Source organism: Petromyzon marinus, chromosome 17, assembly GCF_048934315.1.
Source record: "Petromyzon marinus isolate PM22_M1 ecotype Great Lakes invasive population chromosome 17, UKy_Petmar_22M1.pri1.0, whole genome shotgun sequence".
NCBI lineage: Eukaryota > Metazoa > Chordata > Hyperoartia > Petromyzontiformes > Petromyzontidae > Petromyzon > Petromyzon marinus.
Window position 1 is genome coordinate 7,149,489 of NC_133683.1, and position 142,867 is coordinate 7,292,355.

Genomic DNA, 142,867 nt, shown 5'->3' on the forward strand with positions numbered 1-142,867 from the left:
TTAGTTCTTGCAAGCTAAGCTGGAGTCAGTCTCTCTCATTAAGGTCACATGGCCACACAGTGTCTCTTGGTTCTTGCAAGCTAAGCTGGAGTCAGTCTCTCTCATTAAGGTCACATGGTCACACTGTGTCTCTTAGTTCTTGCAAGCTAAGCTGGAGTCAGTCTCTCTCATTAAGGCCACATGGCCACACTGTGTCTCTTAGTTTTTGCAAGCTAAGCTGGAATCAGTCTCTCTCATTAAGGCCACATGGCCACACTGTGTCTCTTAGTTCTTGCAAGCTAAGCTGGAGTCAGTCTCTCTCATTAAGGCCACATGGCCACACTGTGTCTCTTAGTTCTTGCAAGCTAAGCTGGAGTGAGTCTCTCATTAAGGCCACATGGTCACACAGTGTATCTCAGTTCTTGCAAGTTAAGTTGGAGTCAGTCTCTCTCATTAAGGCCACATGGCCACACTGAGTCTCTTAGTTCTTGCAAGCTAAGCTGGAGTGAGTCTTTCTCATTAAGGCCACATGGCCACACAGTGTCTCTTAGTTCTTGCAAGCTAAGCTGGAGTGAGTCTCTCTCATTAAGGCCACATGGCCACACTGTGTCTCTTAGTTCTTGCAAGCTAAGCTTGAGTCAGTCTCTCTCATTAAGGCCACATGGCCACACAGTGTCTCTTAGTTCTTGCAAGCTAAGCTTGAGTCAGTCTCTCTCATTAAGGTCACATGGTCACACTGTGTCTCTTAGTTCTTGCAAGCTAAGCTGGAGTCAGTCTCTCTCATTAAGGCCACATGGCCACACAGTGTCTCTTAGTTCTTGCAAGCTAAGCTGGAGTCAGTCTCTCTCATTAAGGTCACATGGTCACACAGTGTCTCTTAGTTCTTGCAAGCTAAGCTGGAGTCAGTCTCTCTCATTAAGGCCACATGGCCACACAGTGTCTCTTAGTTCTTGCAAGCTAAGCTGGAGTCAGTCTCTCTCATTAAGGCCACATGGCCACACTGTGTTCTCTTAGTTCTTGCAAGCTAAGCTGGAATCAGTCTCTCTCATTAAGGCCACATGGCCACACTGTGTCTCTTAGTTCTTGCAAGCTAAGCTGGAGTCAGTCTCTCTCATTAAGGCCACATGGCCACACTGTGTCTCTTAGTTCTTGCAAGCTAAGCTGGAGTCAGTCTCTCTCATTAAGGCCACATGGCCACACTGTCTCTTAGTTCTTGCAAGCTAAGCTGGAGTGAGTCTCTCATTAAGGCCACATGGCCACACTGTGTCTCTTAGTTCTTGCAAGCTAAGCTGGAGTCAGTCTCTCTCATTAAGGCCACATGGCCACACTGAGTCTCTTAGTTCTTGCAAGCTAAGCTGGAGTGAGTCTTTCTCATTAAGGCCACATGGCCACACAGTGTCTCTTAGTTCTTGCAAGCTAAGCTGGAGTGAGTCTCTCTCATTAAGGCCACATGGCCACACTGTGTCTCTTAGTTCTTGCAAGCTAAGCTTGAGTCAGTCTCTCATTAAGGCCACATGGCCACACTGTGTCTCTTAGTTCTTGCAAGCTAAGCTGGAGTGAGTCTCTCTCATTAAGGCCACATGGCCACACAGTGTATCTTAGTTCTTGCAAGTTAAGTTGGAGTCAGTCTCTCTCATTAAGGCCACATGGCCACACTGAGTCTCTTAGTTCTTGCAAGCTAAGCTGGAGTGAGTCTTTCTCATTAAGGCCACATGGCCACACAGTGTCTCTTAGTTCTTGCAAGCTAAGCTGGAGTGAGTCTCTCTCATTAAGGCCACATGGCCACACTGTGTCTCTTAGTTCTTGCAAGCTAAGCTTGAGTCAGTCTCTCTCATTAAGGCCACATGGCCACACAGTGTCTCTTAGTTCTTGCAAGCTAAGCTTGAGTCAGTCTCTCTCATTAAGGTCACATGGTCACACTGTGTCTCTTAGTTCTTGCAAGCTAAGCTGGAGTCAGTCTCTCTCATTAAGGCCACATGGCCACACAGTGTCTCTTAGTTCTTGCAAGCTAAGCTGGAGTCAGTCTCTCTCATTAAGGTCACATGGTCACACAGTGTCTCTTAGTTCTTGCAAGCTAAGCTGGAGTCAGTCTCTCTCATTAAGGCCACATGGCCACACAGTGTCTCTTAGTTCTTGCAAGCTAAGCTGGAGTCAGTCTCTCTCATTAAGGCGACATGGCCACACTGTGTTCTCTTAGTTCTTGCAAGCTAAGCTGGAATCAGTCTCTCTCATTAAGGCCACATGGCCACACTGTGTCTCTTAGTTCTTGCAAGCTAAGCTGGAGTCAGTCTCTCTCATTAAGGCCACATGGCCACACTGTGTCTCTTAGTTCTTGCAAGCTAAGCTGGAGTCAGTCTCTCTCATTAAGGCCACATGGCCACACTGTCTCTTAGTTCTTGCAAGCTAAGCTGGAGTGAGTCTCTCATTAAGGCCACATGGCCACACTGTGTCTCTTAGTTCTTGCAAGCTAAGCTGGAGTGAGTCTGTCTCATTAAGGCCACATGGTCACACAGTGTATCTTAGTTCTTGCAAGTTAAGTTGGAGTCAGTCTCTCTCATTAAGGCCACATGGCCACACTGAGTCTCTTAGTTCTTGCAAGCTAAGCTGGAGTGAGTCTTTCTCATTAAGGCCACATGGCCACACAGTGTCTCTTAGTTCTTGCAAGCTAAGCTGGAGTGAGTCTCTCTCATTAAGGCCACATGGCCACACTGTGTCTTTTAGTTCTTGCAAGCTAAGCCTGAGTCAGTCTCTCTCATTAAGGCCACATGGCCACACAGTGTCTCTTAGTTCTTGCAAGCTAAGCTGGAGTCAGTCTCTCTCATTAAGGCCACATGGCCACACTGTGTCTCTTAGTTTTTGCAAGCTAAGCTGGAATCAGTCTCTCTCATTAAGGCCACATGGCCACACTGTGTCTCTTAGTTCTTGCAAGCTAAGCTGGAGTCAGTCTCTCTCATTAAGGCCACATGGCCACACTGTGTCTCTTAGTTCTTGCAAGCTAAGCTGGAGTGAGTCTCTCATTAAGGCCACATGGTCACACAGTGTATCTTAGTTCTTGCAAGTTAAGTTGGAGTCAGTCTCTCTCATTAAGGCCACATGGCCACACTGAGTCTCTTAGTTCTTGCAAGCTAAGCTGGAGTGAGTCTTTCTCATTAAGGCCACATGGCCACACAGTGTCTCTTAGTTCTTGCAAGCTAAGCTGGAGTGAGTCTCTCTCATTAAGGCCACATGGCCACACTGTGTCTCTTAGTTCTTGCAAGCTAAGCTTGAGTCAGTCTCTCTCATTAAGGCCACATGGCCACACAGTGTCTCTTAGTTCTTGCAAGCTAAGCTTGAGTCAGTCTCTCTCATTAAGGTCACATGGTCACACTGTGTCTCTTAGTTCTTGCAAGCTAAGCTGGAGTCAGTCTCTCTCATTAAGGCCACATGGCCACACAGTGTCTCTTAGTTCTTGCAAGCTAAGCTGGAGTCAGTCTCTCTCATTAAGGTCACATGGTCACACAGTGTCTCTTAGTTCTTGCAAGCTAAGCTGGAGTCAGTCTCTCTCATTAAGGCCACATGGCCACACAGTGTCTCTTAGTTCTTGCAAGCTAAGCTGGAGTCAGTCTCTCTCATTAAGGCGACATGGCCACACTGTGTTCTCTTAGTTCTTGCAAGCTAAGCTGGAATCAGTCTCTCTCATTAAGGCCACATGGCCACACTGTGTCTCTTAGTTCTTGCAAGCTAAGCTGGAGTCAGTCTCTCTCATTAAGGCCACATGGCCACACTGTGTCTCTTAGTTCTTGCAAGCTAAGCTGGAGTCAGTCTCTCTCATTAAGGCCACATGGCCACACTGTCTCTTAGTTCTTGCAAGCTAAGCTGGAGTGAGTCTCTCATTAAGGCCACATGGCCACACTGTGTCTCTTAGTTCTTGCAAGCTAAGCTGGAGTCAGTCTCTCTCATTAAGGCCACATGGCCACACTGAGTCTCTTAGTTCTTGCAAGCTAAGCTGGAGTGAGTCTTTCTCATTAAGGCCACATGGCCACACAGTGTCTCTTAGTTCTTGCAAGCTAAGCTGGAGTGAGTCTCTCTCATTAAGGCCACATGGCCACACTGTGTCTCTTAGTTCTTGCAAGCTAAGCTTGAGTCAGTCTCTCATTAAGGCCACATGGCCACACTGTGTCTCTTAGTTCTTGCAAGCTAAGCTGGAGTGAGTCTCTCTCATTAAGGCCACATGGCCACACAGTGTATCTTAGTTCTTGCAAGTTAAGTTGGAGTCAGTCTCTCTCATTAAGGCCACATGGCCACACTGAGTCTCTTAGTTCTTGCAAGCTAAGCTGGAGTGAGTCTTTCTCATTAAGGCCACATGGCCACACAGTGTCTCTTAGTTCTTGCAAGCTAAGCTGGAGTGAGTCTCTCTCATTAAGGCCACATGGCCACACTGTGTCTCTTAGTTCTTGCAAGCTAAGCTTGAGTCAGTCTCTCTCATTAAGGCCACATGGCCACACAGTGTCTCTTAGTTCTTGCAAGCTAAGCTTGAGTCAGTCTCTCTCATTAAGGTCACATGGTCACACTGTGTCTCTTAGTTCTTGCAAGCTAAGCTGGAGTCAGTCTCTCTCATTAAGGCCACATGGCCACACAGTGTCTCTTAGTTCTTGCAAGCTAAGCTGGAGTCAGTCTCTCTCATTAAGGTCACATGGTCACACAGTGTCTCTTAGTTCTTGCAAGCTAAGCTGGAGTCAGTCTCTCTCATTAAGGCCACATGGCCACACAGTGTCTCTTAGTTCTTGCAAGCTAAGCTGGAGTCAGTCTCTCTCATTAAGGCGACATGGCCACACTGTGTTCTCTTAGTTCTTGCAAGCTAAGCTGGAATCAGTCTCTCTCATTAAGGCCACATGGCCACACTGTGTCTCTTAGTTCTTGCAAGCTAAGCTGGAGTCAGTCTCTCTCATTAAGGCCACATGGCCACACTGTGTCTCTTAGTTCTTGCAAGCTAAGCTGGAGTCAGTCTCTCTCATTAAGGCCACATGGCCACACTGTCTCTTAGTTCTTGCAAGCTAAGCTGGAGTGAGTCTCTCATTAAGGCCACATGGCCACACTGTGTCTCTTAGTTCTTGCAAGCTAAGCTGGAGTCAGTCTCTCTCATTAAGGCCACATGGCCACACTGAGTCTCTTAGTTCTTGCAAGCTAAGCTGGAGTGAGTCTTTCTCATTAAGGCCACATGGCCACACAGTGTCTCTTAGTTCTTGCAAGCTAAGCTGGAGTGAGTCTCTCTCATTAAGGCCACATGGCCACACTGTGTCTCTTAGTTCTTGCAAGCTAAGCTTGAGTCAGTCTCTCATTAAGGCCACATGGCCACACTGTGTCTCTTAGTTCTTGCAAGCTAAGCTGGAGTGAGTCTCTCTCATTAAGGCCACATGGCCACACAGTGTATCTTAGTTCTTGCAAGTTAAGTTGGAGTCAGTCTCTCTCATTAAGGCCACATGGCCACACTGAGTCTCTTAGTTCTTGCAAGCTAAGCTGGAGTGAGTCTTTCTCATTAAGGCCACATGGCCACACAGTGTCTCTTAGTTCTTGCAAGCTAAGCTGGAGTGAGTCTCTCTCATTAAGGCCACATGGCCACACTGTGTCTCTTAGTTCTTGCAAGCTAAGCTTGAGTCAGTCTCTCTCATTAAGGCCACATGGCCACACAGTGTCTCTTAGTTCTTGCAAGCTAAGCTTGAGTCAGTCTCTCTCATTAAGGTCACATGGTCACACTGTGTCTCTTAGTTCTTGCAAGCTAAGCTGGAGTCAGTCTCTCTCATTACGGCCACATGGCCACACAGTGTCTCTTAGTTCTTGCAAGCTAAGCTGGAGTCAGTCTCTCTCATTAAGGTCACATGGTCACACAGTGTCTCTTAGTTCTTGCAAGCTAAGCTGGAGTCAGTCTCTCTCATTAAGGCCACATGGCCACACAGTGTCTCTTAGTTCTTGCAAGCTAAGCTGGAGTCAGTCTCTCTCATTAAGGCGACATGGCCACACTGTGTTCTCTTAGTTCTTGCAAGCTAAGCTGGAATCAGTCTCTCTCATTAAGGCCACATGGCCACACTGTGTCTCTTAGTTCTTGCAAGCTAAGCTGGAGTCAGTCTCTCTCATTAAGGCCACATGGCCACACTGTGTCTCTTAGTTCTTGCAAGCTAAGCTGGAGTCAGTCTCTCTCATTAAGGCCACATGGCCACACTGTCTCTTAGTTCTTGCAAGCTAAGCTGGAGTGAGTCTCTCATTAAGGCCACATGGCCACACTGTGTCTCTTAGTTCTTGCAAGCTAAGCTGGAGTGAGTCTGTCTCATTAAGGCCACATGGTCACACAGTGTATCTTAGTTCTTGCAAGTTAAGTTGGAGTCAGTCTCTCTCATTAAGGCCACATGGCCACACTGAGTCTCTTAGTTCTTGCAAGCTAAGCTGGAGTGAGTCTTTCTCATTAAGGCCACATGGCCACACAGTGTCTCTTAGTTCTTGCAAGCTAAGCTGGAGTGAGTCTCTCTCATTAAGGCCACATGGCCACACTGTGTCTTTTAGTTCTTGCAAGCTAAGCCTGAGTCAGTCTCTCTCATTAAGGCCACATGGCCACACAGTGTCTCTTAGTTCTTGCAAGCTAAGCTGGAGTCAGTCTCTCTCATTAAGGCCACATGGCCACACTGTGTCTCTTAGTTTTTGCAAGCTAAGCTGGAATCAGTCTCTCTCATTAAGGCCACATGGCCACACTGTGTCTCTTAGTTCTTGCAAGCTAAGCTGGAGTCAGTCTCTCTCATTAAGGCCACATGGCCACACTGTGTCTCTTAGTTCTTGCAAGCTAAGCTGGAGTGAGTCTCTCATTAAGGCCACATGGTCACACAGTGTATCTTAGTTCTTGCAAGTTAAGTTGGAGTCAGTCTCTCTCATTAAGGCCACATGGCCACACTGAGTCTCTTAGTTCTTGCAAGCTAAGCTGGAGTGAGTCTTTCTCATTAAGGCCACATGGCCACACAGTGTCTCTTAGTTCTTGCAAGCTAAGCTGGAGTGAGTCTCTCTCATTAAGGCCACATGGCGACACTGTGTCTCTTAGTTCTTGCAAGCTAAGCTTGAGTCAGTCTCTCTCATTAAGGCCACATGGCCACACAGTGTCTCTTAGTTCTTGCAAGCTAAGCTTGAGTCAGTCTCTCTCATTAAGGTCACATGGTCACACTGTGTCTCTTAGTTCTTGCAAGCTAAGCTGGAGTCAGTCTCTCTCATTAAGGCCACATGGCCACACAGTGTCTCTTAGTTCTTGCAAGCTAAGCTGGAGTCAGTCTCTCTCATTAAGGTCACATGGTCACACAGTGTCTCTTAGTTCTTGCAAGCTAAGCTGGAGTCAGTCTCTCTCATTAAGGCCACATGGCCACACAGTGTCTCTTAGTTCTTGCAAGCTAAGCTGGAGTCAGTCTCTCTCATTAAGGCGACATGGCCACACTGTGTTCTCTTAGTTCTTGCAAGCTAAGCTGGAATCAGTCTCTCTCATTAAGGCCACATGGCCACACTGTGTCTCTTAGTTCTTGCAAGCTAAGCTGGAGTCAGTCTCTCTCATTAAGGCCACATGGCCACACTGTGTCTCTTAGTTCTTGCAAGCTAAGCTGGAGTCAGTCTCTCTCATTAAGGCCACATGGCCACACTGTCTCTTAGTTCTTGCAAGCTAAGCTGGAGTGAGTCTCTCATTAAGGCCACATGGCCACACTGTGTCTCTTAGTTCTTGCAAGCTAAGCTGGAGTCAGTCTCTCTCATTAAGGCCACATGGCCACACTGAGTCTCTTAGTTCTTGCAAGCTAAGCTGGAGTGAGTCTTTCTCATTAAGGCCACATGGCCACACAGTGTCTCTTAGTTCTTGCAAGCTAAGCTGGAGTGAGTCTCTCTCATTAAGGCCACATGGCCACACTGTGTCTCTTAGTTCTTGCAAGCTAAGCTTGAGTCAGTCTCTCATTAAGGCCACATGGCCACACTGTGTCTCTTAGTTCTTGCAAGCTAAGCTGGAGTGAGTCTCTCTCATTAAGGCCACATGGCCACACAGTGTATCTTAGTTCTTGCAAGTTAAGTTGGAGTCAGTCTCTCTCATTAAGGCCACATGGCCACACTGAGTCTCTTAGTTCTTGCAAGCTAAGCTGGAGTGAGTCTTTCTCATTAAGGCCACATGGCCACACAGTGTCTCTTAGTTCTTGCAAGCTAAGCTGGAGTGAGTCTCTCTCATTAAGGCCACATGGCCACACTGTGTCTCTTAGTTCTTGCAAGCTAAGCTTGAGTCAGTCTCTCTCATTAAGGCCACATGGCCACACAGTGTCTCTTAGTTCTTGCAAGCTAAGCTTGAGTCAGTCTCTCTCATTAAGGTCACATGGTCACACTGTGTCTCTTAGTTCTTGCAAGCTAAGCTGGAGTCAGTCTCTCTCATTAAGGCCACATGGCCACACAGTGTCTCTTAGTTCTTGCAAGCTAAGCTGGAGTCAGTCTCTCTCATTAAGGTCACATGGTCACGCAGTGTCTCTTAGTTCTTGCAAGCTAAGCTGGAGTCAGTCTCTCTCATTAAGGCCACATGGCCACACAGTGTCTCTTAGTTCTTGCAAGCTAAGCTGGAGTCAGTCTCTCTCATTAAGGCGACATGGCCACACTGTGTTCTCTTAGTTCTTGCAAGCTAAGCTGGAATCAGTCTCTCTCATTAAGGCCACATGGCCACACTGTGTCTCTTAGTTCTTGCAAGCTAAGCTGGAGTCAGTCTCTCTCATTAAGGCCACATGGCCACACTGTGTCTCTTAGTTCTTGCAAGCTAAGCTGGAGTCAGTCTCTCTCATTAAGGCCACATGGCCACACTGTCTCTTAGTTCTTGCAAGCTAAGCTGGAGTGAGTCTCTCATTAAGGCCACATGGCCACACTGTGTCTCTTAGTTCTTGCAAGCTAAGCTGGAGTGAGTCTGTCTCATTAAGGCCACATGGTCACACAGTGTATCTTAGTTCTTGCAAGTTAAGTTGGAGTCAGTCTCTCTCATTAAGGCCACATGGCCACACTGAGTCTCTTAGTTCTTGCAAGCTAAGCTGGAGTGAGTCTTTCTCATTAAGGCCACATGGCCACACAGTGTCTCTTAGTTCTTGCAAGCTAAGCTGGAGTGAGTCTCTCTCATTAAGGCCACATGGCCACACTGTGTCTTTTAGTTCTTGCAAGCTAAGCCTGAGTCAGTCTCTCTCATTAAGGCCACATGGCCACACAGTGTCTCTTAGTTCTTGCAAGCTAAGCTTGAGTCAGTCTCTCTCATTAAGGCCACATGGCCACACTGTGTCTCTTAGTTCTTGCAAGCTAAGCTGGAGTCAGTCTCTCTCATTAAGGCCACATGGCCACACAGTGTCTCTTAGTTCTTGCAAGCTAAGCTGGAGTCAGTCTCTCTCATTAAGGTCACATGGTCACACTGTGTCTCTTAGTTCTTGCAAGCTAAGCTGGAGTCAGTCTCTCTCATTAAGGCCACATGGCCACACAGTATCTCTTAGTTCTTGCAAGCTAAGCTGGAGTGAGTCTCTCTCATTAAGGCCACATGGCCACACTGTGTCTCTTAGTTCTTGCAAGCTAAGCTTGAGTCAGTCTCTCTCATTAAGGCCACATGGCCACACTGTGTCTCTTAGTTCTTGCAAGCTAAGCTGGAGTCAGTCTCTCTCATTAAGGTCACATGGTCACACTGTGTCTCTTAGTTCTTGCAAGCTAAGCTTGAGTCAGTCTCTCTCATTAAGGTCACATGGTCACACTGTGTCTCTTAGTTCTTGCAAGCTAAGCTGGAGTCAGTCTCTCTCATTAAGGCCACATGGCCACACAGTGTCTCTTAGTTCTTGCAAGCTAAGCTGGAGTCAGTCTCTCTCATTAAGGTCACATGGTCACACAGTGTCTCTTAGTTCTTGCAAGCTAAGCTGGAGTCAGTCTCTCTCATTAAGGCCACATGGCCACACAGTGTCTCTTAGTTCTTGCAAGCTAAGCTAGAGTCAGTCTCTCTCATTAAGGCGACATGGCCACACTGTGTTCTCTTAGTTCTTGCAAGCTAAGCTGGAATCAGTCTCTCTCATTAAGGCCACATGGCCACACTGTGTCTCTTAGTTCTTGCAAGCTAAGCTGGAGTCAGTCTCTCTCATTAAGGCCACATGGCCACACAGTGTCTCTTAGTTCTTGCAAGCTAAGCTGGAGTCAGTCTCTCTCATTAAGGTCACATGGTCACACTGTGTCTCTTAGTTCTTGCAAGCTAAGCTGGAGTCAGTCTCTCTCATTAAGGCCACATGGCCACACAGTGTCTCTTAGTTCTTGCAAGCTAAGCTGGAGTGAGTCTCTCTCATTAAGGCCACATGGCCACACTGTGTCTCTTAGTTCTTGCAAGCTAAGCTTGAGTCAGTCTCTCTCATTAAGGCCACATGGCCACACTGTGTCTCTTAGTTCTTGCAAGCTAAGCTGGAGTCAGTCTCTCTCATTAAGGTCACATGGTCACACTGTGTCTCTTAGTTCTTGCAAGCTAAGCTTGAGTCAGTCTCTCTCATTAAGGTCACATGGTCACACTGTGTCTCTTAGTTCTTGCAAGCTAAGCTGGAGTCAGTCTCTCTCATTAAGGCCACATGGCCACACAGTGTCTCTTAGTTCTTGCAAGCTAAGCTGGAGTCAGTCTCTCTCATTAAGGTCACATGGTCACACAGTGTCTCTTAGTTCTTGCAAGCTAAGCTGGAGTCAGTCTCTCTCATTAAGGCCACATGGCCACACAGTGTCTCTTAGTTCTTGCAAGCTAAGCTGGAGTCAGTCTCTCTCATTAAGGCGACATGGCCACACTGTGTTCTCTTAGTTCTTGCAAGCTAAGCTGGAATCAGTCTCTCTCATTAAGGCCACATGGCCACACTGTGTCTCTTAGTTCTTGCAAGCTAAGCTGGAGTCAGTCTCTCTCATTAAGGCCACATGGCCACACTGTCTCTTAGTTCTTGCAAGCTAAGCTGGAGTCAGTCTCTCTCATTAAGGTCACATGGCCACACAGTGTCTCTTAGTTCTTGGAAGCTAAGCTGGAGTCAGTCTCTCTCATTAAGGTCACATGGTCACACTGTGTCTCTTAGTTCTTGCAAGCTAAGCTGGAGTCAGTCTCTCTCATTAAGGCCACATGGCCACACTGTGTCTCTTAGTTTTTGCAAGCTAAGCTGGAATCAGTCTCTCTCATTAAGGCCACATGGCCACACTGTGTCTCTTAGTTCTTGCAAGCTAAGCTGGAGTCAGTCTCTCTCATTAAGGCCACATGGCCACACTGTCTCTTAGTTCTTGCAAGCTAAGCTGGAGTGAGTCTCTCATTAAGGCCACATGGCCACACTGTGTCTCTTAGTTCTTGCAAGCTAAGCTGGAGTGAGTCTCTCATTAAGGCCACATGGTCACACAGTGTATCTTAGTTCTTGCAAGTTAAGTTGGAGTCAGTCTCTCTCATTAAGGCCACATGGCCACACAGTGTCTCTTAGTTCTTGCAAGCTAAGCTGGAGTGAGTCTCTCTCATTAAGGCCACATGGCCACACTGTGTCTCTTAGTTCTTGCAAGCTAAGCTTGAGTCAGTCTCTCTCATTAAGGCCACATGGCCACACAGTGTCTCTTAGTTCTTGCAAGCTAAGCTTGAGTCAGTCTCTCTCATTAAGGTCACATGGTCACACTGTGTCTCTTAGTTCTTGCAAGCTAAGCTGGAGTCAGTCTCTCTCATTAAGGCCACATGGCCACACAGTGTCTCTTAGTTCTTGCAAGCTAAGCTGGAGTCAGTCTCTCTCATTAAGGTCACATGGTCACACAGTGTCTCTTAGTTCTTGCAAGCTAAGCTGGAGTCAGTCTCTCTCATTAAGGCCACATGGCCACACAGTGTCTCTTAGTTCTTGCAAGCTAAGCTGAAGTCAGTCTCTCTCATTAAGGCGACATGGCCACACTGTGTTCTCTTAGTTCTTGCAAGCTAAGCTGGAATCAGTCTCTCTCATTAAGGCCACATGGCCACACTGTGTCTCTTAGTTCTTGCAAGCTAAGCTGGAGTCAGTCTCTCTCATTAAGGCCACATGGCCACACTGTGTCTCTTAGTTCTTGCAAGCTAAGCTGGAGTCAGTCTCTCTCATTAAGGCCACATGGCCACACTGTCTCTTAGTTCTTGCAAGCTAAGCTGGAGTGAGTCTCTCATTAAGGCCACATGGCCACACTGTGTCTCTTAGTTCTTGCAAGCTAAGCTGGAGTGAGTCTTTCTCATTAAGGCCACATGGCCACACAGTGTCTCTTAGTTCTTGCAAGCTAAGCTGGAGTGAGTCTCTCTCATTAAGGCCACATGGCCACACTGTGTCTCTTAGTTCTTGCAAGCTAAGCTTGAGTCAGTCTCTCTCATTAAGGCCACATGGCCACACAGTGTCTCTTAGTTCTTGCAAGCTAAGCTTGAGTCAGTCTCTCTCATTAAGGTCACATGGTCACACTGTGTCTCTTAGTTCTTGCAAGCTAAGCTGGAGTCATTCTCTCTCATTAAGGCCACATGGCCACACAGTGTCTCTTAGTTCTTGCAAGCTAAGCTGGAGTCAGTCTCTCTCATTAAGGTCACATGGTCACACAGTGTCTCTTAGTTCTTGCAAGCTAAGCTGGAGTCAGTCTCTCTCATTAAGGCCACATGGCCACACAGTGTTTCTTAGTTCTTGCAAGCTAAGCTGGAGTCAGTCTCTCTCATTAAGGCGACATGGCCACACTGTGTTCTCTTAGTTCTTGCAAGCTAAGCTGGAATCAGTCTCTCTCATTAAGGCCACATGGCCACACTGTGTCTCTTAGTTCTTGCAAGCTAAGCTGGAGTCAGTCTCTCTAATTAAGGCCACATGGCCACACTGTGTCTCTTAGTTCTTGCAAGCTAAGCTGGAGTCAGTCTCTCTCATTAAGGCCACATGGCCACACTGTCTCTTAGTTCTTGCAAGCTAAGCTGGAGTGAGTCTCTCATTAAGGCCACATGGCCACACTGTGTCTCTTAGTTCTTGCAAGCTAAGCTGGAGTGAGTCTCTCTCATTAAGGACACATGGTCACACAGTGTATCTTAGTTCTTGCAAGTTAAGTTGGAGTCAGTCTCTCTCATTAAGGCCACATGGCCACACTGAGTCTCTTAGTTCTTGCAAGCTAAGCTGGAGTGAGTCTTTCTCATTAAGGCCACATGGCCACACAGTGTCTCTTAGTTCTTGCAAGCTAAGCTGGAGTGAGTCTCTCTCATTAAGGCCACATGGCCACACTGTGTCTTTTAGTTCTTGCAAGCTAAGCTTGAGTCAGTCTCTCTCATTAAGGCCACATGGCCACACAGTGTCTCTTAGTTCTTGCAAGCTAAGCTTGAGTCAGTCTCTCTCATTAAGGCCACATGGCCACACTGTGTCTCTTAGTTCTTGCAAGCTAAGCTGGAGTCAGTCTCTCTCATTAAGGCCACATGGCCACACAGTGTCTCTTAGTTCTTGCAAGCTAAGCTGGAGTCAGTCTCTCTCATTAAGGTCACATGGTCACACCGTGTCTCTTAGTTCTTGCAAGCTAAGCTGGAGTCAGTCTCTCTCATTAAGGCCACATGGCCACACAGTGTCTCTTAGTTCTTGCAAGCTAAGCTGGAGTCAGTCTCTCTCATTAAGGTCACATGGTCACACCGTGTCTCTTAGTTCTTGCAAGCTAAGCTGGAGTCAGTCTCTCTCATTAAGGCCACATGGCCACACTGTGTCTCTTAGTTCTTGCAAGCTAAGCTGGAGTCAGTCTCTCTCATTAAGGCCACATGGCCACACTGTCTCTTAGTTCTTGCAAGCTAAGCTGGAGTGAGTCTCTCATTAAGGCCACATGGCCACACTGTGTCTCTTAGTTCTTGCAAGCTAAGCTGGAGTCAGTCTCTCTCATTAAGGTCACATGGTCACACCGTGTCTCTTAGTTCTTGCAAGCTAAGCTGGAGTCAGTCTCTCTCATTAAGGCCACATGGCCACACAGTGTCTCTTAGTTCTTGCAAGCTAAGCTGGAGTCAGTCTCTCTCATTAAGGTCACATGGTCACACCGTGTCTCTTAGTTCTTGCAAGCTAAGCTGGAGTCAGTCTCTCTCATTAAGGCCACATGGCCACACTGTGTCTCTTAGTTCTTGCAAGCTAAGCTGGAGTCAGTCTCTCTCATTAAGGCCACATGGCCACACTGTCTCTTAGTTCTTGCAAGCTAAGCTGGAGTGAGTCTCTCATTAAGGCCACATGGCCACACTGTGTCTCTTAGTTCTTGCAAGCTAAGCTGGAGTCAGTCTCTCTCATTAAGGCCACATGGCCACACTGTGTCTCTTAGTTTTTGCAAGCTAAGCTGGAATCAGTCTCTCTCATTAAGGCCACATGGCCACACTGTGTCTCTTAGTTCTTGCAAGCTAAGCTGGAGTCAGTCTCTCTCATTAAGGCCACATGGCCACACTGTCTCTTAGTTCTTGCAAGCTAAGCTGGAGTGAGTCTCTCATTAAGGCCACATGGCCACACTGTGTCTCTTAGTTCTTGCAAGCTAAGCTGGAGTGAGTCTCTCATTAAGGCCACATGGTCACACAGTGTATCTTAGTTCTTGCAAGTTAAGTTGGAGTCAGTCTCTCTCATTAAGGCCACATGGCCACACAGTGTCTCTTAGTTCTTGCAAGCTAAGCTGGAGTGAGTCTCTCTCATTAAGGCCACATGGCCACACTGTGTCTCTTAGTTCTTGCAAGCTAAGCTTGAGTCAGTCTCTCTCATTAAGGCCACATGGCCACACAGTGTCTCTTAGTTCTTGCAAGCTAAGCTTGAGTCAGTCTCTCTCATTAAGGTCACATGGTCACACTGTGTCTCTTAGTTCTTGCAAGCTAAGCTGGAGTCAGTCTCTCTCATTAAGGCCACATGGCCACACAGTGTCTCTTAGTTCTTGCAAGCTAAGCTGGAGTCAGTCTCTCTCATTAAGGTCACATGGTCACACAGTGTCTCTTAGTTCTTGCAAGCTAAGCTGGAGTCAGTCTCTCTCATTAAGGCCACATGGCCACACAGTGTCTCTTAGTTCTTGCAAGCTAAGCTGAAGTCAGTCTCTCTCATTAAGGCGACATGGCCACACTGTGTTCTCTTAGTTCTTGCAAGCTAAGCTGGAATCAGTCTCTCTCATTAAGGCCACATGGCCACACTGTGTCTCTTAGTTCTTGCAAGCTAAGCTGGAGTCAGTCTCTCTCATTAAGGCCACATGGCCACACTGTGTCTCTTAGTTCTTGCAAGCTAAGCTGGAGTCAGTCTCTCTCATTAAGGCCACATGGCCACACTGTCTCTTAGTTCTTGCAAGCTAAGCTGGAGTGAGTCTCTCATTAAGGCCACATGGCCACACTGTGTCTCTTAGTTCTTGCAAGCTAAGCTGGAGTGAGTCTTTCTCATTAAGGCCACATGGCCACACAGTGTCTCTTAGTTCTTGCAAGCTAAGCTGGAGTGAGTCTCTCTCATTAAGGCCACATGGCCACACTGTGTCTCTTAGTTCTTGCAAGCTAAGCTTGAGTCAGTCTCTCTCATTAAGGCCACATGGCCACACAGTGTCTCTTAGTTCTTGCAAGCTAAGCTTGAGTCAGTCTCTCTCATTAAGGTCACATGGTCACACTGTGTCTCTTAGTTCTTGCAAGCTAAGCTGGAGTCATTCTCTCTCATTAAGGCCACATGGCCACACAGTGTCTCTTAGTTCTTGCAAGCTAAGCTGGAGTCAGTCTCTCTCATTAAGGTCACATGGTCACACAGTGTCTCTTAGTTCTTGCAAGCTAAGCTGGAGTCAGTCTCTCTCATTAAGGCCACATGGCCACACAGTGTTTCTTAGTTCTTGCAAGCTAAGCTGGAGTCAGTCTCTCTCATTAAGGCGACATGGCCACACTGTGTTCTCTTAGTTCTTGCAAGCTAAGCTGGAATCAGTCTCTCTCATTAAGGCCACATGGCCACACTGTGTCTCTTAGTTCTTGCAAGCTAAGCTGGAGTCAGTCTCTCTCATTAAGGCCACATGGCCACACTGTGTCTCTTAGTTCTTGCAAGCTAAGCTGGAGTCAGTCTCTCTCATTAAGGCCACATGGCCACACTGTCTCTTAGTTCTTGCAAGCTAAGCTGGAGTGAGTCTCTCATTAAGGCCACATGGCCACACTGTGTCTCTTAGTTCTTGCAAGCTAAGCTGGAGTGAGTCTCTCTCATTAAGGACACATGGTCACACAGTGTATCTTAGTTCTTGCAAGTTAAGTTGGAGTCAGTCTCTCTCATTAAGGCCACATGGCCACACTGAGTCTCTTAGTTCTTGCAAGCTAAGCTGGAGTGAGTCTTTCTCATTAAGGCCACATGGCCACACAGTGTCTCTTAGTTCTTGCAAGCTAAGCTGGAGTGAGTCTCTCTCATTAAGGCCACATGGCCACACTGTGTCTTTTAGTTCTTGCAAGCTAAGCTTGAGTCAGTCTCTCTCATTAAGGCCACATGGCCACACAGTGTCTCTTAGTTCTTGCAAGCTAAGCTTGAGTCAGTCTCTCTCATTAAGGCCACATGGCCACACTGTGTCTCTTAGTTCTTGCAAGCTAAGCTGGAGTCAGTCTCTCTCATTAAGGCCACATGGCCACACAGTGTCTCTTAGTTCTTGCAAGCTAAGCTGGAGTCAGTCTCTCTCATTAAGGTCACATGGTCACACCGTGTCTCTTAGTTCTTGCAAGCTAAGCTGGAGTCAGTCTCTCTCATTAAGGCCACATGGCCACACAGTGTCTCTTAGTTCTTGCAAGCTAAGCTGGAGTCAGTCTCTCTCATTAAGGTCACATGGTCACACCGTGTCTCTTAGTTCTTGCAAGCTAAGCTGGAGTCAGTCTCTCTCATTAAGGCCACATGGCCACACTGTGTCTCTTAGTTCTTGCAAGCTAAGCTGGAGTCAGTCTCTCTCATTAAGGCCACATGGCCACACTGTCTCTTAGTTCTTGCAAGCTAAGCTGGAGTGAGTCTCTCATTAAGGCCACATGGCCACACTGTGTCTCTTAGTTCTTGCAAGCTAAGCTGGAGTGAGTCTTTCTCATTAAGGCCACATGGCCACACAGTGTCTCTTAGTTCTTGCAAGCTAAGCTGGAGTGAGTCTCTCTCATTAAGGCCACATGGCCACACTGTGTCTCTTAGTTCTTGCAAGCTAAGCTTGAGTCAGTCTCTCTCATTAAGGCCACATGGCCACACAGTGTCTCTTAGTTCTTGCAAGCTAAGCTTGAGTCAGTCTCTCTCATTAAGGTCACATGGTCACACTGTGTCTCTTAGTTCTTGCAAGCTAAGCTGGAGTCATTCTCTCTCATTAAGGCCACATGGCCACACAGTGTCTCTTAGTTCTTGCAAGCTAAGCTGGAGTCAGTCTCTCTCATTAAGGTCACATGGTCACACAGTGTCTCTTAGTTCTTGCAAGCTAAGCTGGAGTCAGTCTCTCTCATTAAGGCCACATGGCCACACAGTGTTTCTTAGTTCTTGCAAGCTAAGCTGGAGTCAGTCTCTCTCATTAAGGCGACATGGCCACACTGTGTTCTCTTAGTTCTTGCAAGCTAAGCTGGAATCAGTCTCTCTCATTAAGGCCACATGGCCACACTGTGTCTCTTAGTTCTTGCAAGCTAAGCTGGAGTCAGTCTCTCTCATTAAGGCCACATGGCCACACTGTGTCTCTTAGTTCTTGCAAGCTAAGCTGGAGTCAGTCTCTCTCATTAAGGCCACATGGCCACACTGTCTCTTAGTTCTTGCAAGCTAAGCTGGAGTGAGTCTCTCATTAAGGCCACATGGCCACACTGTGTCTCTTAGTTCTTGCAAGCTAAGCTGGAGTGAGTCTCTCTCATTAAGGACACATGGTCACACAGTGTATCTTAGTTCTTGCAAGTTAAGTTGGAGTCAGTCTCTCTCATTAAGGCCACATGGCCACACTGAGTCTCTTAGTTCTTGCAAGCTAAGCTGGAGTGAGTCTTTCTCATTAAGGCCACATGGCCACACAGTGTCTCTTAGTTCTTGCAAGCTAAGCTGGAGTGAGTCTCTCTCATTAAGGCCACATGGCCACACTGTGTCTTTTAGTTCTTGCAAGCTAAGCTTGAGTCAGTCTCTCTCATTAAGGCCACATGGCCACACAGTGTCTCTTAGTTCTTGCAAGCTAAGCTTGAGTCAGTCTCTCTCATTAAGGCCACATGGCCACACTGTGTCTCTTAGTTCTTGCAAGCTAAGCTGGAGTCAGTCTCTCTCATTAAGGCCACATGGCCACACAGTGTCTCTTAGTTCTTGCAAGCTAAGCTGGAGTCAGTCTCTCTCATTAAGGTCACATGGTCACACCGTGTCTCTTAGTTCTTGCAAGCTAAGCTGGAGTCAGTCTCTCTCATTAAGGCCACATGGCCACACAGTGTCTCTTAGTTCTTGCAAGCTAAGCTGGAGTGAGTCTCTCTCATTAAGGCCACATGGCCACACTGTGTCTCTTAGTTCTTGCAAGCTAAGCTTGAGTCAGTCTCTCTCATTAAGGCCACATGGCCACACAGTGTCTCTTAGTTCTTGCAAGCTAAGCTGGAGTCAGTCTCTCTCATTAAGGTCACATAGTCACACTGTGTTTCTTAGTTCTTGCAAGCTAAGCTGGAGTCAGTCTCTCTCATTAAGGCCACATGGCCACACTGTGTCTCTTAGTTTTTGCAAGCTAAGCTGGAATCAGTCTCTCTCATTAAGGCCACATGGCCACACTGTGTCTCTTAGTTCTTGCAAGCTAAGCTGGAGTCAGTCTCTCTCATTAAGGCCACATGGCCACACTGTCTCTTAGTTCTTGCAAGCTAAGCTGGAGTGAGTCTCCCATTAAGGCCACATGGCCACACTGTGTCTCTTAGTTCTTGCAAGCTAAGCTGGAGTGAGTCTCTCTCATTAAGGCCACATGGTCACACAGTGTATCTTAGTTCTTGCAAGTTAAGTTGGAGTCAGTCTCTCTCATTAAGGCCACATGGCCACACTGAGTCTCTTAGTTCTTGCAAGCTAAGCTGGAGTGAGTCTTTCTCATTAAGGCCACATGGCCACACAGTGTCTCTTAGTTCTTGCAAGCTAAGCTGGAGTGAGTCTCTCTCATTAAGGCCACATGGCCACACTGTGTCTTTTAGTTCTTGCAAGCTAAGCTTGGGTCAGTCTCTCTCATTAAGGCCACATGGCCACACAGTGTCTCTTAGTTCTTGCAAGCTAAGCTTGAGTCAGTCTCTCTCATTAAGGTCACATGGTCACACTGTGCCTCTTAGTTCTTGCAAGCTAAGCTGGAGTCAGTCTCTCTCATTAAGGCCACATGGCCACACAGTGTCTCTTAGTTCTTGCAAGCTAAGCTGGAGTCAGTCTCTCTCATTAAGGTCACATGGTCACACTGTGTCTCTTAGTTCTTGCAAGCTAAGCTGGAGTCAGTCTCTCTCATTAAGGCCACATGGCCACACAGTGTCTCTCAGTTCTTGCAAGCTAAGCTGGAGTGAGTCTCTCTCATTAAGGCCACATGGCCACACTGTGTCTCTTAGTTCTTGCAAGCTAAGCTTGAGTCAGTCTCTCTCATTAAGGCCACATGGCCACACAGTGTCTCTTAGTTCTTGCAAGCTTAGCTGGAGTCAGTCTCTCTCATTAAGGTCACATGGTCACACTGTGTCTCTTAGTTTTTGCAAGCTAAGCTGGAATCAGTCTCTCTCATTAAGGCCACATGGCCACACTGTGTCTCTTAGTTCTTGCAAGCTAAGCTGGAGTCAGTCTATCTCATTAAGGCCACATGGCCACACTGTGTCTCTTAGTTCTTGCAAGCTAAGCTGGAGTCAGTCTCTCTCATTAAGGCTACATGGCCACACTGTCTCTTAGTTCTTGCAAGCTAAGCTGGAGTGAGTCTCTCATTAAGGCCACATGGCCACACTGTGTCTCTTAGTTCTTGCAAGCTAAGCTGGAGTGAGTCTCTCTCATTAAGGCCACATGGCCACACAGTGTATCTTAGTTCTTGCAAGTTAAGTTGGAGTCAGTCTCTCTGATTAAGGCCACATGGCCATACTGAGTCTCTTAGTTCTTGCAAGCTAAGCTGGAGTGAGTCTTTCTCATTAAGGCCACATGGCCACACAGTGTCTCTTAGTTCTTGCAAGCTAAGCTGGAGTGAGTCTCTCTCATTAAGGCCACATGGCCACACTGTGTCTCTTAGTTCTTGCAAGCTAAGCTTGAGTCAGTCTCTCTCATTAAGGCCACATGGCCACACAGTGTCTCTTAGTTCTTGCAAGCTAAGCTGGAGTCAGTCTCTCTCATTAAGGTCACATGGTCACACTGTGTCTCTTAGTTCTTGCAAGCTAAGCTGGAGTCAGTCTCTCTCATTAAGGCCACATGGCCACACAGTGTATCTTAGTTCTTGCAAGTTAAGTTGGAGTCAGTCTCTCTGATTAAGGCCACATGGCCATACTGAGTCTCTTAGTTCTTGCAAGCTAAGCTGGAGTGAGTCTTTCTCATTAAGGCCACATGGCCACACAGTGTCTCTTAGTTCTTGCAAGCTAAGCTGGAGTGAGTCTCTCTCATTAAGGCCACATGGCCACACTGTGTCTCTTAGTTCTTGCAAGCTAAGCTTGAGTCAGTCTCTCTCATTAAGGCCACATGGCCACACAGTGTCTCTTAGTTCTTGCAAGCTAAGCTTGAGTCAGTCTCTCTCATTAAGGCCACATGGCCACACTGTGTCTCTTAGTTCTTGCAAGCTAAGCTGGAGTCAGTCTCTCTCATTAAGGCCACATGGCCACACAGTGTCTCTTAGTTCTTGCAAGCTAAGCTGGAGTCAGTCTCTCTCATTAAGGTCACATGGTCACACCGTGTCTCTTAGTTCTTGCAAGCTAAGCTGGAGTCAGTCTCTCTCATTAAGGCCACATGGCCACACAGTGTCTCTTAGTTCTTGCAAGCTAAGCTGGAGTGAGTCTCTCTCATTAAGGCCACATGGCCACACTGTGTCTCTTAGTTCTTGCAAGCTAAGCTTGAGTCAGTCTCTCTCATTAAGGCCACATGGCCACACAGTGTCTCTTAGTTCTTGCAAGCTAAGCTGGAGTCAGTCTCTCTCATTAAGGTCACATAGTCACACTGTGTTTCTTAGTTCTTGCAAGCTAAGCTGGAGTCAGTCTCTCTCATTAAGGCCACATGGCCACACTGTGTCTCTTAGTTTTTGCAAGCTAAGCTGGAATCAGTCTCTCTCATTAAGGCCACATGGCCACACTGTGTCTCTTAGTTCTTGCAAGCTAAGCTGGAGTCAGTCTCTCTCATTAAGGCCACATGGCCACACTGTCTCTTAGTTCTTGCAAGCTAAGCTGGAGTGAGTCTCCCATTAAGGCCACATGGCCACACTGTGTCTCTTAGTTCTTGCAAGCTAAGCTGGAGTGAGTCTCTCTCATTAAGGCCACATGGTCACACAGTGTATCTTAGTTCTTGCAAGTTAAGTTGGAGTCAGTCTCTCTCATTAAGGCCACATGGCCACACTGAGTCTCTTAGTTCTTGCAAGCTAAGCTGGAGTGAGTCTTTCTCATTAAGGCCACATGGCCACACAGTGTCTCTTAGTTCTTGCAAGCTAAGCTGGAGTGAGTCTCTCTCATTAAGGCCACATGGCCACACTGTGTCTTTTAGTTCTTGCAAGCTAAGCTTGGGTCAGTCTCTCTCATTAAGGCCACATGGCCACACAGTGTCTCTTAGTTCTTGCAAGCTAAGCTTGAGTCAGTCTCTCTCATTAAGGTCACATGGTCACACTGTGCCTCTTAGTTCTTGCAAGCTAAGCTGGAGTCAGTCTCTCTCATTAAGGCCACATGGCCACACAGTGTCTCTTAGTTCTTGCAAGCTAAGCTGGAGTCAGTCTCTCTCATTAAGGTCACATGGTCACACTGTGTCTCTTAGTTCTTGCAAGCTAAGCTGGAGTCAGTCTCTCTCATTAAGGCCACATGGCCACACAGTGTCTCTCAGTTCTTGCAAGCTAAGCTGGAGTGAGTCTCTCTCATTAAGGCCACATGGCCACACTGTGTCTCTTAGTTCTTGCAAGCTAAGCTTGAGTCAGTCTCTCTCATTAAGGCCACATGGCCACACAGTGTCTCTTAGTTCTTGCAAGCTTAGCTGGAGTCAGTCTCTCTCATTAAGGTCACATGGTCACACTGTGTCTCTTAGTTTTTGCAAGCTAAGCTGGAATCAGTCTCTCTCATTAAGGCCACATGGCCACACTGTGTCTCTTAGTTCTTGCAAGCTAAGCTGGAGTCAGTCTATCTCATTAAGGCCACATGGCCACACTGTGTCTCTTAGTTCTTGCAAGCTAAGCTGGAGTCAGTCTCTCTCATTAAGGCTACATGGCCACACTGTCTCTTAGTTCTTGCAAGCTAAGCTGGAGTGAGTCTCTCATTAAGGCCACATGGCCACACTGTGTCTCTTAGTTCTTGCAAGCTAAGCTGGAGTGAGTCTCTCTCATTAAGGCCACATGGCCACACAGTGTATCTTAGTTCTTGCAAGTTAAGTTGGAGTCAGTCTCTCTGATTAAGGCCACATGGCCATACTGAGTCTCTTAGTTCTTGCAAGCTAAGCTGGAGTGAGTCTTTCTCATTAAGGCCACATGGCCACACAGTGTCTCTTAGTTCTTGCAAGCTAAGCTGGAGTGAGTCTCTCTCATTAAGGCCACATGGCCACACTGTGTCTCTTAGTTCTTGCAAGCTAAGCTTGAGTCAGTCTCTCTCATTAAGGCCACATGGCCACACAGTGTCTCTTAGTTCTTGCAAGCTAAGCTGGAGTCAGTCTCTCTCATTAAGGTCACATGGTCACACTGTGTCTCTTAGTTCTTGCAAGCTAAGCTGGAGTCAGTCTCTCTCATTAAGGCCACATGGCCACACTGTGTCTCTTAGTTCTTGCAAGCTAAGCTGGAGTCAGTCTCTCTCATTAAGGCCACATGGCCACACTGTGTCTCTTAGTTCTTGCAAGTTAAGCTGGAGTGAGTCTCTCATTAAGGCCACATGGCCACACTGTGTCTCTTAGTTCTTGCAAGCTACGCTGGAGTGAGTCTTTCTCATTAAGGCCACATGGCCACACAGTGTCTCTTAGTTCTTGCAAGCTAAGCTGGAGTGAGTCTCTCTCATTAAGGCCACATGGCCACACTGTGTCTCTTAGGTCTTGCAAGCTAAGCTTGAGTCAGTCTCTCTCATTAAGGCCACATGGCCACACAGTGTCTCTTAGTTCTTGCAAGCTAAGCTTGAGTCAGTCTCTCTCATTAAGGTCACATGGTCACACTGTGTCTCTTAGTTCTTGCAAGCTAAGCTGGAGTCAGTCTCTCTCATTAAGGCCACATGGCCACACAGTGTCTCTTAGTTCTTGCAAGCTAAGCTGGAGTCAGTCTCTCTCATTAAGGTCACATGGTCACACTGTGTCTCTTAGTTCTTGCAAGCTAAGCTGGAGTCAGTCTCTCTCATTAAGGCCACATGGCCACACAGTGTCTCTTAGTTATTGCAAGCTAAGCTGGAGTGAGTCTCTCTCATTAAGGCCACATGGCCACACTGTGTCTCTTAGTTCTTGCAAGCTAAGCTTGAGTCAGTCTCTCTCATTAAGGCCACATGGCCACACAGTGTCTCTTAGTTCTTGCAAGCTAAGCTGGAGTCAGTCTCTCTCATTAAGGTCACATGGTCACACTGTGTCTCTTAGTTTTTGCAAGCTAAGCTGGAATCAGTCTCTCTCATTAAGGCCACATGGCCACACTGTGTCTCTTAGTTCTTGCAAGCTAAGCTGGAGTCAGTCTATCTCATTAAGGCCACATGGCCACACTGTGTCTCTTAGTTCTTGCAAGCTAAGCTGGAGTCAGTCTCTCTCATTAAGGCTACATGGCCACACTGTCTCTTAGTTCTTGCAAGCTAAGCTGGAGTGAGTCTCTCATTAAGGTCACATGGCCACACTGTGTCTCTTAGTGCTTGCAAGCTAAGCTGGAGTGAGTCTCTCTCATTAAGGCCACATGGCCACACAGTGTATCTTAGTTCTTGCAAGTTAAGTTGGAGTCAGTCTCTCTGATTAAGGCCACATGGCCATGCTGAGTCTCTTAGTTCTTGCAAGCTAAGCTGGAGTGAGTCTTTCTCATTAAGGCCACATGGCCACACAGTGTCTCTTAGTTCTTGCAAGCTAAGCTGGAGTGAGTCTCTCTCATTAAGGCCACATGGCCACACTGTGTCTCTTAATTCTTGCAAGCTAAGCTTGAGTCAGTCTCTCTCATTAAGGCCACATGGCCACACAGTGTCTTTTAGTTCTTGCAAGCTAAGCTGGAGTCAGTCTCTCTCATTAAGGTCACATGGTCACACTGTGTCTCTTAGTTCTTGCAAGCTAAGCTGGAGTCAGTCTCTCTCATTAAGGCCACATGGCCACACTGTGTCTCTTAGTTCTTGCAAGCTAAGCTGGAGTCAGTCTCTCTCATTAAGGCCACATGGCCACACTGTGTCTCTTAGTTCTTGCAAGCTAAGCTGGAGTGAGTCTCTCATTAAGGCCACATGGCCACACTGTGTCTCTTAGTTCTTGCAAGCTAAGCTGGAGTGAGTCTCTCTCATTAAGGCCACATGGCCACACAGTGTATCTTAGTTCTTGCAAGTTAAGTTGGAGTCAGTCTCTCTCATTAAGGCCACATGGCCACACTGAGTCTCTTAGTTCTTGCAAGCTACTCTGGAGTGAGTCTTTCTCATTAAGGCCACATGGCCACACAGTGTCTCTTAGTTCTTGCAAGCTAAGCTGGAGTGAGTCTCTCTCATTAAGGCCACATGGCCACACTGTGTCTCTTAGTTCTTGCAAGCTAAGCTTGAGTCAGTCTCTCTCATTAAGGCCACATGGCCACACAGTGTCTCTTAGTTCTTGCAAGCTAAGCTTGAGTCAGTCTCTCTCATTAAGGTCACATGGTCACACTGTGTCTCTTAGTTCTTGCAAGCTAAGCTGGAGTCAGTCTCTCTCATTAAGGCCACATGGCCACACAGTGTCTCTTAGTTCTTGCAAGCTAAGCTGGAGTCAGTCTCTCTCATTAAGGTCACATGGTCACACTGTGTCTCTTAGTTCTTGCAAGCTAAGCTGGAGTCAGTCTCTCTCATTAAGGCCACATGGCCACACAGTGTCTCTTAGTTCTTGCAAGCTAAGCTGGAGTCAGTCTCTCTCATTAAGGTCACATGGTCACACTGTGTCTCTTAGTTCTTGCAAGCTAAGCTGGAGTCAGTCTCTCTCATTAAGGCCACATGGTCACACTGTGTCTCTTAGTTATTGCAAGCTAAGCTGGAGTGAGTCTCTCTCATTAAGGCCACATGGCCACACTGTGTCTCTTAGTTCTTGCAAGCTAAGCTTGAGTCAGTCTCTCTCATTAAGGCCACATGGCCACACAGTGTCTCTTAGTTCTTGCAAGCTAAGCTGGAGTCAGTCTCTCTCATTAAGGTCACATGGTCACACTGTGTCTCTTAGTTTTTGCAAGCTAAGCTGGAATCAGTCTCTCTCATTAAGGCCACATGGCCACACTGTGTCTCTTAGTTCTTGCAAGCTAAGCTGGAGTCAGTCTATCTCATTAAGGCCACATGGCCACACTGTGTCTCTTAGTTCTTGCAAGCTAAGCTGGAGTCAGTCTCTCTCATTAAGGCTACATGGCCACACTGTCTCTTAGTTCTTGCAAGCTAAGCTGGAGTGAGTCTCTCATTAAGGTCACATGGCCACACTGTGTCTCTTAGTGCTTGCAAGCTAAGCTGGAGTGAGTCTCTCTCATTAAGGCCACATGGCCACACAGTGTATCTTAGTTCTTGCAAGTTAAGTTGGAGTCAGTCTCTCTGATTAAGGCCACATGGCCATGCTGAGTCTCTTAGTTCTTGCAAGCTAAGCTGGAGTGAGTCTTTCTCATTAAGGCCACATGGCCACACAGTGTCTCTTAGTTCTTGCAAGCTAAGCTGGAGTGAGTCTCTCTCATTAAGGCCACATGGCCACACTGTGTCTCTTAATTCTTGCAAGCTAAGCTTGAGTCAGTCTCTCTCATTAAGGCCACATGGCCACACAGTGTCTTTTAGTTCTTGCAAGCTAAGCTGGAGTCAGTCTCTCTCATTAAGGTCACATGGTCACACTGTGTCTCTTAGTTCTTGCAAGCTAAGCTGGAGTCAGTCTCTCTCATTAAGGCCACATGGCCACACTGTGTCTCTTAGTTCTTGCAAGCTAAGCTGGAGTCAGTCTCTCTCATTAAGGCCACATGGCCACACTGTGTCTCTTAGTTCTTGCAAGCTAAGCTGGAGTGAGTCTCTCATTAAGGCCACATGGCCACACTGTGTCTCTTAGTTCTTGCAAGCTAAGCTGGAGTGAGTCTCTCTCATTAAGGCCACATGGCCACACAGTGTATCTTAGTTCTTGCAAGTTAAGTTGGAGTCAGTCTCTCTCATTAAGGCCACATGGCCACACTGAGTCTCTTAGTTCTTGCAAGCTACTCTGGAGTGAGTCTTTCTCATTAAGGCCACATGGCCACACAGTGTCTCTTAGTTCTTGCAAGCTAAGCTGGAGTGAGTCTCTCTCATTAAGGCCACATGGCCACACTGTGTCTCTTAGTTCTTGCAAGCTAAGCTTGAGTCAGTCTCTCTCATTAAGGCCACATGGCCACACAGTGTCTCTTAGTTCTTGCAAGCTAAGCTTGAGTCAGTCTCTCTCATTAAGGTCACATGGTCACACTGTGTCTCTTAGTTCTTGCAAGCTAAGCTGGAGTCAGTCTCTCTCATTAAGGCCACATGGCCACACAGTGTCTCTTAGTTCTTGCAAGCTAAGCTGGAGTCAGTCTCTCTCATTAAGGTCACATGGTCACACTGTGTCTCTTAGTTCTTGCAAGCTAAGCTGGAGTCAGTCTCTCTCATTAAGGCCACATGGCCACACTGTGTCTCTTAGTTTTTGCAAGCTATGCTGGAATCAGTCTCTCTCATTACGGCCACATGGCCGCACTGTGTCTCTTAGTTCTTGCAAGCTAAGCTGGAGTCAGTCTCTCTCATGAAGGCCACATGGTCACACTGTGTCTCTTAGTTCTTGCAAGCTAAGCTGGAGTCAGTCTCTCTCATTAAGGTCACATGGTCACACTGTGTCTCTTAGTTCTTGCAAGCTAAGCTGGAGTCAGTCTCTCTCATTAAGGCCACATGGCCACACAGTGTCTCTTAGTTCTTGCAAGCTAAGCTGGAGTCAGTCTCTCTCATTAAGGTCACATGGTCACACAGTGTCTCTTAGTTCTTGCAAGCTAAGCTGGAGTCAGTCTCTCTCATTAAGGCCACATGGCCACACAGTGTCTCTTAGTTCTTGCAAGCTAAGCTGGAGTCAGTCTCTCTCATTAAGGCGACATGGCCACACTGTGTTCTCTTAGTTCTTGCAAGCTAAGCTGGAATCAGTCTCTCTCATTAAGGCCACATGGCCACACTGTGTCTCTTAGTTCTTGCAAGCTAAGCTGGAGTCAGTCTCTCTCATTAAGGCCACATGGCCACACTGTGTCTCTTAGTTCTTGCAAGCTAAGCTGGAGTCAGTCTCTCTCATTAAGGCCACATGGCCACACTGTCTCTTAGTTCTTGCAAGCTAAGCTGGAGTCAGTCTCTCTCATTAAGGTCACATGGCCACACAGTGTCTCTTAGTTCTTGCAAGCTAAGCTGGAGTCAGTCGCTCTCATTAAGGTCACATGGTCACACTGTGTCTCTTAGTTCTTGCAAGCTAAGCTGGAGTCAGTCTCTCTCATTAAGGCCACATGGCCACACTGTGTCTCTTAGTTTTTGCAAGCTAAGCTGGAATCAGTCTCTCTCATTAAGGCCACATGGCCACACTGTGTCTCTTAGTTCTTGCAAGCTAAGCTGGAGTCAGTCTCTCTCATTAAGGCCACATGGCCACACTGTGTCTCTTAGTTCTTGCAAGCTAAGCTGGAGTCAGTCTCTCTCATTAAGGCCACATGGCCACACTGTGTCTCTTAGTTCTTGCAAGCTAAGCTGGAGTCAGTCTCTCTCATTAAGGCCACATGGCCACACTGTCTCTTAGTTCTTGCAAGCTAAGCTGGAGTCAGTCTCTCTCATTAAGGTCACATGGCCACACAGTGTCTCTTAGTTCTTGCAAGCTAAGCTGGAGTCAGTCGCTCTCATTAAGGTCACATGGTCACACTGTGTCTCTTAGTTCTTGCAAGCTAAGCTGGAGTCAGTCTCTCTCATTAAGGCCACATGGCCACACTGTGTCTCTTAGTTTTTGCAAGCTAAGCTGGAATCAGTCTCTCTCATTAAGGCCACATGGCCACACTGTGTCTCTTAGTTCTTGCAAGCTAAGCTGGAGTCAGTCTCTCTCATTAAGGCCACATGGCCACACAGTGTCTCTTAGTTCTTGCAAGTTAAGTTGGAGTCAGTCTCTCTGATTAAGGCCACATGGCCATACTGAGTCTCTTAGTTCTTGCAAGCTAAGCTGGAGTGAGTCTCTCTCATTAAGGCCACATGGCCACACTGTGTCTCTTAGTTCTTGCAAGCTAAGCTTGAGTCAGTCTCTCTCATTAAGGCCACATGGCCACACAGTGTCTCTTAGTTCTTGCAAGCTAAGCTGGAGTCAGTCTCTCTCATTAAGGTCACATGGTCACACTGTGTCTCTTAGTTTTTGCAAGCTAAGCTGGAATCAGTCTCTCTCATTAAGGCCACATGGCCACACTGTGTCTCTTAGTTCTTGCAAGCTAAGCTGGAGTCAGTCTATCTCATTAAGGCCACATGGCCACACTGTGTCTCTTAGTTCTTGCAAGCTAAGCTTGAGTCAGTCTCTCTCATTAAGGCCACATGGCCACACAGTGTCTCTTAGTTCTTGCAAGCTACGCTGGAGTGAGTCTCTCATTAAGGCCACATGGCCACACTGTGTCTCTTAGTTCTTGCAAGCTAAGCTGGAGTGAGTCTCTCTCATTAAGGCCACATGGCAACACTGTGTCTCTTAGTTCTTGCAAGCTACGCTGGAGTGAGTCTCTCATTAAGGCCACATGGCCACACTGTGTCTCTTAGTTCTTGCAAGCTAAGCTGGAGTGAGTCTCTCTCATTAAGGCCACATGGCCACACAGTGTCTCTTAGTTCTTGCAAGCTAAGCTGGAGTCAGTCTCTCTCATTAAGGCGACATGGCCACACTGTGTTCTCTTAGTTCTTGCAAGCTAAGCTGGAATCAGTCTCTCTCATTAAGGCCACATGGCCACACTGTGTCTCTTAGTTCTTGCAAGCTAAGCTGGAGTCAGTCTCTCTCATTAAGGCCACATGGCCACACTGTGTCTCTTAGTTCTTGCAAGCTAAGCTGGAGTCAGTCTCTCTCATTAAGGCCACATGGCCACACTGTCTCTTAGTTCTTGCAAGCTAAGCTGGAGTCAGTCTCTCTCATTAAGGTCACATGGCCACACAGTGTCTCTTAGTTCTTGCAAGCTAAGCTGGAGTCAGTCGCTCTCATTAAGGTCACATGGTCACACTGTGTCTCTTAGTTCTTGCAAGCTAAGCTGGAGTCAGTCTCTCTCATTAAGGCCACATGGCCACACTGTGTCTCTTAGTTTTTGCAAGCTAAGCTGGAATCAGTCTCTCTCATTAAGGCCACATGGCCACACTGTGTCTCTTAGTTCTTGCAAGCTAAGCTGGAGTCAGTCTCTCTCATTAAGGCCACATGGCCACACAGTGTCTCTTAGTTCTTGCAAGCTAAGCTGGAGTGAGTCTCTCATTAAGGCCACATGGCCACACTGTGTCTCTTAGTTCTTGCAAGCTAAGCTGGAGTGAGTCTCTCATTAAGGCCACATGGTCACACAGTGTATCTTAGTTCTTGCAAGTTAAGTTGGAGTCAGTCTCTCTCATTAAGGCCACATGGCCACACTGAGTCTCTTAGTTCTTGCAAGCTAAGCTGGAGTGAGTCTTTCTCATTAAGGCCACATGGCCACACAGTGTCTCTTAGTTCTTGCAAGCTAAGCTGGAGTGAGTCTCTCTCATTAAGGCCACATGGCCACACTGTGTCTCTTAGTTCTTGCAAGCTAAGCTTGAGTCAGTCTCTCTCATTAAGGCCACATGGCCACACAGTGTCTCTTAGTTCTTGCAAGCTAAGCTGGAGTCAGTCTCTCTCATTACGGTCACATGGTCACACTGTGTCTCTTAGTTTTTGCAAGCTAAGCTGGAATCAGTCTCTCTCATTAAGGCCACATGGCCACACTGTGTCTCTTAGTTCTTTCAAGCTAAGCTGGAGTCAGTCTATCTCATTAAGGCCACATGGCCACACTGTGTCTCTTAGTTCTTGCAAGCTAAGCTGGAGTCAGTCTCTCTCATTAAGGCTACATGGCCACACTGTCTCTTAGTTCTTGCAAGCTAAGCTGGAGTGAGTCTCTCATTAAGGCCACATGGCCACACTGTGTCTCTTAGTTCTTGCAAGCTAAGCTGGAGTGAGTCTCTCTCATTAAGGCCACATGGCCACACAGTGTATCTTAGTTCTTGCAAGTTAAGTTGGAGTCAGTCTCTCTGATTAAGGCCACATGGCCATACTGAGTCTCTTAGTTCTTGCAAGCTAAGCTGGAGTGAGTCTCTCTCATTAAGGCCACATGGCCACACTGTGTCTCTTAGTTCTTGCAAGCTAAGCTTGAGTCAGTCTCTCTCATTAAGGCCACATGGCCACACAGTGTCTCTTAGTTCTTGCAAGCTAAGCTGGAGTCAGTCTCTCTCATTAAGGTCACATGGTCACACTGTGTCTCTTAGTTTTTGCAAGCTAAGCTGGAATCAGTCTCTCTCATTAAGGCCACATGGCCACACTGTGTCTCTTAGTTCTTGCAAGCTAAGCTGGAGTCAGTCTATCTCATTAAGGCCACATGGCCACACTGTGTCTCTTAGTTCTTGCAAGCTAAGCTTGAGTCAGTCTCTCTCATTAAGGCCACATGGCCACACAGTGTCTCTTAGTTCTTGCAAGCTAAGCTGGAGTCAGTCTCTCTCATTAAGGTCACATGGTCACACTGTGTCTCTTAGTTCTTGCAAGCTAAGCTGGAGTCAGTCTCTCTCATTAAGGCCACATGGCCACACAGTGTCTCTTAGTTCTTGCAAGCTAAGCTGGAGTGAGTCTCTCTCATTAAGGCCACATGGCCACACTGTGTCTCTTAGTTCTTGCAAGCTAAGCTTGAGTCAGTCTCTCTCATTAAGGCCACATGGCCACACAGTGTCTCTTAGTTCTTGCAGGCTAAGCTGGAGTCAGTCTCTCTCATTAAGGTCACATGGTCACACTGTGTCTCTTAGTTTTTGCAAGCTAAGCTGGAATCAGTCTCTCTCATTAAGGCCACATGGCCACACTGTGTCTCTTAGTTCTTGCAAGCTAAGCTGGAGTCAGTCTATCTCATTAAGGCCACATGGCCACACTGTGTCTCTTAGTTCTTGCAAGCTAAGCTGGAGTCAGTCTCTCTCATTAAGGCTACATGGCCACACTGTCTCTTAGTTCTTGCAAGCTAAGCTGGAGTGAGTCTCTCATTAAGGCCACATGGCCACACTGTGTCTCTTAGTTCTTGCAAGCTAAGCTGGAGTGAGTCTCTCTCATTAAGGCCACATGGCCACACAGTGTATCTTAGTTCTTGCAAGTTAAGTTGGAGTCAGTCTCTCTGATTAAGGCCACATGGCCATACTGAGTCTCTTAGTTCTTGCAAGCTAAGCTGGAGTGAGTCTTTCTCATTAAGGCCACATGGCTACACAGTGTCTCTTAGTTCTTGCAAGCTAAGCTGGAGTGAGTCTCTCTCATTAAGGCCACATGGCCACACTGTGTCTCTTAGTTCTTGCAAGCTAAGCTTGAGTCAGTCTCTCTCATTAAGGCCACATGGCCACACAGTGTCTCTTAGTTCTTGCAAGCTAAGCTGGAGTCAGTCTCTCTCATTAAGGTCACATGGTCACACTGTGTCTCTTAGTTCTTGCAAGCTAAGCTGGAGTCAGTCTCTCTCATTAAGGCCACATGGCCACACTGTGTCTCTTAGTTCTTGCAAGCTAAGCTGGAGTCAGTCTCTCTCATTAAGGCCACATGGCCACACTGTGTCTCTTAGTTCTTGCAAGCTAAGCTGGAGTGAGTCTCTCATTAAGGCCACATGGCCACACTGTGTCTCTTAGTTCTTGCAAGCTAAGCTGGAGTGAGTCTCTCTCATTAAGGCCACATGGCCACACAGTGTATCTTAGTTCTTGCAAGTTAAGTTGGAGTCAGTCTCTCTCATTAAGGCCACATGGCCACACTGAGTCTCTTAGTTCTTGCAAGCTACGCTGGAGTGAGTCTTTCTCATTAAGGCCACATGGCCACACAGTGTCTCTTAGTTCTTGCAAGCTAAGCTGGAGTGAGTCTCTCTCATTAAGGCCACATGGCCACACTGTGTCTCTTAGTTCTTGCAAGCTAAGCTTGAGTCAGTCTCTCTCATTAAGGCCACATGGCCACACAGTGTCTCTTAGTTCTTGCAAGCTAAGCTTGAGTCAGTCTCTCTCATTAAGGTCACATGGTCACACTGTGTCTCTTAGTTCTTGCAAGCTAAGCTGGAGTCAGTCTCTCTCATTAAGGCCACATGGCCACACAGTGTCTCTTAGTTCTTGCAAGCTAAGCTGGAGTCAGTCTCTCTCATTAAGGTCACATGGTCACACTGTGTCTCTTAGTTCTTGCAAGCTAAGCTGGAGTCAGTCTCTCTCATTAAGGCCACATGGCCACACTGTGTCTCTTAGTTTTTGCAAGCTATGCTGGAATCAGTCTCTCTCATTACGGCCACATGGCCGCACTGTGTCTCTTAGTTCTTGCAAGCTAAGCTGGAGTCAGTCTCTCTCATGAAGGCCACATGGCCACACTGTGTCTCTTAGTTCTTGCAAGCTAAGCTGGAGTCAGTCTCTCTCATTAAGGTCACATTGTCACACTGTGTCTCTTAGTTCTTGCAAGCTAAGCTGGAGTCAGTCTCTCTCATTAAGGCCACATGGCCACACAGTGTCTCTTAGTTCTTGCAAGCTAAGCTGGAGTCAGTCTCTCTCATTAAGGTCACATGGTCACACAGTGTCTCTTAGTTCTTGCAAGCTAAGCTGGAGTCAGTCTCTCTCATTAAGGCCACATGGCCACACAGTGTCTCTTAGTTCTTGCAAGCTAAGCTGGAGTCAGTCTCTCTCATTAAGGCGACATGGCCACACTGTGTTCTCTTAGTTCTTGCAAGCTAAGCTGGAATCAGTCTCTCTCATTAAGGCCACATGGCCACACTGTGTCTCTTAGTTATTGCAAGCTAAGCTGGAGTCAGTCTCTCTCATTAAGGCCACATGGCCACACTGTGTCTCTTAGTTCTTGCAAGTTAAGCTGGAGTCAGTCTCTCTCATTAAGGCCACATGGCCACACTGTCTCTTAGTTCTTGCAAGCTAAGCTGGAGTCAGTCTCTCTCATTAAGGTCACATGGCCACACAGTGTCTCTTAGTTCTTGCAAGCTAAGCTGGAGTCAGTCTCTCTCATTAAGGTCACATGGTCACACTGTGTCTCTTAGTTCTTGCAAGCTAAGCTGGAGTCAGTCTCTCTCATTAAGGCCACATGGCCACACTGTGTCTCTTAGTTTTTGCAAGCTAAGCTGGAATCAGTCTCTCTCATTAAGGCCACATGGCCACACTGTGTCTCTTAGTTCTTGCAAGCTAAGCTGGAGTCAGTCTCTCTCATTAAGGCCACATGGCCACACTGTCTCTTAGTTCTTGCAAGCTAAGCTGGAGTGAGTCTCTCATTAAGGCCACATGGCCACACTGTGTCTCTTAGTTCTTGCAAGCTAAGCTGGAGTGAGTCTCTCATTAAGGCCACATGGTCACACAGTGTATCTTAGTTCTTGCAAGTTAAGTTGGAGTCAGTCTCTCTCATTAAGGCCACATGGCCACACTGAGTCTCTTAGTTCTTGCAAGCTAAGCTGGAGTGAGTCTTTCTCATTAAGGCCACATGGCCACACAGTGTCTCTTAGTTCTTGCAAGCTAAGCTGGAGTGAGTCTCTCTCATTAAGGCCACATGGCCACACTGTGTCTCTTAGTTCTTGCAAGCTAAGCTTGAGTCAGTCTCTCTCATTAAGGCCACATGGCCACACAGTGTCTCTTAGTTCTTGCAAGCTAAGCTTGAGTCAGTCTCTCTCATTAAGGTCACATGGTCACACTGTGTCTCTTAGTTCTTGCAAGCTAAGCTGGAGTCAGTCTCTCTCATTAAGGCCACATGGCCACACAGTGTCTCTTAGTTCTTGCAAGCTAAGCTGGAGTCAGTCTCTCTCATTAAGGTCACATGGTCACACAGTGTCTCTTAGTTCTTGCAAGCTAAGCTGGAGTCAGTCTCTCTCATTAAGGCCACATGGCCACACAGTGTCTCTTAGTTCTTGCAAGCTAAGCTGAAGTCAGTCTCTCTCATTAAGGCGACATGGCCACACTGTGTTCTCTTAGTTCTTGCAAGCTAAGCTGGAATCAGTCTCTCTCATTAAGGCCACACGGCCACACTGAGTCTCTTAGTTCTTGCAAGCTAAGCTGGAGTGAGTCTTTCTCATTAAGGCCACATGGCCACACAGTGTCTCTTAGTTCTTGCAAGCTAAGCTGGAGTGAGTCTCTCTCATTAAGGCCACATGGCCACACTGTGTCTCTTAGTTCTTGCAAGCTAAGCTTGAGTCAGTCTCTCTCATTAAGGCCACATGGCCACACAGTGTCTCTTAGTTCTTGCAAGCTAAGCTGGAGTCAGTCTCTCTCATTAAGGTCACATGGTCACACTGTGTCTCTTAGTTTTTGCAAGCTAAGCTGGAATCAGTCTCTCTCATTAAGGCCACATGGCCACACTGTGTCTCTTAGTTCTTGCAAGCTAAGCTGGAGTCAGTCTATCTCATTAAGGCCACATGGCCACACTGTGTCTCTTAGTTCTTGCAAGCTAAGCTGGAGTCAGTCTCTCTCATTAAGGCTACATGGCCACACTGTCTCTTAGTTCTTGCAAGCTAAGCTGGAGTGAGTCTCTCATTAAGGCCACATGGCCACACTGTGTCTCTTAGTTCTTGCAAGCTAAGCTGGAGTGAGTCTCTCTCATTAAGGCCACATGGCCACACAGTGTATCTTAGTTCTTGCAAGTTAAGTTGGAGTCAGTCTCTCTGATTAAGGCCACATGGCCATACTGAGTCTCTTAGTTCTTGCAAGCTAAGCTGGAGTGAGTCTCTCTCATTAAGGCCACATGGCCACACTGTGTCTCTTAGTTCTTGCAAGCTAAGCTTGAGTCAGTCTCTCTCATTAAGGCCACATGGCCACACAGTGTCTCTTAGTTCTTGCAAGCTAAGCTGGAGTCAGTCTCTCTCATTAAGGTCACATGGTCACACTGTGTCTCTTAGTTTTTGCAAGCTAAGCTGGAATCAGTCTCTCTCATTAAGGCCACATGGCCACACTGTGTCTCTTAGTTCTTGCAAGCTAAGCTGGAGTCAGTCTATCTCATTAAGGCCACATGGCCACACTGTGTCTCTTAGTTCTTGCAAGCTAAGCTTGAGTCAGTCTCTCTCATTAAGGCCACATGGCCACACAGTGTCTCTTAGTTCTTGCAAGCTACGCTGGAGTGAGTCTCTCATTAAGGCCACATGGCCACACTGTGTCTCTTAGTTCTTGCAAGCTAAGCTGGAGTGAGTCTCTCTCATTAAGGCCACATGGCAACACTGTGTCTCTTAGTTCTTGCAAGCTACGCTGGAGTGAGTCTCTCATTAAGGCCACATGGCCACACTGTGTCTCTTAGTTCTTGCAAGCTAAGCTGGAGTGAGTCTCTCTCATTAAGGCCACATGGCCACACAGTGTCTCTTAGTTCTTGCAAGCTAAGCTGGAGTCAGTCTCTCTCATTAAGGCGACATGGCCACACTGTGTTCTCTTAGTTCTTGCAAGCTAAGCTGGAATCAGTCTCTCTCATTAAGGCCACATGACCACACTGTGTCTCTTAGTTCTTGCAAGCTAAGCTGGAGTCAGTCTCTCTCATTAAGGCCACATGGCCACACTGTGTCTCTTAGTTCTTGCAAGCTAAGCTGGAGTCAGTCTCTCTCATTAAGGCCACATGGCCACACTGTCTCTTAGTTCTTGCAAGCTAAGCTGGAGTGAGTCTCTCATTAAGGCCACATGGCCACACTGTGTCTCTTAGTTCTTGCAAGCTAAGCTGGAGTGAGTCTCTCATTAAGGCCACATGGTCACACAGTGTATCTTAGTTCTTGCAAGTTAAGTTGGAGTCAGTCTCTCTCATTAAGGCCACATGGCCACACTGAGTCTCTTAGTTCTTGCAAGCTAAGCTGGAGTGAGTCTTTCTCATTAAGGCCACATGGCCACACAGTGTCTCTTAGTTCTTGCAAGCTAAGCTGGAATCAGTCTCTCTCATTAAGGCCACATGACCACACTGTGTCTCTTAGTTCTTGCAAGCTAAGCTGGAGTCAGTCTCTCTCATTAAGGCCACATGGCCACACTGTGTCTCTTAGTTCTTGCAAGCTAAGCTGGAGTCAGTCTCTCTCATTAAGGCCACATGGCCACACTGTCTCTTAGTTCTTGCAAGCTAAGCTGGAGTGAGTCTCTCATTAAGACCACATGGCCACACTGTGTCTCTTAGTTCTTGCAAGCTAAGCTGGAGTGAGTCTCTCATTAAGGCCACATGGTCACACAGTGTATCTTAGTTCTTGCAAGTTAAGTTGGAGTCAGTCTCTCTCATTAAGGCCACATGGCCACACTGAGTCTCTTAGTTCTTGCAAGCTAAGCTGGAGTGAGTCTTTCTCATTAAGGCCACATGGCCACACAGTGTCTCTTAGTTCTTGCAAGCTAAGCTGGAGTGAGTCTCTCTCATTAAGGCCACATGGCCACACTGTGTCTCTTAGTTCTTGCAAGCTAAGCTTGAGTCAGTCTCTCTCATTAAGGCCACATGGCCACACAGTGTCTCTTAGTTCTTGCAAGCTAAGCTTGAGTCAGTCTCTCTCATTAAGGTCACATGGTCACACTGTGTCTCTTAGTTCTTGCAAGCTAAGCTGGAGTCAGTCTCTCTCATTAAGGCCACATGGCCACACAGTGTCTCTTAGTTCTTGCAAGCTAAGCTGGAGTCAGTCTCTCTCATTAAGGTCACATGGTCACACAGTGTCTCTTAGTTCTTGCAAGCTAAGCTGGAGTCAGTCTCTCTCATTAAGGCCACATGGCCACACAGTGTCTCTTAGTTCTTGCAAGCTAAGCTGAAGTCAGTCTCTCTCATTAAGGCGACATGGCCACACTGTGTTCTCTTAGTTCTTGCAAGCTAAGCTGGAATCAGTCTCTCTCATTAAGGCCACACGGCCACACTGAGTCTCTTAGTTCTTGCAAGCTAAGCTGGAGTGAGTCTTTCTCATTAAGGCCACATGGCCACACAGTGTCTCTTAGTTCTTGCAAGCTAAGCTGGAGTGAGTCTCTCTCATTAAGGCCACATGGCCACACTGTGTCTCTTAGTTCTTGCAAGCTAAGCTTGAGTCAGTCTCTCTCATTAAGGCCACATGGCCACACAGTGTCTCTTAGTTCTTGCAAGCTAAGCTGGAGTCAGTCTCTCTCATTAAGGTCACATGGTCACACTGTGTCTCTTAGTTTTTGCAAGCTAAGCTGGAATCAGTCTCTCTCATTAAGGCCACATGGCCACACTGTGTCTCTTAGTTCTTGCAAGCTAAGCTGGAGTCAGTCTATCTCATTAAGGCCACATGGCCACACTGTGTCTCTTAGTTCTTGCAAGCTAAGCTGGAGTCAGTCTCTCTCATTAAGGCTACATGGCCACACTGTCTCTTAGTTCTTGCAAGCTAAGCTGGAGTGAGTCTCTCATTAAGGCCACATGGCCACACTGTGTCTCTTAGTTCTTGCAAGCTAAGCTGGAGTGAGTCTCTCTCATTAAGGCCACATGGCCACACAGTGTATCTTAGTTCTTGCAAGTTAAGTTGGAGTCAGTCTCTCTGATTAAGGCCACATGGCCATACTGAGTCTCTTAGTTCTTGCAAGCTAAGCTGGAGTGAGTCTCTCTCATTAAGGCCACATGGCCACACTGTGTCTCTTAGTTCTTGCAAGCTAAGCTTGAGTCAGTCTCTCTCATTAAGGCCACATGGCCACACAGTGTCTCTTAGTTCTTGCAAGCTAAGCTGGAGTCAGTCTCTCTCATTAAGGTCACATGGTCACACTGTGTCTCTTAGTTTTTGCAAGCTAAGCTGGAATCAGTCTCTCTCATTAAGGCCACATGGCCACACTGTGTCTCTTAGTTCTTGCAAGCTAAGCTGGAGTCAGTCTATCTCATTAAGGCCACATGGCCACACTGTGTCTCTTAGTTCTTGCAAGCTAAGCTTGAGTCAGTCTCTCTCATTAAGGCCACATGGCCACACAGTGTCTCTTAGTTCTTGCAAGCTACGCTGGAGTGAGTCTCTCATTAAGGCCACATGGCCACACTGTGTCTCTTAGTTCTTGCAAGCTAAGCTGGAGTGAGTCTCTCTCATTAAGGCCACATGGCAACACTGTGTCTCTTAGTTCTTGCAAGCTACGCTGGAGTGAGTCTCTCATTAAGGCCACATGGCCACACTGTGTCTCTTAGTTCTTGCAAGCTAAGCTGGAGTGAGTCTCTCTCATTAAGGCCACATGGCCACACAGTGTCTCTTAGTTCTTGCAAGCTAAGCTGGAGTCAGTCTCTCTCATTAAGGCGACATGGCCACACTGTGTTCTCTTAGTTCTTGCAAGCTAAGCTGGAATCAGTCTCTCTCATTAAGGCCACATGACCACACTGTGTCTCTTAGTTCTTGCAAGCTAAGCTGGAGTCAGTCTCTCTCATTAAGGCCACATGGCCACACTGTGTCTCTTAGTTCTTGCAAGCTAAGCTGGAGTCAGTCTCTCTCATTAAGGCCACATGGCCACACTGTCTCTTAGTTCTTGCAAGCTAAGCTGGAGTCAGTCTCTCTCATTAAGGTCACATGGCCACACAGTGTCTCTTAGTTCTTGCAAGCTAAGCTGGAGTCAGTCGCTCTCATTAAGGTCACATGGTCACACTGTGTCTCTTAGTTCTTGCAAGCTAAGCTGGAGTCAGTCTCTCTCATTAAGGCCACATGGCCACACTGTGTCTCTTAGTTTTTGCAAGCTAAGCTGGAATCAGTCTCTCTCATTAAGGCCACATGGCCACACTGTGTCTCTTAGTTCTTGCAAGCTAAGCTGGAGTCAGTCTCTCTCATTAAGGCCACATGGCCACACAGTGTCTCTTAGTTCTTGCAAGCTAAGCTGGAGTGAGTCTCTCATTAAGGCCACATGGCCACACTGTGTCTCTTAGTTCTTGCAAGCTAAGCTGGAGTGAGTCTCTCATTAAGGCCACATGGTCACACAGTGTATCTTAGTTCTTGCAAGTTAAGTTGGAGTCAGTCTCTCTCATTAAGGCCACATGGCCACACTGAGTCTCTTAGTTCTTGCAAGCTAAGCTGGAGTGAGTCTTTCTCATTAAGGCCACATGGCCACACAGTGTCTCTTAGTTCTTGCAAGCTAAGCTGGAGTGAGTCTCTCTCATTAAGGCCACATGGCCACACTGTGTCTCTTAGTTCTTGCAAGCTAAGCTTGAGTCAGTCTCTCTCATTAAGGCCACATGGCCACACAGTGTCTCTTAGTTCTTGCAAGCTATGCTGGAGTCAGTCTCTCTCATTAAGGTCACATGGTCACACTGTGTCTCTTAGTTTTTGCAAGCTAAGCTGGAATCAGTCTCTCTCATTAAGGCCACATGGCCACACTGTGTCTCTTAGTTCTTGCAAGCTAAGCTGGAGTCAGTCTATCTCATTAAGGCCACATGGCCACACTGTGTCTCTTAGTTCTTGCAAGCTAAGCTGGAGTCAGTCTCTCTCATTAAGGCTACATGGCCACACTGTCTCTTAGTTCTTGCAAGCTAAGCTGGAGTGAGTCTCTCATTAAGGCCACATGGCCACACTGTGTCTCTTAGTTCTTGCAAGCTAAGCTGGAGTGAGTCTCTCTCATTAAGGCCACATGGCCACACAGTGTATCTTAGTTCTTGCAAGTTAAGTTGGAGTCAGTCTCTCTGATTAAGGCCACATGGCCATACTGAGTCTCTTAGTTCTTGCAAGCTAAGCTGGAGTGAGTCTCTCTCATTAAGGCCACATGGCCACACTGTGTCTCTTAGTTCTTGCAAGCTAAGCTTGAGTCAGTCTCTCTCATTAAGGCCACATGGCCACACAGTGTCTCTTAGTTCTTGCAAGCTAAGCTGGAGTCAGTCTCTCTCATTAAGGTCACATGGTCACACTGTGTCTCTTAGTTTTTGCAAGCTAAGCTGGAATCAGTCTCTCTCATTAAGGCCACATGGCCACACTGTGTCTCTTAGTTCTTGCAAGCTAAGCTGGAGTCAGTCTATCTCATTAAGGCCACATGGCCACACTGTGTCTCTTAGTTCTTGCAAGCTAAGCTTGAGTCAGTCTCTCTCATTAAGGCCACATGGCCACACAGTGTCTCTTAGTTCTTGCAAGCTAAGCTGGAGTCAGTCTCTCTCATTAAGGTCACATGGTCACACTGTGTCTCTTAGTTCTTGCAAGCTAAGCTGGAGTCAGTCTCTCTCATTAAGGCCACATGGCCACACAGTGTCTCTTAGTTCTTGCAAGCTACGCTGGAGTGAGTCTCTCATTAAGGCCACATGGCCACACTGTGTCTCTTAGTTCTTGCAAGCTAAGCTGGAGTGAGTCTCTCTCATTAAGGCCACATGGCAACACTGTGTCTCTTAGTTCTTGCAAGCTACGCTGGAGTGAGTCTCTCATTAAGGCCACATGGCCACACTGTGTCTCTTAGTTCTTGCAAGCTAAGCTGGAGTGAGTCTCTCTCATTAAGGCCACATGGCCACACAGTGTCTCTTAGTTCTTGCAAGCTAAGCTGGAGTCAGTCTCTCTCATTAAGGCGACATGGCCACACTGTGTTCTCTTAGTTCTTGCAAGCTAAGCTGGAATCAGTCTCTCTCATTAAGGCCACATGACCACACTGTGTCTCTTAGTTCTTGCAAGCTAAGCTGGAGTCAGTCTCTCTCATTAAGGCCACATGGCCACACTGTGTCTCTTAGTTCTTGCAAGCTAAGCTGGAGTCAGTCTCTCTCATTAAGGCCACATGGCCACACTGTCTCTTAGTTCTTGCAAGCTAAGCTGGAGTGAGTCTCTCATTAAGGCCACATGGCCACACTGTGTCTCTTAGTTCTTGCAAGCTAAGCTGGAGTGAGTCTCTCATTAAGGCCACATGGTCACACAGTGTATCTTAGTTCTTGCAAGTTAAGTTGGAGTCAGTCTCTCTCATTAAGGCCACATGGCCACACTGAGTCTCTTAGTTCTTGCAAGCTAAGCTGGAGTGAGTCTTTCTCATTAAGGCCACATGGCCACACAGTGTCTCTTAGTTCTTGCAAGCTAAGCTGGAATCAGTCTCTCTCATTAAGGCCACATGACCACACTGTGTCTCTTAGTTCTTGCAAGCTAAGCTGGAGTCAGTCTCTCTCATTAAGGCCACATGGCCACACTGTGTCTCTTAGTTCTTGCAAGCTAAGCTGGAGTCAGTCTCTCTCATTAAGGCCACATGGCCACACTGTCTCTTAGTTCTTGCAAGCTAAGCTGGAGTGAGTCTCTCATTAAGACCACATGGCCACACTGTGTCTCTTAGTTCTTGCAAGCTAAGCTGGAGTGAGTCTCTCATTAAGGCCACATGGTCACACAGTGTATCTTAGTTCTTGCAAGTTAAGTTGGAGTCAGTCTCTCTCATTAAGGCCACATGGCCACACTGAGTCTCTTAGTTCTTGCAAGCTAAGCTGGAGTGAGTCTTTCTCATTAAGGCCACATGGCCACACAGTGTCTCTTAGTTCTTGCAAGCTAAGCTGGAGTGAGTCTCTCTCATTAAGGCCACATGGCCACACTGTGTCTCTTAGTTCTTGCAAGCTAAGCTTGAGTCAGTCTCTCTCATTAAGGCCACATGGCCACACAGTGTCTCTTAGTTCTTGCAAGCTAAGCTTGAGTCAGTCTCTCTCATTAAGGTCACATGGTCACACTGTGTCTCTTAGTTCTTGCAAGCTAAGCTGGAGTCAGTCTCTCTCATTAAGGCCACATGGCCACACAGTGTCTCTTAGTTCTTGCAAGCTAAGCTGGAGTCAGTCTCTCTCATTAAGGTCACATGGTCACACAGTGTCTCTTAGTTCTTGCAAGCTAAGCTGGAGTCAGTCTCTCTCATTAAGGCCACATGGCCACACAGTGTCTCTTAGTTCTTGCAAGCTAAGCTGAAGTCAGTCTCTCTCATTAAGGCGACATGGCCACACTGTGTTCTCTTAGTTCTTGCAAGCTAAGCTGGAATCAGTCTCTCTCATTAAGGCCACACGGCCACACTGAGTCTCTTAGTTCTTGCAAGCTAAGCTGGAGTGAGTCTTTCTCATTAAGGCCACATGGCCACACAGTGTCTCTTAGTTCTTGCAAGCTAAGCTGGAGTGAGTCTCTCTCATTAAGGCCACATGGCCACACTGTGTCTCTTAGTTCTTGCAAGCTAAGCTTGAGTCAGTCTCTCTCATTAAGGCCACATGGCCACACAGTGTCTCTTAGTTCTTGCAAGCTAAGCTGGAGTCAGTCTCTCTCATTAAGGTCACATGGTCACACTGTGTCTCTTAGTTTTTGCAAGCTAAGCTGGAATCAGTCTCTCTCATTAAGGCCACATGGCCACACTGTGTCTCTTAGTTCTTGCAAGCTAAGCTGGAGTCAGTCTATCTCATTAAGGCCACATGGCCACACTGTGTCTCTTAGTTCTTGCAAGCTAAGCTGGAGTCAGTCTCTCTCATTAAGGCTACATGGCCACACTGTCTCTTAGTTCTTGCAAGCTAAGCTGGAGTGAGTCTCTCATTAAGGCCACATGGCCACACTGTGTCTCTTAGTTCTTGCAAGCTAAGCTGGAGTGAGTCTCTCTCATTAAGGCCACATGGCCACACAGTGTATCTTAGTTCTTGCAAGTTAAGTTGGAGTCAGTCTCTCTGATTAAGGCCACATGGCCATACTGAGTCTCTTAGTTCTTGCAAGCTAAGCTGGAGTGAGTCTCTCTCATTAAGGCCACATGGCCACACTGTGTCTCTTAGTTCTTGCAAGCTAAGCTTGAGTCAGTCTCTCTCATTAAGGCCACATGGCCACACAGTGTCTCTTAGTTCTTGCAAGCTAAGCTGGAGTCAGTCTCTCTCATTAAGGTCACATGGTCACACTGTGTCTCTTAGTTTTTGCAAGCTAAGCTGGAATCAGTCTCTCTCATTAAGGCCACATGGCCACACTGTGTCTCTTAGTTCTTGCAAGCTAAGCTGGAGTCAGTCTATCTCATTAAGGCCACATGGCCACACTGTGTCTCTTAGTTCTTGCAAGCTAAGCTTGAGTCAGTCTCTCTCATTAAGGCCACATGGCCACACAGTGTCTCTTAGTTCTTGCAAGCTACGCTGGAGTGAGTCTCTCATTAAGGCCACATGGCCACACTGTGTCTCTTAGTTCTTGCAAGCTAAGCTGGAGTGAGTCTCTCTCATTAAGGCCACATGGCAACACTGTGTCTCTTAGTTCTTGCAAGCTACGCTGGAGTGAGTCTCTCATTAAGGCCACATGGCCACACTGTGTCTCTTAGTTCTTGCAAGCTAAGCTGGAGTGAGTCTCTCTCATTAAGGCCACATGGCCACACAGTGTCTCTTAGTTCTTGCAAGCTAAGCTGGAGTCAGTCTCTCTCATTAAGGCGACATGGCCACACTGTGTTCTCTTAGTTCTTGCAAGCTAAGCTGGAATCAGTCTCTCTCATTAAGGCCACATGACCACACTGTGTCTCTTAGTTCTTGCAAGCTAAGCTGGAGTCAGTCTCTCTCATTAAGGCCACATGGCCACACTGTGTCTCTTAGTTCTTGCAAGCTAAGCTGGAGTCAGTCTCTCTCATTAAGGCCACATGGCCACACTGTCTCTTAGTTCTTGCAAGCTAAGCTGGAGTCAGTCTCTCTCATTAAGGTCACATGGCCACACAGTGTCTCTTAGTTCTTGCAAGCTAAGCTGGAGTCAGTCGCTCTCATTAAGGTCACATGGTCACACTGTGTCTCTTAGTTCTTGCAAGCTAAGCTGGAGTCAGTCTCTCTCATTAAGGCCACATGGCCACACTGTGTCTCTTAGTTTTTGCAAGCTAAGCTGGAATCAGTCTCTCTCATTAAGGCCACATGGCCACACTGTGTCTCTTAGTTCTTGCAAGCTAAGCTGGAGTCAGTCTCTCTCATTAAGGCCACATGGCCACACAGTGTCTCTTAGTTCTTGCAAGCTAAGCTGGAGTGAGTCTCTCATTAAGGCCACATGGCCACACTGTGTCTCTTAGTTCTTGCAAGCTAAGCTGGAGTGAGTCTCTCATTAAGGCCACATGGTCACACAGTGTATCTTAGTTCTTGCAAGTTAAGTTGGAGTCAGTCTCTCTCATTAAGGCCACATGGCCACACTGAGTCTCTTAGTTCTTGCAAGCTAAGCTGGAGTGAGTCTTTCTCATTAAGGCCACATGGCCACACAGTGTCTCTTAGTTCTTGCAAGCTAAGCTGGAGTGAGTCTCTCTCATTAAGGCCACATGGCCACACTGTGTCTCTTAGTTCTTGCAAGCTAAGCTTGAGTCAGTCTCTCTCATTAAGGCCACATGGCCACACAGTGTCTCTTAGTTCTTGCAAGCTATGCTGGAGTCAGTCTCTCTCATTAAGGTCACATGGTCACACTGTGTCTCTTAGTTTTTGCAAGCTAAGCTGGAATCAGTCTCTCTCATTAAGGCCACATGGCCACACTGTGTCTCTTAGTTCTTGCAAGCTAAGCTGGAGTCAGTCTATCTCATTAAGGCCACATGGCCACACTGTGTCTCTTAGTTCTTGCAAGCTAAGCTGGAGTCAGTCTCTCTCATTAAGGCTACATGGCCACACTGTCTCTTAGTTCTTGCAAGCTAAGCTGGAGTGAGTCTCTCATTAAGGCCACATGGCCACACTGTGTCTCTTAGTTCTTGCAAGCTAAGCTGGAGTGAGTCTCTCTCATTAAGGCCACATGGCCACACAGTGTATCTTAGTTCTTGCAAGTTAAGTTGGAGTCAGTCTCTCTGATTAAGGCCACATGGCCATACTGAGTCTCTTAGTTCTTGCAAGCTAAGCTGGAGTGAGTCTCTCTCATTAAGGCCACATGGCCACACTGTGTCTCTTAGTTCTTGCAAGCTAAGCTTGAGTCAGTCTCTCTCATTAAGGCCACATGGCCACACAGTGTCTCTTAGTTCTTGCAAGCTAAGCTGGAGTCAGTCTCTCTCATTAAGGTCACATGGTCACACTGTGTCTCTTAGTTTTTGCAAGCTAAGCTGGAATCAGTCTCTCTCATTAAGGCCACATGGCCACACTGTGTCTCTTAGTTCTTGCAAGCTAAGCTGGAGTCAGTCTATCTCATTAAGGCCACATGGCCACACTGTGTCTCTTAGTTCTTGCAAGCTAAGCTTGAGTCAGTCTCTCTCATTAAGGCCACATGGCCACACAGTGTCTCTTAGTTCTTGCAAGCTAAGCTGGAGTCAGTCTCTCTCATTAAGGTCACATGGTCACACTGTGTCTCTTAGTTCTTGCAAGCTAAGCTGGAGTCAGTCTCTCTCATTAAGGCCACATGGCCACACAGTGTCTCTTAGTTCTTGCAAGCTAAGCTGGAGTGAGTCTCTCTCATTAAGGCCACATGGCCACACTGTGTCTCTTAGTTCTTGCAAGCTAAGCTTGAGTCAGTCTCTCTCATTAAGGCCACATGGCCACACAGTGTCTCTTAGTTCTTGCAGGCTAAGCTGGAGTCAGTCTCTCTCATTAAGGTCACATGGTCACACTGTGTCTCTTAGTTTTTGCAAGCTAAGCTGGAATCAGTCTCTCTCATTAAGGCCACATGGCCACACTGTGTCTCTTAGTTCTTGCAAGCTAAGCTGGAGTCAGTCTATCTCATTAAGGCCACATGGCCACACTGTGTCTCTTAGTTCTTGCAAGCTAAGCTGGAGTCAGTCTCTCTCATTAAGGCTACATGGCCACACTGTCTCTTAGTTCTTGCAAGCTAAGCTGGAGTGAGTCTCTCATTAAGGCCACATGGCCACACTGTGTCTCTTAGTTCTTGCAAGCTAAGCTGGAGTGAGTCTCTCTCATTAAGGCCACATGGCCACACAGTGTATCTTAGTTCTTGCAAGTTAAGTTGGAGTCAGTCTCTCTGATTAAGGCCACATGGCCATACTGAGTCTCTTAGTTCTTGCAAGCTAAGCTGGAGTGAGTCTTTCTCATTAAGGCCACATGGCTACACAGTGTCTCTTAGTTCTTGCAAGCTAAGCTGGAGTGAGTCTCTCTCATTAAGGCCACATGGCCACACTGTGTCTCTTAGTTCTTGCAAGCTAAGCTTGAGTCAGTCTCTCTCATTAAGGCCACATGGCCACACAGTGTCTCTTAGTTCTTGCAAGCTAAGCTGGAGTCAGTCTCTCTCATTAAGGTCACATGGTCACACTGTGTCTCTTAGTTCTTGCAAGCTAAGCTGGAGTCAGTCTCTCTCATTAAGGCCACATGGCCACACTGTGTCTCTTAGTTCTTGCAAGCTAAGCTGGAGTCAGTCTCTCTCATTAAGGCCACATGGCCTCACTGTGTCTCTTAGTTCTTGCAAGCTAAGCTGGAGTGAGTCTCTCATTAAGGCCACATGGCCACACTGTGTCTCTTAGTTCTTGCAAGCTAAGCTGGAGTGAGTCTCTCTCATTAAGGCCACATGGCCACACAGTGTATCTTAGTTCTTGCAAGTTAAGTTGGAGTCAGTCTCTCTCATTAAGGCCACATGGCCACACTGAGTCTCTTAGTTCTTGCAAGCTACGCTGGAGTGAGTCTTTCTCATTAAGGCCACATGGCCACACAGTGTCTCTTAGTTCTTGCAAGCTAAGCTGGAGTGAGTCTCTCTCATTAAGGCCACATGGCCACACTGTGTCTCTTAGTTCTTGCAAGCTAAGCTTGAGTCAGTCTCTCTCATTAAGGCCACATGGCCACACAGTGTCTCTTAGTTCTTGCAAGCTAAGCTTGAGTCAGTCTCTCTCATTAAGGTCACATGGTCACACTGTGTCTCTTAGTTCTTGCAAGCTAAGCTGGAGTCAGTCTCTCTCATTAAGGCCACATGGCCACACAGTGTCTCTTAGTTCTTGCAAGCTAAGCTGGAGTCAGTCTCTCTCATTAAGGTCACATGGTCACACTGTGTCTCTTAGTTCTTGCAAGCTAAGCTGGAGTCAGTCTCTCTCATTAAGGCCACATGGCCACACTGTGTCTCTTAGTTTTTGCAAGCTATGCTGGAATCAGTCTCTCTCATTACGGCCACATGGCCGCACTGTGTCTCTTAGTTCTTGCAAGCTAAGCTGGAGTCAGTCTCTCTCATGAAGGCCACATGGCCACACTGTGTCTCTTAGTTCTTGCAAGCTAAGCTGGAGTCAGTCTCTCTCATTAAGGTCACATTGTCACACTGTGTCTCTTAGTTCTTGCAAGCTAAGCTGGAGTCAGTCTCTCTCATTAAGGCCACATGGCCACACAGTGTCTCTTAGTTCTTGCAAGCTAAGCTGGAGTCAGTCTCTCTCATTAAGGTCACATGGTCACACAGTGTCTCTTAGTTCTTGCAAGCTAAGCTGGAGTCAGTCTCTCTCATTAAGGCCACATGGCCACACAGTGTCTCTTAGTTCTTGCAAGCTAAGCTGGAGTCAGTCCCTCTCATTAAGGCGACATGGCCACACTGTGTTCTCTTAGTTCTTGCAAGCTAAGCTGGAATCAGTCTCTCTCATTAAGGCCACATGGCCACACTGTGTCTCTTAGTTATTGCAAGCTAAGCTGGAGTCAGTCTCTCTCATTAAGGCCACATGGCCACACTGTGTCTCTTAGTTCTTGCAAGCTAAGCTGGAGTCAGTCTCTCTCATTAAGGCCACATGGCCACACTGTCTCTTAGTTCTTGCAAGCTAAGCTGGAGTCAGTCTCTCTCATTAAGGTCACATGGCCACACAGTGTCTCTTAGTTCTTGCAAGCTAAGCTGGAGTCAGTCTCTCTCATTAAGGTCACATGGTCACACTGTGTCTCTTAGTTCTTGCAAGCTAAGCTGGAGTCAGTCTCTCTCATTAAGGCCACATGGCCACACTGTGTCTCTTAGTTTTTGCAAGCTAAGCTGGAATCAGTCTCTCTCATTAAGGCCACATGGCCACACTGTCTCTTAGTTCTTGCAAGCTAAGCTGGAGTGAGTCTCTCATTAAGGCCACATGGCCACACTGTGTCTCTTAGTTCTTGCAAGCTAAGCTGGAGTGAGTCTCTCATTAAGGCCACATGGTCACACAGTGTATCTTAGTTCTTGCAAGTTAAGTTGGAGTCAGTCTCTCTCATTAAGGCCACATGGCCACACTGAGTCTCTTAGTTCTTGCAAGCTAAGCTGGAGTGAGTCTTTCTCATTAAGGCCACATGGCCACACAGTGTCTCTTAGTTCTTGCAAGCTAAGCTGGAGTGAGTCTCTCTCATTAAGGCCACATGGCCACACTGTGTCTCTTAGTTCTTGCAAGCTAAGCTTGAGTCAGTCTCTCTCATTAAGGCCACATGGCCACACAGTGTCTCTTAGTTCTTGCAAGCTAAGCTTGAGTCAGTCTCTCTCATTAAGGTCACATGGCCACACAGTGTCTCTTAGTTCTTGCAAGCTAAGCTGGAGTCAGTCTCTCTCATTAAGGTCACATGGTCACACTGTGTCTCTTAGTTCTTGCAAGCTAAGCTGGAGTCAGTCTCTCTCATTAAGGCCACATGGCCACACTGTGTCTCTTAGTTTTTGCAAGCTAAGCTGGAATCAGTCTCTCTCATTAAGGCCACATGGCCACACTGTCTCTTAGTTCTTGCAAGCTAAGCTGGAGTGAGTCTCTCATTAAGGCCACATGGCCACACTGTGTCTCTTAGTTCTTGCAAGCTAAGCTGGAGTGAGTCTCTCATTAAGGCCACATGGTCACACAGTGTATCTTAGTTCTTGCAAGTTAAGTTGGAGTCAGTCTCTCTCATTAAGGCCACATGGCCACACTGAGTCTCTTAGTTCTTGCAAGCTAAGCTGGAGTGAGTCTTTCTCATTAAGGCCACATGGCCACACAGTGTCTCTTAGTTCTTGCAAGCTAAGCTGGAGTGAGTCTCTCTCATTAAGGCCACATGGCCACACTGTGTCTCTTAGTTCTTGCAAGCTAAGCTTGAGTCAGTCTCTCTCATTAAGGCCACATGGCCACACAGTGTCTCTTAGTTCTTGCAAGCTAAGCTTGAGTCAGTCTCTCTCATTAAGGTCACATGGTCACACTGTGTCTCTTAGTTCTTGCAAGCTAAGCTGGAGTCAGTCTCTCTCATTAAGGCCACATGGCCACACAGTGTCTCTTAGTTCTTGCAAGCTAAGCTGGAGTCAGTCTCTCTCATTAAGGTCACATGGTCACACAGTGTCTCTTAGTTCTTGCAAGCTAAGCTGGAGTCAGTCTCTCTCATTAAGGCCACATGGCCACACAGTGTCTCTTAGTTCTTGCAAGCTAAGCTGAAGTCAGTCTCTCTCATTAAGGCGACATGGCCACACTGTGTTCTCTTAGTTCTTGCAAGCTAAGCTGGAATCAGTCTCTCTCATTAAGGCCACACGGCCACACTGTGTCTCTTAGTTCTTGCAAGCTAAGCTGGAGTCAGTCTCTCTCATTAAGGCCACATGGCCACACTGTGTCTCTTAGTTCTTGCAAGCTAAGCTGGAGTCAGTCTCTCTCATTAAGGCCACATGGCCACACTGTCTCTTAGTTCTTGCAAGCTAAGCTGGAGTGAGTCTCTCATTAAGGCCACATGGCCACACTGTGTCTCTTAGTTTTTGCAAGCTATGCTGGAATCAGTCTCTCTCATTACGGCCACATGGCCGCACTGTGTCTCTTAGTTCTTGCAAGCTAAGCTGGAGTCAGTCTCTCTCATGAAGGCCACATGGCCACACTGTGTCTCTTAGTTCTTGCAAGCTAAGCTGGAGTCAGTCTCTCTCATTAAGGTCACATTGTCACACTGTGTCTCTTAGTTCTTGCAAGCTAAGCTGGAGTCAGTCTCTCTCATTAAGGCCACATGGCCACACAGTGTCTCTTAGTTCTTGCAAGCTAAGCTGGAGTCAGTCTCTCTCATTAAGGTCACATGGTCACACAGTGTCTCTTAGTTCTTGCAAGCTAAGCTGGAGTCAGTCTCTCTCATTAAGGCCACATGGCCACACAGTGTCTCTTAGTTCTTGCAAGCTAAGCTGGAGTCAGTCTCTCTCATTAAGGCGACATGGCCACACTGTGTTCTCTTAGTTCTTGCAAGCTAAGCTGGAATCCGTCTCTCTCATTAAGGCCACATGGCCACACTGTGTCTCTTAGTTATTGCAAGCTAAGCTGGAGTCAGTCTCTCTCATTAAGGCCACATGGCCACACTGTGTCTCTTAGTTCTTGCAAGCTAAGCTGGAGTCAGTCTCTCTCATTAAGGCCACATGGCCACACTGTCTCTTAGTTCTTGCAAGCTAAGCTGGAGTCAGTCTCTCTCATTAAGGTCACATGGCCACACAGTGTCTCTTAGTTCTTGCAAGCTAAGCTGGAGTCAGTCTCTCTCATTAAGGTCACATGGTCACACTGTGTCTCTTAGTTCTTGCAAGCTAAGCTGGAGTCAGTCTCTCTCATTAAGGCCACATGGCCACACTGTGTCTCTTAGTTTTTGCAAGCTAAGCTGGAATCAGTCTCTCTCATTAAGGCCACATGGCCACACTGTGTCTCTTAGTTCTTGCAAGCTAAGCTGGAGTCAGTCTCTCTCATTAAGGCCACATGGCCACACTGTCTCTTAGTTCTTGCAAGCTAAGCTGGAGTGAGTCTCTCATTAAGGCCACATGGCCACACTGTGTCTCTTAGTTCTTGCAAGCTAAGCTGGAGTGAGTCTCTCATTAAGGCCACATGGTCACACAGTGTATCTTAGTTCTTGCAAGTTAAGTTGGAGTCAGTCTCTCTCATTAAGGCCACATGGCCACACTGAGTCTCTTAGTTCTTGCAAGCTAAGCTGGAGTGAGTCTTTCTCATTAAGGCCACATGGCCACACAGTGTCTCTTAGTTCTTGCAAGCTAAGCTGGAGTGAGTCTCTCTCATTAAGGCCACATGGCCACACTGTGTCTCTTAGTTCTTGCAAGCTAAGCTTGAGTCAGTCTCTCTCATTAAGGCCACATGGCCACACAGTGTCTCTTAGTTCTTGCAAGCTAAGCTTGAGTCAGTCTCTCTCATTAAGGTCACATGGTCACACTGTGTCTCTTAGTTCTTGCAAGCTAAGCTGGAGTCAGTCTCTCTCATTAAGGCCACATGGCCACACAGTGTCTCTTAGTTCTTGCAAGCTAAGCTGGAGTCAGTCTCTCTCATTAAGGTCACATGGTCACACAGTGTCTCTTAGTTCTTGCAAGCTAAGCTGGAGTCAGTCTCTCTCATTAAGGCCACATGGCCACACAGTGTCTCTTAGTTCTTGCAAGCTAAGCTGAAGTCAGTCTCTCTCATTAAGGCGACATGGCCACACTGTGTTCTCTTAGTTCTTGCAAGCTAAGCTGGAATCAGTCTCTCTCATTAAGGCCACACGGCCACACTGTGTCTCTTAGTTCTTGCAAGCTAAGCTGGAGTCAGTCTCTCTCATTAAGGCCACATGGCCACACTGTGTCTCTTAGTTCTTGCAAGCTAAGCTGGAGTCAGTCTCTCTCATTAAGGCCACATGGCCACACTGTCTCTTAGTTCTTGCAAGCTAAGCTGGAGTGAGTCTCTCATTAAGGCCACATGGCCACACTGTGTCTCTTAGTTCTTGCAAGCTAAGCTGGAGTCAGTCTCTCTCATTAAGGCCACATGGCCACACTGAGTCTCTTAGTTCTTGCAAGCTAAGCTGAAGTGAGTCTTTCTCATTAAGGCCACATGGCCACACAGTGTCTCTTAGTTCTTGCAAGCTAAGCTGGAGTGAGTCTCTCTCATTAAGGCCACATGGCCACACTGTGTCTCTTAGTTCTTGCAAGCTAAACTTGAGTCAGTCTCTCTCATTAAGGCCACATGGCCACACAGTGTCTCTTAGTTCTTGCAAGCTAAGCTTGAGTCAGTCTCTCTCATTAAGGTCACATGGTCACACTGTGTCTCTTAGTTCTTGCAAGCTAAGCTGGAGTCAGTCTCTCTCATTAAGGCCACATGGCCACACAGTGTCTCTTAGTTCTTGCAAGCTAAGCTGGAGTCAGTCTCTCTCATTAAGGTCACATGGTCACACAGTGTCTCTTAGTTCTTGCAAGCTAAGCTGGAGTCAGTCTCTCTCATTAAGGCCACATGGCCACACAGTGTTTCTTAGTTCTTGCAAGCTAAGCTGGAGTCAGTCTCTCTCATTAAGGCGACATGGCCACACTGTGTTCTCTTAGTTCTTGCAAGCTAAGCTGGAATCAGTCTCTCTCATTAAGGCCACATGGCCACACTGTGTCTCTTAGTTCTTGCAAGCTAAGCTGGAGTCAGTCTCTCTCATTAAGGCCACATGGCCACACTGTGTCTCTTAGTTCTTGCAAGCTAAGCTGGAGTCAGTCTCTCTCATTAAGGCCACATGGCCACACTGTCTCTTAGTTCTTGCAAGCTAAGCTGGAGTGAGTCTCTCATTAAGGCCACATGGCCACACTGTGTCTCTTAGTTCTTGCAAGCTTAGCTGGAGTGAGTCTCTCTCATTAAGGACACATGGTCACACAGTGTATCTTAGTTCTTGCAAGTTAAGTTGGAGTCAGTCTCTCTCATTAAGGCCACATGGCCACACTGAGTCTCTTAGTTCTTGCAAGCTAAGCTGGAGTGAGTCTTTCTCATTAAGGCCACATGGCCACACAGTGTCTCTTAGTTCTTGCAAGCTAAGCTTGAGTCAGTCTCTCTCATTAAGGCCACATGGCCACACTGTGTCTCTTAGTTCTTGCAAGCTAAGCTGGAGTCAGTCTCTCTCATTAAGGCCACATGGCCACACAGTGTCTCTTAGTTCTTGCAAGCTAAGCTGGAGTCAGTCTCTCTCATTAAGGCCACATGGCCACACAGTGTCTCTTAGTTCTTGCAAGCTAAGCTGGAGTGAGTCTCTCTCATTAAGGCCACATGGCCACACTGTGTCTCTTAGTTCTTTCAAGCTAAGCTTGAGTCAGTCTCTCTCATTAAGGCCACATGGCCACACAGTGTCTCTTAGTTCTTGCAAGCTAAGCTGGAGTCAGTCTCTCTCATTAAGGTCACATAGTCACACTGTGTTTCTTAGTTCTTGCAAGCTAAGCTGGAGTCAGTCTCTCTCATTAAGGCCACATGACCACACTGTGTCTCTTAGTTTTTGCAAGCTAAGCTGGAATCAGTCTCTCTCATTAAGGCCACATGGCCACACTGTGTCTCTTAGTTCTTGCAAGCTAAGCTGGAGTCAGTCTCTCTCATTAAGGCCACATGGCCACACTGTCTCTTAGTTCTTGCAAGCTAAGCTGGAGTGAGTCTCTCATTAAGGCCACATGGCCACACTGTGTCTCTTAGTTCTTGCAAGCTAAGCTGGAGTGAGTCTCTCTCATTAAGGCCACATGGTCACACAGTGTATCTTAGTTCTTGCAAGTTAAGTTGGAGTCAGTCTCTCTCATTAAGGCCACATGGCCACACTGAGTCTCTTAGTTCTTGCAAGCTAAGCTGGAGTGAGTCTTTCTCATTAAGGCCACATGGCCACACAGTGTCTCTTAGTTCTTGCAAGCTAAGCTGGAGTGAGTCTCTCTCATTAAGGCCACATGGCCACACTGTGTCTTTTAGTTCTTGCAAGCTAAGCTTGAGTCAGTCTCTCTCATTAAGGCCACATGGCCACACAGTGTCTCTTAGTTCTTGCAAGCTAAGCTTGAGTCAGTCTCTCTCATTAAGGTCACATGGTCACACTGTGTCTCTTAGTTCTTGCAAGCTAAGCTGGAGTCAGTCTCTCTCATTAAGGCCACATGGCCACACAGTGTCTCTTAGTTCTTGCAAGCTAAGCTGGAGTCAGTCTCTCTCATTAAGGTCACATGGTCACACTGTGTCTCTTAGTTCTTGCAAGCTAAGCTGGAGTCAGTCTCTCTCATTAAGGCCACATGGCCACACAGTGTCTCTTAGTTCTTGCAAGCTAAGCTGGAGTGAGTCTCTCTCATTAAGGCCACATGGCCACACTGTGTCTCTTAGTTCTTGCAAGCTAAGCTTGAGTCAGTCTCTCTCATTAAGGCCACATGGCCACACAGTGTCTCTTAGTTCTTGCAAGCTAAGCTGGAGTCAGTCTCTCTCATTAAGGTCACATGGTCACACTGTGTCTCTTAGTTTTTGCAAGCTAAGCTGGAATCAGTCTCTCTCATTAAGGCCACATGGCCACACTGTGTCTCTTAGTTCTTGCAAGCTAAGCTGGAGTCAGTCTATCTCATTAAGGCCACATGGCCACACTGTGTCTCTTAGTTCTTGCAAGCTAAGCTGGAGTCAGTCTCTCTCATTAAGGCTACATGGCCACACTGTCTCTTAGTTCTTGCAAGCTAAGCTGGAGTGAGTCTCTCATTAAGGTCACATAGTCACACTGTGTTTCTTAGTTCTTGCAAGCTAAGCTGGAGTCAGTCTCTCTCATTAAGGCCACATGACCACACTGTGTCTCTTAGTTTTTGCAAGCTAAGCTGGAATCAGTCTCTCTCATTAAGGCCACATGGCCACACTGTGTCTCTTAGTTCTTGCAAGCTAAGCTGGAGTCAGTCTCTCTCATTAAGGCCACATGGCCACACTGTCTCTTAGTTCTTGCAAGCTAAGCTGGAGTGAGTCTCTCATTAAGGCCACATGGCCACACTGTGTCTCTTAGTTCTTGCAAGCTAAGCTGGAGTGAGTCTCTCTCATTAAGGCCACATGGTCACACAGTGTATCTTAGTTCTTGCAAGTTAAGTTGGAGTCAGTCTCTCTCATTAAGGCCACATGGCCACACTGAGTCTCTTAGTTCTTGCAAGCTAAGCTGGAGTGAGTCTTTCTCATTAAGGCCACATGGCCACACAGTGTCTCTTAGTTCTTGCAAGCTAAGCTGGAGTGAGTCTCTCTCATTAAGGCCACATGGCCACACTGTGTCTTTTAGTTCTTGCAAGCTAAGCTTGAGTCAGTCTCTCTCATTAAGGCCACATGGCCACACAGTGTCTCTTAGTTCTTGCAAGCTAAGCTTGAGTCAGTCTCTCTCATTAAGGTCACATGGTCACACTGTGTCTCTTAGTTCTTGCAAGCTAAGCTGGAGTCAGTCTCTCTCATTAAGGCCACATGGCCACACAGTGTCTCTTAGTTCTTGCAAGCTAAGCTGGAGTCAGTCTCTCTCATTAAGGTCACATGGTCACACTGTGTCTCTTAGTTCTTGCAAGCTAAGCTGGAGTCAGTCTCTCTCATTAAGGCCACATGGCCACACAGTGTCTCTTAGTTCTTGCAAGCTAAGCTGGAGTGAGTCTCTCTCATTAAGGCCACATGGCCACACTGTGTCTCTTAGTTCTTGCAAGCTAAGCTTGAGTCAGTCTCTCTCATTAAGGCCACATGGCCACACAGTGTCTCTTAGTTCTTGCAAGCTAAGCTGGAGTCAGTCTCTCTCATTAAGGTCACATGGTCACACTGTGTCTCTTAGTTTTTGCAAGCTAAGCTGGAATCAGTCTCTCTCATTAAGGCCACATGGCCACACTGTGTCTCTTAGTTCTTGCAAGCTAAGCTGGAGTCATTCTATCTCATTAAGGCCACATGGCCACACTGTGTCTCTTAGTTCTTGCAAGCTAAGCTGGAGTCAGTCTCTCTCATTAAGGCTACATGGCCACACTGTCTCTTAGTTCTTGCAAGCTAAGCTGGAGTGAGTCTCTCATTAAGGCCACATGGCCACACTGTGTCTCTTAGTTCTTGCAAGCTAAGCTGGAGTGAGTCTCTCTCATTAAGGCCACATGGCCACACTGTGTCTCTTAGTTCTTGCAAGCTAAGCTTGAGTCAGTCTCTCTCATTAAGGCCACATGGCCACACAGTGTCTCTTAGTTCTTGCAAGCTAAGCTGGAGTCAGTCTCTCTCATTAAGGTCACATGGTCACACTGTGTCTCTTAGTTCTTGCAAGCTAAGCTGGAGTCAGTCTCTCTCATTAAGGCCACATGGCCACACTGTGTCTCTTAGTTCTTGCAAGCTAAGCTGGAGTCAGTCTCTCTCATTAAGGCCACATGGCCACACTGTGTCTCTTAGTTCTTGCAAGCTAAGCTGGAGTGAGTCTCTCATTAAGGCCACATGGCCACACTGTGTCTCTTAGTTCTTGCAAGCTAAGCTGGAGTGAGTCTCTCTCATTAAGGCCACATGGCCACACAGTGTATCTTAGTTCTTGCAAGTTAAGTTGGAGTCAGTCTCTCTCATTAAGGCCACATGGCCACACTGAGTCTCTTAGTTCTTGCAAGCTAAGCTGGAGTGAGTCTTTCTCATTAAGGCCACATGGCCACACAGTGTCTCTTAGTTCTTGCAAGCTAAGCTGGAGTGAGTCTCTCTCATTAAGGCCACATGGCCACACTGTGTCTCTTAGTTCTTGCAAGCTAAGCTTGAGTCAGTCTCTCTCATTAAGGCCACATGGCCACACAGTGTCTCTTAGTTCTTGCAAGCTAAGCTTGAGTCAGTCTCTCTCATTAAGGTCACATGGTCACACTGTGTCTCTTAGTTCTTGCAAGCTAAGCTGGAGTCAGTCTCTCTCATTAAGGCCACATGGCCACACAGTGTCTCTTAGTTCTTGCAAGCTAAGCTGGAGTCAGTCTCTCTCATTAAGGTCACATGGTCACACTGTGTCTCTTAGTTCTTGCAAGCTAAGCTGGAGTCAGTCTCTCTCATTAAGGCCACATGGCCACACTGTGTCTCTTAGTTTTGCAAGCTATGCTGGAATCAGTCTCTCTCATTACGGCCACATGGCCGCACTGTGTCTCTTAGTTCTTGCAAGCTAAGCTGGAGTCAGTCTCTCTCATGAAGGCCACATGGCCACACTGTGTCTCTTAGTTCTTGCAAGCTAAGCTGGAGTCAGTCTCTCTCATTAAGGCCACATGGCCACACTGTGTCTCTTAGTTCTTGCAAGCTAAGCTGGAATCAGTCTCTCTCATTAAGGCCACATGGCCACACTGTGTCTCTTAGTTCTTGCAAGCTAAGCTGGAGTCAGTCTCTCTCATTAAGGCCACATGGCCACACTGTCTCTTAGTTCTTGCAAGCTAAGCTGGAGTGAGTCTCTCATTAAGGCCACATGGCCACACTGTGTCTCTTAGTTCTTGCAAGCTAAGCTGGAGTGAGTCTCTCTCATTAAGGCCACATGGCCACACAGTGTATCTTAGTTCTTGCAAGTTAAGTTGGAGTCAATCTCTCTCATTAAGGCCACATGGCCACACTGAGTCTCTTAGTTCTTGCAAGCTAAGCTGGAGTGAGACTTTCTCATTAAGGCCACATGGCCACACAGTGTCTCTTAGTTCTTGCAGCTATGCTGGAGTGAGTCTCTCTCATTAAGGCCACATGGCCACACTGTCTCTTAGTTCTTTCAAGCTAAGCTTGAGTCAGTCTCTCTCATTAAGGCCACATGGCCACACAGTGTCTCTTAGTTCTTGCAAGCTAAGCTGGAGTCAGTCTCTCTCATTAAGGTCACATGGTCACACTGTGTCTCTTAGTTCTTGCAAGCTAAGCTGGAGTCAGTCTCTCTCATTAAGGCCACATGGCCCCATTGTGTCTCTTAGTTCTTGCAAGCTAAGCTGGAATCAGTCTCTCTCATTAAGGCCACATGGCCACACTGTGTCTCTTAGTTCTTGCAAGCTAAGCTGGAGTCAGTCTCTCTCATTAAGGCCACATGGCCACACTGTGTCTCTTAGTTCTTGCAAGCTAAGCTGGAGTCAGTCTCTCTCATTAAGGCCACATGGCCACACTGTGTCTCTTAGTTCTTGCAAGCTAAGCTGGAGTGAATCTCTTTCATTAAGGCCACATGGCCACACAGTGTCTCTTAGTTCTTGCAAGCTAAGCTGGAGTTAGTCTCTCTCATTAAGGCCACATGGCCACACAGTGTCTCTTAGTTCTTGCAAGCTAAGCTGGAGTGAGTCTCTCATTAAGGCCACTTGGCCACACTGTGTCTCTTAGTTCTTGCAAGCTAAGCTGGAGTGAGTCTCTCTCATTAAGGCCACATGGCCACACAGTGTCTCTTAGTTCTTGCAAGTTAAGTTGGAGTCAGTCTCTCTCATTAAGGCCACATGGCCACATTGAGTCTCTTAGTTCTTGCAAGCTAAGCTGGAGTGAGTCTTTCTCATTAAGGCCACATGGCCACACAGTGTCTCTTAGTTCTTGCAAGCTAAGCTGGAGTAAGTCTCTCATTAAGGCCACATGGCCACACTGTGTCTCTTAGTTCTTGCAAGCTAAGCTGGAGTGAGTCTCATTAAGGCCACATGGCCACACAGTGTATCTTAGTTCTTGCAAGCTAAGCTGGAGTCAGTCTCTCTCATTAAGGTCACATGGTCACACTGTGTCTCTTAGTTCTTGCAAGCTAAGCTGGAGTCAGTCTTTCTCATTAAGGCCACATGGCCACACTGTGTCTCTTAGTTCTTGCAAGCTAAGCTGGAATCAGTCTCTCTCATTAAGGTCACATGGCCACACTGTGTCTCTTAGTTATTTCAAGCTAAGCTTGAGTCAGTCTCTCTCATTAAGGCCACATGGCCACACAGTGTCTCTTAGTTCTTGCAAGCTAAGCTGGAGTCAGTCTCTCTCATTAAGGCCACATGGCCACACTGTGTCTCTTAGTTCTTGCAAGCTAAGCTGGAGTCAGTCTCTCTCATTAAGGCCACATGGCCACACTGTGTCTCTTAGTTCTTGCAAGCTAAGCTGGAGTGAGTCTCTCTCATTAAGGCCACATGGCCACACAGTGTCTCTTAGTTCTTGCAAGCTAAGCTGGAGTCAGTCTCTCTCATTAAGGCCACATGGCAACACTGTGTCTCTTAGTTCTTGCAAGCTACGCTGGAGTGAGTCTCTCATTAAGGCCACATGGCCACACTGTGTCTCTTAGTTCTTGCAAGCTAAGCTGGAGTGAGTCTCTCATTAAGGCCACATGGCCACACAGTGTCTCTTAGTTCTTGCAAGCTAAGCTGGAGTGAGTCTCTCTCATTAAGGCCACATGGCCACACTGTGTCTCTTAGTTCTTGCAAGCTAAGCTGGAGTGAGTCTCTCATTAAGGCCACATGGCCACACTGTGTCTCTTAGTTCTTGCAAGCTAAGCTTGAGTCAGTCTCTCTCATTAAGGCCACATGGCCACACAGTGTCTCTTAGTTCTTGCAAGCTAAGCTTGAGTCAGTCTCTCTCATTAAGGTCACACGGTCACACTGTGTCTCTTAGTTCTTGCAAGCTAAGCTGGAGTCAGTCTCTCTCATTAAGGTCACATGGTCACACTGTGTCTCTTAGTTCTTGCAAGCTAAGCTGGAGTCAGTCTATCTCATTAAGGCCACATGGCCACACAGTGTCTCTTAGTTCTTGCAAGCTAAGCTGGAGTCAGTCTCTCTCATTAAGGTCACATGGTCACACTGTGTCTCTTAGTTCTTGCAAGCTAAGCTGGAGTCAGTCTCTCTCATTAAGGCCACATGGCCACACTGTGTCTCTTAGTTCTTGCAAGCTATGCTGGAATCAGTCTCTCTCATTAAGGCCACATGGCCACACTGTGTCTCTTAGTTCTTGCAAGCTAAGCTGGAGTCAATCTCTCTCATTAAGGCCACATGGCCACACTGTGTCTCTTAGTTCTTGCAAGCTAAGCTGGAGTCAGTCTCTCTCATTAAGGCCACATGGCCACACAGTGTCTCTTATTTCTTGCAAGCTAAGCTGGAGTCAGTCTCTCTCATTAAGGTCACATGGTCACACTGTGTCTCTTAGTTCTTGCAAGCTAAGCTGGAGTCAGTCTCTCTCATTAAGGCCACATGGCCACACTGTGTCTCTTAGTTCTTGCAAGCTATGCTGGAATCAGTCTCTCTCATTAAGGCCACATGGCCACACTGTGTCTCTTAGTTCTTGCAAGCTATGCTGGAATCAGTCTCTCTCATTAAGGCCACATGGCCACACTGTGTCTCTTAGTTCTTGCAAGCTAAGCTGGAGTCAATCTCTCTCATTAAGGCCACATGGCCACACTGTGTATCTTAGTTCTTGCAAGCTAAGCTGGAGTCAGTCTCTCTCATTAAGGCCACATGGCCACACAGTGTATCTTAGTTCTTGCAAGTTAAGTTGGAGTCAGTCTCTCTCATTAAGGCCACATGGCCATACTGAATCTCTTAGTTCTTGCAAGCTAAGCTGGAGTGAGTCTTTCTCATTAAGGCCACATGGCCACACAGTGTCTCTTAGTTCTTGCAAGCTAAGCTGGAGTGAGTCTCTCTCATTAAGGCCACATGGCCACACTGTGTCTCTTAGTTCTTGCAACCTAAGCTGGAATCAGTCTCTCTCATTAAGGCCACATGGCCACACTGTGTCTCTTAGTTCTTGCAAGCTAAGCTGGAGTGAGTCTCTCATTAAGGCCACATGGCCACACTGTGTCTCTTAGTTCTTGCAAGCTAAGCTGGAGTGAGTCTCTCTCATTAAGGCCACATGGCCACACAGTGTATCTTAGTTCTTGCAAGTTCAGTTGGAGTCAGTCTCTCTCTTTCAGGCCACATGGCCACACTGAGTCTCTTAGTTCTTGCAAGCTAAGCTGGAGTGAGTCTTTCTCATTAAGGCCACATGGCCACACAGTGTCTCTTAGTTCTTGCAAGCTAAGCTGGAGTGAGTCTCTCTCATTAAGGCCACATGGCCACACTGTGTCTCTTAGTTCTTTCAAGCTAAGCTTGAGTCAGTCTCTCTCATTAAGGCCACATGGCCACACAGTGTCTCTTAGTTCTTGCAAGCTAAGCTGGAGTCAGTCTCTCTCATTAAGGTCACATGGTCACACTGTGTCTCTTAGTTCTTGCAAGCTAAGCTGGAGTCAGTCTCTCTCATTAAGGCCACATGGCCACACTGTGTCTCTTAGTTCTTGCAAGCTAAGCTGGAATCAGTCTCTCTCATTAAGGCCACATGGCCACACTGTGTCTCTTAGTTCTTGCAAGCTAAGCTGGAGTCAGTCTCTCTCATTAAGGCCACATGGCCACACTGTCTCTTAGTTCTTGCAAGGTAAGCTGGAGTGAGTCTCTCATTAAGGCCACATGGCTACACTGTGTCTCTTAGTTCTTGCAAGCTAAGCTGGAGTGAGTCTCTCTCATTAAGGCCACATGGCCACACAGTGTCTCTTAGTTCTTGCAAGCTAAGCTGGAGTGAGTCTCTCTCATTAAGGCCACATGGCCACACAGTGTCTCTTAGTTCTTGCAAGTTAAGTTGGAGTCAGTCTCTCTCATTAAGGCCACATGGCCACACTGAGTCTCTTAGTTCTTGCAAGCTAAGCTGGAGTGAGTCTCATTAAGGCCACATGGCCACACTGTGTCTCTTAGTTCTTTCAAGCTAAGCTTGAGTCAGTCTCTCTCATTAAGCCCACATGGCCACACAGTGTATCTTAGTTCTTGCAAGCTAAGCTGGAGTCAGTCTGTCTCATTAGGGCCACATGGCCACACTGTGTCTCTTAGTTCTTGCAAGCTAAGCTGGAATCAGTCTCTCTCATTAAGGTCACATGGCCACACTGTGTCTCTTAGTTCTTTCAAGCTAAGCTTGAGTCAGTCTCTCTCATTAAGGCCACATGGCCACACAGTGTCTCTTAGTTCTTGCAAGCTAAGCTGGAGTCAGTCTCTCTCATTAAGGCCACATGGCCACACTGTGTCTCTTAGTTCTTGCAAGCTAAGCTGGAGTCAGTCTCTCTCATTAAGGCCACATGGCCACACTGTGTCTCTTAGTTCTTGCAAGCTAAGCTGGAGTGAGTCTCTCTCATTAAGGCCACATGGCCACACAGTGTCTCTTAGTTCTTGCAAGCTAAGCTGGAGTCAGTCTCTCTCATTAAGGCCACATGGCAACACTGTGTCTCTTAGTTCTTGCAAGCTACGCTGGAGTGAGTCTCTCATTAAGGCCACATGGCCACACTGTGTCTCTTAGTTCTTGCAAGCTAAGCTGGAGTGAGTCTCTCATTAAGGCCACATGGCCACACAGTGTCTCTTAGTTCTTGCAAGCTAAGCTGGAGTGAGTCTCTCTCATTAAGGCCACATGGCCACACTGTGTCTCTTAGTTCTTGCAAGCTAAGCTGGAGTGAGTCTCTCATTAAGGCCACATGGCCACACTGTGTCTCTTAGTTCTTGCAAGCTAAGCTTGAGTCAGTCTCTCTCATTAAGGCCACATGGCCACACAGTGTCTCTTAGTTCTTGCAAGCTAAGCTTGAGTCAGTCTCTCTCATTAAGGTCACATGGTCACACTGTGTCTCTTAGTTCTTGCAACCTAAGCTGGAATCAGTCTCTCTCATTAAGGCCACATGGCCACACTGTGTCTCTTAGTTCTTGCAAGCTAAGCTGGAGTGAGTCTCTCATTAAGGCCACATGGCCACACTGTGTCTCTTAGTTCTTGCAAGCTAAGCTGGAGTGAGTCTCTCTCATTAAGGCCACATGGCCACACAGTGTATCTTAGTTCTTGCAAGTTCAGTTGGAGTCAGTCTCTCTCTTTCAGGCCACATGGCCACACTGAGTCTCTTAGTTCTTGCAAGCTAAGCTGGAGTGAGTCTTTCTCATTAAGGCCACATGGCCACACAGTGTCTCTTAGTTCTTGCAAGCTAAGCTGGAGTGAGTCTCTCTCATTAAGGCCACATGGCCACACTGTGTCTCTTAGTTCTTTCAAGCTAAGCTTGAGTCAGTCTCTCTCATTAAGGCCACATGGCCACACAGTGTCTCTTAGTTCTTGCAAGCTAAGCTGGAGTCAGTCTCTCTCATTAAGGTCACATGGTCACACTGTGTCTCTTAGTTCTTGCAAGCTAAGCTGGAGTCAGTCTCTCTCATTAAGGCCACATGGCCACACTGTGTCTCTTAGTTCTTGCAAGCTAAGCTGGAATCAGTCTCTCTCATTAAGGCCACATGGCCACACTGTGTCTCTTAGTTCTTGCAAGCTAAGCTGGAGTCAGTCTCTCTCATTAAGGCCACATGGCCACACTGTCTCTTAGTTCTTGCAAGGTAAGCTGGAGTGAGTCTCTCATTAAGGCCACATGGCCACACTGTGTCTCTTAGTTCTTGCAAGCTAAGCTGGAGTGAGTCTCTCTCATTAAGGCCACATGGCCACACAGTGTCTCTTAGTTCTTGCAAGCTAAGCTGGAGTGAGTCTCTCTCATTAAGGCCACATGGCCACACAGTGTCTCTTAGTTCTTGCAAGTTAAGTTGGAGTCAGTCTCTCTCATTAAGGCCACATGGCCACACTGAGTCTCTTAGTTCTTGCAAGCTAAGCTGGAGTGAGTCTCATTAAGGCCACATGGCCACACTGTGTCTCTTAGTTCTTTCAAGCTAAGCTTGAGTCAGTCTCTCTCATTAAGCCCACATGGCCACACAGTGTATCTTAGTTCTTGCAAGCTAAGCTGGAGTCAGTCTTTCTCATTAGGGCCACATGGCCACACTGTGTCTCTTAGTTCTTGCAAGCTAAGCTGGAATCAGTCTCTCTCATTAAGGTCACATGGCCACACTGTGTCTCTTAGTTCTTTCAAGCTAAGCTTGAGTCAGTCTCTCTCATTAAGGCCACATGGCCACACAGTGTCTCTTAGTTCTTGCAAGCTAAGCTGGAGTCAGTCTCTCTCATTAAGGCCACATGGCCACACTGTGTCTCTTAGTTCTTGCAAGCTAAGCTGGAGTCAGTCTCTCTCATTAAGGCCACATGGCCACACTGTGTCTCTTAGTTCTTGCAAGCTAAGCTGGAGTGAGTCTCTCTCATTAAGGCCACATGGCCACACAGTGTCTCTTAGTTCTTGCAAGCTAAGCTGGAGTCAGTCTCTCTCATTAAGGCCACATGGCAACACTGTGTCTCTTAGTTCTTGCAAGCTACGCTGGAGTGAGTCTCTCATTAAGGCCACATGGCCACACTGTGTCTCTTAGTTCTTGCAAGCTAAGCTGGAGTGAGTCTCTCATTAAGGCCACATGGCCACACAGTGTCTCTTAGTTCTTGCAAGCTAAGCTGGAGTGAGTCTCTCTCATTAAGGCCACATGGCCACACTGTGTCTCTTAGTTCTTGCAAGCTAAGCTGGAGTGAGTCTCTCATTAAGGCCACATGGCCACACTGTGTCTCTTAGTTCTTGCAAGCTAAGCTTGAGTCAGTCTCTCTCATTAAGGCCACATGGCCACACAGTGTCTCTTAGTTCTTGCAAGCTAAGCTTGAGTCAGTCTCTCTCATTAAGGTCACATGGTCACACTGTGTCTCTTAGTTCTTGCAAGCTAAGCTGGAGTCAGTCTCTCTCATTAAGGTCACATGGTCACACTGTGTCTCTTAGTTCTTGCAAGCTAAGCTGGAGTCAGTCTCTCTCATTAAGGCCACATGGCCACACAGTGTCTCTTAGTTCTTGAGCTAAGCTGGAGTCAGTCTCTCTCATTAAGGTCACATGGTCACACTGTGTCTCTTAGTTCTTGCAAGCTAAGCTGGAGTCAGTCTCTCTCATTAAGGCCACATGGCCACACTGTGTCTCTTAGTTCTTGCAAGCTATGCTGGAATCAGTCTCTCTCATTAAGGCCACATGGCCACACTGTGTCTCTTAGTTCTTGCAAGCTAAGCTGGAGTCAATCTCTCTCATTAAGGCCACATGGCCACACTGTGTCTCTTAGTTCTTGCAAGCTAAGCTGGAGTCAGTCTCTCTCATTAAGGCCACATGGCCACACAGTGTCTCTTAGTTCTTGCAAGCTAAGCTGGAGTCAGTCTCTCTCATTAAGGTCACATGGTCACACTGTGTCTCTTAGTTCTTGCAAGCTAAGCTGGAGTCAGTCTCTCTCATTAAGGCCACATGGCGACACTGTGTCTCTTAGTTCTTGCAAGCTATGCTGGAATCAGTCTCTCTCATTAAGGCCACATGGCCACACTGTGGCTCTTAGTTCTTGCAAGCTAAGCTGGAGTCAATCTCTCTCATTAAGGCCACATGGCCACACTGTGTATCTTAGTTCTTGCAAGCTAAGCTGGAGTCAGTCTCTCTCATTAAGGCCACATGGCCACACAGTGTATCTTAGTTCTTGCAAGTTAAGTTGGAGTCAGTCTCTCTCATTAAGGCCACATGGCCATACTGAATCTCTTAGTTCTTGCAAGCTAAGCTGGAGTGAGTCTTTCTCATTAAGGCCACATGGCCACACAGTGTCTCTTAGTTCTTGCAAGCTAAGCTGGAGTGAGTCTCTCTCATTAAGGCCACATGGCCACACTGTGTCTCTTAGTTCTTGCAACCTAAGCTGGAATCAGTCTCTCTCATTAAGGCCACATGGCCACACTGTGTCTCTTAGTTCTTGCAAGCTAAGCTGGAGTGAGTCTCTCATTAAGGCCACATGGCCACACTGTGTCTCTTAGTTCTTGCAAGCTAAGCTGGAGTCAGTCTCTCTCATTAAGGTCACATGGTCACACTGTGTCTCTTAGTTCTTGCAAGCTAAGCTGGAGTCAGTCTCTCTCATTAAGGCCACATGGCCACACAGTGTCTCTTAGTTCTTGCAAGCTAAGCTGGAGTCAGTCTCTCTCATTAAGGCCACATGGCCACACAGTGTCTCTTAGTTCTTGCAAGCTAAGCTGGAGTCAGTCTCTCTCATTAAGGTCACATGGTCACACTGTGTCTCTTAGTTCTTGCAAGCTAAGCTGGAGTCAGTCTCTCTCATTAAGGCCACATGGCGACACTGTGTCTCTTAGTTCTTGCAAGCTATGCTGGAATCAGTCTCTCTCTTTAAGGCCACATGGCCACACTGTGGCTCTTAGTTCTTGCAAGCTATGCTGGAATCAGTCTCTCTCATTAAGGCCACATGGCCACACTGTGTCTCTTAGTTCTTGCAAGCTAAGCTGGAGTCAATCTCTCTCATTAAGGCCACATGGCCACACTGTGTATCTTAGTTCTTGCAAGCTAAGCTGGAGTCAGTCTCTCTCATTAAGGCCACATGGCCACACAGTGTATCTTAGTTCTTGCAAGTTAAGTTGGAGTCAGTCTCTCTCATTAAGGCCACATGGCCATACTGAATCTCTTAGTTCTTGCAAGCTAAGCTGGAGTGAGTCTTTCTCATTAAGGCCACATGGCCACACAGTGTCTCTTAGTTCTTGCAAGCTAAGCTGGAGTGAGTCTCTCTCATTAAGGCCACATGGCCACACTGTGTCTCTTAGTTCTTGCAACCTAAGCTGGAATCAGTCTCTCTCATTAAGGCCACATGGCCACACTGTGTCTCTTAGTTCTTGCAAGCTAAGCTGGAGTGAGTCTCTCATTAAGGCCACATGGCCACACTGTGTCTCTTAGTTCTTGCAAGCTAAGCTGGAGTGAGTCTCTCTCATTAAGGCCACATGGCCACACAGTGTATCTTAGTTCTTGCAAGTTCAGTTGGAGTCAGTCTCTCTCTTTAAGGCCACATGGCCACACTGAGTCTCTTAGTTCTTGCAAGCTAAGCTGGAGTGAGTCTTTCTCATTAAGGCCACATGGCCACACAGTGTCTCTTAGTTCTTGCAAGCTAAGCTGGAGTGAGTCTCTCTCATTAAGGCCACATGGCCACACTGTGTCTCTTAGTTCTTTCAAGCTAAGCTTGAGTCAGTCTCTCTCATTAAGGCCACATGGCCACACAGTGTCTCTTAGTTCTTGCAAGCTAAGCTGGAGTCAGTCTCTCTCATTAAGGTCACATGGTCACACTGTGTCTCTTAGTTCTTGCAAGCTAAGCTGGAGTCAGTCTCTCTCATTAAGGCCACATGGCCACACTGTGTCTCTTAGTTCTTGCAAGCTAAGCTGGAATCAGTCTCTCTCATTAAGGCCACATGGCCACACTGTGTCTCTTAGTTCTTGCAAGCTAAGCTGGAGTGAGTCTCTCTCATTAAGGCCACATGGCCACACTGTGTCTCTTAGTTCTTGCAAGCTAAGCTGGAGTGAGTCTCTCATTAAGGCCACTTGGCCACACTGTGTCTCTTAGTTCTTGCAAGCTAAGCTGGAGTGAGTCTCTCTCATTAAGGCCACATGGCCACACAGTGTATCTTAGTTCTTGCAAGTTCAGTTGGAGTCAGTCTCTCTCTTTAAGGCCACATGGCCACACTGAGTCTCTTAGTTCTTGCAAGCTAAGCTGGAGTGAGTCTTTCTCATTAAGGCCACATGGCCACACAGTGTCTCTTAGTTCTTGCAAGCTAAGCTGGAGTGAGTCTCTCTCATTAAGGCCACATGGCCACACTGTGTCTCTTAGTTCTTTCAAGCTAAGCTTGAGTCAGTCTCTCTCATTAAGGCCACATGGCCACACAGTGTCTCTTAGTTCTTGCAAGCTAAGCTGGAGTCAGTCTCTCTCATTAAGGTCACATGGTCACACTGTGTCTCTTAGTTCTTGCAAGCTAAGCTGGAGTCAGTCTCTCTCATTAAGGCCACATGGCCACACTGTGTCTTTTAGTTCTTGCAAGCTAAGCTGGAATCAGTCTCTCTCATTAAGGCCACATGGCCACACTGTGTCTCTTAGTTCTTGCAAGCTAAGCTGGAGTGAGTCTCTCTCATTAAGGCCACATGGCCACACTGTGTCTCTTAGTTCTTGCAAGCTAAGCTGGAGTGAGTCTCTCATTAAGGCCACTTGGCCACACTGTGTCTCTTAGTTCTTGCAAGCTAAGCTGGAGTGAGTCTCTCTCATTAAGGCCACATGGCCACACAGTGTATCTTAGTTCTTGCAAGTTCAGTTGGAGTCAGTCTCTCTCTTTAAGGCCACATGGCCACACTGAGTCTCTTAGTTCTTGCAAGCTAAGCTGGAGTGAGTCTTTCTCATTAAGGCCACATGGCCACACAGTGTCTCTTAGTTCTTGCAAGCTAAGCTGGAGTGAGTCTCTCTCATTAAGGCCACATGGCCACACTGTGTCTCTTAGTTCTTTCAAGCTAAGCTTGAGTCAGTCTCTCTCATTAAGGCCACATGGCCACACAGTGTCTCTTAGTTCTTGCAAGCTAAGCTGGAGTCAGTCTCTCTCATTAAGGTCACATGGTCACACTGTGTCTCTTAGTTCTTGCAAGCTAAGCTGGAGTCAGTCTCTCTCATTAAGGCCACATGGCCACACTGTGTCTCTTAGTTCTTGCAAGCTAAGCTGGAATCAGTCTCTCTCATTAAGGCCACATGGCCACACTGTGTCTCTTAGTTCTTGCAAGCTAAGCTGGAGTCAGTCTCTCTCATTAAGGCCACATGGCCACACTGTCTCTTAGTTCTTGCAAGGTAAGCTGGAGTGAGTCTCTCATTAAGGCCACATGGCCACACTGTGTCTCTTAGTTCTTGCAAGCTAAGCTGGAGTGAGTCTCTCTCATTAAGGCCACATGGCCACACAGTGTCTCTTAGTTCTTGCAAGCTAAGCTGGAGTGAGTCTCTCTCATTAAGGCCACATGGCCACACTGTGTCTCTTAGTTCTTGCAAGCTAAGCTGGAGTGAGTCTCTCATTAAGGCCACTTGGCCACACTGTGTCTCTTAGTTCTTGCAAGCTAAGCTGGAGTGAGTCTCTCTCATTAAGGCCACATGGCCACACAGTGTCTCTTAGTTCTTGCAAGTTAAGTTGGAGTCAGTCTCTCTCATTAAGGCCACATGGCCACACTGAGTCTCTTAGTTCTTGCAAGCTAAGCTGGAGTGAGTCTTTCTCATTAAGGCCACATGGCCACACAGTGTCTCTTAGTTCTTGCAAGCTAAGCTGGAGTGAGTCTCTCATTAAGACCACATGGCCACACTGTGTCTCTTAGTTCTTGCAAGCTAAGCTGGAGTGAGTCTCTCTCATTGGTTCCACATGGCCACACAGTGTCTCTTAGTTCTTGCAAGTTAAGTTGGAGTCAGTCTCTCTCATTAAGGCCACATGGCCACACAGTGTCTCTTAGTTCTTGCAAGCTAAGCTGGAGTCAGTCTCTCTCATTAAGGCCACATGGCCACACAGTGTCTCTTAGTTCTTGCAAGCTAAGCTGGAGTCAGTCTCTCTCATTAAGGTCACATGGTCACACTGTGTCTCTTAGTTCTTGCAAGCTAAGCTGGAGTCAGTCTCTCTCATTAAGGCCACATGGCGACACTGTGTCTCTTAGTTCTTGCAAGCTATGCTGGAATCAGTCTCTCTCATTAAGGCCACATGGCCACACTGTGGCTCTTAGTTCTTGCAAGCTATGCTGGAATCAGTCTCTCTCATTAAGGCCACATGGCCACACTGTGTCTCTTAGTTCTTGCAAGCTAAGCTGGAGTCAATCTCTCTCATTAAGGCCACATGGCCACACTGTGTATCTTAGTTCTTGCAAGCTAAGCTGGAGTCAGTCTCTCTCATTAAGGCCACATGGCCACACAGTGTATCTTAGTTCTTGCAAGTTAAGTTGGAGTCAGTCTCTCTCATTAAGGCTACATGGCCATACTGAATCTCTTAGTTCTTGCAAGCTAAGCTGGAGTGAGTCTTTCTCATTAAGGCCACATGGCCACACAGTGTCTCTTAGTTCTTGCAAGCTAAGCTGGAGTGAGTCTCTCTCATTAAGGCCACATGGCCACACTGTGTCTCTTAGTTCTTGCAACCTAAGCTGGAATCAGTCTCTCTCATTAAGGCCACATGGCCACACTGTGTCTCTTAGTTCTTGCAAGCTAAGCTGGAGTGAGTCTCTCATTAAGGCCACATGGCCACACTGTGTCTCTTAGTTCTTGCAAGCTAAGCTGGAGTGAGTCTCTCTCATTAAGGCCACATGGCCACACAGTGTATCTTAGTTCTTGCAAGTTCAGTTGGAGTCAGTCTCTCTCTTTAAGGCCACATGGCCACACTGAGTCTCTTAGTTCTTGCAAGCTAAGCTGGAGTGAGTCTTTCTCATTAAGGCCACATGGCCACACAGTGTCTCTTAGTTCTTGCAAGCTAAGCTGGAGTGAGTCTCTCTCATTAAGGCCACATGGCCACACTGTGTCTCTTAGTTCTTTCAAGCTAAGCTTGAGTCAGTCTCTCTCATTAAGGCCACATGGCCACACAGTGTCTCTTAGTTCTTGCAAGCTAAGCTGGAGTCAGTCTCTCTCATTAAGGTCACATGGTCACACTGTGTCTCTTAGTTCTTGCAAGCTAAGCTGGAGTCAGTCTCTCTCATTAAGGCCACATGGCCACACTGTGTCTCTTAGTTCTTGCAAGCTAAGCTGGAATCAGTCTCTCTCATTAAGGCCACATGGCCACACTGTGTCTCTTAGTTCTTGCAAGCTAAGCTGGAGTCAGTCTCTCTCATTAAGGCCACATGGCCACACTGTCTCTTAGTTCTTGCAAGGTAAGCTGGAGTGAGTCTCTCATTAAGGCCACATGGCCACACTGTGTCTCTTAGTTCTTGCAAGCTAAGCTGGAGTGAGTCTCTCTCATTAAGGCCACATGGCCACACAGTGTCTCTTAGTTCTTGCAAGCTAAGCTGGAGTGAGTCTCTCTCATTAAGGCCACATGGCCACACTGTGTCTCTTAGTTCTTGCAAGCTAAGCTGGAGTGAGTCTCTCATTAAGGCCACTTGGCCACACTGTGTCTCTTAGTTCTTGCAAGCTAAGCTGGAGTGAGTCTCTCTCATTAAGGCCACATGGCCACACAGTGTCTCTTAGTTCTTGCAAGTTAAGTTGGAGTCAGTCTCTCTCATTAAGGCCACATGGCCACACTGAGTCTCTTAGTTCTTGCAAGCTAAGCTGGAGTGAGTCTTTCTCATTAAGGCCACATGGCCACACAGTGTCTCTTAGTTCTTGCAAGCTAAGCTGGAGTGAGTCTCTCATTAAGGCCACATGGCCACACTGTGTCTCTTAGTTCTTGCAAGCTAAGCTGGAGTGAGTCTCTCTCATTAAGGCCACATGGCCACACAGTGTCTCTTAGTTCTTGCAAGTTAAGTTGGAGTCAGTCTCTCTCATTAAGGCCACATGGCCACACTGAGTCTCTTAGTTCTTGCAAGCTAAGCTGGAGTGAGTCTTTCTCATTAAGGCCACATGGCCACACAGTGTCTCTTAGTTCTTGCAAGCTAAGCTGGAGTGAGTCTCTCATTAAGGCCACATGGCCACACTGTGTCTCTTAGTTCTTGCAAGCTAAGCTGGAGTGAGTCTCTCATTAAGGCCACATGGCCACACTGTGTCTCTTAGTTCTTGCAAGCTAAGCTTAAGTCAGTCTCTCTCATTAAGGTCACATGGTCACACTGTGTCTCTTAGTTCTTGCAAGCTAAGCTGGAGTCAGTCTCTCTCATTAAGGTCACATGGTCACACTGTGTCTCTTAGTTCTTGCAAGCTAAGCTGGAGTCAGTCTCTCTCATTAAGGCCACATGGCCACACAGTGTCTCTTAGTTCTTGCAAGCTAAGCTGGAGTCAGTCTCTCTCATTAAGGTCACATGGTCACACTGTGTCTCTTAGTTCTTGCAAGCTAAGCTGGAGTCAGTCTCTCTCATTAAGGCCACATGGCCACACTGTGTCTCTTAGTTCTTGCAAGCTATGCTGGAATCAGTCTCTCTCATTAAGGCCACATGGCCACACTGTGTCTCTTAGTTCTTGCAAGCTAAGCTGGAGTCAATCTCTCTCATTAAGGCCACATGGCCACACTGTGTCTCTTAGTTCTTGCAAGCTAAGCTGGAGTCAGTCTCTCTCATTAAGGTCACATGGTCACACTGTGTCTCTTAGTTCTTGCAAGCTAAGCTGGAGTCAGTCTCTCTCATTAAGGCCACATGGCCACACTGTGTCTCTTAGTTCTTGCAAGCTATGCTGGAATCAGTCTCTCTCATTAAGGCCACATGGCCACACTGTGTCTCTTAGTTCTTGCAAGCTATGCTGGAATCAGTCTCTCTCATTAAGGCCACATGGCCACACTGTGTCTCTTAGTTCTTGCAAGCTAAGCTGGAGTCAATCTCTCTCATTAAGGCCACATGGCCACACTGTGTATCTTAGTTCTTGCAAGCTAAGCTGGAGTCAGTCTCTCTCATTAAGGCCACATGGCCACACAGTGTATCTTAGTTCTTGCAAGTTAAGTTGGAGTCAGTCTCTCTCATTAAGGCCACATGGCCATACTGAATCTCTTAGTTCTTGCAAGCTAAGCTGGAGTGAGTCTTTCTCATTAAGGCCACATGGCCACACAGTGTCTCTTAGTTCTTGCAAGCTAAGCTGGAGTGAGTCTCTCTCATTAAGGCCACATGGCCACACTGTGTCTCTTAGTTCTTGCAACCTAAGCTGGAATCAGTCTCTCTCATTAAGGCCACATGGCCACACTGTGTCTCTTAGTTCTTGCAAGCTAAGCTGGAGTGAGTCTCTCATTAAGGCCACATGGCCACACTGTGTCTCTTAGTTCTTGCAAGCTAAGCTGGAGTGAGTCTCTCTCATTAAGGCCACATGGCCACACAGTGTATCTTAGTTCTTGCAAGTTCAGTTGGAGTCAGTCTCTCTCTTTAAGGCCACATGGCCACACTGAGTCTCTTAGTTCTTGCAAGCTAAGCTGGAGTGAGTCTTTCTCATTAAGGCCACATGGCCACACAGTGTCTCTTAGTTCTTGCAAGCTAAGCTGGAGTGAGTCTCTCTCATTAAGGCCACATGGCCACACTGTGTCTCTTAGTTCTTTCAAGCTAAGCTTGAGTCAGTCTCTCTCATTAAGGCCACATGGCCACACAGTGTCTCTTAGTTCTTGCAAGCTAAGCTGGAGTCAGTCTCTCTCATTAAGGTCACATGGTCACACTGTGTCTCTTAGTTCTTGCAAGCTAAGCTGGAGTCAGTCTCTCTCATAAAGGCCACATGGCCACACTGTGTCTCTTAGTTCTTGCAAGCTAAGCTGGAATCAGTCTCTCTCATTAAGGTCACATGGCCACACTGTGTCTCTTAGTTCTTGCAAGCTAAGCTGTAGTCAGTCTCTCTCATTAAGGCCACATGGCCACACTGTCTCTTAGTTCTTGCAAGGTAAGCTGGAGTGAGTCTCTCATTAAGGCCACATGGCCACACTGTGTCTCTTAGTTCTTGCAAGCTAAGCTGGAGTGAGTCTCTCTCATTAAGGCCACATGGCCACACAGTGTCTCTTAGTTCTTGCAAGCTAAGCTGGAGTGAGTCTCTCTCATTAAGGCCACATGGCCACACTGTGTCTCTTAGTTCTTGCAAGCTAAGCTGGAGTGAGTCTCTCATTAAGGCCACTTGGCCACACTGTGTCTCTTAGTTCTTGCAAGCTAAGCTGGAGTGAGTCTCTCTCATTAAGGCCACATGGCCACACAGTGTCTCTTAGTTCTTGCAAGTTAAGTTGGAGTCAGTCTCTCTCATTAAGGCCACATGGCCACACTGAGTCTCTTAGTTCTTGCAAGCTAAGCTGGAGTGAGTCTTTCTCATTAAGGCCACATGGCCACACAGTGTCTCTCAGTTCTTGCAAGCTAAGCTGGAGTGAGTCTCTCATTAAGGCCACATGGCCACACTGTGTCTCTTAGTTCTTGCAAGCTAAGCTGGAGTGAGTCTCATTAAGGCCACATGGCCACACTGTGTCTCTTAGTTCTTTCAAGCTAAGCTTGAGTCAGTCTCTCTCATTAAGGCCACATGGCCACACAGTGTATCTTAGTTCTTGCAAGCTAAGCTGGAGTCAGTCTCTCTCATTAAGGTCACATGGTCACACTGTGTCTCTTAGTTCTTGCAAGCTAAGCTGGAGTCAATCTCTCTCATTAAGGCCACATGGCCACACTGTGTCTCTTAGTTCTTGCAAGCTAAGCTGGAATCAGTCTCTCTCATTAAGGCCACATGGCCACACAGTGTCTCTTAGTTCTTGCAAGCTAAGCTGGAGTCAGTCTCTCTCATTAAGGCCACATGGCCACACTGTGTCTCTTAGTTCTTGCAAGCTAAGCTGGAGTCAGTCTCTCTCATTAAGGCCACATGGCCACACTGTCTCTTAGTTCTTGCAAGCTACGCTGGAGTGAGTCTCTCATTAAGGCCACATGGCCACACTGTGTCTCTTAGTTCTTGCAAGCTAAGCTGGAGTGAGTCTCTCTCATTAAGGCCACATGGCCACACAGTGTCTCTTAGTTCTTGCAAGCTAAGCTGGAGTGAGTCTCTCTCATTAAGGCCACATGGCCACACTGTGTCTCTTAGTTCTTGCAAGCTAAGCTGGAGTGAGTCTCTCATTAAGGCCACATGGCCACACTGTGTCTCTTAGTTCTTGCAAGCTAAGCTTGAGTCAGTCTCTCTCATTAAGGCCACATGGCCACACAGTGTCTCTTAGTTCTTGCAAGCTAAGCTTGAGTCAGTCTCTCTCATTAAGGTCACATGGTCACACTGTGTCTCTTAGTTCTTGCAAGCTAAGCTGGAGTCAGTCTCTCTCATTAAGGCCACATGGCCACACAGTGTCTCTTAGTTCTTGCAAGCTAAGCTGGAGTCAGTCTCTCTCATTAAGGTCACATGGTCACACTGTGTCTCTTAGTTCTTGCAAGCTAAGCTGGAGTCAGTCTCTCTCATTAATGCCACATGGCCACACTGTGTCTCTTAGTTCTTGCAAGCTATGCTGGAATCAGTCTCTCTCATTAAGGCCACATGGCCACACTGTGTCTCTTAGTTCTTGCAAGCTAAGCTGGAGTCAATCTCTCTCATTAAGGCCACATGGCCACACTGTGTATCTTAGTTCTTGCAAGCTAAGCTGGAGTCAGTCTCTCTCATTAAGGCCACATGGCCACACAGTGTATCTTAGTTCTTGCAAGTTAAGTTGGAGTCAGTCCCTCTCATTAAGGCCACATGGCCATACTGAATCTCTTAGTTCTTGCAAGCTAAGCTGGAGTCAGTCTTTCTCATTAAGGCCACATGGCCACACAGTGTCTCTTAGTTCTTGCAAGCTAAGCTGGAGTGAGTCTCTCTCATTAAGGCCACATGGCCACACTGTGTCTCTTAGTTCTTGCAAGCTAAGCTGGAATCAGTCTCTCTCATTAAGGCCACATGGCCACACTGTGTCTCTTAGTTCTTGCAAGCTAAGCTGGAGTCAGTCTCTCTCATTAAGGCCACATGGCCACACTGTGTCTCTTAGTTCTTGCATGCTAAGCTGGAGTCAGTCTCTCTCATTATTGCCACATGGCCACACTGTCTCTTAGTTCTTGCAAGCTAAGCTGGAGTGAGTCTCTCATTAAGGCCACATGGCCACACTGTGTCTCTTAGTTCTTGCAAGCTAAGCTGGAGTGAGTCTCTCTCATTAAGGCCACATGGCCACACAGTGTATCTTAGTTCTTGCAAGTTCAGTTGGAGTCAGTCTCTCTCTTTAAGGCCACATGGCCACACTGAGTCTCTTAGTTCTTGCAAGCTAAGCTGGAGTGAGTCTTTCTCATTAAGGCCACATGGCCACACAGTGTCTCTTAGTTCTTGCAAGCTAAGCTGGAGTGAGTCTCTCTCATTAAGGCCACATGGCCACACTGTGTCTCTTAGTTCTTTCAAGCTAAGCTTGAGTCAGTCTCTCTCATTAAGGCCACATGGCCACACAGTGTCTCTTAGTTCTTGCAAGCTAAGCTGGAGTCAGTCTCTCTCATTAAGGTCACATGGTCACACTGTGTCTCTTAGTTCTTGCAAGCTAAGCTGGAGTCAGTCTCTCTCATTAAGGCCACATGGCCACACTGTGTCTCTTAGTTCTTGCAAGCTAAGCTGGAATCAGTCTCTCTCATTAAGGCCACATGGCCACACTGTGTCTCTTAGTTCTTGCAAGCTAAGCTGGAGTCAGTCTCTCTCATTAAGGCCACATGGCCACACTGTCTCTTAGTTCTTGCAAGGTAAGCTGGAGTGAGTCTCTCATTAAGGCCACATGGCCACACTGTGTCTCTTAGTTCTTGCAAGCTAAGCTGGAGTGAGTCTCTCTCATTAAGGCCACATGGCCACACAGTGTCTCTTAGTTCTTGCAAGCTAAGCTGGAGTGAGTCTCTCTCATTAAGGCCACATGGCCACACTGTGTCTCTTAGTTCTTGCAAGCTAAGCTGGAGTCAGTCTCTCTCATTAAGGTCACATGGTCACACTGTGTCTCTTAGTTCTTGCAAGCTAAGCTGGAGTCAGTCTCTCTCATTAAGGCCACATGGCCACACTGTGTCTCTTAGTTCTTGCAAGCTATGCTGGAATCAGTCTCTCTCATTAAGGCCACATGGCCACACTGTCTCTTAGTTCTTGCAAGCTAAGCTGGAGTGAGTCTCTCTCATTAAGGCCACATGGCCACACAGTGTCTCTTAGTTCTTGCAAGCTAAGCTGGAGTGAGTCTCTCTCATTAAGGCCACATGGCCACACTGTGTCTCTTAGTTCTTGCAAGCTAAGCTGGAGTGAGTCTCTCATTAAGGCCACTTGGCCACACTGTGTCTCTTAGTTCTTGCAAGCTAAGCTGGAGTGAGTCTCTCTCATTAAGGCCACATGGCCACACAGTGTCTCTTAGTTCTTGCAAGTTAAGTTGGAGTCAGTCTCTCTCATTAAGGCCACATGGCCACACTGAGTCTCTTAGTTCTTGCAAGCTAAGCTGGAGTGAGTCTTTCTCATTAAGGCCACATGGCCACACAGTGTCTCTTAGTTCTTGCAAGCTAAGCTGGAGTGAGTCTCTCATTAAGGCCACATGGCCACACTGTGTCTCTTAGTTCTTGCAAGCTAAGCTGGAGTGAGTCTCATTAAGGCCACATGGCCACACTGTGTCTCTTAGTTCTTTCAAGCTAAGCTTGAGTCAGTCTCTCTCATTAAGGCCACATGGCCACACAGTGTATCTTAGTTCTTGCAAGCTAAGCTGGAGTCAGTCTCTCTCATTAAGGTCACATGGTCACACTGTGTCTCTTAGTTCTTGCAAGCTAAGCTGGAGTCAATCTCTCTCATTAAGGCCACATGGCCACACTGTGTCTCTTAGTTCTTGCAAGCTAAGCTGGAATCAGTCTCTCTCATTAAGGTCACATGGCCACACTGTGTCTCTTAGTTCTTTCAAGCTAAGCTTGAGTCAGTCTCTCTCATTAAGGCCACATGGCCACACAGTGTCTCTTAGTTCTTGCAAGCTAAGCTGGAGTCAGTCTCTCTCATTAAGGCCACATGGCCACACTGTGTCTCTTAGTTCTTGCAAGCTAAGCTGGAGTCAGTCTCTCTCATTAAGGCCACATGGCCACACTGTCTCTTAGTTCTTGCAAGCTACGCTGGAGTGAGTCTCTCATTAAGGCCACATGGCCACACTGTGTCTCTTAGTTCTTGCAAGCTAAGCTGGAGTGAGTCTCTCTCATTAAGGCCACATGGCCACACAGTGTCTCTTAGTTCTTGCAAGCGAAGCTGGAGTGAGTCTCTCTCATTAAGGCCACATGGCCACACTGTGTCTCTTAGTTCTTGCAAGCTAAGCTGGAGTGAGTCTCTCATTAAGGCCACATGGCCACACTGTGTCTCTTAGTTCTTGCAAGCTAAGCTTGAGTCAGTCTCTCTCATTAAGGCCACATGGCCACACAGTGTCTCTTAGTTCTTGCAAGCTAAGCTTGAGTCAGTCTCTCTCATTAAGGTCACATGGTCACACTGTGTCTCTTAGTTCTTGCAAGCTAAGCTGGAGTCAGTCTCTCTCATTAAGGCCACATGGCCACACAGTGTCTCTTAGTTCTTGCAAGCTAAGCTGGAGTCAGTCTCTCTCATTAAGGTCACATGGTCACACTGTGTCTCTTAGTTCTTGCAAGCTAAGCTGGAGTCAGTCTCTCTCATTAAGGCCACATGGCCACACTGTGTCTCTTAGTTCTTGCAAGCTATGCTGGAATCAGTCTCTCTCATTAAGGCCACATGGCCACACTGTGTCTCTTAGTTCTTGCAAGCTAAGCTGGAGTCAATCTCTCTCATTAAGGCCACATGGCCACACTGTGTATCTTAGTTCTTGCAAGCTAAGCTGGAGTCAGTCTCTCTCATTAAGGCCACATGGCCACACAGTGTATCTTAGTTCTTGCAAGTTCAGTTGGAGTCAGTCTCTCTCTTTAAGGCCACATGGCCACACTGAGTCTCTTAGTTCTTGCAAGCTAAGCTGGAGTGAGTCTTTCTCATTAAGGCCACATGGCCACACAGTGTCTCTTAGTTCTTGCAAGCTAAGCTGGAGTGAGTCTCTCTCATTAAGGCCACATGGCCACACTGTGTCTCTTAGTTCTTTCAAGCTAAGCTTGAGTCAGTCTCTCTCATTAAGGCCACATGGCCACACAGTGTCTCTTAGTTCTTGCAAGCTAAGCTGGAGTCAGTCTCTCTCATTAAGGTCACATGGTCACACTGTGTCTCTTAGTTCTTGCAAGCTAAGCTGGAGTCAGTCTCTCTCATTAAGGCCACATGGCCACACTGTGTCTCTTAGTTCTTGCAAGCTAAGCTGGAGTCAGTCTCTCTCATTAAGGCCACATGGCCACACTGTCTCTTAGTTCTTGCAAGGTAAGCTGGAGTGAGTCTCTCATTAAGGCCACATGGCCACACTGTGTCTCTTAGTTCTTGCAAGCTAAGCTGGAGTGAGTCTCTCTCATTAAGGCCACATGGCCACACTGTGTCTCTTAGTTCTTGCAAGCTAAGCTGGAGTGAGTCTCTCATTAAGGCCACATGGCCACACTGTGTCTCTTAGTTCTTGCAAGTTAAGTTGGAGTCAGTCTCTCTCATTAAGGCCACATGGCCACACTGAGTCTCTTAGTTCTTGCAAGCTAAGCTGGAGTGAGTCTTTCTCATTAAGGCCACATGGCCACACAGTGTCTCTTAGTTCTTGCAAGCTAAGCTGGAGTGAGTCTCTCATTAAGGCCACATGGCCACACTGTGTCTCTTAGTTCTTGCAAGTTAAGTTGGAGTCAGTCTCTCTCATTAAGGCCACATGGCCACACTGAGTCTCTTAGTTCTTGCAAGCTAAGCTGGAGTGAGTCTTTCTCATTAAGGCCACATGGCCACACAGTGTCTCTTAGTTCTTGCAAGCTAAGCTGGAATCAGTCTCTCTCATTAAGGCCACATGGCCACACTGTGTCTCTTAGTTCTTGCAAGCTAAGCTGTAGTCAGTCTCTCTCATTAAGGCCACATGGCCACACTGTCTCTTAGTTCTTGCAAGGTAAGCTGGAGTGAGTCTCTCATTAAGGCCACATGGCCACACTGTGTCTCTTAGTTCTTGCAAGCTAAGCTGGAGTGAGTCTCTCTCATTAAGGCCACATGGCCACACAGTGTCTCTTAGTTCTTGCAAGCTAAGCTGGAGTGAGTCTCTCTCATTAAGGCCACATGGCCACACTGTGTCTCTTAGTTCTTGCAAGCTAAGCTGGAGTGAGTCTCTCATTAAGGCCACTTGGCCACACTGTGTCTCTTAGTTCTTGCAAGCTAAGCTGGAGTGAGTCTCTCTCATTAAGGCCACATGGCCACACAGTGTCTCTTAGTTCTTGCAAGTTAAGTTGGAGTCAGTCTCTCTCATTAAGGCCACATGGCCACACTGAGTCTCTTAGTTCTTGCAAGCTAAGCTGGAGTGAGTCTTTCTCATTAAGGCCACATGGCCACACAGTGTCTCTCAGTTCTTGCAAGCTAAGCTGGAGTGAGTCTCTCATTAAGGCCACATGGCCACACTGTGTCTCTTAGTTCTTGCAAGCTAAGCTGGAGTGAGTCTCATTAAGGCCACATGGCCACACTGTGTCTCTTAGTTCTTTCAAGCTAAGCTTGAGTCAGTCTCTCTCATTAAGGCCACATGGCCACACAGTGTATCTTAGTTCTTGCAAGCTAAGCTGGAGTCAGTCTCTCTCATTAAGGTCACATGGTCACACTGTGTCTCTTAGTTCTTGCAAGCTAAGCTGGAGTCAATCTCTCTCATTAAGGCCACATGGCCACACTGTGTCTCTTAGTTCTTGCAAGCTAAGCTGGAATCAGTCTCTCTCATTAAGGCCACATGGCCACACAGTGTCTCTTAGTTCTTGCAAGCTAAGCTGGAGTCAGTCTCTCTCATTAAGGCCACATGGCCACACTGTGTCTCTTAGTTCTTGCAAGCTAAGCTGGAGTCAGTCTCTCTCATTAAGGCCACATGGCCACACTGTCTCTTAGTTCTTGCAAGCTACGCTGGAGTGAGTCTCTCATTAAGGCCACATGGCCACACTGTGTCTCTTAGTTCTTGCAAGCTAAGCTGGAGTGAGTCTCTCTCATTAAGGCCACATGGCCACACAGTGTCTCTTAGTTCTTGCAAGCTAAGCTGGAGTGAGTCTCTCTCATTAAGGCCACATGGCCACACTGTGTCTCTTAGTTCTTGCAAGCTAAGCTGGAGTGAGTCTCTCATTAAGGCCACATGGCCACACTGTGTCTCTTAGTTCTTGCAAGCTAAGCTTGAGTCAGTCTCTCTCATTAAGGCCACATGGCCACACAGTGTCTCTTAGTTCTTGCAAGCTAAGCTTGAGTCAGTCTCTCTCATTAAGGTCACATGGTCACACTGTGTCTCTTAGTTCTTGCAAGCTAAGCTGGAGTCAGTCTCTCTCATTAAGGCCACATGGCCACACAGTGTCTCTTAGTTCTTGCAAGCTAAGCTGGAGTCAGTCTCTCTCATTAAGGTCACATGGTCACACTGTGTCTCTTAGTTCTTGCAAGCTAAGCTGGAGTCAGTCTCTCTCATTAATGCCACATGGCCACACTGTGTCTCTTAGTTCTTGCAAGCTATGCTGGAATCAGTCTCTCTCATTAAGGCCACATGGCCACACTGTGTCTCTTAGTTCTTGCAAGCTAAGCTGGAGTCAATCTCTCTCATTAAGGCCACATGGCCACACTGTGTATCTTAGTTCTTGCAAGCTAAGCTGGAGTCAGTCTCTCTCATTAAGGCCACATGGCCACACAGTGTATCTTAGTTCTTGCAAGTTAAGTTGGAGTCAGTCCCTCTCATTAAGGCCACATGGCCATACTGAATCTCTTAGTTCTTGCAAGCTAAGCTGGAGTCAGTCTTTCTCATTAAGGCCACATGGCCACACAGTGTCTCTTAGTTCTTGCAAGCTAAGCTGGAGTGAGTCTCTCTCATTAAGGCCACATGGCCACACTGTGTCTCTTAGTTCTTGCAAGCTAAGCTGGAATCAGTCTCTCTCATTAAGGCCACATGGCCACACTGTGTCTCTTAGTTCTTGCAAGCTAAGCTGGAGTCAGTCTCTCTCATTAAGGCCACATGGCCACACTGTGTCTCTTAGTTCTTGCATGCTAAGCTGGAGTCAGTCTCTCTCATTATTGCCACATGGCCACACTGTCTCTTAGTTCTTGCAAGCTAAGCTGGAGTGAGTCTCTCATTAAGGCCACATGGCCACACTGTGTCTCTTAGTTCTTGCAAGCTAAGCTGGAGTGAGTCTCTCTCATTAAGGCCACATGGCCACACAGTGTATCTTAGTTCTTGCAAGTTCAGTTGGAGTCAGTCTCTCTCTTTAAGGCCACATGGCCACACTGAGTCTCTTAGTTCTTGCAAGCTAAGCTGGAGTGAGTCTTTCTCATTAAGGCCACATGGCCACACAGTGTCTCTTAGTTCTTGCAAGCTAAGCTGGAGTGAGTCTCTCTCATTAAGGCCACATGGCCACACTGTGTCTCTTAGTTCTTTCAAGCTAAGCTTGAGTCAGTCTCTCTCATTAAGGCCACATGGCCACACAGTGTCTCTTAGTTCTTGCAAGCTAAGCTGGAGTCAGTCTCTCTCATTAAGGTCACATGGTCACACTGTGTCTCTTAGTTCTTGCAAGCTAAGCTGGAGTCAGTCTCTCTCATTAAGGCCACATGGCCACACTGTGTCTCTTAGTTCTTGCAAGCTAAGCTGGAATCAGTCTCTCTCATTAAGGCCACATGGCCACACTGTGTCTCTTAGTTCTTGCAAGCTAAGCTGGAGTCAGTCTCTCTCATTAAGGCCACATGGCCACACTGTCTCTTAGTTCTTGCAAGGTAAGCTGGAGTGAGTCTCTCATTAAGGCCACATGGCCACACTGTGTCTCTTAGTTCTTGCAAGCTAAGCTGGAGTGAGTCTCTCTCATTAAGGCCACATGGCCACACAGTGTCTCTTAGTTCTTGCAAGCTAAGCTGGAGTGAGTCTCTCTCATTAAGGCCACATGGCCACACTGTGTCTCTTAGTTCTTGCAAGCTAAGCTGGAGTCAGTCTCTCTCATTAAGGTCACATGGTAACACTGTGTCTCTTAGTTCTTGCAAGCTAAGCTGGAGTCAGTCTCTCTCATTAAGGCCACATGGCCACACAGTGTCTCTTAGTTCTTGCAAGCTAAGCTGGAGTCAGTCTCTCTCATTAAGGTCACATGGTCACACTGTGTCTCTTAGTTCTTGCAAGCTAAGCTGGAGTCAGTCTCTCTCATTAAGGCCACATGGCCACACTGTGTCTCTTAGTTCTTGCAAGCTATGCTGGAATCAGTCTCTCTCATTAAGGCCACATGGCCACACTGTCTCTTAGTTCTTGCAAGGTAAGCTGGAGTGAGTCTCTCATTAAGGCCACATGGCCACACTGTGTCTCTTAGTTCTTGCAAGCTAAGCTGGAGTGAGTCTCTCTCATTAAGGCCACATGGCCACACAGTGTCTCTTAGTTCTTGCAAGCTAAGCTGGAGTGAGTCTCTCTCATTAAGGCCACATGGCCACACTGTGTCTCTTAGTTCTTGCAAGCTAAGCTGGAGTGAGTCTCTCATTAAGGCCACTTGGCCACACTGTGTCTCTTAGTTCTTGCAAGCTAAGCTGGAGTGAGTCTCTCTCATTAAGGCCACATGGCCACACAGTGTCTCTTAGTTCTTGCAAGTTAAGTTGGAGTCAGTCTCTCTCATTAAGGCCACATGGCCACACTGAGTCTCTTAGTTCTTGCAAGCTAAGCTGGAGTGAGTCTTTCTCATTAAGGCCACATGGCCACACAGTGTCTCTTAGTTCTTGCAAGCTAAGCTGGAGTGAGTCTCTCATTAAGGCCACATGGCCACACTGTGTCTCTTAGTTCTTGCAAGCTAAGCTGGAGTGAGTCTCATTAAGGCCACATGGCCACACTGTGTCTCTTAGTTCTTTCAAGCTAAGCTTGAGTCAGTCTCTCTCATTAAGGCCACATGGCCACACAGTGTATCTTAGTTCTTGCAAGCTAAGCTGGAGTCAGTCTCTCTCATTAAGGTCACATGGTCACACTGTGTCTCTTAGTTCTTGCAAGCTAAGCTGGAGTCAATCTCTCTCATTAAGGCCACATGGCCACACTGTGTCTCTTAGTTCTTGCAAGCTAAGCTGGAATCAGTCTCTCTCATTAAGGTCACATGGCCACACTGTGTCTCTTAGTTCTTTCAAGCTAAGCTTGAGTCAGTCTCTCTCATTAAGGCCACATGGCCACACAGTGTCTCTTAGTTCTTGCAAGCTAAGCTGGAGTCAGTCTCTCTCATTAAGGCCACATGGCCACACTGTGTCTCTTAGTTCTTGCAAGCTAAGCTGGAGTCAGTCTCTCTCATTAAGGCCACATGGCCACACTGTCTCTTAGTTCTTGCAAGCTACGCTGGAGTGAGTCTCTCATTAAGGCCACATGGCCACACTGTGTCTCTTAGTTCTTGCAAGCTAAGCTGGAGTGAGTCTCTCTCATTAAGGCCACATGGCCACACAGTGTCTCTTAGTTCTTGCAAGCGAAGCTGGAGTGAGTCTCTCTCATTAAGGCCACATGGCCACACTGTGTCTCTTAGTTCTTGCAAGCTAAGCTGGAGTGAGTCTCTCATTAAGGCCACATGGCCACACTGTGTCTCTTAGTTCTTGCAAGCTAAGCTTGAGTCAGTCTCTCTCATTAAGGCCACATGGCCACACAGTGTCTCTTAGTTCTTGCAAGCTAAGCTTGAGTCAGTCTCTCTCATTAAGGTCACATGGTCACACTGTGTCTCTTAGTTCTTGCAAGCTAAGCTGGAGTCAGTCTCTCTCATTAAGGCCACATGGCCACACAGTGTCTCTTAGTTCTTGCAAGCTAAGCTGGAGTCAGTCTCTCTCATTAAGGTCACATGGTCACACTGTGTCTCTTAGTTCTTGCAAGCTAAGCTGGAGTCAGTCTCTCTCATTAAGGCCACATGGCCACACTGTGTCTCTTAGTTCTTGCAAGCTATGCTGGAATCAGTCTCTCTCATTAAGGCCACATGGCCACACTGTGTCTCTTAGTTCTTGCAAGCTAAGCTGGAGTCAATCTCTCTCATTAAGGCCACATGGCCACACTGTGTATCTTAGTTCTTGCAAGCTAAGCTGGAGTCAGTCTCTCTCATTAAGGCCACATGGCCACACAGTGTATCTTAGTTCTTGCAAGTTCAGTTGGAGTCAGTCTCTCTCTTTAAGGCCACATGGCCACACTGAGTCTCTTAGTTCTTGCAAGCTAAGCTGGAGTGAGTCTTTCTCATTAAGGCCACATGGCCACACAGTGTCTCTTAGTTCTTGCAAGCTAAGCTGGAGTGAGTCTCTCTCATTAAGGCCACATGGCCACACTGTGTCTCTTAGTTCTTTCAAGCTAAGCTTGAGTCAGTCTCTCTCATTAAGGCCACATGGCCACACAGTGTCTCTTAGTTCTTGCAAGCTAAGCTGGAGTCAGTCTCTCTCATTAAGGTCACATGGTCACACTGTGTCTCTTAGTTCTTGCAAGCTAAGCTGGAGTCAGTCTCTCTCATTAAGGCCACATGGCCACACTGTGTCTCTTAGTTCTTGCAAGCTAAGCTGGAGTCAGTCTCTCTCATTAAGGCCACATGGCCACACTGTCTCTTAGTTCTTGCAAGGTAAGCTGGAGTGAGTCTCTCATTAAGGCCACATGGCCACACTGTGTCTCTTAGTTCTTGCAAGCTAAGCTGGAGTGAGTCTCTCTCATTAAGGCCACATGGCCACACTGTGTCTCTTAGTTCTTGCAAGCTAAGCTGGAGTGAGTCTCTCATTAAGGCCACATGGCCACACTGTGTCTCTTAGTTCTTGCAAGTTAAGTTGGAGTCAGTCTCTCTCATTAAGGCCACATGGCCACACTGAGTCTCTTAGTTCTTGCAAGCTAAGCTGGAGTGAGTCTCTCATTAAGGCCACATGGCCACACTGTGTCTCTTAGTTCTTGCAAGTTAAGTTGGAGTCAGTCTCTCTCATTAAGGCCACATGGCCACACTGAGTCTCTTAGTTCTTGCAAGCTAAGCTGGAGTGAGTCTTTCTCATTAAGGCCACATGGCCACACAGTGTCTCTTAGTTCTTGCAAGGTAAGCTGGAGTGAGTCTCTCATTAAGGCCACATGGCCACACTGTGTCTCTTAGTTCTTGCAAGCTAAGCTGGAGTGAGTCTCATTAAGGCCACATGGCCACACTGTGTCTCTTAGTTCTTTCAAGCTAAGCTTGAGTCAGTCTCTCTCATTAAGGCCACATGGCCACACAGTGTATCTTAGTTCTTGCAAGCTAAGCTGGAGTCAGTCTCTCTCATTAAGGTCACATGGTCACACTGTGTCTCTTAGTTCTTGCAAGCTAAACTTGAGTCAGTCTCTCTCATTAAGGCCACATGGCCACACAGTGTCTCTTAGTTCTTGCAAGCTAAGCTTGAGTCAGTCTCTCTCATTAAGGTCACATGGTCACACTGTGTCTCTTAGTTCTTGCAAGCTAAGCTGGAGTCAGTCTCTCTCATTAAGGTCACATGGTCACACTGTGTCTCTTAGTTCTTGCAAGCTAAGCTGGAGTCAGTCTCTCTCATTAAGGCCACATGGCCACACAGTGTCTCTTAGTTCTTGCAAGCTAAGCTGGAGTCAGTCTCTCTCATTAAGGTCACATGGTCACACTGTGTCTCTTAGTTCTTGCAAGCTAAGCTGGAGTCAGTCTCTCTCATTAAGGCCACATGGCCACACTGTGTCTCTTAGTTCTTGCAAGCTATGCTGGAATCAGTCTCTCTCATTAAGGCCACATGGCCACACTGTGTCTCTTAGTTCTTGCAAGCTAAGCTGGAGTCAATCTCTCTCATTAAGGCCACATGGCCACACTGTGTCTCTTAGTTCTTGCAAGCTAAGCTGGAGTCAGTCTCTCTCATTAAGGTCACATGGTCACACTGTGTCTCTTAGTTCTTGCAAGCTAAGCTGGAGTCAGTCTCTCTCATTAAGGCCACATGGCCACACTGTGTCTCTTAGTTCTTGCAAGCTATGCTGGAATCAGTCTCTCTCATTAAGGCCACATGGCCACACTGTGTCTCTTAGTTCTTGCAAGCTATGCTGGAATCAGTCTCTCTCATTAAGGCCACATGGCCACACTGTGTCTCTTAGTTCTTGCAAGCTAAGCTGGAGTCAATCTCTCTCATTAAGGCCACATGGCCACACTGTGTATCTTAGTTCTTGCAAGCTAAGCTGGAGTCAGTCTCTCTCATTAAGGCCACATGGCCACACAGTGTATCTTAGTTCTTGCAAGTTAAGTTGGAGTCAGTCTCTCTCATTAAGGCCACATGGCCATACTGAATCTCTTAGTTCTTGCAAGCTAAGCTGTAGTGAGTCTTTCTCATTAAGGCCACATGGCCACACAGTGTCTCTTAGTTCTTGCAAGCTAAGCTGGAGTGAGTCTCTCTCATTAAGGCCACATGGCCACACTGTGTCTCTTAGTTCTTGCAACCTAAGCTGGAATCAGTCTCTCTCATTAAGGCCACATGGCCACACTGTGTCTCTTAGTTCTTGCAAGCTAAGCTGGAGTGAGTCTCTCATTAAGGCCACATGGCCACACTGTGTCTCTTAGTTCTTGCAAGCTAAGCTGGAGTGAGTCTCTCTCATTAAGGCCACATGGCCACACAGTGTATCTTAGTTCTTGCAAGTTCAGTTGGAGTCAGTCTCTCTCTTTAAGGCCACATGGCCACACTGAGTCTCTTAGTTCTTGCAAGCTAAGCTGGAGTGAGTCTTTCTCATTAAGGCCACATGGCCACACAGTGTCTCTTAGTTCTTGCAAGCTAAGCTGGAGTGAGTCTCTCTCATTAAGGCCACATGGCCACACTGTGTCTCTTAGTTCTTTCAAGCTAAGCTTGAGTCAGTCTCTCTCATTAAGGCCACATGGCCACACAGTGTCTCTTAGTTCTTGCAAGCTAAGCTGGAGTCAGTCTCTCTCATTAAGGTCACATGGTCACACTGTGTCTCTTAGTTCTTGCAAGCTAAGCTGGAGTCAGTCTCTCTCATAAAGGCCACATGGCCACACTGTGTCTCTTAGTTCTTGCAAGCTAAGCTGGAATCAGTCTCTCTCATTAAGGCCACATGGCCACACTGTGTCTCTTAGTTCTTGCAAGCTAAGCTGGAGTCAGTCTCTCTCATTAAGGCCACATGGCCACACTGTCTCTTAGTTCTTGCAAGGTAAGCTGGAGTGAGTCTCTCATTAAGGCCACATGGCCACACTGTGTCTCTTAGTTCTTGCAAGCTAAGCTGGAGTGAGTCTCTCTCATTAAGGCCACATGGCCACACAGTGTCTCTTAGTTCTTGCAAGCTAAGCTGGAGTGAGTCTCTCTCATTAAGGCCACATGGCCACACTGTGTCTCTTAGTTCTTGCAAGCTAAGCTGGAGTGAGTCTCTCATTAAGGCCACTTGGCCACACTGTGTCTCTTAGTTCTTGCAAGCTAAGCTGGAGTGAGTCTCTCTCATTAAGGCCACATGGCCACACAGTGTCTCTTAGTTCTTGCAAGTTAAGTTGGAGTCAGTCTCTCTCATTAAGGCCACATGGCCACACTGAGTCTCTTAGTTCTTGCAAGCTAAGCTGGAGTGAGTCTTTCTCATTAAGGCCACATGGCCACACAGTGTCTCTTAGTTCTTGCAAGCTAAGCTGGAGTGAGTCTCTCATTAAGGCCACATGGCCACACTGTGTCTCTTAGTTCTTGCAAGCTAAGCTGGAGTGAGTCTCATTAAGGCCACATGGCCACACTGTGTCTCTTAGTTCTTTCAAGCTAAGCTTGAGTCAGTCTCTCTCATTAAGGCCACATGGCCACACAGTGTATCTTAGTTCTTGCAAGCTAAGCTGGAGTCAGTCTCTCTCATTAAGGTCACATGGTCACACTGTGTCTCTTAGTTCTTGCAAGCTAAGCTGGAGTCAATCTCTCTCATTAAGGCCACATGGCCACACTGTGTCTCTTAGTTCTTGCAAGCTAAGCTGGAATCAGTCTTTCTCATTAAGGTCACATGGCCACACTGTGTCTCTTAGTTCTTTCAAGCTAAGCTTGAGTCAGTCTCTCTCATTAAGGCCACATGGCCACACAGTGTCTCTTAGTTCTTGCAAGCTAAGCTGGAGTCAGTCTCTCTCATTAAGGCCACATGGCCACACTGTGTCTCTTAGTTCTTGCAAGCTAAGCTGGAGTCAGTCTCTCTCATTAAGGCCACATGGCCACACTGTCTCTTAGTTCTTGCAAGCTACGCTGGAGTGAGCCCCTCATTAAGGCCACATGGCCACACTGTGTCTCTTAGTTCTTGCAAGCTAAGCTGGAGTGAGTCTCTCTCATTAAGGCCACATGGCCACACAGTGTCTCTTAGTTCTTGCAAGCTAAGCTGGAGTGAGTCTCTCTCATTAAGGCCACATGGCCACACTGTGTCTCTTAGTTCTTGCAAGCTAAGCTGGAGTGAGTCTCTCATTAAGGCCACATGGCCACACTGTGTCTCTTAGTTCTTGCAAGCTAAGCTTGAGTCAGTCTCTCTCATTAAGGCCACATGGCCACACAGTGTCTCTTAGTTCTTGCAAGCTAAGCTTGAGTCAGTCTCTCTCATTAAGGTCACATGGTCACACTGTGTCTCTTAGTTCTTGCAAGCTAAGCTGGAGTCAGTCTCTCTCATTAAGGCCACATGGCCACACAGTGTCTCTTAGTTCTTGCAAGCTAAGCTGGAGTCAGTCTCTCTCATTAAGGTCACATGGTCACACTGTGTCTCTTAGTTCTTGCAAGCTAAGCTGGAGTCAGTCTCTCTCATTAAGGCCACATGGCCACACTGTGTCTCTTAGTTCTTGCAAGCTATGCTGGAATCAGTCTCTCTCATTAAGGCCACATGGCCACACTGTGTCTCTTAGTTCTTGCAAGCTAAGCTGGAGTCAATCTCTCTCATTAAGGCCACATGGCCACACTGTGTATCTTAGTTCTTGCAAGCTAAGCTGGAGTCAGTCTCTCTCATTAAGGCCACATGGCCACACAGTGTATCTTAGTTCTTGCAAGTTAAGTTGGAGTCAGTCCCTCTCATTAAGGCCACATGGCCATACTGAATCTCTTAGTTCTTGCAAGCTAAGCTGGAGTGAGTCTTTCTCATTAAGGCCACATGGCCACACAGTGTCTCTTAGTTCTTGCAAGCTAAGCTGGAGTGAGTCTCTCTCATTAAGGCCACATGGCCACACTGTGTCTCTTAGTTCTTGCAAGCTAAGCTGGAATCAGTCTCTCTCATTAAGGCCACATGGCCACACTGTGTCTCTTAGTTCTGGCAAGCTAAGCTGGAGTCAGTCTCTCTCATTAAGGCCACATGGCCACACTGTGTCTCTTAGTTCTTGCATGCTAAGCTGGAGTCAGTCTCTCTCATTATTGCCACATGGCCACACTGTCTCTTAGTTCTTGCAAGCTAAGCTGGAGTGAGTCTCTCATTAAGGCCACATGGCCACACTGTGTCTCTTAGTTCTTGCAAGCTAAGCTGGAGTGAGTCTCTCTCATTAAGGCCACATGGCCACACAGTGTATCTTAGTTCTTGCAAGTTCAGTTGGAGTCAGTCTCTCTCTTTAAGGCCACATGGCCACACTGAGTCTCTTAGTTCTTGCAAGCTAAGCTGGAGTGAGTCTTTCTCATTAAGGCCACATGGCCACACAGTGTCTCTTAGTTCTTGCAAGCTAAGCTGGAGTGAGTCTCTCTCATTAAGGCCACATGGCCACACTGTGTCTCTTAGTTCTTTCAAGCTAAGCTTGAGTCAGTCTCTCTCATTAAGGCCACATGGCCACACAGTGTCTCTTAGTTCTTGCAAGCTAAGCTGGAGTCAGTCTCTCTCATTAAGGTCACATGGTCACACTGTGTCTCTTAGTTCTTGCAAGCTAAGCTGGAGTCAGTCTCTCTCATTAAGGCCACATGGCCACACTGTGTCTCTTAGTTCTTGCAAGCTAAGCTGGAATCAGTCTCTCTCATTAAGGCCACATGGCCACACTGTGTCTCTTAGTTCTTGCAAGCTAAGCTGGAGTCAGTCTCTCTCATTAAGGCCACATGGCCACACTGTCTCTTAGTTCTTGCAAGGTAAGCTGGAGTGAGTCTCTCATTAAGGCCACATGGCCACACTGTGTCTCTTAGTTCTTGCAAGCTAAGCTGGAGTGAGTCTCTCTCATTAAGGCCACATGGCCACACAGTGTCTCTTAGTTCTTGCAAGCTAAGCTGGAGTGAGTCTCTCTCATTAAGGCCACATGGCCACACTGTGTCTCTTAGTTCTTGCAAGCTAAGCTGGAGTGAGTCTCTCATTAAGGCCACATGGCCACACTGTGTCTCTTAGTTCTTGCAAGCTAAGCTTGAGTCAGTCTCTCTCATTAAGGCCACATGGCCACACAGTGTCTCTTAGTTCTTGCAAGCTAAGCTTGAGTCAGTCTCTCTCATTAAGGTCACATGGTCACACTGTGTCTCTTAGTTCTTGCAAGCTAAGCTGGAGTCAGTCTCTCTCATTAAGGCCACATGGCCACACAGTGTCTCTTAGTTCTTGCAAGCTAAGCTGGAGTCAGTCTCTCTCATTAAGGTCACATGGTCACACTGTGTCTCTTAGTTCTTGCAAGCTAAGCTGGAGTCAGTCTCTCTCATTAAGGCCACATGGCCACACTGTGTCTCTTAGTTCTTGCAAGCTATGCTGGAATCAGTCTCTCTCATTAAGGCCACATGGCCACATTGTGTCTCTTAGTTCTTGCAAGCTAAGCTGGAGTCAATCTCTCTCATTAAGGCCACATGGCCACACTGTGTATCTTAGTTCTTGCAAGCTAAGCTGGAGTCAGTCTCTCTCATTAAGGCCACATGGCCACACAGTGTATCTTAGTTCTTGCAAGTTAAGTTGGAGTCAGTCCCTCTCATTAAGGCCACATGGCCATACTGAATCTCTTAGTTCTTGCAAGCTAAGCTGGAGTCAGTCTTTCTCATTAAGGCCACATGGCCACACAGTGTCTCTTAGTTCTTGCAAGCTAAGCTGGAGTGAGTCTCTCTCATTAAGGCCACATGGCCACACTGTGTCTCTTAGTTCTTGCAAGCTAAGCTGGAATCAGTCTCTCTCATTAAGGCCACATGGCCACACTGTGTCTCTTAGTTCTTGCAAGCTAAGCTGGAGTCAGTCTCTCTCATTAAGGCCACATGGCCACACTGTGTCTCTTAGTTCTTGCATGCTAAGCTGGAGTCATCTCTCTCATTATTGCCACATGGCCACACTGTCTCTTAGTTCTTGCAAGCTAAGCTGGAGTGAGTCTCTCATTAAGGCCACATGGCCACACTGTGTCTCTTAGTTCTTGCAAGCTAAGCTGGAGTGAGTCTCTCTCATTAAGGCCACATGGCCACACAGTGTATCTTAGTTCTTGCAAGTTCAGTTGGAGTCAGTCTCTCTCTTTAAGGCCACATGGCCACACTGAGTCTCTTAGTTCTTGCAAGCTAAGCTGGAGTGAGTCTTTCTCATTAAGGCCACATGGCCACACAGTGTCTCTTAGTTCTTGCAAGCTAAGCTGGAGTGAGTCTCTCTCATTAAGGCCACATGGCCACACTGTGTCTCTTAGTTCTTTCAAGCTAAGCTTGAGTCAGTCTCTCTCATTAAGGCCACATGGCCACACAGTGTCTCTTAGTTCTTGCAAGCTAAGCTGGAGTCAGTCTCTCTCATTAAGGTCACATGGTCACACTGTGTCTCTTAGTTCTTGCAAGCTAAGCTGGAGTCAGTCTCTCTCATTAAGGCCACATGGCCACACTGTGTCTCTTAGTTCTTGCAAGCTAAGCTGGAATCAGTCTCTCTCATTAAGGCCACATGGCGACACTGTGTCTCTTAGTTCTTGCAAGCTAAGCTGGAGTCAGTCTCTCTCATTAAGGCCACATGGCCACACTGTCTCTTAGTTCTTGCAAGGTAAGCTGGAGTGAGTCTCTCATTAAGGCCACATGGCCACACTGTGTCTCTTAGTTCTTGCAAGCTAAGCTGGAGTGAGTCTCTCTCATTAAGGCCACATGGCCACACACTGTCTCTTAGTTCTTGCAAGCTAAGCTGGAGTGAGTCTCTCTCATTAAGGCCACATGGCCACACTGTGTCTCTTAGTTCTTGCAAGCTAAGCTGGAGTGAGTCTCTCATTAAGGCCACATGGCCACACTGTGTCTCTTAGTTCTTGCAAGTTAAGTTGGAGTCAGTCTCTCTCATTAAGGCCACATGGCCACACTGAGTCTCTTAGTTCTTGCAAGCTAAGCTGGAGTGAGTCTTTCTCATTAAGGCCACATGGCCACACAGTGTCTCTTAGTTCTTGCAAGCTAAGCTGGAGTGAGTCTCTCATTAAGGCCACATGGCCACACTGTGTCTCTTAGTTCTTGCAAGTTAAGTTGGAGTCAGTCTCTCTCATTAAGGCCACATGGCCACACTGAGTCTCTTAGTTCTTGCAAGCTAAGCTGGAGTGAGTCTTTCTCATTAAGGCCACATGGCCACACAGTGTCTCTTAGTTCTTGCAAGCTAAGCTGGAGTGAGTCTCTCATTAAGGCCACATGGCCACACTGTGTCTCTTAGTTCTTGCAAGCTAAGCTGGAGTGAGTCTCATTAAGGCCACATGGCCACACTGTGTCTCTTAGTTCTTTCAAGCTAAGCTTGAGTCAGTCTCTCTCATTAAGGCCACATGGCCACACAGTGTATCTTAGTTCTTGCAAGCTAAGCTGGAGTCAGTCTCTCTCATTAAGGTCACATGGTCACACTGTGTCTCTTAGTTCTTGCAAGCTAAACTTGAGTCAGTCTCTCTCATTAAGGCCACATGGCCACACAGTGTCTCTTAGTTCTTGCAAGCTAAGCTTGAGTCAGTCTCTCTCATTAAGGTCACATGGTCACACTGTGTCTCTTAGTTCTTGCAAGCTAAGCTGGAGTCAGTCTCTCTCATTAAGGTCACATGGTCACACTGTGTCTCTTAGTTCTTGCAAGCTAAGCTGGAGTCAGTCTCTCTCATTAAGGCCACATGGCCACACAGTGTCTCTTAGTTCTTGCAAGCTAAGCTGGAGTCAGTCTCTCTCATTAAGGTCACATGGTCACACTGTGTCTCTTAGTTCTTGCAAGCTAAGCTGGAGTCAGTCTCTCTCATTAAGGCCACATGGCCACACTGTGTCTCTTAGTTCTTGCAAGCTATGCTGGAATCAGTCTCTCTCATTAAGGCCACATGGCCACACTGTGTCTCTTAGTTCTTGCAAGCTAAGCTGGAGTCAATCTCTCTCATTAAGGCCACCTGGCCACACTGTGTCTCTTAGTTCTTGCAAGCTAAGCTGGAGTCAGTCTCTCTCATTAAGGTCACATGGTCACACTGTGTCTCTTAGTTCTTGCAAGCTAAGCTGGAGTCAGTCTCTCTCATTAAGGCCACATGGCCACACTGTGTCTCTTAGTTCTTGCAAGCTATGCTGGAATCAGTCTCTCTCATTAAGGCCACATGGCCACACTGTGTCTCTTAGTTCTTGCAAGCTATGCTGGAATCAGTCTCTCTCATTAAGGCCACATGGCCACACTGTGTCTCTTAGTTCTTGCAAGCTAAGCTGGAGTCAATCTCTCTCATTAAGGCCACATGGCCACACTGTGTATCTTAGTTCTTGCAAGCTAAGCTGGAGTCAGTCTCTCTCATTAAGGCCACATGGCCACACAGTGTATCTTAGTTCTTGCAAGTTAAGTTGGAGTCAGTCTCTCTCATTAAGGCCACATGGCCATACTGAATCTCTTAGTTCTTGCAAGCTAAGCTGTAGTGAGTCTTTCTCATTAAGGCCACATGGCCACACAGTGTCTCTTAGTTCTTGCAAGCTAAGCTGGAGTGAGTCTCTCTCATTAAGGCCACATGGCCACACTGTGTCTATTAGTTCTTGCAAGCTATGCTGGAATCAGTCTCTCTCATTAAGGCCACATGGCCACACTGTGTCTCTTAGTTCTTGCAAGCTAAGCTGGAGTCAATCTCTCTCATTAAGGCCACATGGCCACACTGTGTATCTTAGTTCTTGCAAGCTAAGCTGGAGTCAGTCTCTCTCATTAAGGCCACATGGCCACACAGTGTATCTTAGTTCTTGCAAGTTAAGTTGGAGTCAGTCTCTCTCATTAAGGCCACATGGCCATACTGAATCTCTTAGTTCTTGCAAGCTAAGCTGTAGTGAGTCTTTCTCATTAAGGCCACATGGCCACACAGTGTCTCTTAGTTCTTGCAAGCTAAGCTGGAGTGAGTCTCTCTCATTAAGGCCACATGGCCACACTGTGTCTCTTAGTTCTTGCAACCTAAGCTGGAATCAGTCTCTCTCATTAAGGCCACATGGCCACACTGTGTCTCTTAGTTCTTGCAAGCTAAGCTGGAGTGAGTCTCTCATTAAGGCCACATGGCCACACTGTGTCTCTTAGTTCTTGCAAGCTAAGCTGGAGTGAGTCTCTCTCATTAAGGCCACATGGCCACACAGTGTATCTTAGTTCTTGCAAGTTCAGTTGGAGTCAGTCTCTCTCTTTAAAGCCACATGGCCACACTGAGTCTCTTAGTTCTTGCAAGCTAAGCTGGAGTGAGTCTTTCTCATTAAGGCCACATGGCCACACAGTGTCTCTTAGTTCTTGCAAGCTAAGCTGGAGTGAGTCTCTCTCATTAAGGCCACATGGCCACACTGTGTCTCTTAGTTCTTTCAAGCTAAGCTTGAGTCAGTCTCTCTCATTAAGGCCACATGGCCACACAGTGTCTCTTAGTTCTTGCAAGCTAAGCTGGAGTCAGTCTCTCTCATTAAGGTCACATGGTCACACTGTGTCTCTTAGTTCTTGCAAGCTAAGCTGGAGTCAGTCTCTCTCATAAAGGCCACATGGCCACACTGTGTCTCTTAGTTCTTGCAAGCTAAGCTGGAATCAGTCTCTCTCATTAAGGCCACATGGCCACACTGTGTCTCTTAGTTCTTGCAAGCTAAGCTGGAGTCAGTCTCTCTCATTAAGGCCACATGGCCACACTGTCTCTTAGTTCTTGCAAGGTAAGCTGGAGTGAGTCTCTCATTAAGGCCACATGGCCACACTGTGTCTCTTAGTTCTTGCAAGCTAAGCTGGAGTGAGTCTCTCTCATTAAGGCCACATGGCCACACAGTGTCTCTTAGTTCTTGCAAGCTAAGCTGGAGTGAGTCTCTCTCATTAAGGCCACATGGCCACACTGTGTCTCTTAGTTCTTGAAAGCTAAGCTGGAGTGAGTCTCTCATTAAGGCCACTTGGCCACACTGTGTCTCTTAGTTCTTGCAAGCTAAGCTGGAGTGAGTCTCTCTCATTAAGGCCACATGGCCACACAGTGTCTCTTAGTTCTTGCAAGTTAAGTTGGAGTCAGTCTCTCTCATTAAGGCCACATGGCCACACTGAGTCTCTTAGTTCTTGCAAGCTAAGCTGGAGTGAGTCTTTCTCATTAAGGCCACATGGCCACACAGTGTCTCTTAGTTCTTGCAAGCTAAGCTGGAGTGAGTCTCTCATTAAGGCCACATGGCCACACTGTGTCTCTTAGTTCTTGCAAGCTAAGCTGGAGTGAGTCTCATTAAGGCCACATGGCCACACTGTGTCTCTTAGTTCTTTCAAGCTAAGCTTGAGTCAGTCTCTCTCATTAAGGCCACATGGCCACACAGTGTATCTTAGTTCTTGCAAGCTAAGCTGGAGTCAGTCTCTCTCATTAAGGTCACATGGTCACACTGTGTCTCTTAGTTCTTGCAAGCTAAGCTGGAGTCAATCTCTCTCATTAAGGCCACATGGCCACACTGTGTCTCTTAGTTCTTGCAAGCTAAGCTGGAATCAGTCTCTCTCATTAAGGTCACATGGCCACACTGTGTCTCTTAGTTCTTTCAAGCTAAGCTTGAGTCAGTCTCTCTCATTAAGGCCACATGGCCACACAGTGTCTCTTAGTTCTTGCAAGCTAAGCTGGAGTCAGTCTCTCTCATTAAGGCCACATGGCCACACTGTGTCTCTTAGTTCTTGCAAGCTAAGCTGGAGTCAGTCTCTCTCATTAAGGCCACATGGCCACACTGTCTCTTAGTTCTTGCAAGCTACGCTGGAGTGAGTCTCTCATTAAGGCCACATGGCCACACTGTGTCTCTTAGTTCTTGCAAGCTAAGCTGGAGTGAGTCTCTCTCATTAAGGCCACATGGCCACACAGTGTCTCTTAGTTCTTGCAAGCTAAGCTGGAGTGAGTCTCTCTCATTAAGGCCACATGGCCACACTGTGTCTCTTAGTTCTTGCAAGCTAAGCTGGAGTGAGTCTCTCATTAAGGCCACATGGCCACACTGTGTCTCTTAGTTCTTGCAAGCTAAGCTTGAGTCAGTCTCTCTCATTAAGGCCACATGGCCACACAGTGTCTCTTAGTTCTTGCAAGCTAAGCTTGAGTCAGTCTCTCTCATTAAGGTCACATGGTCACACTGTGTCTCTTAGTTCTTGCAAGCTAAGCTGGAGTCAGTCTCTCTCATTAAGGCCACATGGCCACACAGTGTCTCTTAGTTCTTGCAAGCTAAGCTGGAGTCAGTCTCTCTCATTAAGGTCACATGGTCACACTGTGTCTCTTAGTTCTTGCAAGCTAAGCTGGAGTCAGTCTCTCTCATTAAGGCCACATGGCCACACTGTGTCTCTTAGTTCTTGCAAGCTATGCTGGAATCAGTCTCTCTCATTAAGGCCACATGGCCACACTGTGTCTCTTAGTTCTTGCAAGCTAAGCTGGAGTCAATCTCTCTCATTAAGGCCACATGGCCACACTGTGTATCTTAGTTCTTGCAAGCTAAGCTGGAGTCAGTCTCTCTCATTAAGGCCACATGGCCACACAGTGTATCTTAGTTCTTGCAAGTTAAGTTGGAGTCAGTCCCTCTCATTAAGGCCACATGGCCATACTGAATCTCTTAGTTCTTGCAAGCTAAGCTGGAGTGAGTCTTTCTCATTAAGGCCACATGGCCACACAGTGTCTCTTAGTTCTTGCAAGCTAAGCTGGAGTCAGTCTCTCTCATTAAGGTCACATGGTCACACTGTGTCTCTTAGTTCTTGCAAGCTAAGCTGGAGTCAGTCTCTCTCATTAAGGCCACATGGCCACACTGTGTCTCTTAGTTCTTGCAAGCTAAGCTGGAATCAGTCTCTCTCATTAAGGCCACATGGCCACACTGTGTCTCTTAGTTCTTGCAAGCTAAGCTGGAGTCAGTCTCTCTCATTAAGGCCACATGGCCACACTGTCTCTTAGTTCTTGCAAGGTAAGCTGGAGTGAGTCTCTCATTAAGGCCACATGGCCACACTGTGTCTCTTAGTTCTTGCAAGCTAAGCTGGAGTGAGTCTCTCTCATTAAGGCCACATGGCCACACACTGTCTCTTAGTTCTTGCAAGCTAAGCTGGAGTGAGTCTCTCTCATTAAGGCCACATGGCCACACTGTGTCTCTTAGTTCTTGCAAGCTAAGCTGGAGTGAGTCTCTCATTAAGGCCACATGGCCACACTGTGTCTCTTAGTTCTTGCAAGTTAAGTTGGAGTCAGTCTCTCTCATTAAGGCCACATGGCCACACTGAGTCTCTTAGTTCTTGCAAGCTAAGCTGGAGTGAGTCTTTCTCATTAAGGCCACATGGCCACACAGTGTCTCTTAGTTCTTGCAAGCTAAGCTGGAGTGAGTCTCTCATTAAGGCCACATGGCCACACTGTGTCTCTTAGTTCTTGCAAGTTAAGTTGGAGTCAGTCTCTCTCATTAAGGCCACATGGCCACACTGAGTCTCTTAGTTCTTGCAAGCTAAGCTGGAGTGAGTCTTTCTCATTAAGGCCACATGGCCACACAGTGTCTCTTAGTTCTTGCAAGCTAAGCTGGAGTGAGTCTCTCATTAAGGCCACATGGCCACACTGTGTCTCTTAGTTCTTGCAAGCTAAGCTGGAGTGAGTCTCATTAAGGCCACATGGCCACACTGTGTCTCTTAGTTCTTTCAAGCTAAGCTTGAGTCAGTCTCTCTCATTAAGGCCACATGGCCACACAGTGTATCTTAGTTCTTGCAAGCTAAGCTGGAGTCAGTCTCTCTCATTAAGGTCACATGGTCACACTGTGTCTCTTAGTTCTTGCAAGCTAAGCTGGAGTCAGTCTCTCTCATTAAGGCCACATGGCCACACTGTGTCTCTTAGTTCTTGCAAGCTAAGCTGGAATCAGTCTCTCTCATTAAGGTCACATGGCCACACTGTGTCTCTTAGTTCTTGCAAGCTAAGCTGGAGTCAGTCTCTCTCATTAAGGCCACATGGCCACACTGTCTCTTAGTTCTTGCAAGCTACGCTGGAGTGAGTCTCTCATTAAGGCCACATGGCCACACTGTGTCTCTTAGTTCTTGCAAGCTAAGCTGGAGTGAGTCTCTCTCATTAAGGCCACATGGCCACACAGTGTCTCTTAGTTCTTGCAAGCTAAGCTGGAGTGAGTCTCTCTCATTAAGGCCACATGGCCACACTGTGTCTCTTAGTTCTTGCAAGCTAAGCTTGAGTCAGTCTCTCTCATTAAGGCCACATGGCCACACAGTGTCTCTTAGTTCTTGCAAGCTAAGCTTGAGTCAGTCTCTCTCATTAAGGTCACATGGTCACACTGTGTCTCTTAGTTCTTGCAAGCTAAGCTGGAGTCAGTCTCTCTCATTAAGGCCACATGGCCACACAGTGTCTCTTAGTTCTTGCAAGCTAAGCTGGAGTCAGTCTCTCTCATTATGGCCACATGGCCACACTGTGTCTCTTAGTTCTTGCAAGCTAAGCTGGAGTCAATCTCTCTCATTAAGGCCACATGGCCACACTGTGTCTCTTAGTTCTTGCAAGCTAAGCTGGAGTCAGTCTCTCTCATTAAGGCCACATGGCCACACAGTGTATCTTAGTTCTTGCAAGTTAAGTTGGAGTCAGTCTCTCTCATTAAGGCCACATGGCCACACTGAGTCTCTTAGTTCTTGCAAGCTAAGCTGGAGTGAGTCTTTCTCATTAAGGCCACATGGCCACACAGTGTCTCTTAGTTCTTGCAAGCTAAGCTGGAGTGAGTCTCTCATTAAGGCCACATGGCCACACTGTGTCTCTTAGTTCTTGCAAGCTAAGCTGGAGTGAGTCTCATTAAGGCCACATGGCCACACTGTGTCTCTTAGTTCTTTCAAGCTAAGCTTGAGTCAGTCTCTCTCATTAAGGCCACATGGCCACACAGTGTGTCTTAGTTCTTGCAAGCTAAGCTGGAGTCAGTCTCTCTCATTAAGGTCACATGGTCACACTGTGTCTCTTAGTTCTTGCAAGCTAAGCTGGAGTCAGTCTCTCTCATTAAGGCCACATGGCCACACTGTGTCTCTTAGTTCTTGCAAGCTAAGCTGGAATCAGTCTCTCTCATTAAGGTCACATGGCCACACTGTGTCTCTTAGTTCTTGCAAGCTAAGCTGGAGTCAGTCTCTCTCATTAAGGCCACATGGCCACACAGTGTCTCTTAGTTCTTGCAAGCTAAGCTGGAGTCAGTCTCTCTCATTATGGCCACATGGCCACACTGTGTCTCTTAGTTCTTGCAAGCTAAGCTGGAGTCAATCTCTCTCATTAAGGCCACATGGCCACACTGTGTCTCTTAGTTCTTGCAAGCTAAGCTGGAGTCAGTCTCTCTCATTAAGGCCACATGGCCACACAGTGTATCTTAGTTCTTGCAAGTTAAGTTGGAGTCAGTCTCTCTCATTAAGGCCACATGGCCACACTGAGTCTCTTAGTTCTTGCAAGCTAAGCTGGAGTGAGTCTTTCTCATTAAGGCCACATGGCCACACAGTGTCTCTTAGTTCTTGCAAGCTAAGCTGGAGTGAGTCTCTCATTAAGGCCACATGGCCACACTGTGTCTCTTAGTTCTTGCAAGCTAAGCTGGAGTGAGTCTCATTAAGGCCACATGGCCACACTGTGTCTCTTAGTTCTTTCAAGCTAAGCTTGAGTCAGTCTCTCTCATTAAGGCCACATGGCCACACAGTGTGTCTTAGTTCTTGCAAGCTAAGCTGGAGTCAGTCTCTCTCATTAAGGTCACATGGTCACACTGTGTCTCTTAGTTCTTGCAAGCTAAGCTGGAGTCAGTCTCTCTCATTAAGGCCACATGGCCACACTGTGTCTCTTAGTTCTTGCAAGCTAAGCTGGAATCAGTCTCTCTCATTAAGGTCACATGGCCACACTGTGTCTCTTAGTTCTTGCAAGCTAAGCTGGAGTCAGTCTCTCTCATTAAGGCCACATGGCCACACTGTCTCTTAGTTCTTGCAAGCTACGCTGGAGTGAGTCTCTCATTAAGGCCACATGGCCACACTGTGTCTCTTAGTTCTTGCAAGCTAATCTGGAGTGAGTCTCTCTCATTAAGGCCACATGGCCACACAGTGTCTCTTAGTTCTTGCAAGCTAAGCTGGAGTGAGTCTCTCTCATTAAGGCCACATGGCCACACTGTGTCTCTTAGTTCTTGCAAGCTAAGCTGGAGTGAGTCTCTCATTAAGGCCACATGGCCACACTGTGTCTCTTAGTTCTTGCAAGCTAAGCTTGAGTCAGTCTCTCTCATTAAGGCCACATGGCCACACAGTGTCTCTTAGTTCTTGCAAGCTAAGCTTGAGTCAGTCTCTCTCATTAAGGTCACATGGTCACACTGTGTCTCTTAGTTCTTGCAAGCTAAGCTGGAGTCAGTCTCTCTCATTAAGGCCACATGGCCACACAGTGTCTCTTAGTTCTTGCAAGCTAAGCTGGAGTCAGTCTCTCTCATTAAGGTCACATGGTCACACTGTGTCTCTTAGTTCTTGCAAGCTAAGCTGGAGTCAGTCTCTCTCATTAAGGCCACATGGCCACACTGTGTCTCTTAGTTCTTGCAAGCTAAGCTGGAGTCAATCTCTCTCATTAAGGCCACATGGCCACACTGTGTCTCTTAGTTCTTGCAAGCTAAGCTGGAGTCAGTCTCTCTCATTAAGGCCACATGGCCACACAGTGTATCTTAGTTCTTGCAAGTTATGTTGGAGTCAGTCTCTCTCATTAAGGCCACATGGCCATACTGAATCTCTTAGTTCTTGCAAGCTAAGCTGGAGTGAGTCTTTCTCATTAAGGCCACATGGCCACACAGTGTCTCTTAGTTCTTGCAAGCTAAGCTGGAGTGAGTCTCTCTCATTAAGGCCACATGGCCACACAGTGTCTCTTAGTTCTTGCAAGCTAAGCTGGAATCAGTCTCTCTCATTAAGGCCACATGGCCACACTGTGTCTCTTAGTTCTTGCAAGCTAAGCTGGAGTCAGTCTCTCTCATTAAGGCCACATGGCCACACTGTGTCTCTTAGTTCTTGCAAGCTAAGCTGGAGTCAGTCTCTCTCATTATTGCCACATGGCCACACTGTCTCTTAGTTCCTGCAAGCTAAGCTGGAGTGAGTCTCTCTCATTAAGGCCACATGGCCACACTGTGTCTCTTAGTTCTTGCAAGCTAAGCTGGAGTGAGTCTCTCTCATTAAGGCCACATGGCCACACTGTGTCTCTTAGTTCTTTCAAGCTAAGCTTGAGTCAGTCTCTCTCATTAAGGCCACATGGCCACACAGTGTCCCTTAGTTCTTGCAAGCTAAGCTGGAGTCAGTCTCTCTCATTAAGGTCACATGGTCACACTGTGTCTCTTAGTTCTTGCAAGCTAAGCTGGAGTCAGTCTCTCTCATTAAGGCCACATGGCCACACTGTGTCTCTTAGTTCTTGCAAGCTAAGCTGGAGTCAGTCTCTCTCATTAAGGCCACATGGCCACACTGTGTCTCTTAGTTCTTGCAAGCTAAGCTGGAGTCAGTCTCTCTCATTAAGGCCACATGGCCACACTGTCTCTTAGTTCTTGCAAGCTAAGCTGGAGTGAGTCTCTCATTAAGGCCACATGGCCACACTGTGTCTCTTAGTTCTTGCAAGCTAAGCTGGAGTGAGTCTCTCTCATTAAGGCCACATGGCCACACAGTGTCTCTTAGTTCTTGCAAGCTAAGCTGGAGTGAGTCTCTCTCATTAAGGCCACATGGCCACACTGTGTCTCTTAGTTCTTGCAAGCTAAGCTGGAGTGAGTCTCTCATTAAGGCCACATGGCCACACTGTGTCTCTTAGTTCTTGCAAGCTAAGCTGGAGTGAGTCTCTCTCATTAAGGCCACATGGCCACACAGTGTCTCTTAGTTCTTGCAAGCTAAGCTGGAGTGAGTCTCTCATTAAGGCCACATGGCCACACTGTGTCTCTTAGTTCTTGCAAGCTAAGCTGGAGTAAGTCTCTTTTCGACATGTCTCACCAAATTCTGTAATAATAATGTTCCAGTTTCTCTATATGTTTTTAAATTTAGATTTAAATAAATCTACATTTAAAAATCCACAAATCTGGCTGCCTCCTGATGACGCTGGTTGTAATTACTGGCGAAACGTCGTACTCAGATTGTTAATGTTGTGGCTTTGCTCTCTAACACACAACCGGTGTGCTGTACTAGTAACGAATTGGCATGTTCTGTTTAAGTGACAGACCTTACTAATTAACTGTGTCGGGTGGTGGTGGGTTTACCGACATATTTTTATATTTACGCGATTTTACCCAAAAAACCTGTATTATGTAAAAATACATTTATTTTCCCCCTTTCTTTTTGGACAGTTTCAAATTTCTAACGTCTTTCAAATTGTTCTGATGTACAGTGCTACATTTCAAATTGCTGTCATGTTTGCAACGGGTTGTTTAAAATATATTTAAATGGTGTAGATTCACGTTTAAACTCGCTTCGAATCTGCATTCATCATTTTCTTCTTTAGCAGTCCGTAACCACAATTGGTACATCGATGCATGATCCATTTGATTATGGTTTGTTGGTCTTAATTTATCAATTAAAATGTTATTGAGTGTGCCAAATCCTAAAGAGTGGCGTTTGAGTCGACCTTATTTATATTCACATCTGAAACGCCTGTGTACATGAATGTTATCCAGTTACACACTCTCCTACTTGTTCATCAACTCTCTTCGTGGTGTGGATTTGATGGCTTGTATAGCAACCATAAACAAACACAAGTCCGGGTGACTCATGATCCATGACTCACGATGCCAGTGGGCCAGGTTTCACTCTCAACTCTCTACCTGTGTGGCATGAATAAAACGCACCTGTAAATTTGACCTGAAATGATTGCACAAAAATTGCCCCGCCTTCATGCGATGTTTATCCTCCACTGTTTATCTGGCTTTGACCTGAATTATATAAAAGTGTGGCTCTGCAACTGCTGTAGAGTCACATTGGTATAAACACATTTTACAATATGAACAGCGCATTGAAAACGCGTACTATTTTATGTATTGTTTAACAAGTGTGTTTACAAATCCACACTGAGAAACACGATGATTGTCAGAGGGGAGTAGATTATGTTTTCGATAGTGTATTTAAATAGAGCTACTGTAGGTAAGTAGTTTTCAGTTTTAAAGGCATAGTTTAACAAGGCAACACTTGCCACCATCCTTCAAACCCATTGGTGAAAAAGACCACAGTTTATGTTTACATTATAATATGTTTACATTATATATAATATAATGTTTACATTATATATTATATAATGTTTATATATAATATAATGTTTACATTATAATACAATGTTTACATTATATAAAATATAATGTTTATGCAAGAGCCGGAGACTTATGGGACCCCGGGGTCCCACCATAAGGTTCATATGAATGGTTACCTAATAACTTTTGAAACACGGTAATCGCTGTGAAGTGCAATTTCCAATTCTTATTGTTCACTCAATCTCTCTGGCCTTTCTATGCAATATGAAGAAGGGTCATTGCCCGAAACGTCGCTTATCGGATTTTTTCCCTTTTTCAAGGCACCAGTGCTACTGATGCATGAATTTGTTTGGTATTTGAAATGATACGAAGGCTCAGCAAGTGATTCCTTGCAGACATAAACAGAAGCGATACGCGCCACCCCAGCCACCCATGTCGCGAATCAATCGATTATCGCGATTGAGGGCTCGTGAATAAATTCTAGATTCAACGCCTTGTTTTAAAACGTGAACACAGCCGGCTCTAGTGACTGGAGTGGGTGGGTGTTGGACAATGTGAAACAATGACACGCAACGTATACAAATCTAAAACATAAATTCTTACGCACGCGATCCGGTGTGCATATCGCGATCTTCAGGATGAATGATCACGTCCGAATCAATGCTTCGTCGTTGTTCCCCTAGCATGCGCTCTGCGTGACCCGCTCGTGTTGTTGTTGTTGTCTGCGGCAGAGTTTAGGACCTTCGTGGCCAAGAGCCGCAGCTCCCGAGGCAAAGGAGTGATGGCACGCTTCAAGGTGCCGGACTTGCTGAAGCATCTCATGGAACGATACGGGGCTCCGGATATTCACGATCTGGGCATCCGTATCACCAGCATACCTTTGGGCATTTCCGTACGTGCCGTGCCTGCGTGTACGAGCGTGTGTGTGTGTGTACGTGTGTATGCATTGCGTCGCTTGTTGACTGCGAATTGTATTATTATTGGATGCCTCAAGTTATACTCTTTGGTTCTTTCGGTAAAGTCACGTAGGTATAAAATAAAATAAATCACGACGTTTTGGGCGCGACACAAGCGTCCGTCATCAGGTGATAAAGCCTTGGTGTGCTGCTGAGGCAGACTGTTTTAAATGGTTTGAAATGTGTGTAGCCCATGGGTCATAAAGAAGTGGCCAGGGCTAGTGATGTTAACGTGAGAAATTAGCGTGTAACTGTAAGGTAGGAAAGCGGCCTCCTCCTCGATTTTACGTGACTTTCGCAGTCGCAGGGGGTTTACTTTCGGAATTAAATGCGTTCTGGAATTGCTGACACACAGCCACAACGTACGTGTCGCTGTGTTCACACCTGAGAGTGACATTGCATCAGCCTTTTACCAATATTCCCCCGCCCCTGCGTTTGCCTTACACGGCCACAATGCTGAGCTATCCTCAGTTGCTCAGGCACACAAGTTTCACACCTGTCTCCCTGTCAAGTGAATGTGGTGTATCCTTTTGTCATGCAGTCTGAGACAGACTTCCAACACGACTTCAGTTTTGTGGGTGCAGTGCTGTGACAAGAGCACTGAAGTAACTGCTCGTGTAAGTACATCATGTTAATATATATCGTATTGAAGGCTGAGGCCTATTTTACTGTACCGCTCCTTACAGAAATCTTCTTTTCCGAGTGGTTGTGCATTTGTTGCTTGTTTCAGAGGTTCGCGATTCGATCCCAGGAGTCGCCCTAGTTAATATTGCGGGTGTATTATCCAAAACTGCATTTCTATATGCTTCACAAATAATGTAAAAAAAAAATCCCGTGTTATTATTAATGAATGAGGAGGACGTGTGTGCTGGCGTCAGAATCAAAATTTGCAAATCTAAACAAGTACTCAGAAATGACTGGATTGGGTAAAACCACATGTATATATGTTGAACTTCTTTCGCACTGTACGTAGCCAACTGTGCCAATCAGAGGTGTGGAGGACAACAAACTGAACACAAAAAGCAGTTCTAAAGAAATTGTTTTCAATCTAGATTTTAAAGTGCAAAGCTCCAATGGCTTACTAATATCGGAAGGAAGAGCATTCCAGTTGGCCGCAGAAGCCCATCTGAAAGCGAGTGATGCGGTGACTGTCTTTGGTCGATGGCTTGCCAAAAGCCACTGCCGCTAGGATTATCCACCAATCCCATCTCTCGATTGCAGTCTTGCATTAGCAGCACACCTTGCATTTGCTGTTGAACCACTCGTCCATCACGTGTTCCATCATCGCAACTACAGCACTGCCCTGCACCTGTGGCCGCCACAGTTGCTAACATTGTGTTGTTTGTTTAGGTGATTGGCAAAGCCCAGAAAGGCGAGCGGGAGGCGATGGACCGTGGGCTGGCTCGCATCGAGTGTGACATCAAGCAGGGGGTGGAGGGCCGGCCACACAAGGTCAAGGAATACCTGTTGGAGTCGTTCCCCTTGCCAGGGACGAGCGCCGATCTTCGCCGACAGTTCACGACACAGCCGGCGGCCGAGATGGTGCTGCAGGTCTTCCAGAACGCCGAGGACATCTTTGTGAATAAGCTGAAGAAGGTGGGGCCATGGCGTCTGGACTTAATGCAACAAAATTACCGCGCGAGAAAAATCATGCATCTGCTTAGATTTGTCAAAGATTTTCCAAAATACATTTGTTCTCGGAATTATTTAATGAGTGATAATCGCCATACGTTTCAAGTCTGTCGATACTTCCACCAGTATCAAAAGACTTGCTCTACCACTGAATTAACTCTCCTCTATAATATTTAGGGCCATCGCTTTCACAAAATTCAGTCACACGTTGGGACAAAAGTAAGGGGGGGCATTGAAATCGGTAGGACATCTATGCATGTATCACCCTCTATTTGTCCCAACAGAGTGATATGGCTGCATTTGGTTTGGGTCCTTTGTTGTTTTCACCAACAGTGTGTGCAGGACTTCCTGGGCCAGGTGAAAGGGGACACGCTGGCCCGGAAGCTGTTTCAGTTGGCCCTGTGCTGTGGCTCCCTCGAGACTCCTCGCGACCTCGTGGTCAAGGAGAAACCGGCCGCGTTTCTCCGCAACATCAGCACTCCCGACACCAGACCGCCGCCTCCTCCGGGGAGTAAGGAGACAAATTTGCATATACAGTGGACTCTCGATTATCCGCGCTAATGACGTGGAGGATGGCTGCGGATAATTAAAAATGTCGGATGATCCAAAGATATCTATTTTTTGCAGATCTCTATGCCACAAACTAACGATCAACCGATCAATGCACGTGCTGGGTGATAACACTTTCCTGCTAATTTGACCCAGTCCAATATCGGCCCAACTTTCATGTGACGGACATTACTCTCACGTTCAGAGTGGGTTAGAATGTGCTTCCCTTTACTCTGTGGACCAGAGGTCACTAGAAGCGATGTCAGAGGTAGCTTTGTGATGTTCTCTTCTGTGGGCCATTCTCCAATAGGACAGGTCCCGCTGCTCCGTGAGAGATCCGAGTGGATACTCCGTCTCATGACACGATATTGAAAGCACAATCTGAATAAAATGTAGTTTCTTGTATTGTACATAAGGGGTCAGACCACGGAGGACCTTCAGAATGTTGAGTGTGATCTTGAAATTGATCCTGGACTGGTTCGGGGGATAGTTGAACAATTCGAATATTGGGGCGATATCGTCTTGCATACGGGTGTGAGTGAGAAGTCTGCCAGTGGTTTTTTGAGTCCATCATCTAGATTTTTGGGTTAGATCATGTAAACATGCACTCAATAATACGCGTTAATATGCACTATTTACGTGACCTAACCCAAAAATCTCTATTATGGATAATATTGGTCGCGAAGGCCTTCGTGTTAAACTTGTTTTTGAGTCATCTGGAGAGTGATGATGAAACGTATCGGGAGGCCGTAGATGAGACGTGGGGGTGGGGGGGCAGAGAGAGAGTTGCAGTTGTTGAGCCTATTGGAGCGAGTTACAGCATCGTTGTCCTCTCCTACAATGGCATTGCTTCTCTCCTTCGCAGAGGCGGTAGCCGAGCATCTGGTCCGTCTGCTGAGCCACGCAAGTAAGATGGCAGAGCCCCTGGGCCTACCCGCGCTGTCACGCGTGGAGAAACAGCTTGCCGAGCTTTTGACTCGCGCAACCTCCCCAGCCTGGGCCTCGGCTCCTTCTTGGACATCCTCCATCGCAACGCACAGGTGCGTACGTGGCGTGCGTGAGCCCACCCGCCTCCAGCTGGTAAGAGGCAGTACAGCAAGTAGGTGTACGACACTGCCCGTGCAAAGTTTGAGTGTACTTACCGCCTCCGAGTGGCGCTCAATGTTAAGTTTGTTTCCAAAATTGTGCGCGGTAATATTAGTTTATTATTACGAACTTAAAACTCATTTGTCGATAACTCGAATACGTTTAAGCGTTATGTAATCACTGCCAATTCAGAGCACAACAAAGTGTCACGTAAGATGCATGGGTTTTCTCTTGTCACTCTTAAAAAATATCTGTGAATTTGGCAAACATCCCAAAGGTAGATATTGAAAATCACCGTTAAAATTGAGTGTACAGCGGTGACATTCAGATAAAATATATGATAACACTATGCAAAGCGGCCAGGTGGCTTAGAGATCAAAGCGGTGTGTTGGCAATAATGAGATTCTGGGCTTGAATCTGGATTTTGACCGCTTGGGTTGAAACCGAGGTCTCAAGTCTTATCAAGTCGATCGTCCGAGCCCCGTCACCAGCGACTGCACAAAATTACAGTCTCATTAAACTTTGGTTTTGCACTTCATTTTCCTAATTCCATCTCTGAGAATAACAATTTCAGCTTGACTCTCGTGCGCCGCACAATCTCATAACACAGCTAATGTGAAAGTGGTGCCTCCTATTGTATACAAGATAAAAGGCCACCCACCGCATTTTATGACACAGGGCCTGCACGGCTATGCGAGATTTACGAATGGATGATTTATTTGTCTCTTGACATTACGCCGATAGCGCATTTGGAAAACTAAAATTGAGAACGAATTTTGTGTTAATTTGCAAACTTAAATCTGTAATATTTAATCAGTTTTCGTGCACTGCATTGTGAGATGCAGCTCCATGCGTATCGTTTAGCTTTAAGCCGGTGTTTGCCTTGCGGTCGCCTCATTGTCAACCAACTGATGTTGACGGATTTGTTGTGTCTGTGGTAGCTGTTGGAGGAGACTGGGGTTGTGATCTCTATCCTGGGTGGATCTGGAGCCACAGCGGGAAGCTTCTGCCCAAAGCGCGACGAGCTGCATGGAGTTCATCCACCAGTGCGGCAGCCTCGACACCGCAGCGGTGAGACACGGGCCCCAGTAGGGGCCACAGGGGCGGCTCAGGGATGGGGATAAGGATTTGGAGATTTAGGGTGCTCGCGGAAATAAACTCTTCAACTCAAAGCGCCTTACAGCAACGTCTCATCTCAACCATTCCATTGCTCTGCGGCAGGCTACCCGAGGGGACCCCCCCCCCCCCAATGGCAGCTGTTCCTATTTGGCACGTGGTGCACGCACTACCGGCCTGTGAATGGACATGTCTGCCATTTGGGAGCGATGTTTGAGTTTCCTACATGGTTTTTTCCCCGATAAAGTAATTTGCAAGTATTTTATCTGATTTAGCAAATTTGCAACATGATGCGGTTACACGTGGCCAATTCTTTTTGTTTTTAATACAGCGTCACAGGATTATTATCATACATTGTGAAACAGATCTCTTTGTTTATGGTGAATAAACTGGCAACATTAACCAGGGCGGATGCTGGGCTTGAACCGAGAACCACCACTCGGCCATGTTTCCATAAATTTGTGCAGTCACATTAACGCTGTTCACGTCGTACACAATGGACACTTTATTATTAGCACCACCTCTGGACCTGTTTGGCCCCTGGTCCATTTTGAGAGGTCTTGTAAGGGCGGCATATTACAGTTTGATTTTATATCGCCACAGCAAATAGCCAATGGAAAACCACCCATTCCGTGGGGGTGCTACGCGCTGGCACGGATCGGATGCGCCAGTGGAAAAGGCTGCTAGCAACTTGGCCGCCTCCAAACGAAAGAGAGAGGGTTCCAGGTCTCTGTTGTTGGCTGTGTCTTCTGCAGCTGCCGGCCGTGGACTGCGCTGTGGGGCAGCACTACGGCGTGCATTCCTGCCGCAACCATGGGCACGGCCCCATGGCCAACCTGGTAAAACTGCCGCAGAAGGCCAAGCCCGGTGGCAGCAGCGGCGGTGCCCATCGGTGCGCCGTCTTGTACGAGACGGCGCTGTGTGCTCGCGACTCGAGGTTTGGCAGCCCCCTCCAAAGTGCCCTTCTCCTCACACCTCTGCTCACCTCGTGATCTGCCTGACCGCCACGGGTCGCTCCTCAAAATTGTTGGGAGTTGGCGACAGACACTTGGGGTTCTTTAATTTTTCGCATCAAACGGTCAGTGAGCCACACCAATATGCCATTGGTAATGTAACTTAAGGATTCAATGTTCAAGGCAAGTGATTGTCGAGACAAACTGATGATTGTGTGTGTTACACTCCTCTGGCAGTCCACTGCCTGATGAAGGCCTCACCACGTTGCTTTGGTCATGGGGGTTGTTGCACAAAACGTTACCACGCTTGGTGAAGGGGGCGGGGATTAGGTTCAGGACTTGTTCAGATATCAGTCACCACTGACGTTAGCCATGGCTAGGAATCCAACTCGGATCGCCGCGTTAGTATCGCAGTGCACCAAACATTGCAGCAGTGCTTCAGAAATCATTCCGAAGTTGCTTGATATTGCACACAGTTTGAATAAACCATCATTACTTCATGACATATCTTTTTACTTAAAATTTTACTTTATACATGCTGTGATCGTAATAAAGAGTTGTGCTAGTTAGTAGTAACAGCGCGATACATCGGTTAAATCGATTAATATTTATTATTCAGCTGACAATTCATGTATTGAATTGCACGTGTAAGAATCAACTTCTAAAAAAATTGTATCCCTTTTTATTTTAATAGTTTCACATTGCCACTGCAGAGAGTCGACATGATCAGTGTAAGTTCAAAAGAACTGACACACCTTGTGAAAAATCCAACGCAGAAGATCCCTGGGCTTGATATTCCACGAAGATCATGGTCCCCCTAAACCGCATCTGCACAAACCATGGCAGATGCGGATACCTGATGCACAAATGGAAAATTTTAAACTCTCCAGTGTTTGACTGTGGTCATCCAGAACAGATCGTACAACGTGAAACGACGCAATAGAAAATTAAAGTCAAGCCACAGTGCGATTGTGACCATGCAACCCAAACTATGCACAATATTGTGAACCACAGTCGTCTGTGCTCCTTCAACGGAGTAGGAATAGTAACCCTACACGAAGTTTCTCCTGAAGCCCTCTCGTCGTGACCAGCAGACCTCGGACATTGGCTTATGGCTCCTGAACATGTTGCCCTCATGCGCAGGAATAGAATAGCTCAGGGGTTGGCAATCTGCGTCTCCCGGTGCCGCATTCTGCTCTTTAAAGACTGTTTGGTGATGTTGTTTATGAAGGACCACTGTCTCGTATTCACCACAGTGCATTGCGCCTCTTGAAATATTGAGTTGACTAATCCCGGTAGTTGAGAAACTAAGGTAGTTGAGTACCCCGGGAACACGCTGTGGTTCGTGTCGCGTTAATAGCTCCGTACCGTGCCGTGTAACTCACTAAGCAGCCGATTGCTCGCGTGCAGTGGTAGTGCCGTGTTCATTGATAACGCTGCACACTCCGTGCAGTGGTAGTGCCGTGTTCATTGATAACACTGCACACTCCGTGCAGCGTTGTGTGAGGATGGCTCACTAATTGAAAGGGGAAGTTCGCTTGCGGTGGCACGGCCCTGCCGCCCCACAATAATGGGTGGTTGAGGGCCTCCGTGGGTGTGAGGCGACGTTGGGGATCCCACCTGCCAAGGAGGCAAACGGAGGGAGTCAGGTGCCTGTTGCATTCTAAAATCGCTTCATTGAATCGTGGTCTAGGGTGAAATGCGCAATTCTATCCTCAACACTTTTGTCAGAAACGATATTTATTTGAAAAAACGACGAGATGAAGAAACCATGCCCCGGTGTGACACAAAACTTTTCAGTCATAGCCCAAACGACACGTGAGGTCTAAGATCGTTTCCAGTAATGTTGATGGTAGACGCAAAGTGATTTATATTTAATTATTTGTACGAGGTGAAATGTAGACAATAGTAACAAGTCTCTTACTGAAGGCACCCGCGGAGAAAATTGATAAACTTTTGATTGCGGGTTCCCAGAACCGCCTTCAAAGACACGGAGCACGGGACGATCCGTTTCCCGTTGACGACGGGGCGATTCTTTTTGTCTGTTTATCGGAGAGAGAAAAAGAGAGAAACACTGAATTAGTTGTGGCGATCAGTACAATGCGGCGGCGGTCCTTAATCCTCCAATTGCGATGTTTGCAAATATGATTCCATGTTGGCGGTCGACTACAGCCTGTCATCGCTCCAGGGTCGATAAAATTTGTAACTGTTTGTGAGACGTTTGCAGTAGTCGTGTGGAAAGGATGGCTCCTAAGCGTGAAAGTGAAAGTCCCACTCTCAACTCTGGGCCACCAGAGGAGACGAGAACCTCCTGATACTTGTTTGAGCAAGGAGACACTTTTATGTTTATTTTAGTATTATATTATTATTTGCATCACTTGGAGAGGATGGTAATTTGTTGTACAAGCGTGTTTAAGCGCAATATATTTCTCAATCAAGGACCTACAGTTTGTGTGGAGGGTTGTTCTCTGTGGTTGTTTTGTACTATGGTAGAACTGTTCTATGCTGATTTAGGATACCGTCGCATCTGCCACACAATTTTTAAAAAGTGTGCTAAGTCATGCTGAAATAAAAAAAAAACGGCCACTCATCTTCATGAAAAATGTGATGTCCAGAATTCCATGTAATTAATGCACACGTCCTCTGTTGGATTGCAAATCCCTATGGGTTTTCCAAATATACTGTGCTACCTAAACATTACCGTTCCTTTAAAGTATTTTTTTCATAAGACTCCTTACTGTCGCACTAATTCAACACGTACTGACGAGTACGTTGCCAAGACCGTTGTGACTTTTAAACCCAAATAAAGCATAGTTCATTTTTAAATTACGCGAAGCAGTTTCCATGCCTTTCTATTCAAGCACAGAGCACGAGACACGCGGCTGCACGGCCACGACTCTCCGGGCAGTGACAGCAGCAGCAGCTACGAACTCCAACACCACCACCTCACCACCCCCCCTGTCCACTCACCAAAGGAGATAATGTTGTGGGTCGAGGCGTCAATCATGGCTTTGGGTGGGAGCCCCAACATCTGAAACCAAGATCACAAGAGGGATGAGTTGGATGAGGTCCGTCGCTCGAGTGAACAGAGCGTACATACGCTGCTCTTTGTCTCATTGAAACGTTGATGTACAATGAACTTTGCCTGCTCTTGTACACACTGTTTGCAGATATTTATCTCTATCATCAGGCGAAGCATACATATTTGGTCTTTAATTGATGACGTGGTTACTACGTGCGGCTTCGTTGCTCTCCAACACAGGCTCTGAAAGCCTCGGGGATTAACAACAAACCACAATAGTCATAACAATAGTAATCATTCCGAAGGACATCAGCCTGACGCTCTGATTATCTGGCATTACCGATGATCCCGAAATCTCTCTTTACTTCTTTACTCATGCAAATGGTGCGTGATCATGCAGTGAACACGTCCACTCCTCTCCCATGTGCCGGCAGCTGAGCGACATTTTTTGACCAGTGAAAGGCCCAGAGGATGACGACAGCCCTGCACGTAACCAGCTTTGTCGCATGAGCCATCGCACAGCGGGTCTGTACGCTGGTGGATCGTCGTGCGCCATCAGTCATAACCAACCCCCTGCTGCTGCTGCTGTTGTTGTTTATCGTGGACTCCATCGTTGGTTCAAATTCGAATTAAACCCTCCCTCCTCCTTTATATGGCGCAGTTGGAACGGTCCCATGGGAAATATGACGCCCAGTTTGGTGGTGCCGTATCGGGCTCGAGGTTTGTTACAATAAAAATTATAGAATTCATCAGTATGTATATATTATGATAATTAATATTTGTAAGGCGCATTTAATCCGATGATCCCAATGCGCCCCGTGTATGGAAAGCAGGGAAATGAGACGACCAAAACGAGGAAATGAGACGACCAAAACTATGGGGAATAGGCCATTTTACCGAGTTGAATTTTCATGGCGAGATTTAAATAGCTTTAAAAATTCTGTCTTGTTATCAGAGGCCAACGCGTTCCATAGTCTCGGAGCTGCACTGGCTAAAAGCCCGATCGCCCCCAGGAATTGAGAGTAGGAGATCAGAAGATCTCAAGGACCTCATTGGTGTACATGAGTGGATCAGCTCCTGTAAGTATTGTGGGGCTAACCCACTGACAGCCTTGTAGCTCAACAGCAGGACCTTATAACCAACTGGATATATATGCAATGGTGTTTTCCTACGTGTCAGATACCTGGATGAGATAGCCGGTGTGGTCTTCCGAGCTTGTCTTGAAGAGCGGGTTCCTGAGGAGCATCTCGGCCACCACACATCCGAGTGACCACATGTCCGCGCTGCATGTGACCGGGAGCCCAAAGTACATTTCGGGGGCCATGTACCACATCGAGCCAAGACACCAAGCTCCTAGCAGCACACGGACAGACAGGTGACCAAACAAGGTGGCACTTGCACATTATTCACCTGTACTTGTGAAGTGCTGAATAGATGAGGGTATGCACACGCAGTCACGTATGGCACTCAAAATACGCACAATGACAAAGATCGCCCACGTAAATGCGTGTATCAGCTGGGTAGCCCTTAGAAATGTAAATTATTTTCATTACACTGGTGCCAGCTATCATAGAGTGCAGCTGTCGTGTCGCGAGAGTTCTCTGCGGTGAGTAACAACTTCTTTAAAAGCAACGGCGCTGCGACGCCTCTCTGAATAAAATTAACGCCGAGCCGCTTTGCGCGTTTCAAGATTCAGTGATGAACCGGGGACACCTACCACCACCCTGTAATGTGCAGACGTCTCGGAACGGGAAAAGGTTAAGTGAGGAATGAGGACAAAGGTACTTAGGGCTGCCATGCGATCTGTACATTTGCAAACGTAAATCACATGTAAATCACACGTAAATCAGCCATCCGCGACGAAAATTCCAATGGGATTGGCTACTGGCTCCAGACTTTCAATACCAGCAATCGATTATGAAAATTGTTACCGGTTTACTGGTTATTGTTTGACAACTACCCTCCTCAAAACTGGGAGGTTGAGAGTTGAAATCCTGGCCAAATGATTGACGAAATGTAACGTTTGAAGGGTATCAGTGTCACTACCACACTTTGCTTAAGCGGTGCTAACCACCACGCCACCACAGCACGAAGACAAAGACCCCCCATATAGCTTAAACAGGCTCGTAGCGCAGCGTGCTAACCGTTAACACCACCGCTCCACACAAACACTGTGACACGCACACACATGCTGCTACACACGTACACACACACAGGGCAGCTAGATCACTCACTTGGGAAGGTCTCGCTGATGCTGAGGCCAAAATCCGTGAGCCTGATATTGCCACTGATGTGGTCTTTGACCAAGATGTTTGCCTGCAAAAAAGACAGAGTGGTTGTCAGTGAAACTCGTGGTGTGTCGGTGAGATTGCGTCTTGTTGAATTGGTTCATAGCGGTTTACTCAAAGATTTCATGTACTCATTTTTGTTGAACACTTACTGCCCTTTGAAAATGTAATAATGCTTGAAGATCTCCCTACCCCATGCCGTGTTAATCAAGGGGGTTGTATGGCCATACCTCACCATGCTGCTCAGGGGGCTTTTGAAGGCAATGGGATCCAGGACCGGTTCAGATATCACCCAAACCCTGGTTTTAGCCGTGGCCAGAAATCGAATTCGGGTCATTAACCTCTGAGTGCAGTTTGCGAACTATCCCACCACTGCTACGCCCATCATTTAGCTTTGGCATTCGGAATTGTTGCTTAGGGCAGTGGTCGTTGTTGTTTAACGCAAATTAGAAAATATTAAATGTTCCGCGGAGCGTTGGTTGTTGAGAGCAAACAGAGATCCACGTGAAAAGTTGTATTTCTATGCAAGTTTTGGCTATCTGTGTTTATGAAATAGCAAGTCGTGGCATGAGTGTTGTTGCGGTGTAGAATAAGATATCTCGAAATCCTGTTACTAAGGTTTACAAGAGTGTTCTCACATTCTTAGTTATTTCGGTAAGAAAGAACTAAGAATATGAATTACTGGAGTCACGAAAGCTTTAAATCAAAATTTAAGAGTGTTCTCATTTTCTACAACTGCACGAACTGAGGCACTAACTCCATACTGACGGACAAAAGACGCAGCGGGCTGCTTAGTTTACTAACCGGCTTCAGATCCGCGTGAATGATGTGCATCGCCTTCAGCTTTGCCAGGGCCCGCAGCATGGAGCCCACGTACGGCTTCAATTCCGTCATGTATAAGCCATAGGTCTCGTCCAGCTTCTGGAGGAGGTCTCCGCTGCGTGACGGCACAAAACGTGAACGGTTACAGTTTCTTCCTGCTTGTGACCCATTCCCTGATTGGCCCCTTGAACGGGAGCACACGTGCTTGACTGAGGCGAAGCCGCACGGAGTAACCATACAGGGTTGCCGCTCAACTCAAAACATAGTCAATGAGGCAGGAAGGCATTATAAACAGTTATGTCTGACCATGGAGCCGCGTACAAATACAATAATTCTAGGGCATTCTGAAAGCCTACGGACATTTATTCTACATCCAAATGATTCATGTGTGTGAACACACGGACGCATCGGTGTTTGGGGGAGTGGTGGTGCGGCGTTTAGCGCGTTGCTCTACAATTCCCGCTCACGGCCAAGACCGGTGACGATTATCTGAACCAATCCTGGGCCTCCCCTAGGTCGACTCAGCCTCAAATGAGTACCTGGTGCGGTGTGTAAACATCGCCACTGGGGAGACAAAGGCTGCCGGGCGTGGAGCTGCCCACCCACCCCTTCGTGTGCCTTGCCCGTCAGGTGATGATGATCATCAGGTGATGATGATTGCTTGTGTTGCAGTCGACACGTCGTGATAATTTTATTGTTTTATATTTTTATTATTTTATTGTTTCCCTTCTACGTGACTTTACCGAAAGAACCAAGAATATAAACTATATTTTTTATTTTACCAGTTTGAGGCCCCACTGAGCTATGGAGCTATTTTTCAGAAGCAACCTGGCTATCACAAATGTTATCTTCAACGAAGTGGCTTATCCCGTGGAAATTTATAGAGGCCAAATACTCTAAACGCGTGATGTTTATTCTAAATGTAGTGAGAGAGACATGCAACCTCAAAATATACAGCAGGCGACAGGGTCGGGATTGAATCCACGGCCTCCTGCTTACCAGGCGAGGTAATTAACATATTGCCACTGTGGTGCCCTGTGGTCACGTGAGGCCTACCACTTCTGAATGGCTTGTGATGCATATTTGAACATTACTGCAAGCGTCTTAGCCTCATTCATTAGTCAGGTATTCGAAGGGAATATTGTCATTTGGTAACGCTATTTCAAATATCGCTTATTAAACGTTCAATTTCAATGCAATGCAATTGAGGGACTTTGTGGAGTCTTGTCGTGGTCTGGAGCTGTGGTTGTTGTGTTGCTACCTTGCCCAAGCTTGCATTTGTTGACAAATTGGCAGGAATGTATGTACTTTGTATTTTTAGCAATTTGCTTACATTTTCTCCGTCTTGCCTCTCATCGGTTTTGGAAATAGCTCGGTGACCCGCCCCTACTGGACATATGTGAAAAAGATCTTCATAGCTCATCGTATTCCTCCAGGATATAAAAAAAAAGATTCTGATTCTGATTAATCAGTGGCGCTGCGAACAACCTATTCCCTCTATTGCTGCGGGAATCTGCATCCACACATGATCAAGCACCGCTGTGTAATGCCATACACATGGTTCCTTTATCATAGACATGTAATTCTGCAAATGTGCAGAAATGTCTTCCGTATGCGACTTACTCCAGACAAGTTTAGACTATTAAACGTGACCTGTTATGACTCGTCTAATGTGTATTGTGTGGTCGTTAGCACAGAAAGATGTGTCTGGTAATGTCCTAATGGACCAAAAATAGTAAAAAGGAGGCTGGGTCTGTGTTGTTCAGAGTGACCACCATATACAGACTCTTGTACGTACAAACGAGTTCGGTTCCAGAGGTCTGTTCGTAAGTCGATTTGTTCGTGAGTCCAACTTTACTCCCGTCGATTTCAAACACGTTTTACGGCTTGTACACTAAACACGGGGAATGGCTTTGACAGTTGCCTCTGGTTCTTCACGTTCTGCAGATGTAGATGCCACCATGAACTTGCGACTCTCGGTCCAAACAGGAAACTGGACATACGGACAGGTATGATCATATCTCTGTATGTTCGTAAGTCGAATGTTCGTAAGTAGAGGAGTCCCTGTGTAGTGGCATAGAATGGTAATGTAACAGCATAGCGCCTGCTGCTGGCAGGGAAAGGGATCTGAGGCTTACGGCCCTGACGTCAGCAGGCCAGGTTATACACAAGAGGGGGATCTAGGGAAAGGTCGCAGAAGGGGCACTGAATTCATAATGATACAATAATTCAGTAACACTGTACAAGTGTACAGCACGCCAGATCATTACATGGCCTAACCCTGGTTGGAAACACCGTGGGAGTGAAGAAGAAGATTGATTAATAATCATTATTTACATTTGTAAGGTGCATTTTATCCGTATGCCACCAGACTTAACTTGGAGTGTCTAAATTCTCTTTGCCCACCAGAATGAATAGACCTCATCTTTCCCACCCCTGCAGACTTGGTATTAAAGTAGATACATGCTAATGTTTACAAAGTAACGGGCTCTTGACCAATTTCATTTCCACATAAATCAATCATTTGGAAATAGGCCCCACTATACCCCACCGACTACAGCACTCTAATCTTGCCTCCTCGTTTTGCCTCTTCCACCTGCCTCATGCTCGTCAGCACCGCCTTTCGTGCAGCCATGCGGGTGTGAGGTCATCATCACGAGAGGCCGTGCACTTCATCGTTCGCACGCGGCGGAGGAACCACTGAAGTCAAACGTTTAAATACGTGCGGTTTAGTGGGGTCATTTCCGAGCGAACTCGGTTTGAAAGTGTTTATCGTTGAATGTGGAAGGGTTTGGGTTAGTTTTCGGGTTACCACCTTTTCCACTATGGAGATCAAACCCAGACCTATGTTTCAGTCTGTCTAGGTCTGTCAACAACCATGCAGTAGTAAAGTTCAGCACAGTACCGGTACCAGATCTCGGTACAAATTAATTCATGCCACCCAAACACAGATGCCAATTCACAGACTGTCTCGGCTGGACCGGGACAGGAGGTAACCCAAGGGTAGTGGGAGGATAACCGCTTTGTGAGCTATTTGTAAGTAATGCGTTTAGAGTATTTGGCTACTATAAATTTCCACGTGATAAGCCACTTCGTTAAGCTATAATTTGTGGCCAGGTCGCTTCTGAAAAAGAGCTTAATAGCTCTCAATGGGCCTTACCTGGTAAATAAAAAATAGTTTACTTTAATGGTATACATACTTGAATTTTACTGCGGATGTTTTAAAACATGTCCTGTCTAACTGTCAACTTTGTTTGAATTTCAGTGGGAGAAGATGCTTCTCACACAGACGTTAAAGCAGGTACCAGAGTCTACCTGAAGCTCCTGCAGTGTGCGCCTTACATAGGATTCCGTCCATTACTGTTGGTGCGATGGTTTGGATTTTCAAGTTGAAATCTCCTAGTTCATTTTATCTTTACCCAGGCGACAACTCAATTGTCAAGGGTAGTCCTGTTTGGAAGAGGCATCCATGTCTCTTGAGTTCCACATCTTGGAGAGGATGTGATTAGTCAGCATCGATGCCATTTTAGTTGGTGTCACGCATCATGCGTGCATTCTTAAATTACTGACGCCGACTGAAGACTGAAGGTGCAAGTGTGCCATCTGACAATGATAGTTATGAAGCCATTTTTTGCCATTGCCAGTCTTCTTTTGTGCTCTGTCAGAGTCTGCGATAACACGGCCTTGGTGAAGTCCCCTGGACTTGTATAATTTCTGTATCAATTTCTTTTGTTTCATTTTGAAATCTCTGCTCCACTTCCTTCAATTGCATCCATCTGCACCTCCGATTAGCACGGCTGGCTGACGTACGGCGCGAAAGAGGTTCAACGTACATACCTACAAGTAGTGTAAATTCATACGGTGCCAGAAACTCTGCACGAGTTCGTGCCGCGTTCTCCCGATGTTGCCGTCGATGTTTGTCCAGCGACAAGCCATTCGTTGCCACGCGCGAACCTCTCTCACCTCCACAATCACAGGGCCGAGTGTGTGACGTGTCCGGCAAGCCGTGTGATGTGTCTGCGGATGATATTCTTCAGCAGAGGCCTGTGCCTTCTCCCACAGACGCCGCGCAACTGACGCCGCTCCCAGCGCCGCCGACCTCTGCTTCCCCGGCCACGGCCACGGGGAGTTCCTCTCCTCTGCTGGACACCCCGTGTGCTGGACCTGCTGCTCCACCACACTTGCCTGCCCACTACACAGGCACAAAGAGGTACGGGCAGAACTAATGCATACAGTGAGGGAAAAAAAGTCTTTGATCCCCTGCTGCTTTTGTACGTTTGCCCACTGACAAAGAAATGATCAGTCTATATTTTTAATGGTAGGTTTATTTGAACAGTGAGAGACAGAATAACAACAAAAAAATCGAGAAAAACGCATGTGAAAAATGTTATAAATTGATTTGCATTTTAATGAGGGAAATAAGTATTTGACCCCTTGTTGGCAATCACAGAGGTCAGAAGTTTTGCTTGCAGGCCACACACACACACACATGAATGATGTGTTTGGTATTATCTCATGGAAAATAATAAATTGCACAAGGGCCAGGGTCATGCCCCATTCATTCTGAACGATTAAACCAAACTGACCCACGTTCACACACGAGAGCAGAGAGGTTGGCTGCAGGGTGACGCACGCGAAGAACGCGTCACTGTGAAAGAGTTAGAAGGTTCCCCTTCGTACCTTCTTACTCTCCCTCCCACCCCCCTCCTTCCGGTCAGGTGATTTTGAAGTGTCGTCGTCACGCGAGGACGTGGACCGAGACAGCGCGTGGAACCAGTGACTGCGCTCCGAGATCCCGGGGCTCTTCCTGCTGGCCCTGCACACGTTTACCGTGAGTCGGTGCAGATGTGGCCTCGCGACTGGGGCTGCCACCTGTCTGTGTTTGACCCCCGGACAGTGTTCGGGTGGCAGCAGGAATTAATTTGTGTCGAGATCTGGTACCCCGGGTATGGCTATGGTTGAATTTTATCACCGTGAACTGCACAGTTTTAACAATAGACCTCGGCTCGCTGAGAAATGTGCCTGGGTTTGCTCTGTCGTAGGAATGGTGGCAACTGTACTTGGGGCATCGGCACGTTTATTCGCGCTCCGGCTCCATTTACACCGAGAGTCACGTGCTTGTCTCGTGCGGGGAGTGGTGGTGTAGCTGTCAGGGGGCATCCATTTAGTATGTATGCATGGAGGGGGGAGGAGGGGTTAACCCAAATGCGTACGCTTGCGTACTACTGACAATGTGTAAGCCGACTGCAATGGCATGAATCTGCCCATCGCAGTGACATGGGGAAGTAATTGCTTCCGACAAAGGCGTTCTACGACCTTTTCAATCGTACTCAGGTTTGAGCACGGGGACAGTTTGCATTCATGATCCTGAATCATGACAATTCCTTGACTCTCCGGCAGTGGTGAATCGTTCCATCAGTAGGAATCGTGTATATGTGTGTACGTGTATGCACAGCTGTACCCATTGGCTTCTGTTATGGTCATGTACGTTTATTTTTTATTTCGTGGAATATCACTTGCTGTACTCCACGCGGTGAGTGCTTTGTGTAGATAGGAATCATGTTATGTAGAGAATATAAATCTAATTCAGTACCTCTATATGTCTCCCACAGACGAGCGGGGAGACAGCAGCCAGGCGGTGAGCCGGCACTACCAACAATCGCCCAAGATCTGCGGTTCTCTTTACATTCCGATATTTGCAGCCACTTACTGAGTGTTTACATGTGGGGGGAAACCAGTACACTCGCAGAAAACGAACGAATGTGAGCAAGGGGGCAACGTTCTATCCCGTGCAGATGGAAAGGATTCCACAGTTGTGTTCCACTGCCTCCTGGCAAGCCAGGGTATGACTCATCCTCGATGCCCACCGGAAGGGAGATTGCACACTTGCAATTGAATTCCCTGAGATTATTTATATCATGGGGTAGGCAGTGACAAAGCCCCTGAATCACTTAACACGAACATGCGGTCCAGTGCATTGTACGTGCAAGGATACTCGCTTTACAAAATGTATGAATGTATGTTGAACTTGAATCTTGACTTAAAGCTTTCGTGACTGCAGGAATTCATATTCTTTGGGTCTTTCGGTAAAGTCACGTAGATAGAACAATAAAATAATACAAATAAAGTGAATACAAAATAATAATAAAAATATCACGACGTTTTGATCTCAACACAAGCAATCTTCATCATTTTTCTCCTGATGACGATTGCTTGTGTTGCGATCGAAACGTCGTGATATATTTTACTTTTTTATTCACTTTATTTTCATTATTTTATTGTTCTATCTACGTGACTTTACGGAAAGACCCAAAGAATATGTGTTGAACTTCTTTCGCAGTGTACGTAGCCAACCGTGCTAATCTGTGGTACATTAACACCTTGCCACAAATGCCCTGTTGCTCATGAGCACACCGACTCAAATGAATCAGGCGCAAGGTTTGCGTGATTAATGCTTACAAAGTGGGGTCTATAATGAACAATATGGCTGAAGCTCGAGTTCTATTCATTTAAAACCAAACGTGTTTCTTACCAACCATACCTGGTGTTTGCACACAGATACAGATTCTGGGCGATGCGTTCTACACCATTCGGAATGCGCTGTTGCAATGTGCAGCCACAGCTGCTGCAAAAATATTTGTCTCGGTTTTATCCACTGAACAATATCCACTGACCACACCGCACGCGCAACAATGATATAACTATGAACAAAAATATGAATAAATTAGGATGGTTTATTAAATATATTGCACGTAAGAAAATACAGCAATAGACGTAAAAATACATGGCAGTTTAACACGTAGGCTTTCGCGACAAATATCCATAATACAGGTTTTATGGGTTGGATCGCGTAAATATATAAATGTGTCATAAGACCTCCTTTGCCAGTAGCAAGATATAGTAATAGGTTTTTACCCTTTTATCTGGCACCAAAACTGACACCTTTATACAAGGGATCATGTTTGCAATAACCACAACACAAGCAGTCAAAATGCAAACAAAAAGAGACAACTCTGATAATGATATACACTGTCCTTGAAGCTGATTGGTCCACACCCGAGACGGCTTTTCTTAGAGCCTAGTCTCCACTGGTGTTGGACCAGATGACGCCAAAAGGCATACAACTCAAAAACAGCGCACTATCAGAGTATTGAGAGCTCGGGGTAAGAATTTACATTATGAGACCTCCTTTGCCAGTAGCAAGATATAGTTATAGGTTTTTACCCTTTTATCTGGCACCAAAACTGACACCTTTATACAAGGGATCATGTTTCCATAAAGGTGTCAGTTTTGGTGCCAAATAAAAGGGTAAAAACCTATTACAATTTAAATGTGTCGTTAAACCCGCCACCACCCGACAGCCCACTAGTAAGGGTTGTCACATAAACAGAACATGCCAATTCATCACTAGTACAGCACACCGGTGTGTGGTGTGTTGGAGAGCCAAGCCACAACATTTACCATCGGAGTACGGCGTTTCAGTAATTACAACTAGCTTCATCAGGCAACAGCAAGGTTTGGGAGAAGTCCACCTGTTTAATTCCTTATATAGAGACGTAGATGTGGTGACAACACTTGTGCACTCTTTGAGCGCAAAGTGGGGGGGGATTAATGAATCAACATACATTATACATGCACATTATGCTAGCCCATTGATCTTGTACTTAGTGTCCATTGTGTGTATTAAAATAGCCGTACAAACGGTAATTTGATGATTCTCTTCCATGCAGCACTAAGTCGGTAGCTATCCAAACGATTACAATTATATTTTGATTTAAAGCTTTCGTGACTGCAGTAATTCATATTCTTAGTTTTTTCGGTAAAGTCACGTTGAAGAGAAACAACAAAATAACAAAATATATATAAAACAATAAAAAAAAATTCTCACGACGTTTCGACCATAACTCAAACGGTCATCATCAGGTGTGTTGGTTTGCATAAATGTATTTTTAAAAGGCACATTTATTTATTTATAAAAAACGTTGGCGTCACGCGCAGCGATTGGCAGTTTGCCCAGGACTAGTCCATCTATTTTTTTTTTAAAAGAGGAGGGGGGAGACGAAATTTTGTATAATGTATGCTGTCTGAAAGCCACTGTAAGCGTGAACAATCAATCAAGAACTGAAATGATTTATCAAATATTTCCAATGATTGCTAAGATAGAATCCATCTTCTCGGTTAAAATTGTCTCTGTGCTTGTATATGTGGATAGCCTCATGAACGAATCTCTCATGGAAGCCAGATGGCTTATAAAGAACCTCCGTCTTGGAAAAGTCAATGGCATGTGAGCCTACTGAATTAGAACAATGATCTGCTACGGCCGAGGTGTTGGTCCTACCGTGTTTAAGGTCTGCTTTATGTTCACGAATGCGGTCCGAGACATGGCGTTTGGTTTCTCCAATGTAACTACTACCACAGAGGCAACTTAGTTTGTAGACACCAGGGTATTGTATGTCCGGAATCACATCTTTTACAGACGGAACCAGATCACGGATTTTATGTAATGTGTTGAAACGGACCTGGATCTTGTGTTTATTCAAGATTTTAGAGATCTTTTTTGTGATCCCAGCAATGTAGGGTGTGTGATCCCAGCAATGTAGGGTAAAGTGATGGTTTTGAAAACCATCACTTTACCCTACATTTTTTCCCACAGACGTCACAAGAGATGAGTTTTTTCGCTCTTGTAACTCTACCGGATTGAGGTGGGGTCGAGACGGGTGCTGGTGAAGTGGCCATCGATGGTAAAGGCAATTCTCCCAGCACCACCATGACTCACAGCGGAGTTGCTCTCGCACATCTGATACAAAAGACAAAGTTCACGCGCATGACACCCGTGTCACGGGTGTACTCACAAAGGCATACTTAAGGTGACATGAAATTCATTACAACAGATTCATTATAACAGAACATAAGTACTCTTTTGTTCTTTCGGTAAAGTCACGTAGGTAGGAAAAATAAAATAAAAAATAATATATCACGACCATAAATGACGTCACGCGATTTTGGACGATTTTTGACCCCCCCCCCCCCTCGTCACACGGCGTCACAAAAAGTCAGACCCCCCCCCTCAAGTATGACGTCACAAAGCTCTGCCCCCCCCCCAAAACCATATTTTCATTTTGAAAATAAAACATGCTTCAAATCGCTTTAAACTATTGTCATTGTATTTAATGTGGCGCTGCACTCTGATGTTGTAGGAGAAAACATTTATTAAAAAGTCTATTTAACTAAATAGAACGTGTTGTCTATATTTATTTAAAGTTGCGCATTTTGACGTGACGTCACATTTCTCAAACCCCCCCCCTTGTCACAAATGTCTGACCCCCCCTCCCCAGGTGCGTGACGTCATTTATGGACGGCCCCCATCGCCTTAAAACGCGAACTCGCGCTGGCAAACTGAAACCGCGGAACTTTTTTTGTTCAGCAGCGCGATCCTCCGCGAGATGTAATGAGTCGGCCTCGCGCTGTGAGTGAGTGAGACAGCACCGTCCCCCACTCCTCCTGATGTCGAGGGTAAATGGGCGAGGTTTAGGTCTGTGACTCATGCAGCTGCAATGGCTGCTTTGTGTACGCGGTCCAGACCTCCCCAGAGACCCTGGCTGACAGAGGAGGTGTTCAGGATGTTTGAGAAAAAGCGACAGGCTCACTCTAATCGTCTACAGCATCCCACGTCAGAGAATGAGGAGGCTTACCGCAGCCTTCGGTCGGAGGTTCGGAGAGACGTGAGGCGCTGCAAGGATGGGTGGTGGTCGCGGGTTGCTGAGGAGATGGAGTCTGCCTCAATGGCCCGCGATCACAAATCCCTATTTAACTCCATTAAAAAAGTAACCTACAGCGCCACACCTATTACCATTGTAGGGGTAATCGTCACTCACCACTCTGTGGGCTGGTAGCTTCCCCTTATCGTCAATAGGGGGCGGAAGCGCTATCACGCCAGGGCTAATGTCCATGGCCCAAAAAGGGGCCAAGACAATAAATATCGTGTTGCCTCATCAGAAGTTTCTTCGTCAATTTATACCCACTACACCATCATTAGGGGAACGAAGGGTGATCCAATCTCCGACCCCCAGCGACAGGTTTGCAGATTTGCTGAGCATTTCTGTGAGGTCCTGGGGGAGGGGGAATCCCTCAGCCTGGAAAACATAATGGGACAAAGTGGGGATGACTCTGCTGAGGATGCGGTGCCTCAAATATTGGAGGAGGAAGTCACCCTCTGTGAGTGGCTGGCTGAGGTACCATCCGTTGAGGAAGTACTGAGGGTGATCCAGAGTCTGAGAACAGGAAAGGCACGGAGCAGAGATGATCTCCCAAGCGAAATGCTGAGGGAGGGTGGCGTTTGTGCGTAGACTGCCCTACGTGACATCATAACAACAGTCTGGGCCACTGGACGGGTTCCGCAGGATTGGAAGGATGCCCTGGCGGTCCCCCTCTTTAAGAAGGGGGACCGCACAGACTGTAACAACAACAGGGGCATCTAACTCCTCAGTGTGCCGGGAAAGGTCCTGGCAAGGATTATTCAACATCGCCTTGCTAGGTACGCTAAGGAGAGGCTTGCGGAGCCCCAATGCGGTTTCAAGAAAGGGCGGTCCTGCAAAAATGTCATATTTTCTGTCCGTCTGCTACAGCAGAGGTTGAGGGAATTCCAACTAGACCTACATCTCTGCTTTATTGACCTGGTTAAGGCCTATGATACCATCAGTAGGCCTGGGCTCTGGGTTGTTCTTCGTGCTTTCAGAGTCCCTGACCCTCTGCTCACACTCATTAAGGACCTTCATGATGGTGAGCAGACCCGAGTAAAACTACATAGCCGGGAGTCAGAGCCATTCCCTGCGACAGGGATGTCCTCTGGCTCCAACATTATTTAACATCTATTTCGACCACATAGTTCGTGAAGCCTTCAGTAGCTGTACCAGAGGAATTTACGTCTGGTACAGATACAATGGGAGGCTGATCGATGCCCAGGTGCGGTCAAGGGATGTCTCCCTATTGGTCAACCACATTATGTATGCCGACGACCTGGTAATTGCTGCTCATTCAGAGGAGGAGTTGGAGGCGCTGCTGCTGAAACTGGAGTGTGCCACTAAGAGGTGGGGCCTTACCATCAGCCCCACCAAAACGAAGCACCTGCCTGGGTATTTTGTGCCATCGGGCACTCTACCCCCACAACTCCCAATCGGTGATGGGGCAGTTGGGGAGAGAGTGGAGAGTTTTCCATACCTGGGCAGTGTGCTCATGATCGGCTCCGGTTTAACAGCAGAGGTCTCACTCCGAATTAGTCGAGCGGCATTATCTTTTCATCAGTTGTGTAACGTTGTGTGGAAGCTACCTGGTCTGTCGCTCCGCATGAAGCTTCGGTTCTTCTCGGCCACAGTCATTCCCTCCCTTCTCTACGCTTGCAAAACGTGGACCCCCCTAATGCAGCATCTTCACCTGTTAGAAACATTTAGGCTGGCCTGCCTACGATCAATCCTGGGTTTAACCAGGCTGGATTGTGTGAGGAGCTCACAAATCCTCGAAAGATCTGGACAAATGTCCCATCGGTGAGCTCCTCCAGCAGGCAAGGCTGCGTTGGCTGGGCCATGTAGCCCGCATGCCCAATCACCGCATGCCCAAACAGCTTTTGTTCGGCCGGATCGAGGGAGCTAAACGGGCGTGGCACGGACTAGAGAAGAGATGGAGTGATGTGGTACAGGAGGATGTGGAGCTGAGTGGACTTGCCAATGACTGGTACCAGCGGTGTCTCTACTGGGCAGTTGGAGGCAGTCGCCCTCCAACAACAACGGAGGGCGGAAGAGCGACGCTCAGAAAAACGAGCGGAGCGTCGGGTGGCTAAAGCTCAGCAAGTTGGCACAGTAGGGGGCACAGGTGGTGCATCAGCCAGTAATCTCAGTCATCTCAGTCAGTCGACCAGTGGCACCTGGGTCTGCCCCGTGACCTCCTGCCAGCCGGCGATCGACACTTCACGTAGCCTCAAGGTGCACATAGCCTGGCATAAGCGTCGTGGTCACGTCACCGCCACTTAGTGGCGCATGGCGGTTGTTGTTTTGAGACAGTAAGAGAGTGTGAGGTCGACTCAGCCTCAGATGAATACCTGGTGCGGTGTGTCGTAAACATTGCTACTGGGGGAGACAAAGGCCGCCGTGGAGGAGAATCCTAAAATAATTAAAGCTTTTATTATAATAAATAATAAATAATAAAAGCTTTGATTATAATATGATATTATAATAAAAGCTATACTAAAAGCTTTTTAAATTAAAAATACAAAAAAATTTGAAATAATGAAAGCTTTAATTATTCAAAACTTATCATTTATTTAATTATTTATTATTCATTTAATTATTTTCTTTTTATTTTCAAATCTACGTGACTTTACCGAAAGAACCAAGAATATGGCATGTAGATTATGCCAATTGAAAAATTACAAATAAAAGTAATTTTATTATTTCCGATTTATTTTGTATTTAAATTTATTTAATTATTTTTAAATCTACGTGACTTTACCGAAAGAACCAAGAATATGAATCTGGATTTTTGCTTATTATTTTCAATTTATTATTTTAATTTTTCAATTTGCAGAATCTACACGCCACGTTGGTGGCCGGCAGATGGCAGCATCTACACGCCATAATCTTGGTTCATCTTCTTTGGTTCTTTCGGTAGTGTTACGTAGCATGAGAATAAAATAATACATTGAAAAAAGAAAATAACACAATAAAATTCTCACGACGTTTCGGCCACAACACAAGCGGCCTTCATCAGGTGAAGGGACGAGACTGTCTGGAGGACAGCGCTGGAGCGAACAAAGCCAAGCTCAGATCGAGACCTTTAAGCTGTGTGAGAAAGAACAAAGCGCCTTGACAAAGGAATTAGCATTGAATTTAGCATTGAAATGGCTGAGTGATTAGCTTGTGACTGGTCACAGATATGGCTATGTTAAAGTCAAAGCATACACATCCACAGAGGCACCCCTTGACAAAGGAATTAGCATAGAATTTAGCATTGAAATAGCTGAGTGATTAGCTTGTGACTGGTCACAGAAATGGCTATGTTAAAGTCAAAGCATACACATTCACAGAGGCACCTAGTAAAAATCAAACAGGAAAATTTAGCATTGAAATAACTGAGTGATTAGCTTGTGACTGGTCACAGAAATGGCTATGTTAAAGTCAAAGCCTACATATCTGAGCTATTAATAGTAACTGGGTCAGTGTCTACTTCAAATATTGTTCAGGCTCAGGAGACTTCCAAAGTTATTCGTGATGTTATACATTTGGATCGTTTTGAGCATAATCGCGACCTTATATAATTATTACGTGATACACACGCTGAATATACGCACACAAACATCGTGTACACGTGTGTCGTGTCCTCTATTGTCCACATAGACGGCTTGTGCTGACGAGAGAACGATCTTAACGTACAATGTCGTGACATGTATCAGCCCTTTGTCGATCCAGCGTTTTGATAGAGGCCTCCCCCACACCATGTCGTTCGTGGGAGTTGTTTAACCATACTTCACCATGCCGGTCAATGCGGGTTTGGTGAAGTGAGGAGGCCCAGAAACTTGTATATGCAGATACGAGTTTGCCTGTGCTTGCATCTGCATAATTACATTCTCACACATCTTCAAGTGTAGTTTAATACTTCTAAAAATGCATTTATTCTTGAGGATTCCATAAAGTACTGTGGTAAAAAGAAAACAACTTGATTTGAATAAATTTCGATTTAAAGCTTTCGTGACTGCAGAGATTCATCTCCTTGGTTCTTTCGGTAAAGTCACGTAGAAGGGAAATAATAAAATAAAACATAATAAAATAAAATTCTCACGACGTTTCGGCCACAACACAAGCAGCCGTCCTCAGGTGAAGAAACAGAACTGTCGGAAAGACAGCGCTCCAATGAACACTGCTAAGCTTGGCAGCATATTTTAAGCTGGGTGGGAGGAGCAGAGCGCCTTGCCAAAAGAGTTTACATATCAACAGAATAATTTAGCATTGAAGTAGCTGTGTTAATGTGATAGATTAGCAGGATGTTAAAGTCAGAAATTAGCATGTAACTGGGAGATTAGCATGATGTTAATGTGAGGAATTAGCATGTAACTGGTCACGGAAGTAGCTATGTTAAAGTCAGAGTTTACATATCAACAGAGGCATTTAGTATATTGACGCTAAAGAACTGCAACTACCCAACTATCATACAATAAACCGATGTGAAAGAACTAAATATAAACTACATCAATATAATCAATGTACTCAATATATTCTCCACTAAGCTGAGCTACTAACAATAAGTTATTATACATTAAACTTCTATGTCGCAAAAAATATTATAATATGCCTCCAAATAATATTTTTATTATAAACTGGCATAGACAGACCACAACATTGAATTATACACTGAGTTACTATACACTACCCTATACGTTAGATTATAATAATATTAGACTTGTAATATTACACTATGTATTATTTTACCAACCCTACTGTATACCACACTGCTATATATTGACTATACAATTACGATACTATATATTACCAAATAAATTATATTAAACATTACACTGAATACTTTGTTAAACAAGGAATGCTTTGAGCTTGTGGGTTGAATCCATCTGTGTGAAGTTGTGTTATTTCCCCATATGCAAGGTGGGGTCTCTCTGGGTTCCACTCACACAAACATATCAATGCAATGGGACCTTTCTGAAAATGCAGTACTTAGACTCAATGAAGCTTTCCTGGGTAACTAGTTAACATTGTAATAATTAGCATGAGAGATAATGACGTTCAGTTATAAGGGCCATTAATAGTACTATACTGTATTTTTATTGAAGACTATTTTACGTAGTTGTTTGTAAAAAAAAGTGTCCATTCTCAAAACTTTTTGACGGGCCCTCGTACAGAAATGATATTACAATCTTATATGGAGATAGCGAGTCAGAGTGTTGTGAATAGTGGAGTGAACGTGTGGTGCCATCATTATATTGTTGGTGTGTATATACAGAAAGGCCTATTTGGTGGGTAACATTAGGAAAATGGAGGTAGTTCGTCATTGTTGTTAAACAAAATCTTATTTGGGTGGATAAGAGGAGTAAAATCGTACATGATAGGAACTGCAATATTGTGGAGTTCTGGTATAATGAGTTGTAGTATATATGAATCTTATGTCACCTTAAGTATGCCTGTGTGAGTACACTCGTGACACGGGTGTCATGCGCGTGACCTTTGTCTTTTGTTTCAGATGTGCGAGAGCAACTCCGCTGCGAGTCAAGGTGGTGCTGGGAAAATTGCCTTCACCATTGATGGCACTTCACCAGCACCCATCTCAACCCCACCTCAATCCGGTAGAATTACAAGAACGAAAAAACTTATCTCTTGTGACGTCTGTGGGAAAAAATTCCAGCTGGCATGGTGCCTAGAAGCCCACGTAAGAACGCACAAGGAGACCCGTGATCAATGGTGCGGCATATGCGGAAAAAGGTTTGATCAGCTAGGAAAATTAAAAAGGCATTTGAAGACCCATGAGAAGGATTACATGATAAAGGGTGCAACAGGCTTGGTGATTAACGGCAGTTTTGCCAATGCGGTGTTGAATCCACCGTCGCCCTATGAGATATGCTCAGTCTGCGGATTTTTAAGTCCTATTGAAATCCTGAAAACTCATGAAAGTCTTCACGCACAGTTCTTGTACAGACCGAAGCCTGAACATGATTACACTTCGACAAAAGCAAGCGGCGTTAAGATAAATGACATGAAATCCAATTTTCTTGAATGCTTTGGCCTAGTTCCACGTCAACAAACTGCTTCACCAGTCAGTGAGAATAAACCATACGCTGCTCTCGATCCTATGACGAGCATGAAAGTGTTGATGGCCTTGCAGCAGAAGAAGAAGGAAAAGCGAAGTAGACCTAAGCCCATTAGAAGAAAGAAGACCACCACCAGCGTCACCAATTGCAGCAGTAGCAACAGCCAGAATTCGGACATCAAGAGGATGGACTGCACGGAAGCAAGAGGCTGCGTGGAGCAGAGCATCCCCAAGGTGGATGAACCCAACCTGGCACCTTTAGGTACGTCCTAGTAATGCACACACTACATTTCATTTGGATGTAATTCATAATTTCACAAATTAGTTAATGTATGCATATGTTGACCATATCTGTATGCCTGCGCTGAGGAGTCTAGAGATCTAATGTGGTGCTGCTCGGATGTTGGGTTAAACCGTGAAACTCTGGGTTTCAGTCACCGAGCCATGATTAAACTGGCTTCTCATTGATGGTCTTATCCAGTTACCAAACACTTCTTCCAGCAAACACTTCTGATGTCGCGTGATGTGTAGGGAATTGCAATAACCTCCTAGTGGATAAAAAACGGTCACGAAGGGATGTCATGAGTAGTGCAATGATATCTCCTTCCACGAGCTGTTCTCTTACATGAGGTGGTTCACTGCTGTGTGAGAGATGCACAGGGATACTTCATCTCATGACATGGAGCCAATAGCACCATTGGAAGGAAACTGAGCAAAATAAATTGCTTGACAAATTCCAAAAAGTATCTATTTCTTAACCGGGGTAAATATTACTTAAACAAGTGGGTAAATTTAGAGAACATTTTTGAATGTATAGACCGAGTCATTTCCACAATGGGAATTTCCTCTTCATTGTACTAACACCTAACTTCCATGTGTATTTACTCGTTCTATTGCAGGTAATTATTGTGAAATTAATGAGCTGTAATAGAATAATCTGGCTCAACCACCTCAATGTTAAATTATAGTTGTTGCTCTGCATCAACATCAACCACACGAAGAAGTGCAAAATGTTGGGGCTTCAAAATAAGCCCCAAAAATATATTATGATATTTTGCAGGAAATCAGTATCTTGCTTTTCTACTATTTGTACGTATGTTGAACTTCTTTCGTACCATACGTAGCCAACCGTGCTAATCGGAGGTATTTGTTGCTGGCCATTTGGCATTTTGGGCCTTTGGGTATGTGGTCAGCAACCGTGATTGATAAAACGTCCCATATACATAGTAATGCTATGGCATCCACTGCATGGTGATAAATAAATTATGTATTAGCGCGTGCGTGTGCTCAACGGTGGATGTCTTGTGTTCCAGAGGAAAAGCCCTTCCCGTGCAGTGACTGCTCGTACGGAGCGACGCAGAAGTCGAAGCTCAAGAGACACGTCCTGAGCGTTCACCACGTGCCCTTCGATAGCGCGCTGGACTCCGACTGTCCCAAGAAGAGAAGACGGCTGGCTGGGTGCCGAGACCACGGCTCAACTCTGGATTTGGAGCGCGCACGATGCTCACGGAGAACTCTCTGATGATTTATTTCATCCTGAAGCTGAGGTACCACGTGTGGGGCGATGAACGCAAGGTTTTGTGCAGCGGACATTTCCATGATGAAATTTCATCACGTTCACTGCTGCGAGGTTACATCTATTGCCGTATATTTTTAGTCAATTGCTGTATTTTATGGTATACAATATATTTAATAAATTGTCCTAATTTAATAACAAAGGTTTTTGGGTTAGATCGTGTAAGTATAAATGTGTCATAACCCTACACCACCTGACACAGCCAATTAGTAAGGAATTTGTCACGTAAACAAAACTCCACTTAGTTACTACTTCAGCCCACCGGTGTTTTGGAGAGTAAATCCACAAGATGAGTACGACGTTTCACTGGTAATTACATCCAGCATCATCGGGCGATTTGCCAGAATAGTGAAGCCATCCACCTGCTTCCGATCTTAAATAGAGAAAGGCGATGTCATCACTGAACCCATCAGGTGCAGAAATCAGAGGCGGGGAGGGGGATTATTGAAATGATATAATTGATTAGTAATCATTTAATTAGTATGTTTCCTCTATAAGTAATGATAAATGTGAGATGTCTTCTTCCTCCACGCGTTTGTTCCACTCACGTGGGGTCCGCCGTCCTTGCCACCTTCTCCACACCGCCCCGTCCCGCGCCATCTCTCCCTCCGCTCCGCGGGCCACCACGTTCGACCGCATCACCACATCGCCCCACGTCTTCTTCTGCCTTCATCTCCTCATCTTACAATCACAATTACTTAATAATACGCTTCCAGGCCGCACTAAGCCTGTAGCTGTCAGAGAGGTTAAAATAATACAAATTTTCTCAGTTTCAATGGATTCTCGAATTAGTCTTGGCCAGTAATAATGAGTTTTACACAACACTTCATCGTTATCAAAATACATGACGTGTTCTTGTTGGCAAGCATGTACTGCAACTTCCGACAGTTATGTTTGAGAGTGTTTAATATTTATTTGGTGTTCCTTTAGTCTTACGCTAATGTTACATCCCATCTGTCCAATATAACATCTGCCACATAAGCCATTAATCCGATACACACCATCCGTTGACAACTTAGGCAATTCATCTTAAGTACAAGATACTATTTTTTTAATTTTGTGTACCGTGCCAAATCTTACTTAGATGTTTAGCTTTTTGCTTTTCCAAAACTCGAGCTAATTTCTCAATTACTCCCACGATATATGGTATTTTAATTGTTTAATAACCTGATTCAGCAGTATTGCTGTTCGATCTTGGTTTAGCATTCACTGCTCTGTTAATTTGAGCATTATTGTAGACATTCAATCGTAGCTTTTCTTTGACATGTTTAATCTCTCTCCTCAGACTTTGACCATCTGACACTGTTTTAGCTAGATGTATGAGCATCTTGTTGAGAAAGGATTTATGTGCGGGGTGATGATGCCAATCTGCATTCAGATAGGCATCAGTATGTGTTCCCTTTCGGTAAACGCTGTGTGTGTTACTTTACCATTTAGGCCTCATCCGAGCAAAATATCCAGGAAAGGGAGTGTGTTATTCACCTCCATTTCCATGGTGAAATGGATGGCCGTTTTTTTTTAATTGAGATGATTTAGACATTCATTCATTAAGTGTATCCTTACCATGTCGCCAGACAACCAAAGTGTCATCTACATATCTACACCAAAAAGTGGGTTTTAATGTACTTGAAGCAAGTGCTCTTGCAACCCGTGGGTTGAGGACCCCTGTGTTAGAGGCCACACAGGACGGGGGGGGGGGGAGTTTATCGTTGCGTTTGTCGCTGCGAGCAGACAGCGTGCAATGGAGAGCTTGCTCAGAGCGGAGCTGGGCACGGACTCAGCGAGGACGCTGGGCGCTTCGGCCGGTGGAGGCTGCATCAGCACCGGGCAGAGCTACGAGACGGGGCGCGGACACGTGTTCACCAAGATCAACGCCAAGAGCGGGGCACCCTCCTCTACGCCTCCTCTACACCTCCTCTACGCCTCCTCACTACGCCACCTCAACACCTCACCTCCTGTACCCTCCTCTTTGCCTCCTCTACACCATCTTGCATCCTCGCCTCAACCTTCATTCATTCAGCCCTGTATCACTTTTTTTTCGCTGCGACTACTAGCACCACCGTGGTGAATGTTGCAGTGAACTTCCCCTCGTTGATTCCCCCCTCCACCCACGTTAAGGGACTCGGTCTACCAGACACTTTGACCGCTTCATCTCATCCACTCCGCGTTCAACCACCGCGCCTCACTGCAGGTCACAAGAACGCACTCAACTAAACAACTCGGTCACCCACTCATCCAGTCACTAACTCAATCACCCTATCACACACTCATCCAGTCACCCACGCATCCAGTCGCCCACTCATCCAGTCACCCACGCATCCAGTCACCCACGCAATCACCCTATCATCCAGTCACCCACTAACTCAATCACCCTATCACACACTCATCTCGTCACTAATTCAATCACACACTCAGCTAGTCACTCAGTCAATCATCCTATCACACACTCATCCAATCACCCACTCATCCAGTCACCCATTCATCCAGTCACCCACTCATCCAGTCACCCACTCATCCAGTCACCCATTCAATCACGCACTCATCCACTCACCCACTCATTCAGTCACCCACTCATTCAGTCACCCACGCAATCATCCTATCACCTACGCATCCAGTCACCCACGCATCCAGTCACTCACGCATCCGGTCACTGACTCAATCACCCTATCACTCACTCCTCCACTCGTTTACTCAAACACTCACCCATTTACTCACCCACCCACTCACCACCATGCAGGTCACCTCACTCTTCTTTTCAGATTAATCAGTTTGCACTGCTCCACTCTGGAATCCACACCCGGTCTTCCTGTTTTCCCAAACTCTTGCAACAATAAACTTGATCCATTTAAGGAACACGTTTCTTTGATCTTAATGATCTAATTACTCATTGGACAGTTATGTATTATAATTTTTTGTTGTTGCTGGCCGCTTGCCGTTTTGTATTGTGTGGGGTGTGCATCGCTGTCAACCCCTTATCAGTGCCTACCTTATTACAGACCAATTCAGACCTTGTTGGTCACCCCGTGCCCCTTATAAATCTCAACGTTCATCCTACAAAGTCCCATCACAAGGGAGAAACACACTCACTTTCCCCCAACAGAATACGGGTAAACCGTGTGGGTTGGCGGCTATGGGTTTTGTTGTGTTTAGGAGTCCAAGTTATAGGACTGCACCATGGGTTGTGCGTGGTTCTCATTGGTGGGAGATTCCCTTCGCTGTGTTGCACGCCAGTGGCTGGGGGCTGCCTGGGGTCAGAGACGTGTGAGCCGGTCCCAATGTGCACCGGCAAACATTTACCGCCAGGTGGCCCCAGTGTTTATTGCCCGTCCACACGTGGATACCTGAAGCCCATGTCAATCCACTGCTGGATGAGTCCCGCAATGAAGATACAATCAGTACATCCACTTAGCTTTTGGACTCCACCTGTTCCATTGGCGGCTGAATGCGAATCTAAATGTGCATACGTTAGAGACTGGTTAATGCGCATAGAAATCAAACCAATTGACCTACGACCTTTGCCCCATCAACTTTTGTAGAATTTTAGATGTGCATTACAGCTACTTTAGCCGGGTGGTTGTGGTGGCTATGTATGCCTGTAAACCACCACTACGTGGAGGTGAGGGTTGGTGGATTACAAAAATATTGCGACAACTCCCACCCCTTGGTCGTCAAGGAGGTAGAGAAGGCGGTGTCGAATAATGTGGACTCCGCCTGTTCCATCTGTAGATTTGTGATAGAGCGTTGCCCCCCCCATTTGCTTGGATTTCTCCAGGTGCTCCGATTTCCTCCCACATGTAAACACTCATTAATCTTGATTTGAAGCTTTCGTGACTGCAGGAATCCTTACTCTTTGGTTCTTTCGGTAAAGTCACGTAGGTAGAAAAAATAATAATGGATCACGACGTTTCTATCGCCACACAAGCAATCTCACTGAGTCTCAAGACTCTTGTTCAGGAGGGGCCTGCCACCTTTTCGCAGGAGTAATTTGGATGTTTGGCTAGTACCAGTTACATTGTATGTTGTTGTTGTTGTTTTGCCATGGGAGTAAACCCATACAGAGAAAGGGACCATAATTAGAAAAGCGAAGCCAGGCAGTCCTTCAGAAGATGTCATGCACGGGCGTGACCACTGCACCACCCTGCCGCCCAAACAAATGTAATTTAAATAATGTACAATACTGGCAAATAAACCCTATTAGTATCAACTGAATTTCTGGACAATCTGGCGTGTGTATAGCTGCATCGGTGTTTCTAAAAGTCGTGTTCACATTGCCTGAAATTAATAATATTAAGAACAGGTTTCCCACCTCTGGTTTCGTTTGACTTACCGGTTGTCCTCATTATGTGTGTCACAGATAATATGGCAAGGAAAATATTACGCAGCACGAGTTTCAGGATTAGGGCAATTATGGTGACACACGTGACCCCCTCTACACAAGTAACAGCTGAGAGTCAATGCTGTGGTGCTGTGCGATTGGTGCAAGCGACCCATCATCGTGTTTTGATGTTGAGCTGTTAAAATTGCACTGTTGTGGGGTGAGGTCAAGGCCGATGACTGCTTCCAGCGGTGTCAAGATCAGCATTTTGAAGAGGCTCGCAGAGGAAGATACTGGGCACTAGGGTGCAGTCTCTCTCCATGAACAACAGAGGGGAGAGGAGCGACACTCACAACAATTATTGGCGGAGCACAAGGCGTATAAAACACAAATTTGGAAGAAAGTTTACCTCGGGGAGTTAACCCACAACACCTGGGTCTGTCCCGCGTGTTCACACGATAACGCGTTTTCACTACAACGCGTTTTCTTTAATTTAGGGAACGCTTTTCGCACAACGCGGAACGCGCTCCGTCACAACGCGCTTACTGAGCCACACTGTGTCTCTTAGTTCTTGCAAGCTAAGCTGGAGTCAGTCTCTCTCATTAAGGCCACATGGCCACACTGTGTCTCTTAGTTCTTGCAAGCTAAGCTGGAGTCAGTCTCTCTCATTAAGGCCACATGGCCACACTGTGTCTCTTAGTTCTTGCAAGCTAAGCTGGAGTCAGTCTCTCTCATTAAGGCCACATGGCCACACTGTGTCTCTTAGTTCTTGCAAGCTAAGCTGGAGTAAGTCTCTCTCATTAAGGCCACATGGCCACACTGTGTCTCTTAGTTCTTGCAAGCTAAGCTGGAGTCAGTCTCTCTCATTAAGGCCACATGGCCACACTGTGTCTCTTAGTTCTTGCAAGCTAAGCTGGAGTCAGTCTCTCTCATTAAGGCCACATGGCCACACTGTGTCTCTTAGTTCTTGCAAGCTAAGCTGGAGTGAGTCTCTCTCATTAAGGCCACATGGCCACACTGTGTCTCTTAGTTCTTGCAAGCTAAGCTGGAGTGAGTCTCTCTCATTAAGGCCACATGGCCACACAGTGTATCTTAGTTCTTGCAAGCTAAGCTGGAGTGAGTCTCTCATTAAGGCCACATGGCCACACTGTGTCTCTTATTTCTTGCAAGCTAAGCTGGAGTCAGTCTCTCTCATTAAGGCCACATGGCCACACTGTCTCTTAGTTCTTGCAAGCTAAGCTCGAGTCAGTCTCTCTCATTAAGGCCACGTGGCCACACTGTGTCTCTTAGTTCTTGCAAGCTAAGCTGGTGTGAGTCTCTCATTAAGGCCACATGGCCACACAGTGTCACTTAGTTCTTGCAAGCTAAGCTGGAGTCAGTTTCTCTCATTAAGGCCACATGGCCACGCTGTGTCTCTTAGTTCTTGCAAGCTAAGCTGGAGTCAGTCTCTCTCATTAAGGCCACATGGCCACACTGTGTCTCTTAGTTCTTGTAAGCTAAGCTGGAGTCATTCTCTTTTCGACATGTCTCACCAAATTCTGTAATAATAATGTTCCAGTTTCTCTATATGTTTTTTTTAATTTAGATTTAAATAAATCTACATTTTAAAATCCACAATTCTGGCTGCCTCCTGATGATGCTGGTTGTAATTACTGGCGAAACGACGTACTCAGATTGTTAATGTTGCGGCTTTGCTCTCTAACACACAACCGGTGTGCTGTACTAGTAACGAATTGGCATGTTCTGTTTAAGTGACAAACCTTACTAATTGGCTGTGTCGGGTGGTGGTGGGTTTACCGACATATTTTTATATTTATGCAATCTTACCCCAAAAACCTGTATTATGTAAAAATACATTTATTTTCCTCCTTTCTTTTTGGACAGTTTCAAATCTCTAACGTCTTTCAAATTGTTCTGATGTACAGTGCTACATTTCAAATTACTGTCATGTTTGCAACGGGTTGTTTAAAATATATTTAAATGGTGTAGATTCACGTTTAAACTCGCTTCGAATCTGCATTCATCATTTTCTTCTTTAGCAGTCCGTAACCACAATTGGTACATCGATGCATGACCCATTTGATTATGGTTTGTTGGTCTTAATTTATCAATTAAAATGTTATTGAGTGTGCCAAATCCTAAAGAGTGGCATTTGAGTCGACGTTATTTATTTTATATTCACATGTGAAACGCCTGTGCACATGAATGCAATCCAGTTACACACTCTCCTACTTGTTCATCAACTCTCTTCGTGGTGTAGATTTGATGGCTTGTATAGCAACCATAAACAAACACAAGTCCGGGTGACTCATGATCCATGATTCACGATGCCAGTGGGCCAGGTTTCACTCTCAACTCTCTACCTGTGTGGCATGAATAAAACGCACCTGTAAATTTGACCTGAAATGATTGCACAACAATTGCCCCGCCTTCATGCGATGTTTATCCTCCACTGTTTATCTGGCTTTGACCTGAATTATATAAAAGTGCGGCTCTGCAACTGCTGTAGAGTCACATTTGTAAAAACGCATTTTACGATATGAACAGCGCATTGAAAACGCGTACTATTTTATGTATTGTTTAACAAGTGTGTTTACAAATCCACACTGAGAAACACGATGATTGACAGAGGGGAGTAAATTATTTTTTAGATAGTGTATGTAAATAGAGCTACTGTAGGTAAGTAGTTTTCAGTTTTAAAGGCATAGTTTAACAAGACAACACTTGCCACCATCCTTCAAACCCATTGGTGAAAAAAAGCAAAGTTTATGTTTACATTATAACACAATGTTTACATTATATATAATATAATGTTTACATTATATATAATATATAATATAATGTTTATGCAAGAGCCGGGGACTTATGAGACCCCGGGGTCCCGCCATAAGGTTCATATGAATGGTTACCTAATAACTTTTGAAACACGGTAATCGCTGTGAAGTGCAGTTTCCAATTCTTATTGTTCACTCAATCTCTCTGGCCTTTCTATGCAATATGAAGAAGGGTCATTGCCCGAAACGTCGCTTATCGGATTTTTTTTCCCTTTTTCAAGGCCCCAGTGCTACTGATGCATTAATTTGTTTGGTATTTGAAATGATACGAAGGCTCAGCAAGTGATTCCTTGCAGACATAAACAGAAGCGATACGCGCCACCCCAGCCACCCATGTCGCGAATCAATTGATTATCGCGATTGAGGGCTCGTAAATAAATTCTAGATTCAACGCCTTGTTTTAAAACGTGAACACAGCCGGCTCTAGTGACTGGAGTGGGTGGGTGTTGGACAATGTGAAACAATGACACGCAACGTATACAAATCTAAAACATAAATTCTTACGCACGCGATCCGGTGTGCATATCGCGATCTTCAGGATGAATGATCACGTCCGAATCAATGCGTCGTCGTTGCTCCCCTAGCATGCGCTCTGCGTAACCCGCTCGTGTTGTTGTTGTTTGCGGCAGAGTTTAGGACCTTCGTGGCCAAGAGCCGCAGCTCCCGAGGCAAAGGAGTGATGGCACGCTTCAAGGTGCCGGACTTGCTGAAGCATCTCATGGAACGATACGGGGCTCCGGATATTCACGATCTGGGCATCCGTATCACCAGCATACCTCTGGGCATTTCCGTACGTGCCGTGCCTGCGTGTATGAGCGTGTGTGTGTGTGTGTACGTGTGTATGCATTGCGTCGCTTGTTGACTGCGAATTGTATTATTATTATTATTGGATGCCTCAAGTAGACTCTTTGGTTCTTTCGGTAGAGTCACGTAGGTATAAAATAAAATAAATCACGACGTTTCGGGCGCAACACAAGCGTCCGTCATCAGGTGGGAAAGCCTTGGTGTGCTGCTGAGGCAGACTGTTTTAAATGGTTTGAAATGTATGTAGCCCATGGGTCATAAAGAAGTGGCCAGGGCTAGTGATGTTAACGTGAGAAATTAGCGTGTAACTGTAAGGTAGGAAAGCGGCCTCCTCCTCGATTTTACGTGACTTTACCGAAAGAACCAAAGAGTGTGGATTCCTGCAGTCGCGAAAGCTTCAAATCAAGATTGCCTCAAGTATGTATTGTTGTTGCCCTTGAGGGGGTTTACTTTCTGAATTAAATGCGTTCTGGAATTGCTGACACACAGCCACAACGTACGTGTCGCTGTGTTCACACCTGAGAGTGACACTGCATCAGCCTTTTACCAATATTCCCCCGCCCCTGCGTTTGCCTTACACGGCCACAATGCTGAGCTATCCTCAGTTGCTCAGGCACACAAGTTTCACACCTGTCTCCCTGTCAAGTGAATGTGGTGTATCCTTTTGTCATGCAGTCTGAGACAGACTTCCAACACGACTTCAGTTTTGGGGGTGCAGTGCTGTGACAAGAGCACTGAAGTAACTGCTCGTGTAAGTACATCATGTTAATATATATCGTATTGAAGGCTGAGGCCTATTTTACTTTACCGTTCCTTACAGAAATATTCTTTCCCGAGTCTTTGTGCATTTGTCGCTTGTTTCAGAGGTTCGCGATTCGATCCCAGGAGTCGCCCTAGTTAATATTGCGGGTGTATTATCCAAAACTGCATTTCTATATGCTTCACAAATAATGTAAAAAAAAAAATCCCGTGTTGTTATTAATGAATGAGGAGGACATGTGTGCCGGCGTCAGAATCAAAATTTGCAAATCTAAACAAGTACTCAGAAATGACTGGATTGGGTAAAACCACAAGTATATATGTTGAACTTCTTTCGCACTGTACGTAGCCAACTGTGCTAATCGGAGGTGTGGAGGGCAACAAACTGAACACAAAAAGCAGTTCTAAAGAAATTCTTTTCAATCTAGATTTAAAAGTGCATAGCTCCAATGGCTTCCTAATATCGAAAGGAAGAGCATTCCAGTTGGCCGCAGAAGCCCATCTGATAGCGAGTGATGCGGTAACTGTCTTTGTTCGATGGCTTGCCAAAAGCCACTGCTGCTAGGATGATCCACCAATCCCATCTCTCGATTGCAATCGTGCATTAGCAGCACACCTTGCATTCGCTGTTGAACCACTCGTCCATCACGTGTTCCATCATCGCAAGTACAGCACTGCCCTGCACCTGTGGCCGCCACAGTTGCTAACATTGTGTTGTTTGTTTAGGTGATCGGCAAGGCCCAGAAAGGCGAGTGGGAGGTGATGGACCGTGGGCTGGCTCGCATCGAGTGTGACATCAAGCAGGAGGTGGAGGGCCGGCCACACAAGATCAAGAAATACCTGTTGGAGTCGTTCCCCTTGCCAGGGACGAGCGCCGATCTTCGCCGACAGTTCACGACACAGCCGGCGACCGAGATGGTGCTGCA